We start from the raw sequence: 117,015 nt of genomic DNA on the forward strand, positions 1-117,015 counted from the left end.
TGACCTGCGATGCGGACGTCTCCCAGGCCACTTGAGCGCCTGCGCAAACTGGAGGCCCGCGCGGCGCTGCTGTCTGTGATTGGTGCGTTCGTACCTAGCCCCGCCCCAAGCCTAGCCTCACAAATCTTGGCGCCACGGAACCCACGCCACCTCCCCCCCTCGGTGCGGCTGCGCATACAGACCTTGAGGCCTCCCCTAAGGGCCCTACCTGGGTCCTAGAGACCGGTGCGGGTGAGCTCGCCGGGTACTTGACTGGTTCCCACCAAGCAGACCCACTGGGAAGCCAGCACCCCGTCCGCAGGGCCGAGCCGAGTTGTGCCCAGGCTGCCAGCCTGACCCCTGTCTCACAGGTCTGCGAGTCCCTTCAGGGCTCTCCTGGTCAAGCACGTCTGCTCCTTTCTCTCTGACCCCCATGCCTGGCCCGGCCCCGGGGACACACGAAATGACAAAGTTCCCTCGATCCTGTAACTTTCCAGCAGTCACTCCCTCCTGAGCCCTGCCTGTCCTCAGCGAGGTTGTCGCTGTCAGATCACGCTCCTGGGTCAGGAAGCTAGGGTGTGTGTGTTTGGGGCTGTGTGTATGTGGAGGATGTACAGGTGCATGTGGTGTGTAAGCAGGTGGTGTGGGCATGCTGTATGTGTGGAAGGGGGGTGTCTCTGTTTCAGTAGGGTGGCGGGGGGGGCAGGGTCAGGTTGGCAGCGCGCCCCTCCTAGGCCCAGCTGGGGGCTCCCGTGCACATGGTGGCAGCAGAACCTGAAGACCCGGCCCAGCTGGACGAAGGGCTGCGGGAGGGAGGAACCACGACCGCTCGAGGTGGAGCCCGGTCCCTGGACCCTCTGCAGACTCAGCCCTCGTGTGCTCTCTCCCCCCACGCCCGGTTCCCTAGGAACAAAGTCTTGCGGCTGTCTGGGGGCCTGGAGGTGCCGGGGGCCCTCAACTGGGAGGTGACCCTCTGTCTGCTGGCCTGCTGGGTGCTGGTCTACTTCTGTGTCTGGAAAGGGGTCAAATCCACGGGAAAGGTACTGCCGGGCTCGGGTGGGGCATTGCTCCAGGAAGGGGGCATCTGTATCCATATACTTCCACTACCCACCAGGCTGTGGGGTGGTGGCTGTCCCATTCTCTCCCAGGGGTCCGGGCTGCTCCCCTGGCACCCTCAGGCTTGTACCACCCAGCTCCCTGGCCTGGGTTCAACCAACCAAGGGATCGTAGCTGGGCACCCCCGGGGCAGGGGTCCCGGGCACGGCTCCCATCTCCAGGCTTAAGGCCTGCACACTTCCACATCGCAAGTCTTCCCTCGGGGCAGCTCCCAGCCCCGCCTGTGTCCAGTCACGCCCCGAGACAGCCAAGTGGCTCTCCGGGCCGGCTGGCGCGCACACGCACGCAGGCACGCACGCACGGTTAGAGAGCCCGGCTGGCGGGTGGGGCTGCTGAGGGCGGTGGGGACGTTCTTACTATGCTGAAAAGCCACTGCGAACATAGCAATAAAAACGCCATTTTCCAAAACTGCCTCCCGCTCCTGCTTCAGCCTCTGGGGAGAGGGGGCAGGAAGCGGGGTGCGGGAGGTCTGGGGTGCGCCTTCCCCCAGTCCCAGCTGCTGCAGTCAGCCAGCTTGCAGCCTGAGGGCCTGTGTGCCCGGCCTGATGCCAGCAGCTGGGAAGGCAGTAACCCTAACCTCGCTCCCCCTGGAGCTGATTCTTGGGGAGCCAGGGATATCGATCAGCCCGACAGGAGTGGACTGAGCAGGAAGGCTGGGTGATAGGATGTGAATGACGTGTGCAAAACACGGGAAGCCGTTCATGGGTTTAAAAATAAAAGTGCTTAGTCTCCCTTATAAGGAAGAAGTGGTCGTGGAGGATGAAGAGGAGTGCTGTCCAGGGGACCCTCCAAGCTTTCCTACCAATTGGGTCCTACTGCTCAGGATTTGTCAAGGAGAAAAGTGGGCTAGTTCTGCTACCAAGTCCTTTCCTCTGTTTTCTCCACTCTTCTGCAATCTCTTGTGGCCACTGCTGGCCTCCAGCCTGCTTACTCCTGTGCCTTTCTGCTTCCGTCCATGTCTCTTCACATCTCAGACCATGCCCAGACTCTGGGCTCACAGCATCTGCCTCATGCCTTCTGACTCCAGACTGCTTCAATGGCTCCTTGCCTCTGCCCAGCAGCCCAGGCACTCCTCCCTCTGTCTGTCTCTCCACCCCAGCCTGTGCAGAGGGTAACCGGGAAACACACTAGAGTTGGTGTGCCTGGATGCAGCCCTTTGCTCATGCAACTGAGACTTACTCAACGGACCCAGTGGGGGGCGGGGCCTGTAATGAGGTACCAACACCTGTTGAATGAATGAATGAATGAATGAATGAATGCCGATGCAGGTAAACGTAAGAGCACTGTCATTTTAAACTGTTGTTACAGATCTCAGTAGCAGCACTGGAGGCATCTGTGTGATGGAATACGCCATAGAGACGCTTTTCTATTATATGAGCTGTTTCTAACTAGAATGTATGCACAATAAAATGAAAATAAAAATACAGAAAGAAAATTTAAGTGAAGTCTATTTGATTTTTGGAAGGCAGGGGTGGGGGGAAGAGACTGTTCCAAGCCTTACTAGCAAAGGGATTATAACAGCCAAAGCCATATAGTATTTCCCATGCTCCTGTCACTGCTTTAAGCACTAACCATTAATTAGGTCATTCATCCCGAAATGTGGCACATTTACCCTATGGGTATCCTTATAGGTGACCTGGTGACTGATTTTTTAACATTTTCTGTTGTAATATTTCCCATATGCATTCTCTCTCTTACACACACACACACACAATTATTATAAGTAGAGAAAAACGAAGGTTGTTCATCACTTGATGATGAGAAAAACTTCTAACCAGTTCCCAAGTGAACTACCTGCTGCAGTTTTAGTTGTCCTTTTCAATTCATTGGAGGATGTGTTTTTCCTCTTGAAATTCTTCTAATTGGCTCTGTTTCTTGGTGCTATGAGGAGGACTATGCTGTGATGAAATCCCCGTTGTCACTTGTTGAGCCTCAGGGCCAAAGCTAAACACCTGGGGGCCGATTGCACACTCTGCTGGCTGTCTCTGTGGATTTGAGCTGCTTCGAAAATGCATTTTTAAAATTGTGTACGCAATGCTCATCTTATCTCAAAAAGTTGCTCCTGCAGAAGGCAGCTGAGAGTTGGCAGTCTTTAGCACTCACCAATATCACACACCAAGCTTTTTCTTTTTCTTCTTCTTCTTCTTCTTCTTCTTCTTCTGACTCTGACTCTTCCAAGTACTCAGAAACACTTGCCTATAGGAACACAAAGGAAACAGAGGCACGTAGCATACTCTCAGCCGGGAAGGGCCCCTCCGCTCCACTGTCGACACTCTGGCTGATGGAGGCTTTGTGTTTTTGCATCAGAGAAGACTTGTTTGTTTGGAGGGTGTTAAATGTATTTTAAGACAGGTCAGGCATAATTGGTAATGATTAAGCTTAAGAGATGACAGGACCAAGGTGTATATATATCTCCCAGTGAGCTGATCAGTCAGCAGGGGTCCCTTCCACAGACGGTTAACATTTTTGTTGAATTTTTGAGCTTCAAACCAGTGCAGCTGTGCCCCAGTATCTGTAGAGGCTGAATCCAGGACTCCCACAGATACTAAAATCCACATCTGAGCTCATGGCTTCCGTAAAGCGGTGTGGGATGTGTGTATAACCTACTCTCGTCCTCCTGGACGCTGCCGAGCATCTCTAGATTCCTTGGGTTACTTGTCATTTCAATTACCACTGAAATGCTACGTAAACAGGGGAGGAAAACAAGAAAAGGAAGTCGGTATATATTCAGTATAGATGGCAGTCCTTCCCCTCAAATACTTTCCGCCTGAGCATGATGGAATGCGTGCATGTGGAACTTGCCTTATAAGCCCCTCAAGTCCACATAGCCCCTAAGCACCACCACTGTCTGCTTCCCCCACTCCCCAAATGCATGCCTCTGCTCTGTTGTCCTGGGCTGGTGGCAGACATTTGCACAGCCTTCCACGCTCTCAGTTTGCCTTCAGCCCCTTTGAATCTGTCTGATCCACTCTCCCTAAGGCGCTGGGGCCAGGCTGGGCACATCACTCATTGATGTGACGAGAGCACACAGAAATCTGCACAAATTCCTGGGGCCCTTTCTTAGGATTTGGCCTGAGTGGGGCCCTCCTGCTTGCAGGAAGAGTTGGGGTTCCGCATAACCTGGTCTAACACAGAAGAGGGGAGGGGCCTGGTCCTACATACCATGGCTGGTGGGCCCGTTCTGGCTCTGTTTCTTATGTATCCCTGAGGGCCCTGGGCCTCCTGAGGCAGCCATGAGGGGCCAGGAGCACTGTCTGGGAACCAGGCAAGAGGACTCTGCTCTGAGGGGCTCAGCTGGTCTTCCAGGTGCTGCTGGCAGGACTGGGAGTCTACCTGCCAGGGATAGCCCTGTCGATGCGTCTTTCTTCTCACCCCCAGCCCAATCTGTGCCACACCGTCAACTGAGAGGGGACTCTCCCACCTCCCTCAGAGCTACTGTGCTGTCAGACCCCAACCCTATTGCATGGGAGTGGCCAGACTCCCTGTATATGTTCACTCCAAGTCACTGTGTGTGTGTGTGTGTGTGCGCGCGCGCGCGCGTGTGCATGCATGCACATGTATGCATGTGTGCTGGCCAAAGGAGACCATCAGAAGTTTTAAACTTTAGAACATTTATCTATCTATCTGTCTATCATCTATCCATTCATTTAGATTTTGTTTGAAGTGCAGGGAGACAGACAGACAGAGATCTTCCATCTCTCATCTCATTCCCCAAGTGCCAACACCTGGGAGTGGGCCAGGCCAAAGCCACGAGCCTGAAGCTCCATCCTGGTCTCTCACATGAGTAGCAGGAACCCAGCCACTTGATCCATCGCATGCTGCCTCTCAGGATGTGCATCAGCGGGAAGCTGGGATGGAGAGCAGAGCTGGGGGACTCAAACCCAACCACTCCAATATAGGATTCAGAATTCCCAAGCACAAGTTAGTTGCTGTGCCAAGTAGCCCTAAAAGTCTTCTTACGGGGTTGGCACCATGGCATAGTAGGCTAAGCTCCCACCTGCGGCATTAGCATTCCATATGGGTGCCAGTTCATGCCCTGGCTGCTTTCGTGTCCCAGCTGCTTTCTGTCAGCTCCCTACTAATGTGCCTGGGAAAGCAGCAGAAGATGGTGCAAGAGCTTGGGCCCCTGTGTCCACATGGGAGATGCAGAGTAAGCTCCTGGCTCCTGCCTTGATGTCAGCCAAGCTGCAGCCATTGTGGCTATACAGGCAGTGAACAAACAGATGGGAGCTCGTTCTCTGTGTGTATCTCTACTCTCTATAGCCCTGCCTTTTAAATAAAATTAAAATCTTTTCTCAGAAAAGTTTTCTCATGGAAATTGCATATCTGCACACAAGTAGAGAGAGTAGTATGTTTTAATGAATTATTTATTTATTCAAAGTCGGGGGGGGGGAGGGAGAGAGAGAGAAAGAAAGCTTCCATCCACTGGCTCACTCCCCAAATGGTTGCAACAGCTGGGAGTGAGCCAGGCTGAAGTCAGGAGCCAGGGGCTTCATCCCGGTCTCCCATGTGGGTGGGCTGGGGCCCATGTACTCGGATCAAATTCTGCTGCCATTTCCAGGCCTTGAGCAGGATGCAAGTACAGTTCTTACAGAACTGAGCCACCGCAGCATGTTGGGTTAGTCTTTGGTGACGACTGGTGGGATGGGATGTGCAGCTACCAAGGAACTGGTGTGACCGGCCTGTTAGCCCAACCTATTCTGGTCTGATTCCATGTGCCACAGACAGTAGAAACCTTCTGTCCTGTGTCTCTGGGGGCAGACAAAGCACTGCTCCCCCTTGCCAGACCTCTTATGAGCCTGGAAAGGAGAGTGGTTACCTCATACCAGCCCCAGGTTGCAGGCGAGGGGTAGTACATCCTGGGGAAGGGGGCCTTGGATTGACAGGTAGACGGATAGGAATGCATGTGGTGGAAGAGGTGTGGCTTCCAAAGCGCGACCCTAAACTGGCTACCTATCTAGCCCATTTCACTCCCCCACCTCAGAGATTTCCGCCCCCCCCGCCCCCCCCAGTCTATAGGGTTGCTGAAAGTGCAGACCCATCCCTTCTTCTGTAACTACTTCCTGCAGACTAGGGACGTGGGCCTTGGCTGTCTCAGCACGGGGCGACAGGCAGCAACACTCCTGGACCAGCTATCTCTCCCTATCTCATCGAATGGAGCCTCTCATGAGTCTGAGAATTTCCAATCAGTGCAATGCCTGGGGGCTCCACATGGACCTTGTTACTTTGAGAAGTCGTTGGCTCTCAGACAGAAAGTTTATCAGCCGAATGAGAAAACAACACATTGCAGGTGGAGTGGTCTTTAAGAAGGGAAGATTATATTTTATTATTTCCCAAAGGCTGGGTGTTGGTAGATTGCCCCTGTGCAGTTTGTAACACCATCTAGCCTGTGCATAAAGACGTTCAGCGACACTTTTGGTGAACACACTACCATTAAAATAGAGGTGGACGATTCGATTAATCACTGCACAGGCTCCTCCTTGCTCCATAAGTATACATTCTAAGGCCTGTCAGTTGTCTATGACAACTTTACACTGAGCATCTAGTGTTAGATCTTGCCACCACCTGATAAATAAAATATCAGTCAAGTACAAACAGACCTTTATTATGCAAACAGAAATCCGTTCCTGGGCCTTTCCCATGCAGTGCAGGAATGAACAGGAGAGGAGAGGACCACAAGTGGGAAAGACAAGGTTGGTAGCCTAGACAAAGGTTTTATACCCCCTATGACATGGGTACCGGCATCAGCCCTGACTGGGCTCTGATAGGGCAGGGAATGTTCACTTGTGTCCATCCTTGGCCTGGATGTGACTTTGACTGCCTTCAGTGCATGCCAGATCTCTGACTGAGGTCACTGTGGTGTCCACCCACTTTCTGTAACCATGGTGACCATCATAAAGAAGGTGCCAAAAGCCAACCAACTAGGAATTCAAAATTTCAAATGCCCAGATGAAGATCCCAAACACCTATTTTGAGGAAAATTAACAAACATCATGGAGCACAGGGAAGTGATTTAGTAGTCTTTCAGAGAGCCTTAGACAGATGGGAGGAGAGAAGTACTTTGGGGAAAAGACTCAGCAGAAATTCTTGAGCTGAAAAGTACACCAAATGAGATAAAAAATATAATAGAAGGCATCGGTGGCAGAATAACTCAAACAACATCAAGAATTAGTGGGCTTAAAGACAAGCTATTTAAAAATAAGAGACACAAAGCATAAAAATAAAAAATGGGCAGGAGAGAAAAATAAGGAAAACAGACTCAAGAGGAACAAAGAAACATTGCAGTGACATGGGACAGTGTTAAGAGAGTTAAGAGAGTCTTGAGAGGGCCAAATGGATAGGAAGCATATTCAGAGAGCCACTACTGACTCACAAAACAGTTTTAAAATAACAAATTGCATTGATATGTTCGAAGAGAGGCAACCTGGAAAGACGTAAAGTAGGACATCAAAAAAAATGTAATACGTGGAGCCGGCAACATGGCTGGTCAGTTTAAGAGTTCAACTGTGGTGCCAGTTGGGTGCCCGTTTGAGTCCTCGCTGCTCTGCTTCTGACCCACTCCCTGATACTGGCCTGGGAAGTCAGCGGAGAAGTACTTGGGTCTCTGCACCCACAGGGGAGACCTGGAGGAAGTTCTGACTCCTGGCTTCAGAAGTTGCAGCCATTTGGGGAGTGAACCAGCAGATGGAAGATCCTTCTCTCTTGGTCTCTTCTTTATAACTCTGTCTTTTCAAAAACAAACAAAAAAACCAAATAAATATTTAATTAAAGAAAATTCAAAGGGGTCAGCACTGTGGCCATGGTACACTAAGCCTCTGTCTACAGCAGCAGCATCCCATACACATGGTGATTCGAGTCCTGGCTGCTCCACCGCCTGATCCAGCGCCCTGCTAATGGCTGAGGAAAGTACTGGAGGATGGCCTAAGGCCTTGGGCTCCTGAAGCCATGTGGAAGACCCAGAGGACCCTCCTGGCTCCTGCCTTTGGAGCAGCTCACCTCTGACCCATTACAGCCATTTGGGGAGCGAGCCAGCAGGTGAAAAACCTACGTCTCTCCTTCTATCTGCAACTGTGCTTCTCTGATATATACACACACATATGTAAATCTACCACCACCACATTGGCATTCCTTTCATCCTTAAAAAAATCAAAATGTGGATCAGAATGGAGCACAAGTACAGAGTTTTCTCTACTATTTTTAAATCTCTTTGGTTATTTGTTCATTCTTCATACTCATTGTTAACACACTGTCATTTCAGTTTCTATTAACAAAAAGATTTTCTGTAAGCTTTATGCTAATCACAGAGCAACGCTTTGTAGTATAATCATGAAAAATAATAAGCAAATACGCACAACTAGAGAAAATTACTTAGCCACCACGGCAGGTCTTGAGAGAGGGAGACAGGAGGAAAGGATCTACAGTAACTCTAGTTATTGAGTATCACCATGCCAACAGCATATCTTACCTGTCAATAATTACCCTCAGTGCAGATGGATTAACTTCTCCGATTTCAACATGTAGATAGACCAAATGGATTTTTCCATTTTAAATTTACTTTAAAGACTTATTTATTTGAAAGTCAGAGTTGAAGAAGAGAGAGGGAGAAAGAGAGAGAGAGAGAGAGAGAGAGAGATCTTCCATCTGCAGGTCTACTCCCTGAATGGCCACAAAGGCTGAGTTAGGCTGAAATCAGGTGCCAGGGGATCCTGGATCTCCCACACAGTAACAGCAGCCCAAGCAGTTGAGCCATTCTCTGTTGCTTTTTCCAGGCCATTAAGCAGGGAGCTGGATTGGAAGTAGAACAAGCCAGACACCTACGTGGGATTCCAGTGTCACAGGTGGCAGCTTTACCCGCTGCAACACAATGCCTGACCCTGGATTCAAAAGCAGAAAAAAGCAGAACCCACAATATGATGCTTACAAGAAACTCACTTTAGCCCTAAGCGCACACACACACGCACACACATACACACATACACACACACACACACACGTGCGTACACACTCTCTAAAAGTTAAAGGCTGGGATAGGATACTCAATGCCAATGAGATCCAAAAGGAATTAGGAGTAGCTCTACTGGATGTAATAACGTTTAAAATGCAAAGGAAGCACAAAGGAGACAAAGAAGAGCATCATACAATGATAAGGGCTCCATTTGGCAAGAAAAATAAACAAGTCAGGGCCTGACACGGTGACCTAGCAGCTAAAGTCCTTGCCTTGAACAGGCCAGGATCCCATATGGGTGCCGGTTCTAATCCCGGCAGCTCCCCTTCCCATTCAGCTCCCTGCCTGTGGCCTGGGAAAGCAGTGGAGGACGGCCCAAAGCCTTGGGACCCTGCACCCGCGTGGGAGACCCGGAAGATGCTCTTGGCTCCTGATTGGCTCAGCTCTGGCCACTGCGGTCACTTGGGAAGGGAATCAGTGGACACAAGATCTTCCTATCTGTCCCTCCTCCTCTCTATATATCTGACTTTGCAATAAAAATAAATCAATCGTTAAAATATAATAATTTTTGGGCCCGGCGCGGTGGCGCAAGTGGTTAAGTCCTCGCCTTGCACGCCCGGGATCCCATATGGGCGCCGGTTCTAATCCCGGCAGCCCCGCTTCCCTTCCAGCTCCCTGCCTGTGGCCTGGGAAAGCAGTTGAGGACGGCCCAAAGCTTTGGGACCCTGCACCCGCATGGGAGACCCGGAAGAGGCTCCTGGCTTCGGATCGGCATAGTATCGGCCCGTTGCGGCTCACTTGGGGAGTGAATCATCGGATGGAAGATCTTCCTCTCTGTCTCTCCTCTCTGTATATCCGCCTTTCCAATAAAAAAAAAAAATAATAAAAAAATAAAATTAAAAAAAAAATATATATAATAATTTTTAAAAAGGAAAAAAAGAATTAACAAGTCGATATGCATGCACCCAATATTTCGGCATAATTATATCATGAACATACCAGCAAAGCTAAACAGAGAGATAGACTCTAGGGTAATAAGAGTAAGGAACTTTAACCTTCCACTTTCAGCAGTGAACAGACGATCCAGACAGAACAGCAACAAAGAAATAGCAATCAAATTGCACACTAGGCCAATTGGATGCCTGGAAACCAATGCATCCAACATCCACAAAATATACATCCTATTTAACACCAAAGGCAGCATTCTTCAAGATAGATCACAGATTGGGCCACACAAAACTGATCTCAATCAATTTTTAGAAGCAGGGTGATCTCAAATTAGCAACCTACACTTCAAGGAATTAGAATAAGAGCTCTGTAGCATAGCACATTAAGTCACTGAGTACAGTGCCCACATCATGTATGGTCAACATTTTTTTAAACATTCATTTATTTTTTTATTGGAAAATATAGAGAGAGGAAGAGAGACAGAGAGAAATAACTTCCTTCCAATGATTCACTCCCCAAGTGACCACAATGGCCGGTGCTGTGCTGATCCGAAGCCAGGAGCCAGGAGCTCTTCTGGGTCTCCCTTGAGGGTGCAGGGTCCCAAGGCTTTGGGCCGATGAATAACGTTTTGAGTTCTGGCTGCTTCGTTTCCCACCCCCCTCCCTGATAATGTGCCTGGGAAAGCAACAGAAAATGGTCCAATGACCTGGGCCCTTGCACCAACAGGGGAGACCTTGAGGAAGTTCTTGGCTCCTGGCTTAGGCCTGGCCCAGCCCTGGCTATTGCAGCCATTTAGGGATTAAACCAGTAGATGGAAGGTCCTCCACACCCCACCCCATACCCTCTCTGCCTCTTCCTCTCTGTGGCTCTGTCCTTCGAATAAAGTGCATAAATCTTTAAAAAGAAGAAGGGGAGGAAGGGGAGGAAGAGGAGGAAGAAGAGGTGGAGGAGGAGAAGAAAAGAAAGAATAAAATAAAACTCCCACATTACATTGTCACTGCTCCAAGAGCACATGATCTTATATACATAGAAACCCCCAGAATTAATAAGCAAATTCAGCAAAGTGGTAAGATACAAAGTCAATATCCAAACATTAGTAGTGGCATAAATCCGAGGACAGGGGTATGCTGTGTTGGTTGGAAAGTGCATTTGCTGCGTGCCAGAGTGACAATCCAACCTTTAGCACTTAGGAAAGGCAGCAGAAGTAAACTGTCCCACGGCTGCTGCGACAGTGGTGTTGTAGCCGGCTTCAAATCTGAAGTCTGAGTAGGAAGTTACTGTGGGATGGCTGTGCATGCCATTTATGAGGTTGTGGGAAGCCCCACTGTTCCCAGTATTCTGAAGGCATGTACCATGCATCTCATCTTCAGGATGTTGCTGGTGTTCCAGGATGCGTGAGTGTGTGTGGCCGTGGCACCTTTGACACCGTGTCTCAGTCAATGCTGCAGGGCTTCAAGGATTCTGTTTGAGGTAAGCTGACCCGCAGAATCAATAGAAAGGACTCAGACCTGGCACAATGGCTCAGCGGCTAAATCCTCGCCTTACACGCCCGTGATCCCATCCTGCACAATGGAAACACGTGCTGGGATAAATCAGAGCACGAGGCGTGCTGGTCTCAGCCCCAGGGTTGGGCCCTCTTGGGTGACTTTTCTCCGTGACAGGCTTCCTCGGGGACGAGCCCTCTCAGCCGCAGGGCCCTGCCTTGCCTTTTTTGTACCCTCCTTGGAGACGGGGTAGGCTGGCCTTTGTTTTCCTGGCTTCCTCCAGTGGACAGACCTGTGCGTGGATGCAGACATGTTACCAATACCCATGTGGGCAGCCCGGGGACCAGTGCCCACTCAATCTCTCGCTACAACAGGGCTGAGCCTCCTGCTGCCTAGGCTCCCTGGGCACCCTGTGGGCTTCCTCCTCCCTCTCTGCACCCCAGGAACTAATGTCTCTGCCCTGCCTTCCGTGGCACTCTGCCACACTGCGAACAGCCCAAAGTGAGATGGAGCAACTCAGGGAGAAGGCAGTGCCACATGCTGTGCTCTCCTCCCGCCTCAGGAGACACCCCTCCCTTGTTGCTTTCCCTTGAGCTCTCTCCTGCCGCCCTGGGCAGCTTTAAGGGCAGCATAACCCCGTGGCGAAGCACCCTGGGAAGCACGATGCAATGGGGCCTTCACCTCACCAAGGCTGACCCGGGTACGACCACTGCTGTGCAACCCCATCACTCTAGGGGGACCAGCCGTGCCTGGTGTACTGGGTGTTTCTCTTATGCCGGGGGAGGCACGTTTAGCTCTCTAGAATAGAGGCTGTTCCCACAGGTGCAGCTGCCCGCAGCCTGCCGTGGTCTACGCCAGCAATACGCTGCCGTGGTCTACGCCAGCAATACCCTGCGTGGTCTGTGCCAGCGATGCGCTGCACGGACGCCCTAAAGTCACCATACGTCCTCCCTACCGAGGTGGGTTTGAGTCGTTTCTCTGGGTAGTTGGGGCTGCTGGTACCGCTGGGTCCCCAGCACGAAGGGTCTCAATTGCATTAGCTGGGCTGGAGGGTCCTGATCATGTAGAGCAGAGGGAGGTGCTGCTACACGATGTGGCAGTGCCCAGTGTGCCTGAGGCCTCAGGACCGGGGAGATGCGGCGTCTGTTGGTACTGCCGCATGGGAAGATAAGAGGCAGTGGAAATCGACAGCAATCCCTTACAGACGGGATCAGGAAGGGCTCCAGACTGAACGTGCTTGCGTCTCCTTCAGCTAGTCCGCTGGGGTGCCGGCTGAGGACAAAAGGGAGCAGGGCTGGCTAGCAGGTGAGAGACTCAGAACAGATCCCTCTGCGTGCCCAGTTGCACAGACGAGCGCCCCAGCCATTCTGGGTGTGGTGCAGATGTGGCCAGTGCCATGTACTAGCACATGATTTGGACAGCCGGTTGAGGTGAGATGTGCTACCTTCCTGCTCTCTGAAAGGCTCAGCAATGTGAGTTTCTGTGTCAGCACGGACAGATCCTGTGAACACTTGAACCCCAGGCCTGGGGACCAGGGCACGCAAGTGGCGGGAAAGCAGGTGACTAAGGCTCGCTGAGCACCAGGGAAAGAAAAAAGCCTCGGCCAAGTGTTGACAAGAGGCCTTTATTGGGGGAAAGTCCGTTCCCGGGCCTTTTCTCCACACAACGGAAAGGCAGAGAGATGCGGGGAGCTGCGGAGACGAAAACCCACACAAAGCGTGCAAGAGGCTTTTACACCCCTGCTGACGCGGACACCGGCGTGGGTGGTGCTCCCGTGCGTATTAGGAGAGGAAATGTCGGCCCAAGCCCATCGCTGGTCCGCCAGGGCGCCATGGCCCTGGTGACGTGCCGGATCTACACCCCCTCTTCCTGTCCTCCAGGAGGTAGGAGTGGGGCGTGGGTTCTGACGCAAACTCCGGCCAGCTCCGTAGCTGCGGTAGTCATCAGTGACAGGTGAGGCTGGCAGCAGCACACCCTTGTGGCAGATTTGGCGGGAAATGACTCAGTTCCCAGTGGCGGGACTTTGCGAGGAGCCAGGTGCACCACAGGGCTAATGCGATTTCTCGGGGGCCTCTGGGTGGCAGCACGTGCTCAGCACACAGTGTGCACGTGCTGGGAAGCAGTGTGCGCAAGCGCGCGGAGCACCGCTCTGGCATTGTGGGAGAGGAGGCGGGGCTTGGCGTGGGGCTGCTCGCCACAGCTTCCTTCCCTTGGCAGACTCCAGGACGCGGGCGTGCCTCGCTTCAGTGGGAGAACAGTGGCACCATGCAGGCGGCTGGCAGGGGCTCAGGTGGTACAGGAGGCGCAGACGGCCAGGGCGGTGACCCTGGGCGTTCCAGAAGGCGGTACGACCGCGGAGCTGAGCGCCCTGCTGAGGGGGCAGCAGCTCCACAGGCCGAGGGGCCGTTGCAGGCCTCCGGGCAAGGTGTAGAGCTCTCCGCCTCAGCCCAGGCATCAGCCGCCGCACAGGGCCGGGAAAGCCAAGTGCGGGAGTTGTATCCTTTCGGGGAGTGTGCTCCCACCCCCGCTTTCCTCCCCCCACGTCAGATTGTGACAGGGAGCCTCAGGCAGGCCAGAGAAGCAGCGGGAAGAGGAGATGGGCGGGAAGAGGACATGGGCGGGAAGAGGAGATGGGCGGGAAGAGGACATGGGCGGGAAGAGGAGGGCAGCGGGAAGAGGAGGGCAGCGGGAAGAGGACATGGGCGGGAAGAGGAGGGCAGCGGGAAGAGGAGGGCAGCGGGAAGAGGAGGGCAGCGGGAAGAGGACATGGGCGGGAAGAGGAGATGGGCGGGAAGAGGACATGGGCGGGAAGAGGAGGGCAGCGGGAAGAGGAGGGCAGCGGGAAGAGGACATGGGCGGGAAGAGGAGGGCAGCGGGAAGAGGAGGGCAGCGGGAAGAGGAGGGCAGCGGGAAGAGGACATGGGCGGGAAGAGGAGGGCAGCGGGAAGAGGACATGGGCGGGAAGAGGACATGGGCGGGAAGAGGACATGGGCGGGAAGAGGAGGGAAGCGGGGCAAGAGGAGATGGGGGAGCGGGTGGGGTGGGGTGGGGAGGAGGTAGGCTGAGGGCTCCGGCCCAAAATGGCGGCCGCAAGTGCTGAGGGGGAGCACGGCACTAAGAAACACTGAGGAGCCTTGCGATGCATGAAGGGCGGCCATATCTGGAGCCCATTTCGCCTTAACCACATCTTAGCCGCCTGACGGTGTCATTCCCGTCAATCACGGACGCCGAGATCGCCCTGCGATACCTGGCTCCAGATACCCACCCCTTCAGAGGGGCGGTGCGCCGGCAGTTCACACTGATTGGCAACAAGATGGTCATGTAAGTTCTGGAAGAGGCCGGGACTGCGGCGAGACTGGGATGGGGCCAGGACCAAGGCCGAAGTGCGGCCAGGACTGGGCCCGAGCCGAGGTGGGACTAGGGTGGGGCTGGGGCCCAAGTGGGGCCAGGCTGGGGCTGGCCGGCATGGGACCGTTGAGGGGATGGGGTGAGGCTGAGGCGGGGCCATTTCCGGGGTGAAGCGGAGGCAGGGACAAGCCGCAGCAGGTGGTGGAGCCGGGCTCCAACAGAGGCGCCCTCCAGTGAGCACGTGAAGACACTTTAGAGCTACCTCTCCAGGGCGTGGTGCACAAGTGCACCGGGTGTGAGTGGGGCGGGCGGCGGGATGCAGGCCGCTGGCCCATGACGTGGCTCTCTCGGATGATTCTGCTTTCCCTTCCCTTCTAGCCGCATAGCTGCCGAAAACCCTGGTCTTCTTCAGATGTCCATCACCTCCTTGATCAACCAGCTGTCCCTGGTGATGCAAGCCATGCAGCGCTTTGGGTCCGAGGGGAAGGCTCAACATGGCAGAAGGCTCTGAGGACTAACTCCGGGCCTGGCCCAGGCTGGGCAGTGACTACTGTAGTAGTAGCCACTGCATGTTGGGGGAGGGAGAGCTTAATTGTTTATTTGGACTGGCCCTTGGTGCTCCCCCCCCCCCCGGCCGTTTGCCTTGATACCTGTTGGTTATTGCTGAAAACAAGGTCAGCCTTGTGCTGTTGCTTTGAGTTTCTTCTCAGTCACTGTGCGTCCACACCTTCCTCTTAGTCCACAGGCCCAAGGAGATGTACCGGGTAACGAAACACGATTTAGAGCACCCAACAAGATAGCAACACATTGGCTCCGGTCACTCAACATTTATGTTGACATTTGCAAAAATCGGGAGGGGGGCGATGGGTGTTGTCCTCCTTGCTGCCAGATCACATCCAGTGCTAGGGGACACAGATGGTCCCCTGGTTTCATCCCAGGGGCCCTGATGGGGGAAGAACGTCCTGAGGCTGTTACTTGAGTAGTCTCCAACTGTTCTGACATAGTACGGGCTTCTTTGCGCCAGGTGTGAGATGCCACTTCCCATACTTGCCAGCTGCCTATGACTGTTCCGGTACGTCCATAGACTAAGATGCTTGGTAGAGAATTTGGCCTGTAGCGTTGCTCAGCCTGCTCTGCCTCCCATCTTCCCCAGAGGCACTCAAGGTCCTCTGTTGAAACAGACCCGTCTTCATGAGCATCCCAGTATGTTGTTAGTTTATCCAAGTCAGCAGCAGGGGCACCCCTGCCCCCACAACACGCACCCCGAGGCCAGACCGGAGATCCATGTAGTGTTCCTTCAGGTAGGGGATCAGGTGGAGTAGGCTCATTGGGCCCACTCCTAACAGCCACGACAGGGTTGGTCCCCACATCTGGCTCTCACGTGCGCAAGTAGGATCAGCGGCCTGGTCAGCGAGATCCCCAAGAACCCCAACCAGGCCAGTGCCGAGATCTGACCCCTGCACATGCCAATGGGCGCTGTGGCCAGGCCCAGCCCACACCCATACCTGGCTCCTCGCTGTACCAGCAGGTGCTACAGCCTAGTTGGAGAGTCCCCTGAGACCCCCTCGCAGGCCCTGCCCACAGGCCTGACTCTCATATGTGCTGAAGGGCGCTGCAGCCTAGCCTGACCTGGCCCGCCCCCAAGACCTGCCTCTTTCTTGTATCAATGGGTAGGTACTGTGTCCTAATTAGGAAGACTCCTGAGGCCCCCTTCCAGGCCCACCCCCAGACCTTGGTCTCATGTGTGCCGACAAGTGCTGCAGTCTATCCTGGACTGTCCCACCCCCACATACAGCTCTTACTTGTACCAGAGGGTGCCGTGGCATAGTCGGGAAGACCCCTGAGGACACCTATCTGGCCGGCCCCAAGACCCAGCTCTCCCATTCGCCAGCAGGTGCTGAAGCCTAGCCAGGCCCAGCCCGCCCTTCAGCCCCAGGTTTTGTGCTCCAGCCTAGCCCAGCGCAACCCACCTTCGCTCCTGGCTTTCATGTGTGCTGTTGTTTGCTGTGGTCTAGCACAGCTCAGCCTGCCCGCAGTCCCACCTCTCATGTGTACTGGCAGGTGCTGCAGGCTAGCAGGGGTGTCCCCAAAAGATCCTCTCCCAGCCCAAGTTTTCACACGTGTTGGCAGGTGCTGCAGCCCAGCCCAGCCCAGCACGGCCCAGCCCAGCCCAGCACGGCCCAGCACGGCTTGCCAACAGCCCCAACACTCACTGGCAGGTGCTGCAGCCTAGTCAGGGAGACCCCAAAGAGTCCCTACCAGACCTTCCCCCAGACATGGCCCTCGTGCTGGCAGGTGCTGCGACCTAGGCTGGCCCAGTTTTCCCTAGCACCAGCCATGGTGAGTGTGGGCTGGTGCTCTGGCTTGACTCAGGGCAGCCCTCTGGATTCCCCCTTTTGATCCACCCCATCTCAACTCCCTCGATTACCTGCAGGTGCGGTGAGCTGGTCCATAGAAGCCCCCAGAAGTCATTTCATATATGTTAAACAAGCCCTCAGTGGCCCCAATTGCAATCTGTCCCCCACCCCCAGGTTCTAGCAATGCATATCTTCCTCATCCACATGCTCGTGGCGGTGGCACTGGTGGTGGGGTGGCCCTCTGGTGTGTGCCCACAGTGGCATGGCAGGTGTTCTACCCTCGTTTCTCCCAAATCTTTAAAGAAAAAAAAATAGAAAAACTAGAATAGGCAGCTATGCTGGCACATTGTTGCAGTTAGCACAGAGTCGGCATGAACCAGGTCTAGAATGTCCACCAGCTATATGCTGCTTTTCTTCACAGCAGTGCTGCACTTGCCTAGGTGGAAACATTTTAGAACTGTATTTTAACAGTACTTATACAGTAATTACTTAAGCCTATGAGGTTTTGAAAGTTTCATATCGGGCCAGCACAATGGCTCAACTGGCTAATCCTCTACCTCCAAGTGTCAGAAGCCCATAGGGGTGCTGGTTCGTGTCCCGGCTGCTCTACTCTCCATCCAGCTCCCTGCCTGTGGCCTGGGAAAGCAGTAGAGGACGGCCCAAGTCTTTGGGAACCTGTGCCCCGCGTGGGAGACCCTGAAGAAAGCTCCTGACCCCTGGCTTCGGATCGGCTCAGCTCCGGGCATTGTGACCACTTGCGGATTGAATCAGTGGATGGAAGATCTTTCTCTCTGTCTCTCCTTCTCTCTGTCAATCTGCCTTTCCAATGAAAAATAAATGAATCTTTGGAAAAAAAAAAAAAAGAAGGATGCTGGATTTTCTGCCATTGTCTATACCTATGATGTCAGGATACACTTCCATAGTAAAAATGATGGACTTGTGACTGATTTTGAAAGACTGTAGTATTATAATAATATAGGGGAAATCAGAGGGGGAGGGGAAATCCTTGAGCCTATGGAACTCTATCATAAGAGATAACAAAGAAAGAGTTAAAGAAAGGTTCATGCCAGATTTTTTTGTGAGAATAAAAATTTAGTCATTCAGAAAATTAAAAATGTGATATTTCAATTGAAATCTTTCTGATTTAGTAGGGTTTGTCTTATTTGCTTTTTGAAGTTTATTACGAAGATGCGGGAATTACAGATCCACGAGGGCCACAGATAGGGATGGAGTGGGTCAGGCTTGAGGGTGGGAAATGGGTTCGAGAAATGTTCCCTCCTTGCCTTGTATGTCAGTTGTGGGATGGGGAGTGGGTAGCCACCCGCTCCTGTCAGACTGCACGTGCCAGGGAACGGGCATGGTCTCTTAATGCTGCCTCCTGTATCCTTGGGAGAGAGGAGGGAGAATGTCCTGGGGGTGTTACCTGAGTCCTGTGGATTGCTCTGAGAAGTTGTTGGCTTTGCCAGTGCCAGAAGTGAGGACTTCCTTCCGAGGCCTGGTGGCTGTCCATGTCTACCTCAGAGTGTCCACAGACTTAGGTGCTCGCTGTGGAACCTGGCCTGAAGTGTCACTCAGCTTGCTTTTCCTTCTACCCTTTGGAGAGGTATTTGAGGTCTTCTGTTGGCGCGGATGATCGGCCATCCCTTCCTTCATGTGCATCTGGATATGTTCTTCATTCTTGCACGGGAGTCGACGACAGAGGTGGTCCAGGCTTGCAGCATGTGCTAGGAGGCTGTGGGCTCTATTCCCTGCGATCAGGGATCCTATTGGTCCGAGGCACTCACGAGATTCAGGGAGTCCACTCCTGGCCAGACCATCCCTAGCCGGCCTACCTCTAGTCCTGGTGCTTGCATGCTCCTGCAGGTGCAGCAGCCTGAACAGGAAGACCCTCTAGTGTCCCCTACCCAACCTGCCTCCAGACCAGGCTCTTGCATGCGACCACAGGAGCAGCAGCCTGGGCTGACCCACCTCCATCCCTGGCCCTCATGCATGGCACCAGGTGCAGTAGCCTGGCCTGGGGACACTCCAGGTTCTGCTCCCAGACCCGCCCTCAACCCCCTACTCAGGTGCACCAGCAGACGCTGTGGCCTTGGCCAGGCCCACCCCCAGCCCCAGGCCAATGCAGCGGTGATCCCACAGGTGCAGCAACATGGACAGGGAGAACTTTGAGAACCCCTGCCAGGTCAACGTTCCAGACCCAGCTTTCATGTGTGCCAACAGGTGTAGTAGACTGGCCCAGCACGTCCCCAACCTGCTCGCTCGCTCTTTTTTTTTTTAACACTGACTTTTTTTTTTTTTAATTTAAGATTTATTTATTTTTATCGGAAAGTCAGATAGACACAGAGGAGGAGAGACAGAGAGGAAGATCTTCTGTCCGACGATTCACTCCCCAAGTGACCGCAACAGCCAGAGCAGAGCTGATCCAAAGCCAGGAGCCAAGAATTTCTTCCAGGTCTCCCACGTAGGTGCAGGATCCCAAGGCTCTGGGCCGTCCTCCACTGCTTTCCCAGGTCACAGGCAGGGAGCTGGATGGGGAGTGGAGCAGCCAGGACACGAACCAGCACCCATATGTGATTCTGGCGCTTGGAGGTGGAGGATTAGCCAGTTTTGCCAATGTACTGCCCACCCCTGCACTCCATGACTTTCAAGCAGACACAACTTGTCCAGCATTTTCTGTTGGTTGTGTGACAGTGGGGGTGGCAGGGGTGTTCTCTCTCTCTGTCTCTCTCTCTCCCCGCCCCAGTGTCTGACCAGAGCCCAGTCAATGCTGCAACAGGGAGCTGCCCCCTTCCCCACCCCCAATCCCTTGGCTACACTCCTGTCCTTGCTTGCTTTTACACTGCCCAAGCTGCAGGTCAGCCAGCAGCCTGCATTCTTCACAGGGAAACTGAACGGCCCAGGTCCATGAAGCAGACACCGCCAGGTCAAACTATGGCCCCGAAAGGGGTCCAGCTAGAAGGGAGGGGAGACTACACGAAGAGACGTGAAGACGGTCCAAGCGGGGTTATGTGGCAAGTACGAATAGCAAGTCACTCCAAAAACTCAGACACTTCAGTTAGGCAGTCAGCTCTGTGGTTAAAGTTGAAGGGTAGGACAGAATTTACTGGATAAATCTGAAAACCCGGATATTGTGGTTACACAGCAGGATCTACTATAGATCCACAGCTTGTATAGTAAATGCTCACACAGGCCGTAGCCATAGGCTATGGGGTGGAAGTCTGGAAAGCCCAGGGAAGAACTTGACTGGACTTTCTTCCCAAATAAGGAGATAGAAGCAGGATACTTACTCTCCCCCGTTGGGGGGGGGGGCAGGGAAGATGGCCACAACTTCTCTGTTCTCTTTCAGGCAGAGATCCAACCCTCATTATCACGTGACTAACTGCTGGGATGTATTCTCAAAAACTCACCACAGTTTGACCCCAGACTGTAAAGTTGCACCTGGTCCAGCCACTGCTTTTGGAGCCACACTCCAGACATGACCCTCTGCCCTGCCATAGCTGAGGGCAAGGCTCATGGGAGCAGTCACAGAGGTGAGTGAGCTTAGGTTATAAGCTGAGCACTGGGTAAGACCGAAAGCCCTGGAAGGCAGGCTATGCGGTGAGCACCAATGAAATCCCAAACGTCATGAAAGCAGGTGATGCAGTGAGCGACAGTCAAATCTGAATGCCCAGCAAGGTGAACTACATGGTGAGCTTTGGTTAAGTGTAAAAGGTGATTCTGACGGTTGGCTCATTAGTTGCCTTTGTGGAGGATTGAGCCCTGGAGGTTTCTGCTGTGCCACTTTGGGTGATGTCACCCAGAAAATCTATCTATTTTCTTTTAGTTAATAAGTAACAAAATTATATAGCTAACTATAGGAAGGAATGGAGGCAGAAAGGAAAATAGGAAAGAATGGAGGGAGGAAAAGAGCAAGCAAGGAGGGAGGGAGGAAGGAAGAGAAAGTCATGGGTGTCTTCCAAATGTTTACGACAAGTGTATATTGTAAAAAATCTATTCGTGCATTTACATTTTTTTGCACCAAAATAAAGTTAATATTCAAGTCCATTTTCCCACCAACTTTAAGAAATATTTACATTCATTTTCACATGTGCACTTTCATCCACTATTACATGTATGTTCTCATTTAATCACATGTGTGTGGTGTCATGGAGTCTGGCACATGCATTCTCATTCACTTACAATTGTATAATCTCTTTCACTCACAGGTGTGCACTCTCACTCAGATGTGTGTGGTCTCACTCATAGGTGTATACTCTCATTTACTCTTACGTGTGTGGTCTCATTCCCTCACACATGAGAGTGTCATTCACTGACATGTGTATGGCACTCATTTTCATTCAGTCTCATACCTGTCGTCTCATTCACTAACATGTGTGTGGGTCTAGCTCAGTCTTGCATCTGCATTTTCACACATGAGCACTGACTCACACATGTATGGCCTCATTTTCACACATGTGCATTCTCATTCATATGTGTGTTGATCTCACATGTGCACACTCACGCACAAGCACTCTCGTTCACATGTGTGTGGCTTCGTTATTCATACATGTATACTCACACGCGTGTGTGGCCTCATTACTCACATGTGTGTACTCACGCACAGCTCTGTGTACTCTCAGTCCCAGGCGTGCTGTGTGCCTGGGACAAAGCTGGGCTGGGCTCTGTGGATCTGAGCACCACCTGTGGCCTTACCACACAGCTTGGCTTGCTCACAGTGACTTGGGCTCAGAGCTGGTATTCCATGAATCATCCAGAAGTTCCACTGGGATCCTATGCTTTGGAATTCATGGGGCGTCACACCGATCTGCACCCATGGAAACAGCCCACCCTCCTTTGACTCTGGAAAGGGGATATGGAGCCCAGCCCTCAGCAGGAGGCTGACAAGGCCCTTGTGTGGCAGAGCAGGTGGGACAGGCCATGTGGTGAGCAAGGCAGGAGGACACTAAGGTGCACTGTGTTCTTGTGTCTCCCAAGGGTGGTGACTTAGTGACTTTGTGCTCCTCGGAATGAGCTGGGGCTCATTGTCGGCAAGAACACACATTCCTGGGGCAGCAGGGGCATGCCTGCACCACCACTGTGTTCAAGCAGCACTTACACTTCGTACACTTGCCAATACGACCTGCTGCTTGTGCCGTGAGGCATAGCCCGTAAATCCACTCCCTACCAGAGGCAGAAGTGCCCCCTGCACACCTCACCCTCTGGAGAGGTGGAGGGAGCCTCTTCAGCTGTTTTCCTACCCGGGTTGCTGCTGCCCACCCAGGAGGTGACCAGGCCTTGACCCTGAAGCCTCTGTTTGCTAGCTCAACCAGGACTAAGGGAGCATTAAAAAGTCTATATGCATAATGAAACACACACACACCCTGAGCAATTAAACATATTGAAGATTTTGTTAAGAGGGATGGATTTATGCCCTGTGCTGTGCGCTGTGCAGGGAGCGAGGGTGGTGGGCTGGGCTGGGCTGGGCCAGGCTTGGCCAGCTGGGAAGTGGGGGTTCTGCTTGGCATGGAGAGCACCGTCCTCTCCCCGAGAGCCCAGGCCCAGGGGCCCCTCCTCCCGCAGATCCTCACCGCTCTGGACCGAGACGCCTTGTGTCGCAAGCACAGGCTGCGCCACAAGCTGGAGCACATCATCAGCCTCGTGTCTGGCGACAGCTAAGAACAACCGACGTGGTGCCGAGGGGGCTTGTCCCGGGGGCCGTCCTGCAGGCATGTGGAGTGGATGCTCCCTGCGCGGTTCCCAGGCTGAGTCCCAGGTCAGGTGTCGTGGGGGAGGGCACCATGAGCTGTTAGTCCCCTCACAGTCAAGACAGGATTGTGGTAAAACTGAGTGACCTCAGAGGAAGACTGGCTTCCCAGTTCCCACAGGCGCCTTCTCCAGGGCTAATCCCAATGGGAGGGAAAAGAGCTGGTCTGTTACTTCTGCGCCTCACAGATCCAGCTGTGGCTGCTCTTGCAGGTAAAGCAGTTTCTGGAGCCTGAGAAAAAGTCCCAGGGTGTGAACTGCTAGAAGAGAATGTTAGAGCACTGCTCGTCAACCTATTTCTTCATATTGGGGGTTTGGTCTGGAGTGTGTGTGTATAAATGTATGTAAAAAGTTTACTTTCAGCTTCAGTTTTTACCTGGGGTATGCAATTTAATGTGGCTTCTGCTCCCTTCTCTCAGGCCTAGGATTTCCTGAGCCGCTCTTCTCAATGCCTTTGGTCTATTTCCCTAAAATATAAGCCTGCCCCTCTTCCCATGCTCCATCTCTGCCTACTCTGGTTGTGTCTGCATCACTTTGGGGCCCAGAGATGACACTGACACAGCACCCAGAGAAGCTAAGAAAAGAAAAACTCCTGATAGGAAGAGGCAGGCCCATTCATGCAAGAGGCAGTTCCTCATTCATGTAAGCAATGACAAAACTCAAGTTACAGGTGGTGTCAGGGCAAATGAGCTGATTTTACCCCCAATTACTTCTACTGAATAAAAAGGAATATGTGGTTGTATGAAGAGGGAGATAACACACATGCAGGCCAATGCATGTGAGTCACATTCAATTTGTTGTTCTTGAAAACCCTAATTAAGTCTCTTCTCAAAATTGTGTTCATTTACATAGCATTCTACCACTTAAAACAAATGAGAGCACTCAGACATGATTCTTCCTTCTAAGACTTTTATTCATGCCACAGACATAACAGTAAAAACAAAAGGAAATCGAAAAATCAATAAATGGTGGGTACACAGATGGTAGGAAGCGGGACAGAGGAGTCGTGGTGAAGTGGCCTGGACAATGACATTTGCTGAATCATTTGGTGCCATGTTGCTGGTCTGTATGTCAGGCCTCAAGGCTCCTACTTCTCCCAAGGAAAGCTGAAGTACCAACATTCCTGGGTCTGTGGCCTTCCCAGCTTGTAGGTTTGAGAACCTTCCATCTCCTGCCCTAGACAAGCCCTTATCTGGAAGGATTTCCTTAATGAAATTAGATTGTAAGAATCAAAACAGAAATAAGCAATGGGAAACAATGTGGGAAGAACTGCTGTGTTGCCCGTCCCACTGGAGTCACGATGCTCTCTAGGATCATTTCTGGAGCAGACACCAGGTCCTTGGTCAGAAACACAATACTGTCTTATGATACATTGATTGTTTCTACCACAGGTCAGATTTGGCTGGCATTGTTTGGGCTAACGATGCCTTTGTCAGGAGCATATGCTACTGTCAGCTCAAAAACTACCTTTATTGCTTTGCAGAATCATTACACCTTTGCAGAGCCAGCCGTCAGCAGTTTTGTCAAAGCAGGACATAATTGCATATACCCTAGAAATAAGGATGAGGTTACCTTTTTCAAAACTCAGGTTTTATAATTCTTTTAAATTTTTATTTGCAAATCAGAGAGATAGAGTAAGCTCCCCATCTGCTAATTTACTTCCTGAAATGCCCATGGTGGCTAGGGGTGGACCTCGTTGAAGCTGGGAGCCTAGACTTCAGTCTGGATCTCACAAGGATGGTAGAACCATGTCACTTAAGCCATCCTCACCTAGAGAATGAAGTTGGGAGCTAAAGCTGAGACTTGGCTGCTTTAATTGCTAGGGAAACACCCCCTCTGGCTTTCACTAAAGACACAATTTCAACCACAGTATCTGCTATCCTCAACTCATTGTGGCCCTTGACTTTTGGGGCTATGTTTTTATACCACCCCATTGCCAGGTAATCAGTAAACATTTGCTCCACACATGGTTATCCTATCAACTGTGAAAAGTGGCAGCTTTCTGCTCAGGTGCCTAAGAAAGCAGCAAGGATGGCTCAAGTGCTTGGGCCCCTGCACCCATGTAGGAAATGTAGCTCCTGGCTTTTCTGGCTTTGGACCAGCCCAGCTCCGGCCATTGCGGCCATTTGTGAACCAGGGGACGGTTTCTCTCTGTCTCCCCTTTTCTAACTATTTCAAATAAAAATAAATAAATCTTGGGGGAAAAAAGAAACCCTGCAGCAGAACCTACAATGGCCTCAACTACACTGATTCGCATAGACCAGCATTTTCTTAGCTCTTAGCTGCTCAAATGTGTCTTCTGACTGCAGGTATAATGAAAAATCAACAAGCGACATTAAACAAAACACACACCCAATTGAGATGTTCGTTGTGGGCCCCTCTGTCCTCAGGATCCATAAAGGAAGGCAGATGGAGAGTTGGGAACTGCCAGGACCCAGACATTTCTCAAACAAAAAACTGGCCAGGGGACCTAAGGATGGAATTCACGGTTGCTGGTTTTTTGTCTTGTCTTTTCTTTTTCTTTTCTTTTCTTCTTTTCCTTTCTTTTCTTTTGTCATCTCTCATTCAAAACCTGGTTAGGAGCACCACAGGATAGCCAGGGATGACTTGTGCCTTCCATAAGGTGGCAAAAAATCTATCTGGCAACATTAGCCAGCTCATATGAAAACACATTGCATAGTAGTGTGATCCAAGAATGGATTTCACACCGATCCATCTGAAGGTATTTCTAACTGCAGTGATGGAAGATGCTAGTGTTTTATACTGATCAAGCCCTCATTACATAGGCACACATTTCAAGCATCCAAAGCACTGGTTTCAATCTCCAGAAAACGGTGAGAAGATGGTGACTTGTCCTGTGACTACAGGTGTTTCGCACACATCTTCAAGATTGACCCAATACATCAATTTCCTCAAAACTCTATTAGGCTGTGTGAGAGAGTGGAATGAGCTCACACTTGGTAGCCTGGACAACTCTGTTGTAAGCCTGCTTCCAGGGTTTAGCTCTGGGACTGTTCTCTGGCAAAGTGTTCCTTCTTCCAGGTTTCAATTATGTTTTTCATTTTTCCTTAAAATGGGAGTGACTGTGTCTGGCACAGTCCTGAGGTATTTTGAGAAGAGATGACATGATGTCTGTGAAAGCACACTTGGAAAACGTTAGCAAAAACAGAATCCCTGGCTAATACAAGTAGCTGACTACTGACTGTGTCCTTAGAGCATGGAACTCATGGCTGTTGTCACTTGAATTCTTTCTTTGGGGATGTAAATGTTTGCTCTGATGAAACCTTTAGATTAAGGAGGATGCATTGTGCCACAAGTGCTAGGCTTGATCTTCTCAACTGCGTTTTTGGAGCTTGGGTCAAGATAACCTCCAGCAACCCCTTTGTTAAGTCATGATTGTGATCAAAAGACATGAGAAGTCAGAATTTCAGACATTGAACTCAAATGATGTTATGTTGTTGATTGTGATGGCAGCCCCAATCTTTACTCAGAATTCTCCTTTGGGGATGTTTTTAAACAGAATTTGGAGGAAAATATTCTCCCAAGTCTTCTTTTTGTCATTGCTGACCTGTCCAAATGAATAAAGTTTTTGTATTCCAGTCTGTAGCTGTGGAACCCTCAATGTCTGCCTCCTGTGACTGGGTACTGGCTTTGTAGTTGCAGAAGGGAAGAGCAGAGGGTGCTAAGTGGGGTTGCCCCATTCTGTAAAAGCTCCAACTAAGACCACGGAAAGTCTACATTCTCTGTTAGTTCCAACCTCCTGTGTTGCCCATTAGGATGGTTTCAGCAAACAATTTAGACTGAGCCCCAGTTTCTTTGCTGGGCATGTGGCCTGAGCCTCCATCTCTCATACTTTTGATTGCCTCTCATCTGTCCACTCCTGCCTTGTGTTCTGGAGTGCTTGTGTCTTCTGCTCATCCACTTGCACATAGTCTACTCTTTGCTCTTCTGAAAGGAGAAGTTTCTGAAGGGGGGAGAACAAAAAGAGTTTTGTGACATCTCATTTAACAACTGGGAAAATGTTCAGCATTCAGCTTGCTTTGTGAGACATAAAATGAGAGAAGCGGACATGTGCCAATCCTAAGGATAAAAGAGGTCTCCTGTGAATCTGTTGTCGCATCTTCTCCTCTGCCAGAGACTGAAATGGCTCAGACAGGAGCTTCTGCCACAGTCTGGACCTTGCACTGAAGACCACCTGGAACACAGAGGTTCTGGGCTACAACAAGCTAAGGGGTCCCTGGTGCCATATGCAGCTGAGTGCAGATGCTGCTTTTAATTGATTTGAATGGCTTTTGTGTGCACTGCTCCACAGCAACCTGTTGATCAGCTGGACTTGGCTTGGTTCAGGGTTACAGAAGGATATTAGAGATAGAAGAGATATAGGGGTTTTTCAGCGAAACAGGAGGAAAGACTTGCAGAGTTTGTTCTACATATGCAAATGTACACAGACTCACAATGTACATTCTGGCCAGTACATTGTTATTTTTCACCAAGATACATTTGTAGGCACAGTTTGTATTATGATTATCCTTTGGTCTTGAATAATTAGGTGTCATCTATTTGTTCTGGGCTTCACATTGTGCAGTGGGTGATACTAATAACTAGGCTTGCCCTTAATGGAGGTGTTATTATTTCTGTCCCCTATGTTCTAGGCAAAAATGCCATCCAAAGGAGACCAGATTCCCCAATCTGGCATTCAAGAACCTGCACTGAGGGGCTCCACTTCTAGCTGAGGATTTCACCACTCCCTAAAGTATAGCCAAATGAGACTAACATTTGTTCTCTACACTTGGACTGTTCCCTGCATTGCCCTCATCTCTAAAAAACAGTTTCTTATAGTACAAATTGTGAGGAGCAAACACACAAAGTTCATATTCTTGGAGGAAACACAGCAGTATTTCCTTCTCTCTGCGATGAAGATTCAGGTGACTTCACACTCTTCATTCTGTCTCAGTGTAATTTTAAGACTGCCTAAAGAGGGCAATCATGGCTCAACCATCAGAAAAGTCTGAGATGAAGTTCAATTGCCTGGGAATTGTTAGACATAAATGTCTTCCTACCTGCTGTGCAGGGCCTGGTGATGCTGAATTGAAGTCCAAAGCCAAATAATCCAGGCTGGATTTCTTGGTCCATGTGAGAGCACCACCACTCAGGGAGTTGCCTGTCCGGCGTTCCTCCTAGGAAACAACATCATAAGGCTCAGGTGAATGGTGCTCCCCTAAAGCCTCCTTGAAACAAGAATTTCTCATATGGGTACTCCTGACCCATGACACTTAAACTCATTAAATTTTTAGTAAACGCATCCCTAAGATAAATTTCATAACACAGTTAAAACTCAGATGAGGCCCATTGCTTTCCCTGCTGCAAGTGTCTTCTCTTCCCACAAGAGGTGAAGTACAATTCTGTTTCTATCACCCCTTTTACTGCTCTTTTAAAAATATTTATTTATTTATTTTTATTCGAAAGGCATAACCAGAGACAGAGACAGAGAGAGCAAGCTCCTACGTGCTGGTTCACTCCCCAAATGGCTATAACAGTCATGTCTAGGCCAGGCTGAAGCCAATAGCCAAGGGCTCAATCTGGGTCTCCTGCATAAATATCAGGAACCATAGGACTTGAGGCATTGCTGCCTCCCAGGTGCATTATAAGGAATCTTCTCTGGAACAGAATTCAATCCTAAAGGATACATGTTCCCAAATGGTATCTTAATCATTGTGCCAAGCACCTGTCCCTCAACCCTACTTTGATTTTTAAATACAGTTTTCTGACTGTGCAAGTATCATGCATTCTCAAACAGTACACTGTTTAGTTTTGCTTGGCTTTGCAGGTCATAGTAACAGAACCGGATTGCATGTGTTTTCTGTGGCTTTGACTTTGGCTCATATTGTGCCTTGTATAGTCACGTCAATGCACTAGCCCCATTTAACTCATTTTCACTAACAGGTCATTCTGTCATGTGATTTTTAAAAAACCACTCTGTTAAGAATCTTGACTGAATTTGTACTGTAATACTGCGACAAGGTGGAGGAATCCACCATGGGGGGAGGACATGGGAAAGGGTTGGGGGAATCTCAGAGCCTATGAAACTGTGTCACATCATGCCATGTAATTAATAAAAAAATAGTTAACAGTAAAAGAAAAAAATAAAACCATTCTGTTAGTAAAGGGCATGAGCTGTTTCCAGTTTCACAGCCTTTGACAAGTCATGCTGTTACAAGCATTTGTGCACTTGTGGGAGAATTTTAGCATGCTTCCACAGAAATAGAATTGCTCAGTTATGGGATGTGAGCATCTTCAAGTTTACATGCAATGACCAATCCATTTCTCAGAGTGCTTGTGGGGGAAATGCCAACCTACATGAGTCCAGGAGTGCATCAGAGCTCCTATAGTTGCCCTGACCAACACTTAGCACTTCTACAGACATTTCAATGTTTTCCCCACCCAATGCACATGAAATCACATCTTAGTGCTATTTGAATTTCTGTCCCTATCATTATTAGCTTGAACATGTTTTGATATGTTGAAGGGTCACTTTATTTTTTTGTCTTCTGTGAATTGTCTCTTTGATTTGGGCTAAGTTTTATAACTAAAGTATTGATATTTTTCTTATTTATTCTGATTACTTCCTCAGTGGTCTTAGAGAATAATCTTTTGAAACTAGAACATTGTAGTCTGTGACTGCTTTTTTGGGCAGATTTCTTTTGTTAAACAGAAGTTATCACCTGTCATGTACTATGACAATCTTTTCCCACAGGGCACATGCTGGTGTTGTCCTGAAGGACTTGTCTCTATGTGGAGACTGCCTTTTATTTTTCTACATGTTTTTTCTGGACTCTTAAACCTTTAGCCTTTATGTTTTAAGGACTTGAACTGACATTACCACATAGTGGTAAAAGAGGGATGCAATTCATGCCTCTGTTTTTACCTCATGCCTAATTATACTTTCCCTGTAATATAGTCAGACAGGGAGAAGGGAAATCCCAGAAGCAGATTCAGAATGTCTGGGTAATCTTGGCCCATTGGGTTTATTCATGTGTTTTAGGATCAAATTCAAAATTTCTCTAAAATCTGTTAGGAATTTGATTGCACAATGTTGTTACTATTTGAATCCTCCTATTCAGGAGCACGGCCTATCTTTCCATGTATTTGTGTGTCTTCAAATGTTCTCAGTATAAGCTTCATCATTTTCTTCACAATATTTTTATTAGGCTTTTATTGCATTTATACCTAAAAGCTGCAAGTTTATAGTACTATAAAAGTTAGCTTAGGGCCTGGCATGGTAACCTAGTACCTAAAATCCTCACCTTACATGGGCCATGATCCCATATGGGTGACCATTCATATTCTGGGTGCTCCACTTCCCTTACAGCTCCCTGTTTGTGGCCTGGGAAAGCAGTTGAGGACGGCCCAAAGCCTTGGGACTCTGCACCCGTGTGGGAGACCTGGAGGAAGCTCCTGGCTTCAGATTGGCTCAGCTCTGGCCATTGTGGTCACTTAGGAGTGAACCAATAGACAGAGGATCTTTCTCTCTCTCCTTTTCTCTGTAAATCTGACTTTCTAACAAAAATAAATAAATCTTAAAAAAATTAGGGGTTGAGGGGCTGGAGGGAAAACAGTGAGCTGTTCATGTGATAAACCAGGAGCAAAATCAGTTCTGGCTCAGCACATTGCATTGGCCAAACAGGGAAATCAGTACCAACTTGGCATCCTATGAGTTCCAACAAAAATAGGTCTGGGTGTTCCTCAGACCTAAAGGCTAGCAGGCTCTGGCAAGACCAGCACCCAGTGATTTAGGACAGCTGGTGTCTGCCTAATCCTCAGCATTACTGGAGCTTGGAGTAGGAGAAAGACTGTTCAGGCAAGGGTGCAGCCACAGCACAGGATCATAGGTGCTAGAGAGTGGTGAGCCAGAAACAGGGGCTACGGAGACCATGGTAGAAGCCTGGCACAAAAGAGCCGACGAATGAAACTTGCTGGAAGGAGTGGCACAAGTGACTGCAAATAAAGAACCAGGTGCCAAATATAATCAATAAAATTGACCTGTAGACTAGTGGGCAGCACATCTTAGAAACCAGCCCTAACGAGATGAATCTGTTAGCCAGAATAGCAATGACCAAGAGCAAAAGAACATTGAACAATGAACATTACTAATGCTCCCCCCACCAAAGGAACAAAAATCTTTGTCAACCTCAGAGTTAACTGAGGAAAACACGGAGAAAATGAAGGATAAAGAATTTTAAAAACTTGTTATAATGAGAAGCACATACAGGAGTCCAAGAAACTTAAGGAACATGTCATACAGGAAGTAGCAACACTGATACAAATCAAGCAGAATTATTAGAAATGTAGGACACAATGGAGCAAATTAAAAATTCAATAGAACACCTCAATAACAGAATGAGCGAGGCAGAAGAATCTCAGAATTGGAAGATACTTCTTGCCACAATGGGGAAAAATTTAAAAGCTGGAATCAGAGCTGGGTCAAACTAACAAAAGTATTTAAGAATTAAGAGACACTATTAAAAGGCCAAATATAAGAGGTATATGAGTTCCAGAAGGCACAGAAAGAGAAGCTGGGTTTAAAGGTGTATTCAATGAAATATTACATGAAAACATCCCTAATATGAAGAAAGAATTGGAAAATAACATAAGAGGGGCACAAGACTTCCAGTAGGACTGGCCAAAGGTGATTATCATCACAACATGTGATAATCAAGCTCTTTTCAGTTGAACACAGGGAAAAGATCCTTAAATATGTACATGAAAGATATCAATTGACATTTAACAGAGCCCCAATCAGACTCACAGCTGACCTCTCAGAGGAAACTCTACAGGCCAGAAAGAGAGTGACATATTCCAGATTTTAATGGAGAAAAATTGTCATCCCAGAATAAATTACCCAGCAAAACTTTGTCTTTAAAAACGAAATAAAAATCTTCCACAGTAAATAAAAGCTCAAAGAATTTGCCGCTTCCAGACCTGCTCTACAAATGATGCTTAAAGATGTCCTATTGACAGATAAAATGGAACGGCAAGTAACAAAAACACAGGCAAACCTGGAGAACATCCAAGAAAAAGGACAACAGAAGACTAAATCAATGAACAACTCATTGCTAAAATGACAGGACCAAATTACCACCCATTCATATTAACCCTGAATGTAAATGGATTAAATTCATCCATCAAATGTCGTAGATTAGCAGACTGGATCAAAAAACAAAATCCATCTATCTGTTGCCTACAGGAGACATGTCTTACCAACAAAAAATAGGTGGAAAGTGAAAGTGAAAGGATGGAAAAGGATATTCCAGGCTAGTGGAAAGGAAAAATGAGCTGGCATAGCCACCTGATATAAAACAATACAGACGGTGGGTCTCAGGACGGGGCGTCTCATGCCTGGATCCCGGACAGCCGCCATGGGCACAGCTGCCATGTGCTGAGCTGTCCCCGGGCCTGCTGGTTCCGGGGGCCGCTTCCTTCGGGGTGAGTAGACCGAGGGGGAGGCCTCCGGGACTGGGCAGGCCCGGGACCCACCCGCCGCCCTCATGGGGCCGTGAATGGGATTTGGGAGGAGCGCGACCTTGGGCCTGGGTTATTTAAACCTCCAGCAGCCTCCCGGCAGCTGGTGGGTCTCAGGACGGGGCGTCTCATGCCTGGATCCCGGACAGCCGCCATGGGCACAGCCGCCATGTGTTGAGCTGTCCCCGGGCGGCCAGTGTGCCATTTGGTGCCAGGCTCTGCCTGCTGGCCGCCCGGCCGGGGAGCTCTGGGGATTTGGTTCTTTGAGTTGCTGCTTAATTAGCTCCAGGTTGAACCCATTGTGCTTCTTGGACCTGAAACAGGCAGTAACTCTTCCTTTGCAAAACTTTTTTTTTTTTTTTAAAAGATTTATTTTTATTATTTTGTTATTGGAAAGGCAGATATACAGAGAGGAGAGACAGAGAGGAAGATCTTCCATCCGATGATTCACTCCCCAAGTGAGCGCAACGGGTCGATACTACGCCGATCCAAAGCCAGGAGCCTCTTCCGGGTCTCCCACGCGGGTGCAGGTTCCCAAAGCTTTGGGCTGTCCTCGACTGCTTTCCCAGGCCACAAGCAGGGAGCTGGAAGGGAAGCGGGGCTGCCGGGATTAGAACCGGCGCCCATATGGGATCCCGGGCGTGCAAGGCGAGGACTTTTAACCACTTGCGCCACCGCGCCGGGCCCTTTGCAAAACTTTTAATCACTAATAATTCTAAGCACCAAATACCAGTCATGCAGAAGCTAGGGCTTGGGGCTTGTCCTGCAAAAGTAGGTCCAACAGCTGGCCAATGTGTCAACTGGTAATGGAACAGAGTAGATTAGGCACGACTGAACAAACCTTAGCCCACAAGTAAAACTAGAAACCAGGAGGGAGCAGAGGTCATGCCGAGCTAGGTTCTTGTACCTGCTGGTCTGTGGGAGCCAGGGACACGAAGCCACAGTGTCTAAGGCAGAGGTCGGGACAGGTGAGGAGCTGTGCCAAGCTGAGTCAGAGCATCCATTGGCAGGCAAGTGATCTATGGCTGGGAACAGACCCGGTTGGGGAGCAAAGGGGACAACCCTAGCTGGGCTGAGGTTCCCACCAAGAGGCACATGGCCTGGAAGGGGAGCTGCATTCTGATCTGGAAACAGTTGTAGTCTCCCTTGGCACAAGTGTGGACTGGGATTGGATGCACCGAACCGGGCCGGACCCTGACTCCCCCTGGTGTTCTGGAGGACCAGGGCAGATGTGGGATGGACTAGGCAGGGTCTCAAACCCCTACTGAGCCATGTGTGAGCCATATGTGGGTATGGACAAACCATGGCTGGACTGGAACATCCAACAGCAAGAACCAGATTGGGTGGAAGGCCAGTCAGGAAAAGCCACAGTTCCTGTTATTACAGGAGGTGGACTGAGTAGCGTTGGCTCATGGACCCACTGGTAAGCGTGAAACCTGGCATTGGGAGAGGTTCTGATGGAGGAGCCTGGGCAACTCCTCGGGCAGGACACAGACCCGGCAGGTAAATGCAAGAAACATGATAGGAAGCAGCCCAGAAAAGGCCATGGAAAGCTACCCACTGGCATACAATTGGCTGACGTGGGGGCAAGACCAGGCTGAATCTGTCCACGTCATCCACTGGCAAATCCAGGCACCAGTGTGGGTCGAGCCAGGTTCGGTCGCAACAAAGACTAGTGCACATTATGGAATGCCGAGGTGAGGTTGCCTGTACCGGAAGGGACCGCAGTGCCCTACCAGCCTGAGAACAAGAAAGGAAGTGGGCAGAGCCGGCAGGGGAATAGGGGAGGGTTCCTTTGCAGGACAGCTACTTCCGCAGGAGAGCATGGGCTGGGATGAGGGCAGACCAGACTAGGCAGAGATACCACACCTGTGCGCCTCACGCAGACTAGATCAGGGAAAAGCCGGGCTGGGCGGATTATTCCTACTGGTGTAAATAAAATTAAAGTGGGCGAGGGTTGTTTGGGCTTAGACGCAGCATCAGCTGGAATCTGGGAGTGGGAGAGGCCTGGGAGGGTAATAGTGGGCTCATCCCTCTTGGGTTACCACTTCCACAGGAGGACATAAAACTAAGATAGCGGCTGGGGTGGAATGGGGTGTGGGACAGACTGGATTACTGCTACACTTACTGGCAAACCAGGGTAGGGGGTAGGCCTGGTGGGGGTTATTGTGGGTTGCTCCAACCTAGGCTGCAGCTCCCGCTGGTTTATGTGAGGACCAAGTATGTGCTGGCAGAACTAGGCTGGACTGCAACACCCATTGGTTCCAGTGGAAGTTGGGAGTGAAAACAGAACCAACCCAGCAAGTGCAACCACCAGCTGATTGGAGCGATGGACGGTGCCAGGCCCTGTACTTGTTAGCACATACAAGAAGTTTCTTTGGAGATCTTCCTAATCTAAATGCTGGACTCAGAACCCTAACGAAGAAAAGAGAGAAGACAGAACAGGTCAACCAACCATCTCAGCTATGATGGACTATGTCAATCAGTGGATTTTTCAAAGCCCTCATAGTGCTTGGAGTGGCAAGATTGACAGCGATTCATAACGGTTGCAATATCAAAACCACTTGAGCAAGAACCTCAGAGCATGCCCTACATCCGGGACCTGGGGAGGGTGGGAAATTGGGTGGGCCTTCTCCCTTAAATACCCCCCTTTAAACATGAAGGTAACAATATGGAAAACATACCAGAATAAAGGAAGGCTTCACCAAGTGGTCAAAAAAAAAAAAAAAACAATACAGACTTTGACATGAAAAAAAATTAAAACAGATAAAGAAGGACACCACATAATCATCAAAAGATCCATCCAGCAAAGAAGATATCACCATAATAAATGTCTACACTCCAAATGCTAGGACATCTAGCTATGTGAAATAAATATTAATGGACTTAAAGGGACAAATAGACTCCAATACAATCATAGTGGGTGACCTTAATACCCCATTAACATCGATAGACAGATCAAGAAAACAGAAACTCAGCAAAGAAACAACAGAACTCTAGAGTAAATGGACTTACTTGATATCTACCTAACCTTTCATCCTACAGACAGAGATTACACTTTTTTCCATCAGTGCATGAAACCTTCTCCAGATTTATCATGTTATAGGCCACAGAACAAGCCTCAGCAAATAAAAAAAATCAAAAGTATATCATGCATTTTCTCAGACCATCATGTAGTGAAGCTAGAGACCAAGAAGTCAAAACACTCAGGAAGGCTTGCAGACACATGGAGACTGAATAATATGTTAATAAATGAGCAATGGGTTAGAGAGCAAATCAAAGGGGAAATTAAAAAATTGCTTGAAACAAATGAAGGCATCAACACAATATTTCATTACTTATGAGACATGATCAAGGCAATGTTAAGAGGAAAGTTCATCCCAATCAATGTTAACATTAAGAAACTAGAAAAGCATCAAGTAAATAAGGTAACTTTACAGTTGAAGGAACTAGAAAAGCCACAACAAAGCAATCCCAATATTAGTAGGAAAAAAGAAATAATCAAAATAAGGGAGGAAATAAGCCAAATAGAGACCAAGAACTATATGTAAGATCAATGAATCAAAGAGCTGGTTCTTTGAGAAAATCAACAAAATAGATTCCCCACTAGCCCAACTAATTAAAAAAAAAAGCAGGGAGAAAATATGCATCAATAGCATCAGAGACCTGAAAAGAAACATAACGACAGACACTTCGGACATACAGAGAACTATCAGGAACTATTACAAGAAACTATAGCCAACAAATCAGAAGACTTAGAAGAAATGGATAGATATTTGGGCACATACGATCCATCAAAATTGAATCAAGAAGCAATTAACAATCCAAATAGACCTATAATATGGATTAAGAGTAAATTGGTAATTAAAGCATTCCCAACCAAGAAAAGTCCTGGACCAGATGGCTTCATTGCTGAATTCTACCAAACATTTCAAGAAGAACTTACCCCAATCCTCTGCAAGCTTTTCCAAACAACAGAGAGAGGCAATCTTTCCAAACTCTTTCTATGAAGCCAATATCACTTTAATAACAAAGACAGAGAAACAACAGAAAAAGGAGAACTACAGACTGATAACCCTGGTGAATACAGACGCAGGGATCCTCAACAAAATACTAGCCAACAGGATCCAACAGTACATCAGGCAGATCATTCACTGAGACCAGGTGGGATTCATCCCAGGCATGTAGTGATGGTTTAATATTCTCAAATAAATAAATAAATGTGATGCATCACATCAATAAAATGAAAAATAAAAACCATATGATCATCTCAATATATACAGAGAAGGCATTTGAAAAAACCCAACAGCACTTCATGTTGAAAACCCTAAGCAAGATAATCATAGAAGAACATTCTACAACATAATCAAATCAATTTATGAAAAACACAATACCAGCATCATTCTAAATGGGGAAACATTGGAAGTCTTTCCACTAAAATCTGGAACTAAACAAGGATGTCCACTTTCACCACACAGTTATTCAATACAATATTGTAAGTCCTTGTTAGAGCTATTAGGCAAGAAAAACAAATTAGAGAAGCTCAAATAGGAAATGAGCAATTGAAATTGTCACTATTTGCAGAAGACATGACTCTATACACAGGAGAACCAAAAGACTCAGTCAAGAGACAATTGGGACTCATAAGAGAATTTGGCAAGATAACAGGATACAAAATTAATGAACATAAATCGATGGCACTAGTATACACAAATAACACCATGGCTGAGAAAGAAATTGCAAGTACAGTCTGCTTTAACATAGTGGAGAGGAATCTCAAATACATTGGAAGTAACATAACCAAAGATGTGGAAGACCTCCATCATGAAAAGTATAAAATATTTAAAAAAAGAAGAAATGGAAGAAGACATTAAAGACAGAGAAACTTAGCATGCTCTTGGATTGGCAGGATCAACATCATCAAAATAGTCATATTACCAAAAGTAATATGTAGATACAACATGATCCCAATCAAAATCCCCACAACATTCTTCTCAGAGGTAGAAAAGATGACATAAAAGTTCATCTGGAAACACAAGAGGCCATGAATAGCCAAAGCTATTCTGAAGAATAAAATCAAGCTGGAGGAATCACAATTCCAGACCTGAAGACATACTACAGAGCAGTGGTCATCAAAACAGTCAGGTACTGCTACAGAGACAGAGAAGAAGGTCAATGGAACAGAATAGAAACACCAGAAGGGAGCCCACACATGTACAGCCAATTAATCTTCAACAAGAGAATGAAAATAATCCAGAGGAAAAGTCTGGTCTCTTCAACAAATGCTGTTGGGACAATTGGATAGCAGCCTGCAGAATTAAGAAGCAAGACCTGCACCTGTCACCTTACACAAAAATAAGCTCTAAATGGATCAAGGACCTAAATCTGCACCCTGAATCATCAAAATATTAGAAGGAAACAAAGGAAGCAGTCTCCAAGATATAGGAACAGGCAAAGACTTCTTAGAAAAGTCACCAAAAGCACAGGTGGTCAAAGTCAAAATGAACAAGTGGGACTACATCAAACTAAGCAAAGGAAACAATGAACAAAGTCAAAAAGCAACCAACAGAATGGAAGAGAAATCTTTGCACACTACACAACCAATAGGGGACTGATATGCAGAATTTACAAAGAGCTCTTCAGAAACTCGACAACAAAACAACCCTGTGAAGAAATGGGTGAAGGAAATGAACAGACATTTTTTCAAAGGAATGAGTTCAAATGGCTAATAGACATATGAACAAAAGTTCATGCTTCCAAGCTTTCAGGGAATTACAAACAAAAAACACATTGAGGTTCCACCTAACTCCAGTGAGATTGGCCTACAATCAGAACTCTACTAACAACACCTGCTGGCGTGGATGCAGGGAGAAAGGTAGTCTCCTTCATTGTTGGTGGGAGTGTAGGCTAATACAACCACTATGGAAGTCAGTATGAAGAGTGCTAAGAGAGTTGAAAATTGGTCTACTATATGACTTCTGGAAATATATCCAAAGGAAATGAAATCTGCATATGAGAAAGTGACCTGTAATCGTAAATTTACAGCAGCACAGTCTACAATGAAGTGAAGACATGGAAACAACCCAAATGCCCGTCAAATGAGGAGTGGATAAAGAAACTGTGGTAAATCTGCTCTGTGGAATACTACTCAGCTATTAAAAAGAATGAAATTCTAATATTTGCAACAGCATGGTCCCAACTAGAGACCATGATGCTTAGTGAAACAAGTCAATCCCAAAAGGACAAACACCATATGTTATCTCTGATTTAAGGCAGCCTTCATGCAAAATACAAAATCAATAGCCCTTTCAATTCTATTTTCCCTACATATCAGGTGGTTTGATATTTTTGTATTTTCATTCAATGAAAAAAGGTTTTTGTTTTATTTATTATTTTCCTCACTCATAGGTCACACAATTACATTGTTTGCTTCAAGCAATGTTTTTTGGTTTTTTCATAGTTACTGTAGTAGAGGCTATCACATACAATGCTCTGTGGATCTGTTTACAAATCTAAGATGAACTCCCAAAGAAACTGTTGGATGTATATTGAAAATGGGATGCTGGATTCCTCCTACAATGTCAGGACACACTTATTGAGCTGAATAATGGGCTTAATGGCTCCCACTCATATGACCAAAAAGCTCATGCATACATGGGCAGTGCTTGTCAGAACTGGGAATTGCTGCAGAATGATTTTCTTGCTTGGTGTTCTTGGTTGGTACCCAGTAAGAGTATGCACTTCTTGTCTTTTAGGCTCCTCATGAAGCCCACATAAACATTTCCAAACCTCAGAATCCCACTTAGAATCAGCTTTCCTTTACCCACATGGAAAAGTAAAGGAATTACAATAAGAGAAATCATTCTCAAAAATAAAAATGAAGTTTTATAAGATATATTTTCTGATTTTAAATTCAGTATAAAGCTACAAGAATTGGGCCCAGTGTGGTAGCCTAGTAACTTTAAGTCTTACCTTGCACACACCAGGATTCCATATGGGTGCTGATTCTAATCCAGGCAACCCTGTTTCCTATCCAGCTCCCTGCTTGTGGCTTAGGAAAGCAGTGGAGGACGGCCAAAAACCTGGGGACCCTGCACCCACATGGGAGAGACCTTGAAGAGGCTCCTGACTTCGGACTGGTGCAGCTCCGGCCAGTGCGGCCACTTGGGGAGTGAATCAATGGATGGAAGATCATCCTCTCTTTCTCTCCTCTCTGTAAATCTGACATTCTAATAAAAATAAAACAAATCTTAAAAAAAAAATACATCATCATCATCACTACCACTACCTCCACCATCATAAAAAAAAAAGCTACAAGAATCAAGACCAAGTGGCATAGGGAATGGGATAGACGGTAGAACCGATTAGAAATTCACAGAAACCTGCTTAACTGATTTTACAAAGGTGTAAAAGCAAATCAATGAAGAAAGGATTATATTGTCAACAAAGGTACTAGAACCTTTGGGCATCTATATGAAAGAAACTAACTTCAGCTGCATTTCACGTCAAAGAATTACAGAAGTAAATGTAAAGCTGAAAACTATAATAGCAGAGGAGAATCCTAAAACATTTGAAAAAAAATTTTTTTAAATTTATTTGAAAGAGTTATGAAGAAAGGGATAGAGTGAACAAGCGAGCAAGCTTCCAATCTGCTGGTTCACTCTCCCAATGGCCACAACAGCTGGAGCTGGGCAGTCCAAAGTCAGGAGCAAGGAGTCATTTCTGGGTCTCCCATATGGGTACAGCGATCCAAACACTTGGACCATTCTATCCTGCTTTCCCAGGAACAATAGCAAGGAGCTGGATTGGAAGTGGAGCAGCAAGGATTTGAACTGTTGCTCATGTGGGACACTAGTGTCACAGGTGGCAGCTTTGACTGCAGTCCACAATTCCAAGTCTTTTGAAGCCAAATGCATGCAGCAAGGCAGTGAGTGTTAAAGCAGGGGGTGGACCACGTTAGGCTGCGATATGACACTAACCAGCTCTCGAGAGAACTGGGCCTGGGAGCAGATTCTGTGGGGGATTTGTGGATTCACCCCTATGAGGCTGTCATATCAGCTGGTTTGTTTGAAGGCTGAAAGCAGTGATGGGTTGAGCTAGCATGACCATTTAACTCACCAGCACTTTTGAGCGCTGGGGTTGGGAACAGGCTGAACTGGTCCAGGCTATAGCACCTGCGGGCACACCCAAAAATTGAGTAGGAACAAGCTGGGCCACAATATCTGCTTGCACAAATAAAGGCTGAGAACTGGGGACAGACTGTGCTGGTTCAGGGCCTAACACACATTGGCACATGTGAGATCTGTGTCTGGCAGTGGGCCTGGTGGGATAACTTGGGGAACTCCTCTGGTAGGCTATAACTCCTGCTGGTGGGCATGTGAACAGTTGGGTGTTAGGCTGGGCAGGGCTGCTTCATTTGTTGGCAGATGTGTGGATTGATTCTGGGGGAGCAGACCGGGAAGAGCCAGGACATCCCCAAGCACATTAGCATGTACAGGAGTCAGGATGGGGTGAGAGTCATGCTGGGCTAGGCTAAGCTATCACACCTACTGGTTTGTATGAAAGCAGGGATAGGGACAGACTGGGCAGAGATGGGGACATACTGTGCATGGCTAGCCTGCAGTAGCCACCAGTAAAATTTGGGACTGGGACAGGTCAGGTCAGGTCAGGCTGTAGCATCCAATGGCAAAGACCAAGATGGGTGATGGTTTATGCTAGGCTGGGTCAGAGCAATTATGGGCAAATGCAAGATCTGTGGCTGGAGGAAGGATGGGTCACCCTGCTGGGTGGCAGTTGTCACTAGCGAGCACAAGAGCTGAAATGAGGGTGGGCATTTGGGCTGGGCATGGCTTCAGCATCCCTTGTCATGGATGTGGACTGGATCTGGGGTATGCCAGATTGTGCTGGGTTCCAGCACACACTAGTTCTTGCAGGAGGCATGGTGGGTTTACACAGGCTGGCTAGATCTAGGGATTTGCTGAACCACACAAGAATATGGGCTGGAACCATGGCTGGGGTGGGCCTAGTGGGGGTTTTGGCAGGTTACTCTGACTAGGCTGCTGTTCTTTCCAATATATGTGAAGGTCGAGAGTGTGGAAGACTAGGCTGGCCTGGGCCACAGCATCCATTGGTTTGTGTATGAGATGGGGCTGGGGACAGAACTGAACAAGCGACTGCAACCACCAGCGTGTGTGTGTGTGTGCACTGATGTAGCAGTGGGCTGAGCCAGTCCCCACACTGGCTGGCACACACAAGAGTCAGGCCTGGGGTCACCTTTGGCAAGGTTTCTTTGGGGATACGCCCAACCCCCAACTGGACCACTGGACTCAGAACTCCAACCACAGGGAAAATCACAGCGTATGAGGTCTGACCATGGACTGCATGTGGCAGAACTGGGCCCCCTTAGTTGTTGAATCCTGTACAGCAGACAGCACACCCACATGCACATGGGGAACATGAGAACCAGTTCACTGATGCCTGCAGAGGACGTCTAGTAGCATGGAGGGCAGACAAGATTGGACAGCTCTCCCAGTCAAGCTTTGACAGCGAGTATCTGGGCTAGTGCACACTCTGAGGTGGACTCTGTCAGCCAATGGACCTTGGAAGGATTTCCTCAACCTTGGCGCTATGAAACCAACAGCATGTCAGAACTAGCAAAGCCACTTAAGCAGTATCCTCGGAGCATGCTCCACATCGGGGACCCTGGGATGACATCGGGTGGCCGTTCCCCATCCCCAGGTACTGATCCAGTAGGGCTGCTGGGGCGTGGCCCTCTTCCCTTTTCCCCCCACTTTTCTCTGATATGGGAAGAAAAAAGGAGATTGGAGGCAGTTGTCTCATCCACATTGCCCCATTGCTTGACCTTCCCCACCCTAACTGATGGTCCACATGGGCATGCATCCCTTTCAACCATGTACATATCATCAAAAAACAAAATAAATGTATTATTTAAAAAATTTAATGTAAAAACTCAACTAAATATTGGGGAAAAGATTGAATAGGTAACAAAGAAGCAGATGAATATATGTACAACATCATTTTCATTTAAGAAACATTATTTGAAGCACAGATGATATCACTGTGCATCTATTAGAATCCAGATGTTCAAATAAAAAAAAGCTTGATGATATTAAGAATGTTGCCAAGGAAATGGAGCGACTGGAACGCTAATTAATTGCTGGATTGCAAGATGGTCCAGTCACCGTGGAAAACAACTGGGCAGTATCTTATAAAATTACTTGTAAAGATAGCTATAAAGCATTTCATGGAGTTAAACATGTAGTTGACAAACCAAAAATCCCATTTCAGCAAATTTATCCTTGTCACGTAAGTTGTCTTATGTACAACCCCGTGTACCTCAGCTTATGGCAATGAAAAACATCTCTAAACTGCCAAATACCCATTCAGGAGTAAAATCATTCCATGTTGATAACAAATCCTCTGAAGAAATTCAAGATGCTATTTACACAAAATCCTGTAAAAGACTTGTAAGATTAGGGAAATGATAGGGATGTCTACTTTGCAAATATTGTTCAGCAAAGTACTGGAAATTCTGGTCAAAGTAATTAGGCAAGAAAAGGAAACAAACAACACTGAAAGTCAAAATAAAAAACTGAAATAATATTCATTTGCTGGGCCTTGTGAATATGATGCCAAAAGCAAGAGCACGAAAAATTATAAACTTGATTTCATCAAAATTAAAGAAAAAACTTTAATCATAAAAGGTACTATAGCACATCTGGTTAAGCTCAAATCCAGATGGGTGACAGTTCATTTCCCAGTGCTCCCCTTTCAATCTAGTTCCCTGCCAGTGACCGGGGAACACAGTAGAGAATGGCTCAAGTCCTTGGGTCCCTGCATCCCAGTGGGATATCCAGAAGAAGCTCCTTACTCTGGCCTGGTTGAGTCCCAGCTCTTGTGCTGGCTATTTGGAGAGTGAACTGGCAGATCCAGCATCTCTCTCTCTCTTTCTCTCTCTCTGTCTCTCTCTCTCACTATGCCTTTCAGATGGTGAAATCTTAAAAGCTAACTAACAAAAAAATCAGTGTAGTTTCACAAAAAGGACACTATCAAGAGTAAATCCTAAAGATGCTACACAACAAACTAATCATAAAAAAAATAAACCCAACATATGATATCAATACCCTAAATTAGTTTCATTTCTATGCATCAGCAATGGACAATCCCAAGGGGAAACTAAGAAAATAATTCAAGTTGCAAGGCATTAATAGGAATAAAACCTAAAACTAACCAAGGACACAAAGATCTGTAAACTAAAACCTACAAAAATTGGCTAAAAGAAAGTACAGGAGAGATAATGACATATCCATAAATGAATGTATAGGTATCTTGGTTCATGGGTTAGAAGACAATATTGGAAAGATAAAAATATTACTCAGAATAATCTTCAGATTCAAAGTATTACCACTCCAGTTCCTAATAGGACTTTGGGGGCAAAAATAAGAAACTATATCCTAAAATTCACATGAAATGTTAACGGATCCTACTGATAAAAAATAATAATAAGGTGGTGGTGGGGATTTCAAAGCTTAAAAAGTTACTAGAAAGCTTTGATAATACAATATAGTACTGGTATAAGGACAGATGTACAACAAATTATGTAGAATAGAATCTAGAAATAATCACTTGCATACGTGATAAACTGATTTTCAACAAGCATTTCAAGACTATTCACTGGGGGAAAAGACAAATAATATTGGGAAAACTGGAAGTCTACATGCAAAAGAACGAAGTTGAAGTCCATTCTTATACCATGTACCAAAAAAGTACCAAAGATCTAATCATAAAAGCTAAAACTACAAAACTCCTGAAAGAAACCATAAGAGAAAAATTTTATCACATTGGATTTAAAAATGATCTTGTGGATATACATGAAAAGAAAGTCAAAAGAAAAGAAATTTGATGCTATCAAATTAAAAAATTCTCTGCATCAAAGGATATTATTAAGAAAGTGAAAAGACAAGCTACACATCATACGAGAAGTCTTCAAAAAGCTTATAGAAAAATAATCAGATTTCAAAATGTTCTGAACCAAAGTAAACTTAACTTTTAAAAAATTACTTCAGAGACAGGCAAATGAAAAATAGAGCTTCTGTTCACTGGGTCACTCCCTAATGGCTGGGCCAAGCCTAGTCAGACATCATTGAATCTGGGTGCCCCAACTGGGTGGCAGGAATGCAACCATTTGACAAATTTTTTCAAGATTTTGAAATTCCTTTATATCTGGGAAAGAGTTAATACTTATATATGTTTTAAAAACTCCTATAAGTGAGCAACAGAAACTAAAGTAACTCAATATGAAAATGGACAAAAGATTCGAGTAGACATTTTTTCCAAAGAAAATGTGGCCAATAAGGACACAAAAAGAAGACAGATGTCAATAGTCATTAGGGAAACGCAAATGAAAGCCAAAATGAGGCACGGCTTCACATAGTGTCATGGTCATTAATGAAAAACAAAGGCACGAATAGCAAGTGCTAGTGAGGGTATGGAGAAATGAGAACCCTGTGCACTGTTGACAAGAAAGAATGTAAAATGGTGTAGCGATACCACAAGGTTGGTAATTCCTTTACAAATTAAACAAAATAGCCATATAATTCACCAATTCCACTTCTAGGAATATACCCAAAAGAACTGAAAGCAGGAACTCAGACATACACTTGTGCACTAATGTTCACAGCAGTGCCATCTGATGGGTGGAACAAAATGCGGTAAATCTGTGCAATTAAATATTGGCCTTAAAAGCACTGCAATTCTGATATGTGCTCCAACATAGAGGAATCTTGAAAACATGATGTTAAATGAAAGAAGGCAGGCACAAAAGAACAAACATTGCCTGATTGGACTTTTCTGAGTACCTAGAAAGTGGAACGGAGGCCTGTTGCTTGGGGATTTAATGAATAGTTTCTGTTTTAAATGATGAAATGGTTCTGCAAATGAATGTTGCTGGTTATACTAGATTGTAGACACATTTAATGGCACTGAACTATACACTTAAATTGTTAAAGTTATAAATTTCATGTTATGTATATTTTGCTGCAGGGAAAAATGTTTTTTGAAAGCTATACAAGAATATTTACAATCATTCTAACTGCCTGAAAACGTGAAACAGTCCAAATGGGTGAATGAACAAACATGTACACTTGAATACTACTCAGGAATAAAACACAAAGAACTACTGCGACATGTAACAATTTGGATGAATCTTAGAGAAGATCCTTTGAGTGGAATTAGAGGTTTCAAAGAGCACTGTGTGATTATATTAACATGGCATTCTTACAGACAAAGCCATAGTAATGAACAACACATCACTGGTTGCAGAAAGGGTGTGGCCATAATGACATAGATAACATGAGGGAGTGTTTTAGGATGATCTAGATCGGTGTTCAAACTTCAGAATTGGAAACAGAGAGCAAGTTGGTTTCACTGAATGATTTTAAAGCTTAAAAGTATAAATGGGCACTAAAAATTGTGGAGAATCTCTATTATGAAAAAACTATGCATGGGTTTAAAAATTTTTTTGCAACAATATAAACACATTTTAACTCAGCTTCCTACAAACTTCTTATAATGCCCTAACTTAAAGTTCTACTAAAAAAGCCCTAGGAAATTGTTGAAATTAAAGAGTTAAAAAAAGATAGGAAAGAAATTACATAAATTATAGTTATATATTTTCTATAATTTAACAAGTGTTTAAAGAACGCAATATAACAAAACTTATATTTCATCCCCTGGCCACAATTTTTATATCCAGATTATAACTTGTACTCAATAAGAAATTATCACATATGGTTGCAAAATGAAAACCAAATCCCATTAATTCTTGCTGTAACATAGGGCTATTGTGTGGCGAAAGTGAAGGTAAACCCACACAGTTGCTTGAGATAGAATAGCCTTGAGACATTTTTATAGAGTAGTGCTCTCATAGCTACCTTCAGCTAGTGCTCAGGGCTCTGCACAGGCTGTGTTGTATTGCAAAGAAATGCACACTGACCACGAAGTTAGACAATCAGTGAATCCTCAGCTGCACTGCTCATGAAATGCTATTTTTTCTTACAATCCCAAAGATCAGAAATAAACTACCAGTGTCTGGAATGACTCCGCACTTGCTTCCTTTAGGTCTTAGATTCACTTCCCTTTTCTGCTCTCTGGAGACAGAGCACAGCTGTTCAACATCCTTTATAAAACTGTTTTGTTCTAGAAGCTTCCCAAGGGCCATTACTAAATGTGAGAAATATTGGGAAGACCATAGCAGATTGGTATATGAGTCATTTTCCATCTGCATATGGTTAGATGCATTTATAACACGTTTTTAATCAAATAAAAAGGCAAAATAAAGCATTTAATTATTTTTTTACTTTACTCTTTTTAATTTGTTTTTACTTTTTTACTTTTTAGTTTATCTTTTATCCTGATATTTAAGAGAGTAGGATTGACTTCTCAAGATGATGCTGTTACGGTGCCTTGGCTATTGTCCTTCTAAGTTCTTGTTTCAAAATGTCATGGTTCAAACAAAAGCTTTCTCTAGAGCTCCCTGTATTTCTAAATTACAGAATGGGCATAGTTCTGGCTAATATGCCCAGTAGTTTCCAAGTGTTAAAAATCCCTTTTCATCTTCAAAATCCCAAACTCTCACTGGTATTCATGATAAAGAAAACAGAAGGAACGAAAATAGGAGGGAGATCTCAGGATTCAGCCAGTAGTTAATCATAGGATAGACATATCCAGGCGCACATGGAGGATGTGGCAGGTACACTGGAGTCCACAGAGGACATCTGGTACCACAACAGAAGATGGAGGACAGAACAAATCAATCAAATACCCCAGGCAAGTGTCGGCAGTGAACATCTGGGCAAACGGAGACACTAAGGCAGACTATATCAGCCAGTGGAGTCTGGAAAGATTTCATCGTGACTGGAATGGAAAGATTGGCAACAATACAGTATTGTTGAACTTTCAAAACCACTTGAGCAGGACCCTCAGAGCATGCCCCAATTGGGGACTTTGGGATGGTTAGGAGTTTGGGTGTGGCTTCTCACCTTATCTCTCCCCTTCCCCCAGATATAGGAAGGAAAGAAGAGAATGTGAAAACAATGGTCTCACCCACTTTCCTTTAGTCCTTGACACTTTGCACCCTAACCAAATATGTAAAAATTATCAAAAAATAAATTTTATGCAAGAAAAAAGTGAACAAAAAGTAAAAATAAAAATAGCTTAGATCAACAACAACAACAAAAGAAATGCTATGGTTTGCAAGTGGTGTAACGAGCTGTGGGAAGGAAAAGCCTCTTCAAATGGATTTGCTCTCAGCCTAGAAAGGCTTGTAGTCTGGTTTATAATCAAGTGCTGTTTTAAACAGTTCATGGGGCTTCCCAAAGGATCTATTTTCCTTGTAATGAATACACATGAATATAGATGGGCATGAAGAATAAGAACAGTATGAAAAATATAGAATTACCATTTGGATGTAGCTTTCTTCATCTTCTCTGGAAACAGGATTGGCAAAAAATCTCACAGAATTAATACCATTTCTTTCTGGAGACAGAAAGCTGGTTCGATTGCTAAAAACAAAGACACAGACGAGGTCAATGCAATGTCTTACAGCTGCTCTGAGAACCAGCCAGGAACTGACATGGTCCTCATGGGGTTTCAGCCCTCCCCTTCCAGGCACAATTTTCTTCTGGCCAAAGCAGCTCCTGAAGAATTAGAGCCTACCCAGCAGCTCTGTCCCACTCCGGAGCGAATGCTTTCCCATTCACAAGGGCTGCTTTCCCAGACCCTGTGTGTGACAGGGTTCATGAGCTATGTAGAAGCAGACTAAGACACTATATAACTTAGCCAAAAAAAAGTGGTTATTCTTCTGAGAGAACAAAAGAAATACAAGCCCAGGACTCTGAAAAAGATGAGCTGAGACGGTGCAGATAAATTTTGTTCACTAAGTTGGCTTCTGGAAATTACGTTGGTACCAGTAGCTCTGTTTGTTGGGACAACAGTTCTCTTCACCCAAAGAAACCTGTTGATACTATAGTTGCAGCATATAAATAGATTCAGAAGCTGTGGCACAGCTTTAATGGACTGAGGATTTTATAACAAAGAGCCCTGCAAAGACAGAGGAATTGGCAGATGTGAAGATAGAAGTAGATGTGAGAGGTAGAGAGAGTACATCCTGGATTCCCAACAGCACTTGAGTTCATGCACCAAATAGAGTGGGGACTTCAGTCATATTCCTCCCTTACTTTGGCTTATGATAGGTCAAGGGGGCTTTAACTGCAATTAATCTCTTAAAGAGCTCTACCTATCAGCTAAGGTGTCTGAGCTGGATGAGGTCATTTTCAAGCAGAGACTTACCAAGGCACGGTGTGGGTCCTGCTTAGAGATGCATGCTCTCGGATGGTTGTGAGGTTTCGCAGATCCAAGGGAGGTGGCCGTGCTACAATACAGTGCACAATAGCCAGTATGATTAACTTTCAGTACAAGGGCAGAATCTAAAGACTTACACAAACCTATGACATTCTACTTTCCTGACACATCAAATCTCAAACTTATCAGGAGACATCGATGATGAGTGAATTTTACTGTCTAATCTGCCCTGTCTGATCGGCTGCTCATTTGCCAACTTAACTCTATTTCCCTTGCTAACTGAGGCCTTCTTGGATCTCCACACAAAATCAGGTCCCACATCATGGGCTCCTGTATGGATCTCTCACAGAACTTCTACCAACCTGTGAATATTTGACTATGGTTATTTGGATCCACAGTATGCTCTGAGAGGACAGACATTTTTCTGGCATATTCATTGCAGTAGCCTTATTATCTACAGAAGCACTTGCTCCTCAGTGACCCATCTGGATGCTTTAGTATCTCCTTCTTTTGTGGAACTACATAGGTAGAGACTAATTCTCCTCCATGTCACCAGAGTCTAGGCAACCTTCTTGCTGCTCATTTGATTTTCCAGGAGTCTTGGACCTAGGTTCAGCTGCCTGGATAGGGTGTGTGAGTCATGCGGACTCTGGGGAAGAGTTCTGTGATGGCAACAGAACATTCTGATGTCAGTTCAACGTACAAACTGCCTTCTGATCTCACCGTCTGCCCACTTTGGCCTGGGCTCCAGGTTTCATCCCAGAGCTCATCTTACTTGACCTAAGTGTCCACCTTTGTATCAACCATGGAATCTTCAACATTGAGTCCATCAAATGTCTCTCTACCAAAGCGGTTCTTATAAAACCCACTGTTCAACAAAGATTGATCACTAGTCACATGTAGCTAATTATGTAAATTTATTCAAGTTAAGTGAAACTTAAAATTCAATTCTTCAATTACACTAGCCACATTTCAAGTATTCAACAGCCATATCTCCATCATCCAAGGAAGTTTTGTTGGGCAGCATTGCAATAGAAAATGAACTGAGCAAAACAGTAATACCCACTTTAAAATTTACAGGCTCTGGCGAAATAATTGCTAACCAGAATGAGCAGTAATTTCTTCTGTACCTCATAAGACATGGTCTGCTCTTCTATTTAATACTGACTTCATAATTCTTTTTCTTCACATTATTCTTTTTTACACATGTATCTTCCTCCCTCACTGGCTGAAGGAGTATCCTTGTTCCCATACCTTTACATCTCACCTAGTACCTGGCTCAATACCACACACACACACACACACACACACACACACACACACACACAGAGTAAATGTGCAAGTGGAGTTCGACTCCAATGCAAGGAAGCATGAGCAGGGGATTCAGAGCCACGGCTATTTGAATTGTTAGCTTTTCCAACAAACAAAAAGAGGTAAGAATGGATCAGATTGTTATGTTGTGGATTTTCATTGGAGGGGATGATATTCTGCCAGCTCTATTTTCAGACCAGGGATGGTCTCCCAAGGAAACTGTTGAAACTATCTGGACAATAAGAGGCTGGACCCTATGCATGGTACATGCCCGCAATGAAGGAATCAGGACTGGATATGAACTGTACTACTCCAACAATATGGAGGAATCCAACATGGGGTGAGGGCACGGGGAGGGGTTGGAGAAATCACAGAGCCTATGAAACTGTGTCATAAAATGGAATAATAAAAAAAAAGAGTGGATCATATGGAATGTCAGAAATGACAGTTATTGTAACAAATGCCTTCTGTTAATCACACAGTCTGTTTAGTAGATCACAGAAGCTGCTTGTAGTTAATGCAGACTGTTCATTATTGACGTCCTAGGCCATCCTCAAACTCCTCTGATAATGGCACATACAGAGCAGTGAGTGTAATCACATCTGAAACTAAACAATTGATGTCCAAGCCCATTCACGGCTGCCTTACAGAAGGCTGGCATTATGATTTCATTCAAATGTTGTGTAAATGAACAGATGTCAGGTGGCTTCCATTCGGATCCATTATTATTTATTCCTGAGCCTTTGTATTTGGAGGGCCACACTGCCTATAAGTCTCCTGACTCCTTTTATTATGAGAATCTGGGGTAGCAATGTTCCCTAGCCCTTCCCATTCCAACCCAATCCCTTCTTTCTTGCCATTACACTTTTCAGCTGCCATAGTCAATGCCTTACATTTCCTCTGAGGCTTGAGATCTCTATTCACTGGGGGAGGCTCCAAGTTTGCAGGTAGCTCTGGTAGTGGAGTTGAGATGCTTCCTGAGCTCATTGGGATATAGTCATCCTGGTTGCAGTGGGTTCCAAGACTGCTGACAATGGCTTGAGGGCTCATGGGGACATAGCTGTCTTCAGCATGGGCTGAAGATGTGGGGTACATCAGGGAGAACCTGCATGGCTACAAGAGAGTAAGCACAGATTTGAAACCATTTGTCAGTGAGGAAAATTGCTGGAGGACACAGGGTTATGAATATGTACAAATTCTTTAAATCTGTTGAGGTGTCTTAAGCACTTCCAATTAACAGAAGTGTCTAGAGCTGGCAAGGTTCTTATACAACACCAAGTTCAGGAATCCCCAAACAAGTTCAAATAGTCAGGGATTGAAAAAGGAAGAGTTCTCATAGATTCAGACTCCAAGGTAATATAGAGGTCAGGCTTGTTTTGGTAAAACTGAAGCTTAGATGAATCCAGGTACCAAACTTACCAAGTTTAAACTAAGCCGTTTTTCTCGGTGTCTTAAGGATTGGCCTTCTGCATCAACTGCAACAAACAAGCCAGACTGGTGAGAAATGCAATGCATCATCAACAACATCTACACCTTAGTCCCCATGATGCCAGGGCCCCGTGCTCAGCTCCAGAGAGTCAGGGGAGCATAACACATAGTTTCTGAATGCAAAGTGTTCTTTTGAGTCTAGCTGGGAAGTCAAGACACATTACCAAACAGCTTTGGCTCTCTCTGTGAATTCGGGAGAGATACAACAAGGTTTTTTTTTTTTTTGTAAGAATTCATTTATTGTATTTGAAAGGCAGGAAGAGAAGAGAAGAGAGAGAGAGAGATCGATCCTCCATCTGCTGGCTCACTCCTTAAATGGCCACACAGCTGAAGCTAGATCAAACTGAAATGAGGGGCCAGAAACTCCATTCAGGTCACCCACATGGTGGCAGGGACCCCAAGTACCTGGGTCATCATATGTTGCCTCTCAGATGAATTAGCAAGAAGCTAGATCAGAAGTGGAGCAGATGAAATTCAAATTGGTGTCCATACAGAATACCACTAGTAGCTTAACCCATTGCACCACAATGCCAATAAATTATTGTGTCATATTTTGCATGCTTCCTCTGAGCTTAGACATAGTGGAGTCTTTGAGGTGTGCAGGAGGATAGGCTGAAGAGACAATCACATTGTGGGGCACCACTGAGAGCTGTGACCAAGAATTGATGACTCATTTCAGAGTTTAAAATTGTCAGGTGAAAGTGACAAAATTTTAATGTAAAAATTTATCGGTCCAGTGCAGTAGCCTAGCGGCCAAAGCCCTCACCTTGCACACACTGGGATCCCATATATGGGCACCAGCTCTAATCCCAGCGGCCCCACTTCCTATCCAGCTCCCTGCCTGTGGCCTGGGAAAGCAGTGGAGGACGGCCCAAAGCCTTGGGATCCTGCACCCACGTGGGAGACCTGGAAGAGGCTCTGGGCTCTTGGCTTGGGATCGGTGCAGCTCTGGCCATTGCGGCCACTTGGGGAGTGAATCAACAGACAGAAGATTTTCCTCTCTGTCTGTCCTCCTCTTTGTATATCCAACTTTGCAATTAAAAATAATAAAAAAAATCTTTAAAAAATTTACAACAAGTTTTAAGTTGGAAGATGTTGAGAAGGCAAAGAAATATTTCTACTTATTCTGTGAGGCCACCTTCACACTAACATCCAAATTATATGAAGATAATTTAATTAAACCACAAACCAAAATCACAAGTCCCCCAACAATGTGTTAGCAATTTATAGTAACAACTTATTAAAACAATGTACCATGATCAAGTGAATTTTGTTTACTTCTTTATTTCTCTTACTTTATACATACTTTTAAAAATTCTTAAATTTTCATTTGAAATGCAGATTAGATTTACGGAGAGAATGGGAACCTTCTTCCATATGTTGGCTCACTGCCCAAGTGGCCACAATGACCAGAGCTGAGCTGATCCGAATCCAGGAGCCAGGAGTTTCTTTCAGGTCCCCCACATGGGTGCTGGGTCCCAAGTACCTGGGTCATCCTCCACTGCTTTCCTAGGCATGTTAGCAGGGAGCTGGCGGTTAGGCACTTAGGTGATTTCTGCCTGCTGGCTGTTGTGAACAGTGCTGCAATTAACATGGGAATGAAGGGATTTCTTCAACAGAGTGATTTACTTTCCCTTGGCCACACACCCAGAAGTCAGATTGCCGGATCATATGGTAGCTCTACTTTTAGCTTTCGCGGAGCCTCCACACCGGCTTCCACAACAGTTCACAGGGTTTCATGCCTTTTTCTCCATACCCTCAGCAACATTTGCTGCTTTTTGTTATTTCGATAATAGCAATTTTAACTGATACATAATTGTTTGCTTGATTTATTATTCCCTGATAATTAGTGATACTGCAGTTTTTTACACTTGATCTTAGCCAAAAGGCCGAGAAGCAATGCTGCAGTTTTTTAAAAAGATGTATGTGTGTATTTATTTATTTAAAAGGCAGAGTTACAGAGAGACAAGGGAAGATAGAGAGACAGAAGGATCTTACATCCATTGGTTCCCTCCATAACTGGTTTCAATGGTTAGGGCTGGATCACCAGGCCAGAGCCAGGAGCCAGGAGCTTCTTTCAGGTCTCCTATGAGGATAGCAGTGATCCAACCACTTGGCCATCCTCTGCCGCTTTCCCATGTGAATTAGCAGGGTGCTGGATTGGAAGTGAAGGATTCAGAACATGAACTGGTGCCCATACAGCATGCTGGTGTTGCAGGTGGCAGGGTAACCCGTTATACTGCATCACTGACCCCAGTGTTGAGCATTTTTTAATGTGCCTGTCAGCCATTTGTGAGTTCCTTTAAGAAGTGTGTGTTTAATTCTACTGCTAATTTTTGTATTGGATTTTGTGGTTGGTTTGAGTTCCTTATACATTCTGGATATTAATCCCTTGTATAGTATATAGCTCTCCCATTCTGCAGGTTTTTCTTCATTCTGTTGTTTTCTTTGCTGTGCAGAGTTTTTTTCGGTTTGATGAGATCATTTGTCTGGCTTTGCTCTTGTTTCCTATGCTTGTGGGGTCTGATCTAAAAATCCTGATCCAATGTCCATGAGTCTTTCTACTATATTTTCCTCCAGTAGTTTTAAAGCTCTGGGTTTTGCATTTAGGTCTTTAGCCATTTGGAGTTGATTTTTTTTCTATATGGTGACAGATAAGTGTATAATTTCATTCTTCTGTGATATGGATATCCAATTTTTCAAACATCATTATTTAAAAGACTGTCCTTTCTTTCAATGCATCTTCTTGGCATGTTTGCCAAAGATTAGTTCGCTATACATGTTGGCTTGCTTGTACAGTCTTTACTCTGATCCATTGGTCTACTAAATTTGTTTCTATGCCAATATCATGTTTCAATTATGGCTTTCCAATATATATATATATTTTTAAAGATTTATTTATTTATTGGAAAGTCAGATATACAGAGAGGAGGAGAGACAGAGAGGAAGATCTTCCGTCCGATGATTCACTCCCCAAGTGAGCACAATGGCCAATGCTATGCAGATCTGAAGCCATGAGCCAGGAACTTTCTTCCGTGTCTCCCACACGAGTGCAGGGTCCCAAGGCGTTGGGCCGTCCTCCACTGCTTTCCCAGGCCACAAGCAGGGAGCTGGATGGGAAGTGGAGCTGCCGGGATTAGAACCGGCGCCCATATGGGGTCCTGACATGTTCAAGACGAGGAGTTTAGCCGCAGGGCCATGCCGCTGGGCCCTCCAATATATTTTAAATTCAGATAGTGTAATACTTTCTGCTTTGTTCTTCTTGTTTAAGCTTTCTTTGACTATCTGGAGTCTTGTGATTCCACACAAATTTTGATAGTGACTTTTCTGGTTCTATGAAAAATATCATGGAAATTTTTATAGGAATTGAATCTGTAAATCACTTTTTAGTGATATTTATTCTTCTAATCCATGTTCACAGGATATCTTTCCATTTTGTTGTGTTTTCTTACATTTATTTCATCTATGTTTTATAGTTTCCATTGTACAGATCCTTTGTCTCTTTGACTGAACTTATTCCCAGGTATCCTTTTCTCTTATTTATTTGAAAGGCAGATTTACAGAGGAGAGATAGAGGCAGGAACAAAGAAAGATCCTCTATCTTCTGGTTTACTCCCCAGATGGCTGCAATAGCCAAAGCTGGGCCTGTCAGAAGTCAGGAGCCTCTTCTGGGTCTCCCACATGGGTGCAGGGGCCCAAGCACTTGGGTCATCTTCTGCTGTTTTCCCAGGCACATTAGCAGTGAGCTGGATCAGAAGTGGAGCAGCTGGGATTTGAACCTCTATATACATGGGATGCTAGTGTTATGGGTGGAAGTCTTATCTACTATGCCATAACACCAACTATCTATTGGAAATGAGACTGCTCACCGGCATGGTAGCATACTGGCTAAATCCTAGTCTTGCACACCCGGGATCCCATATTGGTGCCTGTTTGTGTCCCAGCTGCTCCACTTCCCCTCCAGCTCCTAGCCACTTGGGGCATACACCAGTGGAAAAAAGATCTCTCTATATATCTGCCTTTCCAATTAAAAACAAAATAGCAACAACAACAAAACAATGAGACTGCTTTCTTAATTTTTTGGATGATTCAGTACTTATTTTTATTTTTTATTATTAATCCACTATTTTTTTGGGATGATTCACTATTGGTGTGTTAACAATGCAGCTGATTATTTTGCATTGACTTTGGATCCCACAACTTTGTCAATGTGTTAGTTCTAATAGCTTTTTGGCACAATCTTTAAGGTCTTCTATCTAAAAGTTTATGTTATCTGCAATTGCTGAAATTTTGGACTCCTCATTTCTATTTGGGATGTCCTTTCTTTCTTTCAAGCAATTTCTCTCTAGTACTTCCAGTACTATAGTAAGTGGTGAAAGTGAGCATATTTGCCTTGTTCCTGATCTCAGAAAGTCTTCAGCTTTCCCCCCATTGTGTTAGCTGGCAGATCCTCATACATGTATGGCTTTTATTGTGTTGAGGCACATTCCTTCTGCACCTAAATTTTGCAGAGTTCTTATAAGGAAGGGATGTTGAATTTCACCAAATACCTTTTCTGCATTTGTTTTCTGTTCTGTTGATGTGGTGTTTTATGTTTATTGATATTTTAGTGTCAAACCACTCTTGTATCCCTAGGATGAATTCTACTTTAAAACAAAGATGTAATGTGTGTGTGCGTGTTTGGAGTGGAAAGTTACAGAGGGAGGAAGAGAGTGACTAAGGTCTTCCATCTACTGGCTCACACCCCAAATGACTACAACGGGCAAGCCTTTGCCAGGTTGAAGTTACAAGGCAAAAATTACATTTTGGTCTCTTATAAGGGTGGTAGAAGCCAAATACTTGGGCCATATTCCACATGGCATGGAGCAGGGGTAACATAACTGGCACTTACACACTTACATACTTTGATATGGGATGTCAGCATTGCATGTGACAGCTGAATCTGCTGTGCCATGACAGCCCATTTGGTATGTTGGTTTTGTTGAGAATTTTTTCCAGGTATGTAAGGCTGCTTCAATATTTGAAAAATCAATTAATTTATCATATCAACAGGTTAAAGGAAAAAAACCCACTTAATCATATCAGTAATTGCAGAAAAAGAAATTCCAAAAATGCAACACTCAATTTCAATAAAGATTCTCAGCGAACCACAAATGAAACTTTCTCAACTTGATAAAGAATAGCTACCAAAAAACAAACCTTATAGCTAACATACTTAACGATAAGAAACTCAAACCTTTCTCTTTAAAATTAGGAACAAAGTAAGAAATCCCTTCTCACCAGCGCTTTTTCACACTGCGCTGAAATTACCAGCTAATGAAACAAGAATATAAGAATAAATAAGAGTATAAATGTTGGGAAAGAAGAAATAAAACTTCCTTTGTTCATAGTCTATGAGTGATCTTCAAAGCATTCATGAAAAATGCACAGCATTATTTAAAAATTATGCATATTTTTAAAATTGCTTTAAATTAAATTTATCTTTTATAACAAATGAAATTTATTGCACTCATACAAGCCTCAGTCAACATTTTAAAATCAGTCAACATAACCCATTCATATTGAAAGACTAAGGAAATAATCACATGATGAAGATGCTATGAGGTTTTCACCACTATCTTTTAATTCCATCTTTCCAAGAAGTTTTAAAGTAGCTTTGAACTTTCCTAAATTCCAGCAGTGAAGAAGTAGAGTTTACAACTAAACCAAATAGAAATCTTATTAGTACCCTCCAAACTGAAATACCTATGTGTAAATGTAACAAAATATGCTTAAGATTTAAAAAAAAAAGCTACAAAATGCTGATGAGCAGATCAAAGAACTAAATAAATGGAGGTATTCCATGTAAGTGGATAGGATCACTCAATATTGTCAATATATGAATTCTTTTCAGTTGGATCAGTAGATTCAGTGCAGCTTCAATCAAAATCCCAGCCAGTTATTTTGTGTATACTGAGGAAATGATTCTAAGCTTTATATGGAGGGGGTATCAGGATGGGGTGTCTCATGCCTGCATCCCAGACGCCAGCCACCATGTGCACGTGGTGAACTGTCCTCGGGCAGCCAGGCACCATTTGCCTCCACCTGCTGGCTGCCCGGCTGGGGAGTTCTGGGGTTTGGTTCTCTGAATCGCTGCTTAAGTAGCTCCAGGTTGAACCCGTTGTGCTTCTGGGATGTGAGTCAATCCTAAAGATTCCCAATGACAGTAACTCTTCCTTTGAAAAACTGGTCATCACTGAACAATGCTGACCAACAAATACCAGTCCATGCAAATTATGGCTAGCGGCTTGTCCATCAGAATCATATCCTGTTACCTGACATGATGATGGATCAGGAGAAGGGTCATATTAAGCAGGGCCATTTCATTATCTAGCACTCGAAAACCATAACTGGGGGTAGATTCTGTGAGGGATGTGTGGACCACACCCTATAGAAATTCTAGCCCCACTAGTTAGCTCAAGAGTTGGGGTGGTGATGGACTAAGCTAGGTGTGACCAAGGAGCCTGCCATCACTCACAGGTAAAGGAACCCACAACAGTCTGGACTGGTCAAGGCAGCAGCACCCGAATGTGCATCCTGAATAGGGTGTGGGGTGGGCCGGGCTGAAACGTTCAAGAACTCATACAAAGCCAAATGGAAGGCCAGACTTCGCCAGAACCTGGCCTAAACCCAATGGCATGTGTGAGAACTGGGACTGGGAGTGGATTAAGTGGAGGAACTTGGGAAACTCCCTAGGCGAGACATAGCTCCAGCTGGTGTGGTCCAGACCGGGGGGTCGGACAAGCTGGACAAAGTGTCTCCAACAGCTGGCTAATGTGTCAATTGGTAATGGAACAGGGTGGACCGGGCATAAGTGAGCAAACCTTAGCCCACAGCGAAACTAGAGACCAGGAGGGAGTACAGGTCATGCCGAGCTAGGCTCTTACACCTACTGGTTTGCATGGGCCAGAAACGCTAAGCCACAGTGTCTAAGGCAGAGGTCAGGACAGGTGAGGGGCTGAGCCAAGCTGAGTCAGAGCCACCACTGGCATGCAAGTGATCTATGGCTGGGAACAGGCCCGGTTGGGGAGCTAAGGGGACACCCTAGCTGGGTTGAGGTTCCCACCAAGGGGCTCGTGGCCTGGAATGGGGGCTGCGTTCTGAACGGGAAATGGTTGTTGTCTCCCTTGGCACAAGTGTGGACTGGGATTGGATGCATTGAACCGGGCCAGACTCCAACACCCTCTGGTGTCCTGCGGGACCAGGGTAGATGTGGGATGGACTAGGCAAGGTCTCAACCCCTGTTGAGCCATGTGTGAGCTGTATGTGGTATGGACAAGCCATGGCTGGGCTGAAACATCCAACAGCAAGGACCAGTTTGGGTTGAAGGCCAGTCAGGAGAGGCCACTGTTCCTGCTAGGACAGGAGGTGAACTGAGTAGGGCTGGCTCATGGACCCTCTGGTATGCCCAAAATCAGGCACTGGGAGAGGTTCTGATGGAGGAGCCTGGGCAACTCCTCTGGCAGAACACAAACCCGGCAGGTAAGTGCAAGAAACATGATAAGAAACAGCCCAGAACAGGCCATGGAAAGTTACCCACTGGCATACATTTGGCATGGGTCGGGGGCAGACCAGACTGAATCTGTTCATGTCATCCACTGGCAAATCCAAGCAGCAGAACAGTGTGGGTCGAGCCAGGTTCGGTCGCGACAATGGCCAGTGCACAATACAGAATGCCAAGGTGAGGTCGCCTGCCCCAGATGTGACTGTAGTGCCCAACCAGCATGCATGAGAACCAGGAAGGGAGGGGGCAGAGCTGGCAGGGGAATAAGGGGTGGTTCCTTTGCTGGACAGCTACTCCCACTGGAGAGCGTGGGCTGGGATGGGGGCAGACCAGACTAAGCAGGGCTACAACACCTGTGCGCCTCATGTGGACTAGATCAGGGAAAAGCCAGGCTGTGCTGATTATTCCTACTGGTGCAAACAAAATTAGTGGGTGAGGGTTGTTTGGGTTTAGCCATAGCATCAGCTGGCAGAAGCTGGCGCTGGGGCCTAGTTCTGTCAAGTCAAACCACAGAAGTACTTGGAGAGAGCACAATCCTGGAGTGGGAGAGACCTGGGAGGGAAAGAGTGGGCTCCTCCCTCTTGGGTTACCACTTCCATGGGAGGGCACGAAAACCAAGAAAGGGGCTGGGGTGGAATGGGGTGTGGGACAGACTGCACTACTGTTACACATACTGGCAAGGCAGGGTAGGGGGTGGGCCTGGTGGGGGTTATTGTGAGTCGCTCCAACTAGACTGCAGCTCCCACTGGTTTATGCGAGGGCTGAGTATGTGCTGGACAGAACCAGGTTGGACTGCACCACCCATTGGTTCCAGTGGAAGTCGGGGCTGAAAACAGAACCAACCCAGTGATCGCAACTACCAGCTGATCATGGCGATGGACTGAGCCGGGCCCTGTACCTGCTAGTACATTCAAGTATCTGGTCTGAGAACACCTCAGACAAAGTTTCTTTGGAGATCTCTCCAACTAAAATGCTGGACTCAGAACCCTAACCAAAAGAGAAGACAGAACAGGTCAATCAACCATCTCAACAATATGTTCGCAGTGAAATACAGGGCAAACAGAGACTCTATGATGGACTATGTCAATCAGTGGATTCTTCAAAGACCTCATAGTGCTTGGAGTGGCAAGATTGGCAGCGATTCATAACTGGTGAACTATCAAAACCACTTAAGCAAGAACCTCAGAGCATACCCTACATCCGGGACCTGGGGTGGGTGGGAAACTGGGTGGGCCTTCTCTCTTAATACCCCCTTTTAAACATGAAGGAAAGAATGTGGAAATAATAGTCTTATCCACTTTCCTATAGCCCTTGAACCTTTTTACCCTAATTAACTATGTAAAGATTGTCAAAAATATAATAAAAAATTTTTAAAAAGGTTTATATGGAGACTCAAAATGTCCAGCATTTTCAATACAATATTGAACGGGAAACAAGTTGAAGGACTGACATTAACTGGTTTCAAGACTTTTATCTCTCAAATTACAGAGATCAAGACTGTGGTATTGGTGAAAAGGCAAACAGAATAATAGAACAGAGCATAGAGCCAAGAAATACATGCACATAAACATAGTCAACTAATCTTGGATAATTCAATGAAGCAAACATAGTGTTTTCTACTAGTGTTTGAACAACTGGAAATCCACATGCAAAAACAAACAAAACAAATCTAGACACAGATCTTCCATTCTAACTCAAAATTGATTGTAGGTCTAAATATAAATTCCAAAACTACAGAACTCGATGGTGATATAGCAGAATGTCTAGGTAACTTATGCTGATGCCTTTCCAGATACAATGCCAAGGGTATAATCCTTATTAGAATTGATATGTTAGACTTCTTTAAAAATGAAAAACTTCTGTTCCTGTGGATAACACTGTTAAGAGAGTGAAAAGACAAGGTAGACTGGGATAAAATATTTGTAAAATACTGTAAGAAACAAAATACAAGAAATTCTTTCCTTAAAAAATATTTAATTGATTAATTAGTTTAAAAGCAGATAGATATTGATCTTCCATTTGCTAATTTACTTGTTAAATGGCTGCATCAGCTGGGGCTGAACTAAGGCAAAGCCAGGAACCAGGCAACCCACATGAGTAGCAGGGACTCAGCTACTGGAATCATTTTGCTCTGCTTTCCAGGTATATTAGCAGCTTGCTGGATCAGAAATGGAGTTGCTGATTCAACAAGAACAAGGAGAACAACCCTAGTTAAAAAAAAAAAAAAATAGGCCTGTAAATCTTAAAAGAAACCACCCAAAAGAAGACATCCAGATGGAAGACAAGCATAAGATGCACCAAATCACAAGCCACCAAGAAAATGTGGGGCCAGCATTATGACTCAATTGGTTAATCTTCTGTCTGCAAGCACCGGCATTGCATATGGGTGCCAGTATGTATCCCACCTGTTCCAATCCAGCTCCCTGTTTGTGGCCTGGGACCCTGCACCCACATGGGAGGGCTTGAAGAAGCCGCTGGCTTCAGACTGGCTGAGCTGTGGCCATATGGGAACCTGGGGTGTGAACCAGTGGATGGAAGATATTTCTCTCTGTCTCTCCTTCTCTCTGTAAATCTGCATTTTCAATAAAAATAAATTTTTCAAAAAAGGAAAATGGCGCAAATTAAAACAAGGAGCTACCACTGCACAGCTACAAATGGCTGAGAGCAGAGCACTGACAACATCAAATGCTGGAGAGGATTTCTCATTTCAGCAGATGTATTCCATTTATCCAAAACAACTGAAAGCTTATCTTCAGACAAAAGCCTCCAGATGACTATTTACAGCAGCTTTATTCATAATTCCCAAATGGGGATGCAACTATGAGTCCTCCAGCAGCACTTAACAGCACTGTGGGGTATTCAGACAATAGAATATTTTTTTCAATGTTAAAAATACACGAACTATCAACCTGTGAAAATCAAAAGTAATCTCAAATGCATATTTCTAAGTGAAATAAACCAATCTGAAAAAGTCAAATCCCATATAATCCCAACCATACGAAATCTGGAAAAGTCAAGAAATAAATTAGAAAAAATAGGTAAAATGAACAAATTCCTCGAAATAAAAATATAGTAATCTAAAGAAACAACACAAGAAATAGAAAATCTTAATACTTAATACTTTCAACTAAAAAAATTGAATTCTTAATTGAAAAATCTTCCAAAAAGCAAACTTCAAGCCCAGAGGTATTTATGTAAGCTGTAATAATGGATTAAGATAGAAAATAATATTAAGTGTATGTTACCTTTTCCAGACAATTAAAAAGATGAAAAGCTTTATAGTTTTCATTGTTAGGTCACAACAATATTTTTACCAAAGCTAGACAAAGACATTGTGAGAAAAATAATTATAGGCCAACTCTTTCTACTGAGTACAAATTTTTTAAAGTCTAGAAAAATGAGTGTAACAAACCTAGCAACTTATGAAAAGCTCCCTATCATGATAAACTTGAGTTTATTCTAGGAATGTAAGATTGGTTTAGCAGGGTTGGTGCTGTGGATAAACAGGTTAATCCTCCACCTGCAGCACTGGCATCCCATACGGGCACTGGTTCATGTCCAGGATTCTCTACTTCCCATCCAGCTCCCTCCTTATGGCATGGGAAGGCAGAAGAGGGTGGCTCCACTCCTTGGGCCCCTGCACCTATGACCCATGTGGGAGACCTGAAAGAGGCTCCTGGTTCCTGGCTTTGGACTGGTTCAGCTGCAGCCATTGCAATCATTTGAGGAATGAACTAGTGGAGGAAGATATATCTCTTTGTAAATCTGCCTTTCAAATAAAAATTAATAAATCCTTAAAAACAAAAGATTGATTTAGCATTCAAAAATCAACCAATACAGTTCTTTGCAGTAACAAAGTAAATAGTGTATGACCATAACATGTTCCAGCAGAAAAAAAGGTGAAAGATCAAATGATTACATGTGTTACATTCTGTTAAGTCAAATAAACCAAACACAAAAAATGTTATATGAATTCATTGATATGTATAATCTAAAAATGTCAAGCTCATGGAAAGTAGACAAGTGGTTGACAGGGACTAGTGGGTGTAAGGATGGAGTATACAACACGATGATGTTAATTCCATTCTGATAGTTATTACACAAGGCATATACATACCAAATCATCATGTTGTAAGTCTTGAATATATACAACCCTTGTCAATTAAGTTATAACTCGACCTATTCACAGGTGTCAATTTGTGAAGATTTGACATCTCTCCCTAGGCACCCGTTACAGCCTGCCATTGAGCACTCATCCAGACAAGTCTTTTGATGCCATATGTGAGCTCCTAAGCATCTGTCTCTGACTGTTCTCCAAACTGCACACTTCTGTACCCAGTTGTCTGTCATTTCTATCTATTCTAGGCTTGGTCCCTTGTGAAGGGCTTGTCCATGCTAGTCTCTGCTTATGTGATGAGATCGCCACCTGAAACTGAACACTTGGTGTCTGTCTGGAGTGATTTAGGGACCCACCTGAATAGAGAATGTGGAATCTTTTGACTCAGGTCAGCTCCATTCCCTTCTTTAGCTCTCTCATACATGTGTAGGGTGCCCCGAGACTGCAGACCACAGCTGCTTTCATCTCTTGTTCAACAAACCCAGCAGCAGCTTCTTCTCTCTGACCTCTGAGTGTTCCAGGGCCCCATGGCTCAGTCTAAGCTTTTCTGCACAGGAAACTTAGCAGCTGACACTTACCTCTCCAGGACCTCACATGATCCAAACCCGAAAGAGAGATTCTTCTTGGAGCCATAGTGCATTCTAAATTCTTGCTGCTGCTGTCCCGCCTCCACAGGAGCTGTTCTTCTTGACGCCGCTCAGACAGATGGCTTGGCTTAGGAGGGCGGGGAGGTGGAGTGTTGGCCATGGTGTCTAGTTCTTTTGATCCACAGGGCAAGAAACCTTGGTTTCTATCTACCTGGATTGTGGAATTTAGGAAACTTTCCAGTAGTGGTGAACAAGACAAGTGGTCCCTGGTTGGCCCATTGACTTCTCTACCCCAGATAAGGGCAGCCGGTTGCCTCATGGAAGGCATTTCCTGAGATCCATTCCCAAGTCGTGAGGGGTGGATCAAGTTACTGGAGGATGATGGCTGAAGGCAGTCAACAAAAACATCATCGAAAGAAGTCTGTTCCAATGAGCGATCTGAGTTTGACCAGCTATCACATCTGGTAGGTAGATTCAAGGAAGAGAAACACATAGTTTGAATGAAATGTAGCCATCCACCCACCACAAAGCCCATGCTAGCCTCATTCCTATTGCTCTGATTCCACACTTGTACTACCTTTATAGCCACATTCCCTCCAGAGCCCTGTTATACCAACTTCTTTGGTGCAGGGGGAAAATGCTTTGTGGGTTTTTTTCATACCATGAACATCAGATTGATACAAAATGTAAGGCTAGAAATGAAAGCCACACTGCTGAAATATATGACTCAGATTGTTTGGTATAGTGCGTGCTTCATGTTTCAGAAAGATTGATAGCGATCTGACCCGCCTTGGTCTTGTCAGGAAGAGGTGACAGCAGACACACCCACTAGAAAATGCAACTGCTAAGTAGACTGAGTCAACCAGCTTGGGTGTATCTCAGCAATAGACTCAACCAGAGGACACAGTGGGCTTTGTGAACAGAGGGCAGCGTGCTAGGAGACTCAGCTCACACAGAAGCCTGGGTGTAAGCATACCTGGCATGGTGCAGTCTTCCAGTCTCACAGTTGGACAGAATCAGATAATCAGGAAGAAAGGGAAAGTCTGACTCACTTCTGGTTTCCTCAGTGGCTATGGTATTAGTGTTTGGGTCATCTGTTGGCAAAGAGGAGCTGGCAGCAGAGGCAGTAGGAAGGGAGCTGGCAGAGGACGGTTGCAGGGAGGAGGGTGTGCGAGAGAGGCTGTCCATGGAATCTGCTGGAGAAATCATTTCCCAGGTTAATGCTGTAAAAATGACTATAACACTCACTCCAAACTTCTCAAACAACATCTACAAAGCCAAATAGAAGATGCAAATCACAGCTGGTGTTTGTACTGATGGAGGAGACCATTTCCCCAAGCTATAAACAGTGTCTGGGAAAGAAGGCCAATATTTCAAAAGTGAAGTGTTGAATCAATTAAGAGTTTAAAAAAAAAGCATTCTTGGCTTAAAATCTGCAATTAAATTGTCTACACATAACTTCTTCAAGGCCCTCAGCAGACCTGCATCATTATTTATTCATCAATAAACATATGTATAAATACATGCACAGTTATGAATAACTAGGATACATTTGTATATGTCTATATAGAACAACTGAATACTGAGTGTACGATGTGTCCAAAGCTATCATAATCCTGATGATGCAGCTGAGACAAACACCTTTATTTTATCAGAGTTTACATGCTGGCACAGGTGACAAATAATTAATAATTGATAAATCCTGTTAACAACTGGCCTAATAAAGGGAAAGAAACAGGGTGTTGTGAATGCTCTCAAAATGAATTTGGCTTAGGAACCATGACAATTCTAGGTCAGAAAATGCCAATGGGAAGCCTTTTTTTCTTTTCCTTTTATTATTTTCTTTATTTTTACTTTTGATGATGATTACACGGTTGACCAGGGTGGGAAGGATTGAGGGTTAGGGAAAAGTGGGTGAAATCATTGTTTTCAAATTCTCTATTTCTTCTTGTCTCTGGGGAAAGGGGAGAGTTAAAGAGGGAAGCCACATAGAACCCCCCTAAATGTCCCAGGACCCAGGGATGGGGAACCATCACCCAATATAGACCCAGGGTCCCAATGTAGTGTATGTTCTGAGGGTTCTGATCAAGTGGTTTTATTGGAAAGGCATAGTCACAGAGAGGAGAGACAAAGATCTTCCATCTGCTGGTTCACTCTTCGAATGGCTGCAGTGGATCAGTAGTGGAGCAGCCTGGATATGAACCAAGGTCCGCATGGTCTGCTGGCACTGCAGGTATAGGTATAATCTACTATGCAACGGCACTGGCTTTTTCTTTCCTTTTTAAACAGAGTTGGCTGTTCATGGCTTCCTGAGTTAGTGTGACCCTGGACTTCCTGGATTCAATTCCAGCCTTCACTAGCCAACTATGGTGACCATAGTCCAGTAATCCACTTGCCTTCTTCAAATTTCCTTCTCTGTAAACTAGAGATATAATAGTACATTTGCCATAGATTCATCTTGAGGATAAGGTGAATTAATATGCAAATGCAGAGCTTCTGGCTGAAGGCATGCACTCTAACCATTACTGTATGGTTGCTGGAAACTCAATTCTATATGGTTGTTTTATCACATCTGTGGCTGTACAGTAGGAAGCTCCATTTACCTGTGTCTAACTACAGTGTGAATGAAGATACATCGCAGTGTGCACCTCTACTCCTGAATAAAAGATGGACTCCCAATGAAACTCTTCAATATATCTTGACAATAGGATGCTGGGTTTATTACCATTGTCTATATCCACAATGTAAGCATATACTTAAATAGCAGAATGATGGACTTATACTATCGTAATAAAAACAGGGGAAATCAGTGGGGGTGGGAAGAGATGCAATGGGGGGAGAGAAATCCCTGAACCTATGGAACTGTATCATAAAAAATTAAAAGATGAAAATATTTTAATGGAAAACTGAGAAGTAAGTCATCAGCTTTTAATTTCCCACCATTCTGAGTAGTTGGATGAAATCTGCTGCGGACAGGGATCACACCCAATGTTCACCGACCTCCTGGTGTAGTATCACAGTGCTCATGTTCAAATGACTGTAGTTGTGCCTGATACTGGCTGTAAAGCACAACAAATTCAGGTACATTGAAGAGAAGCCTCAAGCAGCTTCCTCTTGTTAGCAGAAAGATGAAAGTTCTAAGCCAACAAGAATCACAGTAGCAAAAAGTCTTCTATCCATAAATTTTTGAAGAAGGTAAAAGACATTTGTGCTATTTTTGGTGTTTTGCCTCAGCTTGCAAAAGTTACAGCTGTGGTAAGTGATCATATGGTTCAGAACTGCCAATGGGTTTAGGAATCTACTAGGGGGCTTTGGAACACATGCACACACAGGTAAATGGGGGGCTACTGTATGTGAAAGCCACAGGAAAATCCTCAGGTTTGATTCTCAGTTGAAGAGGATCCTTCTCTCACCATCAGAGGGTAAAGTGGATGGTCTGGAAGCTACAGGGAATTAAAGGGGTTGTGTGTCATAATCCTGTTCCTCTGTGTGTGTGTGTGTGTGTGTGTGTGTGTGTGTGTGTGTATACACATATAGATATAGTCTAACTCCTGGATAAGGAAAGAACTAAAGATAGCTAACATGATCTCACAGAATGCAGACCTAGTTTGTGGTGGAAGTAGGGAATAGCCTTAACTCCATTAGCACCTAGTGTTACTTTGTGGGTACTTCAGGGACAGTCATTGAGTTCAGACCATGGAATTTAGGGATAAGAGTTCCTCTATTACACACAAAAAAGTTAAAGAAATCATATCCAAAATCCCATGCTTTGAGGATAAAGGAGTGATGAAATAGTTCCAGAATCTCAACAAGAAAAAAATCTGTAAAGGGAAATGAAGCTCACAAATATACCTGGCATATGGAAGGAAAGTTTGCGTCTGTGTGTGTCTGTGTGATAAGAGGGAGGGAGAGGGCCCGGTGCGGTGGCCTAGCACCTGAAGTCCTCAACTTGAATTCACTGGGAACCCATTGGATACCAGGTCTAATTCTGGCAGCTCCACTTCCCATCCAGCTCCCTGCCTGTGGCCGGGGAAAGCAGTGGAGGATGGCCCAAAGCCTTGGGACCCTGCACCCGTGTGGGAGACCTGGAAGAGCTCCCGGCTTCGGATCGGCATAGCATCGGCCGTTGCGCTCACTTGGGGAGTGAATCATCGGATGGAAGATCTTCCTCTCTGTCTCTCCTCTCTGTATATCCGCCTTTCCAATAAATAAATACATCTTTAAGATTTTTTAATTAAAAAACAAAAGAGGGAGAGAGAAAGACACTGAAAGAGAGAGTGAATGAGCACCAGCACGTGCCTTCTGATGTTCAATTGTTCCTGCGCAGAAACGGCCCAGAACAAACTTGTAGCTATTTCCCCTGTGAGGCCTTGAGGCAGTTACAGATATGAGTAATTATTTCCTGCCTTTGATATGTTCTTCCTTTCTACCCTCTGGTATTGAACACTCTAATAGGCACCAGAAAAACTGGAGTTGCCGTGAATCTCTGGGATGAGTAAAGCTGGTGACTCTAGAGCATGGAAACTGTAGGGACAGGGAAAATGGAACCTGGGAGGAAATTTTCACTGGTGTCCAACTTTCACTGCCTGGGTTCTCTGCGCCTGGATGCCGGCAAAGACACGAAAGGGCTACAAAACCAGTCAGAAAGCTCAGTGCGTGCCTGTATATTGCCTCCCATATGTGAATCTGTAATGTCTGATAGTGCATTCTGAGGGGAACAGCTCTGATATAAAGGAGCATCGTGGTTCCTGGAACTGGTCTTCTGGAGTAGCTCCTCAGTGTGGGACACCTCGTAATAGGAGCTCTGATCCCGGTCTTACCTGCACTGTCCTCCGCGTGGCCAAGGTTGCACACCTGACTGATGCTGCGCACCCACACTTGCATTTCCTCCTCTGTCTTGGCCACAAGATAGAATGTGCGGGAAGCAGTCTTGACAATGAACACGAAGTTATTCTGGAATTCCCTGCGAACGAAGCCAGGCCCTGCATGCTTCCACACAGCACACTCGCTGAGGTCTATCACGCGGATGGGCTTGCTTGAGCGCTTGCTCCTGTAGTACTCCAAGACATCGGGGTCGCCGCTCATACGGCCTCGCCGGAGGACAAACCAGCGCTTGCGCCAAGCCTGAAAGGAGAGGAGGCAATTCCGCAAGGAGTCAACAGACCAATTGCTCTTGTTTCTCAGGTTCTACTAAACTCATGTGTCATGACAAAGAGCAGAAATGAGGTAAACAGCCATTCACATAATGAAATATCACTAATGCACAACCTTCAAATCTGCTTTACTGGATGCTTTGAAATATGGACCAGAATGAGGAAGTGTAACTATGGAGTGCACACTCCACAGTCTGAAGGGCCACAATTGCAAGCGTATATTTAGCACATACTTGTGATTTAAAATAGTTTTGAAATGAAGAGTGAGAATGAAGCATTGCTAGCATTCGCGGTTGCAATAGCAACCTACTGAAATCACAAAGGGCCACCTTCGCCAGGTGTTGGTATCAGTGGCAGGAATTGTCATAATAGAATGGACATCTTGGAAGGAGTTAAATTTTGAGGAGGATCTAAGGTTGCCGGGCTCCCTGCCCGCCTCTGATCCAGAATGTTTGCTGGATGCTGGGCAGATCACAGGCTTAGGGAAAGAGTTCACTGAAATTGACCATATGTCAAAGGAAGCCTTTGGAACTATAAACTTCTCTATCCTCTGATGAGGCCTGACAGAAGGAAGTGGGGGCACTTCTTTGAGTTTCCTACACCTTTTTTTTTTTTTTTTTTTGCTCAAGGCATGCCACCGTGACAGCCTGCATGGATAACTTTCTGCTACAGGGAACTAAGCACAGTAAATGGTGGCAGGCTGACAGCAGAGCTTTCTTCCATGGACCATGCTTAATGTTACAGTTGGCAAATGCTAGTAGGGAGATTTATAGCTCTGTGGCTTTCTCTCCAGCGCAGTAAACATGTATGACAGCAGGAAGTGCAGGGATCTGCCATCAGGCATGGTGACCGCTGGGACAGGAAGTCTATTGCTACTTCATTTATGCCTGAGGCTGTATACATATAATAGCTTTGAACAGAAGGCGAAAGAAAAAAAGCCACCATTTGGAGTATGCTCAGCTCCCATCCTACTAGGAGAAAATGGGATCCGAGGTTGCAGAGAATCTGAAAAAGAATGGAAAAGCACAAGCAAAGGCCACTGGTCACGGAGAACCCAGGAGAACAACTTCTTTGGACTTCATGGCGAGGCCCGCAAACAGAAGGAGGTCAGTCATATGATGCAAGTCAGATGGCTTAGTTCTGCCTTTGAGAAGATGCTAGAGACCAAGAAATCAATGTGATTAAGTCTGTTCTGTAAACAAACAAAAAATGCTTGAGAGACAGAGAAACAAAGGGAAACAGAGAGAAGCTGATAGAAACAAAAGCAAGATGGTTCCCATCTTCCAGTTCACTCTCCAAATGCCTGCAATGATTAGGCATAAGTCCAACTGAAACCAGGAAGCAGGAGCTCCATCCAGGTCTCCCACATGGATGGCAAGGACCCAAGTACTGGAGCGATCAGCTGCTGCTTCCCAGGGTGTGCATTAACAGGTACATGGAATTGGAAATGGAGCTGTAGCTCAAACCTAGGAACTTTAATATAGGATAAAGGTGTCTCAGGGGAGCTTAACTTGCATGCCAAATACTTGTTCCTAAACCATGTTTGCCTACAAAGCAAAGCTTTTGTGTGGGGCCTGGGATACCCCAAACTTTCCAAAAACCACTTTGGTGGGGAAATGTGAAGAGGAACTATGTTCCAGTTCCCAAAATTGACACTAAAGAGGAAATCAAAATGAGCACAGAAACAAGCTTCATGTTAATTCATTCAACAAACACGAATATGCAGGCCACTGTGCAGATGCTGGAGAAGCAAGGGAGCTGGCCACAGGGCCTGCTTCTCACCATACTAGGTGCAGCAGGGGAAGTGGGCACATGGATAAACTGACAGGTGGAGTCAGTGAGATAAGTGCTTTGATAAGAGAAAATCAAGATGTTGTGAACACACAAGAGATATTCTGTCAGATCCGTGGTTTGGGGAGGCTTCCAGGAAGAACCGGTGGCTAAGCTGAGACTGAAGCAGGCCAAAGGAAGTGGCAAGTGCAAAGGCATCAAGATGAAAAAGGCCTGAAGTTCTGTGTAAGTAGTTTAAGGCTGGAAGGCAGGTATAACAATGCTCACTTGACTACTTGAACAGGTAGAGCAGTCTTTATGTTAGGTCACGCTAAATTGACCCCATGGATTCCGCTAGGGTTTAAAGAGCCTTATCTAACAGTAAGGATTATACAAAAGCATATAATGTGTTCTTGGTGCTCTTTACTAGCTAGGTCAAATGCCTAGTTTCCTCAATGGATAAATACGAAAAAGTTTCTGTACAGCAAAGGAAACGATAGACAAAGCAAAGCGATAACCCAGAGAATGTGATATAATACAAACTATTCTTCTGATGATATTAATATCTAAAACATATAGGAAGCCCAAACAACAAAATACAAAGAGAGCAGATAATCAAAATTTTAAAACATGCAAAGGATCTGACCAGATAGTCCTGAAAAGAATACATACAAATGACCGACATGCAAAATGAAAAGATGGTCAACATCAACAACCATTAGGGAAATGCAAACCAAAATCACAATGAGGGGAGGAGACCACTTCCTGAGCGAGAGGACTGCACTCTCCAACACAGCCTCCCAGAAGGCCAAATGAAGGCGGAAGGCTCCCCGCAGGTTTCTCAAGAGGGTTTTTAAGCGACAGAAACCACACCTTCGTCTGAAGGTGTGTGGCGACCTGCTGATTCATTTGAACTGTTTACTGTTTGTTCATCGGTTAGCAGAGGAGTCCAGGACAAACGCTTGTGAGAATAAATGTGGAGTCATTAACAAGAATCATGTACTGGCTGCTGCAAAGGCAATTCTGAAGAAGAGCAGAGGCTGGAAGTCACAGAACAGTGTCTTGAAATACCATGTATCAGTTTGGGTGGCAACAGCTCATAGAGCATTTTCTCTGGATCAGTTTATAATATGAATTACTGAAATACTGGGTAGTACAACAGTACTTGATTTGTGTATTCTTTCTTGTTTGGATTTCAATATTTCAAGTAAATGTATAGGTCTATTTTGTTTCATTTTTCACATTTTTTATTTTATTCATTCATTTTAGGTGCTCTCTAGTTAGTATTACTTCTGTTTCCTTGCTATTGCAAGTGTTTTACCTGCCAAAAATAAAATTTAAGTATAAAGCAGCTTGAAGAGATGTACTTCTTAGTAGTTATATGTATTTCAATTTAGCTATGATTATGGAATTAATTTGCTCTTTAAAGAATAAAATAAAGTTAAATGTAGGTGCAATTTCAATGCTAGTTTCTACGTTTTAACTCAGTCTACTTCTGTTTTAGACAATGGTGATGGTGTAATTTTCAGTAGGAAGGTTATGAACATCAATCACACTTTCCAGAAATTACGGAGCAAATGACTTCTCTTTTTTCAAGCACTACGATTTTAATAGGTGTTTTCCTTTTGACCACCAACTTTTCTGTCTTTGTAGTTATGGCATGTGAATGAAACCATGTAAGAAAGATCCTTGGACCGGCACAGCATCGGCCATTGCGCTCACTTGGGGAGTGAATCATCGGACGGAAGATCTTCCTCTCTGTCTCTCCTCTCTGTATATCCACCTTTCCAATAAAAATAAAATAAGTCTTAAAAAAAAAAGAAAAGATCCTTGGAAGTTTGCTGTTTTCCTATGTATCTGTCCAAATTATTTCATGTATCAGTAGTTCATCATTATTTTACTAATAATACATTTCACAGTACATATATTGTGTGTAGCACAATTTGCTTAATCACATTGTACATTTTTTGCTATTTCCAATTTTTTATTTCCAAAATTTGATCTATTATAAATATAATGAATAAAAAAATCACAATGAATAGTCACCTTATTCCAATTAGATTGGCTATTGCCAAAGAAATAAAATATAACAATGATCAGTTTGGACATGGAGAAAAAGAGAAATCCTGTACATCACTGGTGGGGATGAAAGTCAGTGCCGCCATTATGGAAAATGGTACAGATATTCCTCAAAAGAACTGAAACTATCATGTATTCCAGCAATCCCTGTTGTAGTCTTAGTACCCAAAGAAATCAAAATCCCCACGGCACGAAGCATCGACACCATTACTCACAATACACAACATATGGAAGCAACTTAAGAGTCCATCAATAGGGGAACAAATAAAAAAAAAATGTTGGGGGGGGGGAGTGCAGTGGCTCAACAGGCTAATCCTCTACATGTAAAACTGGCATTCCATATGGGCACAGGTTCATGGCCTAACTGCTCCACTTCCCATCCAGCTAGCTCCCTGCTTGTGGTCTGGAAAAGCAGTGGAAGATGGCTCAAGTCCTTGTGTCCTTGCACCTATATGGGAGACTCAGAAGAAGCTCTTGGCTCCTGGATTCAGATCAGCTCAGTTCTAGTCATTGCAGCCATTTAGGGAGTGAACCAGTGGATGTGAGATCTCTGTCTCTGTCTCCTTCTCTCTGTAAATTTACCTTTCAAAATAAAAAGAAAATAAATCTTTAAAGAAATTATTGAGCTGGGGCAAGTACTCCTGGTGCAGCAGGTTAAGCATGGGTACTGGTTTGACCCCCAGCTATCAGACTTCCAATCCAGCTTTCTGCTAATGTATCTGGAAAAAGAAATGATAGTCGAAATACGGGCTCCTTGCCATCCACATAGGAGACCCGGGTGGAATTCTAGGCTTCTAGCTTTAGCCTGACCCAGTCCTAGCCATTGCAGCCATTTGGGGAGTGAAGAAGCAGATGGAAGAGCTCTCTCTGTTTCTGTCTTTCTATCTCTTTGTCTGTGTTTAAAATAAATAAATATTTCTTTATAAAAATGTCATTGCTTTCAGCATAGATTTTTTTTAAAGGGTGTAATGTATGAGACATGAGACCCTACCATTTGTCACAACATGAATGAACCTGCTGGAGGATATTATACCAAGTTAAATAACCAAGGCACAGAAGGGACAAGCATTGCATCATCCCACTTACTGTGGAACACAAAACTCCAAATATAGAGAAAGAAAGTGGTTAATAGGGCCTGGCAAGGAGATAAAATGGGGGATATGAAAAAGTCTAGAGAACTAGGGTAGAGCATGAGATTGTGATAGCAAGGGCACCTGGAGGGACTTGGGCAGGTTGGAATCACAAAGGGTTTATACTAAGCCATACATTTGTTTTATGTGGTTCCCAGCATTCACATTTTCTCCTATGGACATAATGTCACACAAGCACTGTGCATGCAAGGACACGGTCATAGAGGAAGTAAGGCAGAAGTTCAAGCTTGAGGTCCAGCAACAAGCACAAGGGATGGAGAGGAGTCTCAGAGCATAAACGAGAGATGAGCAAAGGGGTTCTGGACCTAAGAAGCTCAGAGGCGAGTTGAGGTAGAGAGGATAAATGATGAAGGCAAACAGTTCAGAGTGTGAGGAGGTGAGGCTCAGCAGGCCCTCCCTTCTTAGTGGGTAAGATGTTCACAAAACTTCAGGATTTCTGGGCCCGGCGCGATGGCGCAGTGGTTAAGGTCCTCGCCTTGCACGCCTGGGATCCTAACCCGGCGGCCCCACTTCCCTTCGAGCTCCCTGCCTGTGGCCCGGGAAAGCAGTGGAGGATGGCCCAAAGCCTTGGGACCCTGAACCCGTGTGGGAGACCCAAAAGAGGCTCCTGGCTTTGAATTGGCACAGCATCGGCCATTGCGCTCACTTGGGGAGTGAATCATCGGATGGAAGATCTTCCTCTCTGTCTCTCCTCTCTGTATATCCGCCTTTCCAATAAAAATAAAATAAATCATAAAAAAAATACTTCAGGATTTCCGGCCAAAGGTGGCTATGCTGGACTCCACCGTCTCGCCTCAGGTCTTTCCTACTGCATACGTCATAAGCAGCTTGGAAACATTCAAGACCAACAGGTCAAGGCAGAAGTGAGGATGAGGCTGGGTCAAACATGCAGACAAACGCAATGCAGCCAAATGGGGTACAAAATGGAGTGCTCAACTACTTCTGCTTTTGACTTTCCATGTAACCATAGCTAAATAAGTTGTGTTCTTCAAAACTCAGACCTCCCCTCTGCAAATGGACCAGCTCTGCCCATTTTCCCCTGTACTGAACTAATGGGAAATGGATAGCAAAATATCATCAATTGGTAATGAGATCAATGCCCCCCTCATCCCTTCATTGTACAATTAATTCTGAGGTTTTTTTTTTCAGCACTGGCCATCAAATGATCCATTTCTCATCAACCTTTCCTGCCACAGACACTGCCCCACTAGCATCATATCCAAAAACAAAAACCTGTAAACTCTGTACAGAAGCATTGGTGCCCATTTATTAGACGCTGAGGAAGACTAAACCTGAACTCCCCAGGAAAATGTGTCTAGGTCAGGTCTGTTGATTTTTAATGAAATCATTAAAGGGAAAATAGAATTCCATTCTTTTGAGAGTAAAAACTCACCTGGAGCCTCTGTAACAGTAGCCAAAGGCAGGACATTGCATCTGGGAAAGACGGTCTGAGATCTAAATCTGAACTTCCCTATTGTGGGTTGAATTGTAGCCTCTCTACCAGATTCAAATGTTTATGTCCTATACCCAACACTTCAGAGGAGAAAAATCTGGGACATATTTGTCTTTATGAAGGCTCTATTAGAAAGGGGAGAAAGAGGTGAGCCCCATGTCTAGCCTTGCTTTCCACCTGTGTGTACTTTCTGATCCACAGAAATATTGTAAAGTTGAGATTATAAGTTTGGATAGTTGGGATGGTTAGATTTTTCAGGAAAAAGCACCACACAGAAGTGAGCTATGTAGAGAAAAAGTTGTAAAAATCTACATAGGGACACCAACATAATGTTTAGATTGAATTCTAAAATGCACACAAGTAAGATGAAATCCCATGAAGCAAACCCAAAGTAACTACTGGGAACGCACAAAGTCATAACTACCAGAGCTCACACTGAGTTCTGATCAGCCAAAATGGAGAGACCTTAAGCATTCAATAGAGACTCTGCAAAGCAAATTTCAGAAGTAGCAGTTTGGAGGATAGGCTACCCTAGGTCTGGAGTGAAACAGGAAATAGAAGCCTTGGCATGATCAAGCTCATCTGCAAAGTACCACACAAACTTTACCACTCTTCAAAGAAAGATAACAAAATTCAGATACTTAACAATAAAAGACCTGCAATGTACAGCATAAAAAACTACTAAAATGCAAAGCAGAAAAATATGGTCAATAATCAAAGGAAAAGTCAGTGAATAGAAAGAGACTCCAAAAAACAGAGATGACGGCATAGGAGGCAAACACTTCAAGACAGTTATTCTAATGTTTGTGACTTAGGGGGAAACATGCACATGACACAGACAAGAAACAAATGCACAAATTCACTGGATTGACATACAATGTCTTAGACACTGAAGAAATGATTGATAAACCTAAATCACAGAATGGAAAGCAGAGGTGTGAGAATGATCTATTACCAATGCACATTCCTGGATTTTACCTCCAGAGATCTTAATTCACCAGGTCTGCTTTGGGGCCTACGGATACACATTTTTAACAAGTGCCTTTGTATATAGTGATGCACAAAAATAACTAGTCAAGCATTAGAAGAAAGAAGGAAGTGAAAGGGATGTTGAGAAAGGAGAACTAAGGAGACTGTGACCAATAATAATTCAAAAATAAAACAGGGTAATAGGTTGCACAAAACCACACTGAAAGAGGAGAACATTCTGGATAGAAACTTTGGCTGAGACTTCAGGATAGAGATCGAAAAGTAACTTCATGAAATACTTTTCAGCCTGCTGATTATACCCCAGGTGTGCATTGTTCAAACATGTAACAGGTCTGCATTGTAGCATAGCATATTAACCTGCTACCTGCAATGACAGCTAATGAACCTGGAAAGAGAGAAGATGCTTTAAGTACTTGAACCCCTGCTACCTATTTAGGACACCCAGATGGATTTCAGGATCCTGGCTTCAGCTCAGCCTATTCCTTGTCATTGTAGTTAGGCACTTGGGCAAATGAGCCAGCAGATGGAAGATGCCTTTCTCTCCTCACCTGTCTTTCACTTTGCCTTTCAAATAAATAAATAAAATCGATCATTTTTTTTAAAAAATGAGTGAAATACATGTATCTCTGAACAACAGTCTCAGGTGGGCTTTTGTTTTAATTAATGTATTTATGGGGGGAGAGAGAGAAAGAGAGAAGGAGAGAGCATTCCCATCCACCAGTTCACACCCCAAATGCCAGGAACTAATTCCAGAGCTCCCCTGTGTGTGCTAGGGGCCCAATTACTTGAGTCATCACTACTGCTTTTTAGGGTGTACAGCAGCAGGGAGCTGGAGTCAGGAGCCAGAATTAAGCATTGGAACTGGTGCTCCAATGCGCGATGTTGGCATTTTAATTACTTTGTGAAATTCCCACTCCTCCAGGTGGATCATTTTAGCAATAAATTCATATGCTCTGCATATTACAAGTCACTTGGAGCACATGATGAAACACATGGACCTTCTCTCATCATAAATATGCACACAGAGAAATGTTCTAGACCTCTTTCCTTTACTGAACTAAACCTACTCTGCATTGCCAGCCTCATGCAGTCTCATTTCTTTTAACTATTATTCATTTGATGATGATTTACAAAATTGTTTTTCCTACCAGGATATTTAAAGGAACTCCAGATCTTTATAACCAATTATCTTCTGACATTCCTACTTACATATTCAAGAAGTCTGTTAGAGTTAACAGGGCCAAATGAAGCTTTATATTTCATGCACCCTAAACACATCCTTCTCTCAGTGTTCCTGTTGGTGTGCACATGAGCTAGGTTGGATGTTGGTTAGGCTGGGCAGGGCTGAGTCACTTGTTGGAAGGTGTGTGGGCTGGCTCTAGGGGAGCAGATTTGGCAGGGCCAGGCCAAATTGTAACACATTGGAATGCATGGGAGCCAGGATGGACTGGACTGGGCTGGGCCACAGCATCCATTGGTTTGTGTATGAGATGGGGCTGGGGACAGAACTGAACAAGCGACTGCAACCACCAGCGTGTGTGTGTGTGTGCACTGATGTAGCAGTGGGCTGAGCCAGTCCCCACACTGGCTGGCACACACAAGAGTCAGGCCTGGGGTCACCTTTGGCAAGGTTTCTTTGGGGATACGCCCAACCCCCAACTGGACCACTGGACTCAGAACTCCAACCACAGGGAAAATCACAGCGTATGAGGTCTGACCATGGACTGCATGTGGCAGAACTGGGCCCCCTTAGTTGTTGAATCCTGTACAGCAGACAGCACACCCACATGCACATGGGGAACATGAGAACCAGTTCACTGATGCCTGCAGAGGACGTCTAGTAGCATGGAGGGCAGACAAGATTGGACAGCTCTCCCAGTCAAGCTTTGACAGCGAGTATCTGGGCTAGTGCACACTCTGAGGTGGACTCTGTCAGCCAATGGACCTTGGAAGGATTTCCTCAACCTTGGCGCTATGAAACCAACAGCATGTCAGAACTAGCAAAGCCACTTAAGCAGTATCCTCGGAGCATGCTCCACATCGGGGACCCTGGGATGACATCGGGTGGCCGTTCCCCATCCCCAGGTACTGATCCAGTAGGGCTGCTGGGGCGTGGCCCTCTTCCCTTTTCTCCCCACTTTTCTCTGATATGGGAAGAAAAAAGGAGATTGGAGGCAGCTGTCTCATCCACATTGCCCCATTGCTTGACCTTCCCCACCCTAACTGATGGTCCACATGGGCATGCGTCCCTTTCAACCATGTACATATCATCAAAAAATAAAATAAATTTATTATGGAAAAAGTAGTCAATGACCTTTGAAAATCAGAAACAGGTCCCTTAGTACACTGTAAAGGCTCCAGGATAGATTGGCTATAAAATGGAGACTCATTAGCCTAGAAAGCTGCATACCAACTGGTCCTTCACATCTGTCAGTTCATTGCCACCACTTTTGCTTTTACACATTGTTCATTTTGTTGTTCCTGAACATAGAAGAAAATTTCATCACTCTCCTGGATCCTTTGCCCTACCTGTTCCTTCTTTCCATGACCCTATTTAATGCTGTTTAATTTTCTACCATTTCTTAATACCTTTCTTGATATTTTGCTTTCTCATACGTGTGTTGGACGTGTTGTTTCTTGGCAGTTAATGAGATCCTGGGCTACAAAGGCCTTTTGTGCATTGATTGCTGCTGTGCTTTCTGGACCCAGAAGTATACAGAATACTGGCCCAGTCAATACTTGTTTAATGAATGAATTCCATAAGTGGCTTCATGATGTCACAAACCTTGATATAAAACAGTACTCTTGAGAAGCAAATGGAATCATCACATGGATTCATTCATTCAGCAAGTATTCCATGATATAATGTTGAATCAGATTAACATGGTCTCTAAGCTGAAACTTTGAGTTAAACCAGACATTGTAATGGGTTGTTTGGGATTAAACTGCGGTGTCACAGTGATCTACTAATTCCCTTTTTCAGAGCATACCTAAAACAAACATTTATCAGTGAATATGATGGCCATGTTTATTTACTATGCATAATTCTACTTGAACAGTAAAATAAATCTTACTAGGTTATAGCAGGTTTCACTTCTTTGGCTCCAGAATTCATTCCAATAAAACTAAAGTGGCCAATCTGAATTGTTTCCATTGTTGAAAGATGCTGAAATGAACTAGGAAACATCCTGAAAGTCTCTGAGGCTATAAAGAGACACCTCCTATTTAAACTGCTTTTCTGGCAGGAATGATTACTGTCCCTTTGTTTCAGCGGAATTGGCCCCCTGCCCCTTCTGCAGAGGTGAAATCCCTAAGCTATGAAATCATTTCCTTTGCATGTGCACAGGATGGGCCAACAACCTGCCTCCCCAGCGTGGCTTTCCAATGCAGGCTGAGCAAGCAAACCGGCATCTATTTATCTGCATTTGGAAGTCTGGGATTTGATTCCATCTTTTAAGCAATGGAAGTTTTTTATTTAACCTGACAATAGAAATTGTGTGGACTTAGAGTCCAGGTAAGTCTGGGCAGAGGCGTGGGTGTCTGGGGGAATCCGTGCCAGGCCAGGATTCCTACTGGGGATCCTAGCTCCACGTCCACTGCTGCTAAGCAGTGGGAGGGTCCTGGGATTGTGGGCAGCTACAGCTGGGTTTTGTCCACTGGCTGCCCAGCAGCGAGCTCTAGAGTCTTGGAGTTGTGGAATTTCTGCCTAGGGACATTGACAGATAAGGCCACTGAACATGTAGGTGAGGAATGAATCCTGAGGGACACCCAATGACAGGGCTACTATACTTGCAGGTAAGTAAGAGGACTGAGACCTGGTGGTTTGGAGGGGAGAGACCTAAAGATCTGTACCGATCAGACTGATGCACCAGCCCACATGGAAGTCTTGAGTTGGGCTTGTTATCATGGAACATTACTGATCACCACATGCCAGCCCACATGAAAACTATGGCTGGGGGCCTTTGTAGCAGGGCTAGACCCCAGTACCTCACTGAATGTCAGAACAAGGGATGGGCCATGACCCTAACCAGCATGCCAGAGAACCAGGTCCAGGGGTAGATTTTGTTGGGGATTTGTGGGCCAAACCCAGTGAAAATATGTCTCACCGGTTAGCTCAAGAGTTGGGGTGGTGATGGGTGAACTGGGTGTGACCATGGAATTGGCAAACACTCATGGATACAGGGACCAAGAATAGTCTGGACAGGTCCAGCACCCACGTGTGCATCTTAAAACAGGGTGTGGGGTGGACTGGGTCACAACATTCACCAGCTCAAGTAGACCATGATGGAGGAGCAGGCTATGCCAGACAAGGGCCTAGCACCTGCTGGCATGCGTGAGATCTGGGTCTGGGAGTGGGCCGAGTGGTGAAACTTGGGAAACTCCCCTACGGGTTCATAGTTCCCACGGATGAGGATGTGGTCCAGGCTCAAGGGTCAGGCAGGCTGGGCAAAGTAACTCCAACTGTTGTCAAATGTGTCAGTTGGTTTTAGAAAAGGAGCAGACCAGGCAGGGCCAAACAAACCTTGGTTCACTGGCAAGTGCAGAAACCAGGCTGCAGCACAGGTCATGCCAGGCTAGGCTGCCACATCTTCCAGTTTGTATGGGTCAGGGATGGCAGCAGACTGAGCAGGGCCAGGTTTTAACACCCTCCAGGAAGAGTTTGAACCTGGGGGCAGGCCAGGATAGGCCAGGCTAGAGCAACCAAAGACAAAGGCCAAGACAGGTCAGAGACTATGCCAAGCTGGATCAGAGCAACCACTGGCACACACATGATCTATGGCCGGGAACTGGCCTGATTGGGGAGCTAAAGGGACACCGTGGCAGGGTTGAGGTTCCCACTGGTGAGTGCAGGTGCCAGGGTGGGAGCTGCTATCTGGTCTGGACATGGCTGCAGTGACCCTCGGCACAAGTGTGGACTGGGCCTGGGTGTGCCAGACTTGGCTAGACTCCAGCACCCACTAGAGCTCATGAGAACCAGGATGGGTCCCTGCAGGTGAGCTTAAGAACCAAGACAGGGAGCAGTCCAGACCAGGCCAGGTAACGGTACCAACCATCATACATTTGGCACAGATCAAAGGCAAACCAGACTAGGCCAGTTCATATCACCCTCTGGTGAATCCAAGTACCACAATGGTGTGTGGGTCAGGCTGGGTTGCAACCCAACCCCGCATTGGCAAGCACACACAAGAATCAGGTCTGGGATCACCTCAGATGAAGTTTCTTTGGGGATCCCTCCAACTGAATTGCTGGACTCAGAACCCCAACCATGGAGAGAATTGCAGGTTCCATGGTCTGACTGTGGAGTGCATGTGTCAGAGCTGGGCCTCCTCAGTGCTTAGACAGAACAGTGGACAGCATATCCAGGTGCACATGGAGGATATGACAGTACACCGGAGTCCGCAGAGGACACCTGGTACTACAATAGAGAACAGAGGATAGAACAAATCGATCAACTACCCCAGCCACGTGTTGGCAGTGAAGATCTGGGCAAATGGAGAGTCTATGGTAAACTGTATCAAGCAAAGGATTCTAGAGAGATTTCATCATGCTTGGAGTGGCTATATCGGCAGCAATTTAGAACTGTTGAACTATCAAAACGTTTTGAATAGGACCCTCAGGGCATGCCCCACATCAGGGATCCTGGGATGGCATCGGGTGACTGTCCTCCATCCCAGAATACAGAGGTGACTACGAGACTGGGTGTGGCATCTTCCCCTCTCCCCCCAGACATAGAACAAAAGAGAATGTGGAGACAATGGTCTCACCTTTCTGTAGCCTTTGTCCCTTATCACCCTAATCAACTATGTAAAAATCATCAAAAATAATAAAATAAAGAAATTGTGTGGACCTATTCTTCTTCTGACCTATGTCTGGGCTTCATTTCATCCTGACCAAGAGCATCTAGAGCTCCAGGACTTGGATGTTCACATGCTGAATGCTCTGATTGCATGCCAATGTATCTGGTTGATTGAGTGCTTCTCTCTACTACATACAAAGAGCAACATCCAAGTCTCATGCAGAACATTCACAGAAACCAAGTCACACCCCCAAAAACCTGCTAGCATCCAACTCTCCCTCAGTCCTTCATTTGTGCTGATCTACACTGCATGCTCTGAGTGTAGGATTGTCACCAACTTTAGTCTCTTAAAGTAGCTTTGTGTCTTTAATACTCTTGGTGTATAATACATACTCAGAACATGGCTGTTCACTGGATGAGTGAAGCGGCTATAAAAGGGGGGTTACATGATTCTATGCAGGTGAGGAAACTGTCCAGAGCTAAAAACACACACACACGCACACACGTACACATATAATAGAAGACACCACCACCAGTTTTCTGATCATATCAGTGTAACTTTCCGGTTATGAGACTTGTCATGCAACAGGCTGACACATGGAGTTGAGGAAAAGGAACATTGGTTTTCTGGATATTTAAAACTTCTGTGAATTTGGCAATTTCATAATAATGTTTATAAAAAGATACTTAATCTAAAAGACATTTTAAAATTATGAGAAAGAAAGAAATCTAGAAAAAGTGGGAAAATAAGATGCACAAAGTAAAATGCTTGATTTTAATCCGAATGCATTCATAACTACTTCAAATGTAAATGGACCAAGTGTTGAGCTGGAAAAACATTTGTCCAGTGCTTGCTGAGGACCATGGCCTGGGATGTGTACCAGGAATGCCACCTAAGCCTTGCACTTACAGAGTGTCCTACATGGACTGCAGCGACAGAGAGTGAAGCTAGAGAGCTATTAGTAATCAAAGGGTGGAAGATGAGTTGGGGTAACATTAATAGGACTAGGTCACTAATCGTGTGTGGGCCATGGGAGGAGGGAGTCCAGGGTAAACCACAAGCCTGCACTACTACTGCCGTGACAGATGCTATAACAGCATATTGTCAAGGGCTCAGAGTTCCTTGCATGAAACAAGGGCAAGTGAACCTTCACCGATGGCACTTTTTTTCCTTTAGGAGATTATCAGCTTCCATTCATAACCTTAGAAAGTGGTTAAGGCAGCAGTTATCATAATTTTCTAGAAAAAGAGACTGATAATAAGATGAAGCAACTTGCTTACTGGTTCTCAAGTCTCATGGCCCTCCATGGGAGTTGAAAATAATAAGAAAACAGTTACAGTAGGAGATGGGCATTTGCCCATTCAGATTAGTTGGTGACCGTTCAACATGGCTTATTACTTCAGCAGGCAATGTTCCGAGCTGGATGCTCATGCTGTCCTCTAAAGTCTTCTGGCAAGTATCTGGAGGGTGACAGAACACGCTGACTTCAAGGCTGTATGTAATGGCACTCTCAGCAAAAAAAAAAAAAAAAAAAAAAAAAAAAAAAAAAAAAAAAAAAAAGTTCTGTCATAAGGCACTAGCAAAGTTATTTCCTTAGATTTAACTCTGCATCTAAAAGTGGATTAATTATAACCCTTCAAGCATAAACATTCTTCTTTAGAAGATACAGAGGGGAAAAAGATATGGAGGGGAAAAAATAGGGTGCAATAAGACTCACTTTTGTATGATTTAGTGACTTTTTATTTCCTTCCTCATCTATGTTCTGACTCTGAACAAGCTTCTCCTATTGTGTTTTTCTTTTTCTTACACTACTATTGGCATGTATTTAGTAAATGTTAGTGTTGAGAAAGTCTAACAACCTAACAACTTAGTAACTGACTTCCTTTTGCATGTCTCCCAGGAATCTTGGCTATGGTCCCAGTACATGAACTGAAAGAAAGCATTTGGTAACAAGTAAGAGAACTTTCAGTAACAGTTGCTCCTCTAAGCTGAGCTCCCATACTCTTCCCAGTGGTCACATCTTTTTAATATCATTGTTATTTTATTTTGGTAATTTTTAGGGCACAAAGGTCAAGGGCTAGGGGAAAGTGGGTAAAACCATTGTTTCCACATTCTCTCTTTATCTCTCTCTCTTTCTCTCTCCCTCTCTCCCTCTCTCCCTCTCTCTCTGTATCTGGGGTAAGGGAGGAGATAAAGGGAGAAGCCCCACCCAGCCTCCCATCCATTCAAGGCTCCCTGATGTAGGGCATGCTCCTAGGGCACTGCTCAAGTGGTTTTGAGAGTTCAACAGTTTTGAGTTGCTGCCAATCTCGCCATTCCAAGCACGATGAAATCTCTCCAGAATCCCCAGTGGTCACATCTTGAAGACCCACAGGCAGTTTGGAGTATGTTTGTGTGTTGCAAAAGGTAAAAATAAAATCATTGAAAAAGCAGGAGTCTTGTTGCTGTTCTATTTTCTGCCAAATTTTACTCAAGAGGACCCTTTTGCTCCACCTTCTATCTACTTCCTTGCCAAGAGGAACCATAAAGTGCAAGAGGATGGGAATTTCCAAGAGAAGTTACACTGCTCCTCTCTGTTCTGGATTAGTGCCACTTGCTGGTGACTCTTCAGCCTGATGGCCTGTGACCTTCTGATCCCTAGCAGACAGAGTTGGGATTTGTTCCAGTCATGGGGTAACTTCCTGTGATTGTCCTGGAGATGGCCTGGCCCACAGGATCTGCCTCCATGGCTCATCAACAGCGGCACAGAAGCCCTGTCTTTGTGCAGTGGGGTGGGCTTTGGCAAGAGAAATCCTTAGGACACATGTTCCGCAGAGATAAGTGTGCCAAGACAGTTGTGTTGAAGTATAAACACACACATGACATGGAGTTGACCTTGTGGATTGTCAACCTGAGTGCCACTCTATGTCCTAGGCAGTTTCTCTAGTTTCTCATGATTTCTTGTATGGTAGAAATCTTAAGAGGTTATCAAGATCAACTAATCAAATTTGAAAATGTGGCAAATTTGGAGGGTCACGATGCCATTAGGGTAGTAGGGTATAACATGTGGATTGGAACATAACTGACTCAGGAACAAACGTTTTAAACTATAGTGAATTCCGTGATGGATTAGAAGGCTATAGTGCAATGGAAACACAAATGAGGTCATGAGTTCTGCATGCAGATACAAAGAAGGTACAATACAGAGTAATTAACAAGAGAGCTGAATGCAATCAAGCAGAACTGGAAGCTCCTGTAAGCAGACACTTGCATACGGAGGAAAGCATGACACATGTTAAGTATAAATAATGGTGTTAGCTTCACAACATCATAAAAGTGTTTAATGCCACTGAACTACATGCTTACAAATAGTTCAAAATGATTCATCTTGGGGCTAGAGTTGTGGTGCAGTGGATCAAGTAGCATCCCATATAGGCACCTGTTCAAGTAACAGCTTATCTTCTGATCCAGCTCACTGTTAATATGCCTGGCAAAGCAGCAGAATATGGCCCACGTGTATGGATCCCTGCTACCCACATGGGAGACCAAAATGAAGTTCCAGGCTCCTGGGTTTAGGCTGGCTCAGCTCTGGCTATTGTGGCCATTTGGGGGAGTGAATCAGCAGATGGAAAATCTCTTTCCATCTGTTTTCTCTCTCTCTCTGTAACTCTAACCTTTCAAATAAACAAATAAATCCTTTTTAAATAGGGCATCTTACATATATTTACCCCCAACAAAATTAGCAACTATTACCTTCACACACTGGGTAGATTCTAGCAACATTTCCACTGCTCAAGCTGAATACACAGGTGTGACAGCTGCTGGGGTTGTCTCCTGAAGTAAGAGTGCCTCAAAATATGCAATAAGATGTCTATGCTTCAAAAACCTAAGTGTTACATGTGAGCTTGAGCACATAAGCCTGTGAGGGAAGACAAAAAGGTGATAGGGGGAGGAATGAGCTGTCCTGAAAGAGACACTGGCACTTCAGGGTCAACAGGAAACCAAGCATCCAGTAATGACTTTATAGCATAGAGAACTCCTTTGATAGAAGGACGCTACCAAAATCACCTTGAGCCTCTGAGCACATGGTACCGGTATCTATCGCAGCTCCTGTTCCATTACAGGTGCCGGCCTGCCAGCTTATCTTCAGGTACCTGGAGAGGATAACAGTGGTTCCCAATTTCAACTTGAAACCAAATCATTACTCACCTGGCCCAAAGAACGTGTGCTAGAAAAGAAAATTCTTTCTGGTTTACAGTTCCAGACAAGCTTCCTTAGTCTCTTCACTGCTGACCCAAATTTCCTTCATTTCCTCTCAAAAACATATGTGCAAGTTAGGAGTTAGGAAAGTTGGCTGAATGAATCAATAAGCTCTGGTCTAGACATATTGACAAGCACATTCAGATGCAAGGACACTATAGCCTCACTTTCATTTTCATCTGTGAGAAACCCTGGTCCCTATCTGCTCCCAAGTACGCATAGTTGGCCTCTTCTTTCATTACTACCTCTCCCTCTAGGACAGAGAACTGTCCCATGCCACACTCTTCTCTCTTCAAGCTCAGGGGTTTTCACCGGAATTTTCCAGAAATCCTTCTCTTATTCTGGCAAAAGTGTACTATCCACAAGGAAAGATGAGATGTGTAATCAATGTTGGATTTTTCCATGAGTTCCCTATGTCTTCCTTCTCAATTTTATATTTCTTTCATTCTTTCTGATGACTTTCATGGAAGATACTCAAACAGGTGCTCTGGAATACTTTTTACTTTCTCAGAAATTGGTTTTTAAGCTCTAGTTGTATAACAATTGATGCATTTCAGTTGTGATGCTGATCATTTTGAATGACTGACAAGAAGTATTCATAGAGGTTGGGATGTGAACTCTTTGGTTGTAACACATAAGGGCCCCAAAGTTTCATATTTTGTCCTTGTCTTATAAACATGTTATTTTTGAAATACTCAAAGCTTGTACTGGTCAGAATATGAGAGAGGCTAACTAAACACAAATGTTCCTTTTTTTAAAAAGATTTATTTAAAGTCAGTTGCAGAGAGGGGAGCAAAGACAGACACACAAACACACACATACAGAGAGAGAGAGAGAGCGCTTTTATTTGCTGATTTCCTCTGCAGATGGTAGCAATACCCAGGGCTGCGTCAGGAACCAGGAACCATGGATGCAGGGACCAGAGCCCTTGGGTCATCCTCTGCTGCTTTCCCAGGTGCAGCAGCAAACAGCTGGGTTGGAAGTAAAGCAGCTTGGACTTGAACCATTGACCATATGAGATGCCGATGGCTCAGGCAATGTGGCCTTACTTGCTTCACCACAGCACCAGCCCCAAGATGTTCCATTTGCATAAAGCAAAAATCCCAGTCTCTTCCTTTACAATTTTTCTACCCTAAGATCTGGCTGATGTTCTGCAATACTCTCTTCTAGTAATTCTGTCAATGTCATTTTCTTTATGGTTAAAAACAAAACATCTGAAATTCATTTCTCTTGTACATTACACATGATTGGTCTGTGGTTTTCTTTCTGTACTACCTCCTTGTCTGATTTGGTATCAAGGTTGCACTAATATCATACAATTCATTGAAGACAACTGCAAGTAGTTGAGGTGCATGACTGTTGTGTTCCTTCAGGTTCAGAAGCACCCAAACAGAAAAGCTTTGTGAGTCAACAATGAATGAGGAAAACAGTGGAGGGGCTAGGATTTTATATTTTGGACCTTGTTTTTGACAAGGTGATGCAGCACCCTTGTTTAGTGTGAAAATTTGATGTGGGGTGGAGTGAGTGGGGACAGTTAAATGACTATTTAAACCTCAATTCAAGTTCTAATTACATATTTTTCGTGGTCAAAGCCCCCAAACCAAATGATATCTTGTCAGCACTGAAAGCCGCAACCTAACAGGCTTGCTTCTTGTGAAATAGGAAGCAAGTCCTGCCAGAAATGGGAGCTGCTAACAGGAAGTCATGACTCAGTGATGATGAACTGAAATAACTGCAGAAAGAAAGGCGTCTGTCCCCCTGTGGGGCCTCGCTGTCATTTCAGTGCAGCTGCCTTTTGGTAAAGACCAGCGACGGCTGCATCTGGGCGTAAAGCAAGATTTGAGTCTTATCTGCCAAGAAGGCCGACTCAGCTGAATTTCTGGCCTCAACTAGTGTTTCTGCAAAGCTCCAGCTATTAGTAAGGCAAACAACACTTGCACATGTTGTGCAAGGGGAAAGTGCAGGACTGTGGGGCAGGATGGAAAGGATTCCACCCCCCCCCCCGCCCACAGGTCAGTGGGACGCCGTGCTGAGGCCCTACTTGGCAGGAGGACAGTGTGTTTTCAGGGACTTGTGGGAGAAAGAGGCCGCTTTGAGATTGTCAGCTCCAGGCCCTCAGCTCACAGCGCGGGCAGGCAGACAAGTAAACAGATGGCCTGCCTTGCGAGGGCAGGAAGCTAACCTCGATCCCTGTTTCCACTCCGACACCGCCTCATCTGCAGTCTCCCTACTCCCAAACTATTAAAACATATTCCTTTAATTACTGCATGAATATAATTGTGATATGCCAAATGCATCACAAATTAAAAAGGAGTAGCCTGAGAAACCGACTTTATCAAAAGTAAAGAACATCTCATCGAAAATGGGCAAAACATATGATCAAGCATTTCCTCGAAAAATAAGCAGAAGTGCCCTCAAACTGTACATCCAAACATTACTAGTTAAAAGCAATATACTTTTGCCTGTAACATTGCCAAAACAACTCAAATATGTGCATGGTAGATTGGTAAAGTCATTTTTAAAAGATTTATTTATTTTTATTGGAATGTCAGATTTACGGAGAGAAGCAGAGAGAGAAAAAAATTTTCCATCCACTGGCTCACTCCCCAGATGGCTGCAACAGCTGGAGCTGCGATGATCTGAAGCCAGGAGCTTCTTCTGGGTCTCCCACGTGGGTGCAGGGTCCCAAGGCTCTGGGCCGTCCTCCACTGCTTTCCCAGGCCACAAGCAGGGAGCTGGATGGAAAGTGGAGCTGCTGGGAATAGAACCAGCGCCCATATGGGATCCTGGTGCATACAAGGTGAGCACTTTAGCAACTAAGGTACCACACTGGGCCTGTCAATGTCATTTCTATAATGGTTACAAACCATGAACTCTATTTTGCTTAACCCATTCACAACTCTGAGCAAAATGAAGAAGAATGATAGCAAGTCCAAAACACAAGCAAATTAAAAAACAAACAAACAAAAACAAAACTGAGCAAAGACTATGCCAGAAGGCAGCTTCCAGAAGTCATTACATGGCAACTTCAGAGTACAGGCCAATATAGCCAGTAACTCTTCTTCTTTCTCTCACACAGAAGAATGTGTCTATCGGAAAATCCTGCTGGCTCTACCTTTGGAAAATACCGTCCCACTGCCCCCTCCCTGGCGGTATTTGCCTACATCTCTCACCAGGATCACAGCAGTAGCCCCCACCTGGGGCCCCCAGTCCCTGTAGTCACTGCAGCTGCCGAAGTGATCACGCTACAGTTCAGAGCCTGCCAGTGCTTTCCTACAGGGCCCTACATGAGGGTCCACCTCCTCGCATCGCCCAAGGCCTGTGCTCTTGCAACACTGCAAGTGTGTTCCTGAGTCAGAGGCTCTGATTAAGCACAGGGGGTTGCAACCCCCCAGAAACTGTCAGCTCTCTGAAGTGTAAGCAAGAAGGTCTCTGTTAGGCCAGAAGCTGACTCTCATGCAGAAGTTGGAAGCCAGGTTGGGGAAGGAAGCCATCTGCCCCCTGACTCCCCACAGTGCTCCTCTTGACTCCACTGGGGCTTTTTCCCTTCCCTCTCTAAATGTAGGGGTTTCTCAAAATTCTACCCTAGCTGCTTTTCCTTTTTACCCACCAGCCTCCGCTGAGAATCTTACCTACCTGCAGGATTTCAGTTAGCACCTACAGTCTAATGACCATGAAAACTCTTTCTCATGCCCAGAACCCTTTTCTGAACTCTGGATGCATTTCCCAAGCACATTTCCATGTCCCACAGTTATTTCCAACTCTCTGCTCCAGCCTAACGTACACGTTGTCGCTGATGTGTCCCACATAACGTCTTTTCTCCCATTTTCCCTTCACAGCACACACATAACATAATCAGGATCCCAAAAGATCTTGATGGACCAACATAAAGGACTCATCACAAAAGCAGAAGCAGTTCAACAGAAATAATATAAGCTCCTGTTCATTACATTATTACTGAAACAAAACACCAAAAGGACAAAAATGGACTGGAGAAAAGATAGCTGAGAAAAGCAAAGAGGAAAACCAAGTTCATGGACAGGAAGCTCAGAGTGAGTCAACGGTGTGGCATGGCTGCCAGAATAAAGCTAATGAGATGTGCAGCTGGCCTCCCAGGAGCACACTGTGCAGAGAAACAGTGACCATCCTACTTTCCTCTCACATCTGGGGGAATCCAGAAGAAACAGAAAGACACAAGAATTCAGAGCCCTGCTCCATCCCAAGGAAATGGAATTAGACGTGGCTGGCACATTCTAAAGAGGTAACACAACTTCTCACTCATGACCATCATGCGACCCATTATGTAACTCGTTTCCTGTTGCTGCAAGTGTCCAGATAAGAAATGGCATTGGTCAATCACATGGCCAACATCCACACTTGTGTTAAGCTCGCAATCTTTACTTTTCTCTCTTGTTCCCTCTTTCTTTTTTCTCTTTCTCTCTCTCTCTACACACACACACACACACACACACACACACACACACACACAGAGCACCTTAAAATTAAGCAATCAACTCATTATACTGATTGTTAAAGTCTTCTGTCTCATGCATTTATGTCAGTACTGTACAAGAAACAATAGAAATTGGATGCTGAGAAATCCTGTCCCAATCAACCTGCTTTCTATGTATGTATTTTACAGAAATCCATTACCCACCATTATCTAATTCATACTCTTATAGACTCTTGTGACAACATCAGAGAAAAGTGTCATTGACACAGAGGGAAGATTGAACAGGAAAAAAACTAGCAATAGCCGACTGCTCTTCATCATTCATCCAAACTTATGGTCTGGAGTGTTGTATTTTTTATGGCTGTTTAACCTCAGAGGCAGGTCTCCAGCCCTCTTGAAATTCTGTGTGCACCTTTTTCTGCTTAAATCAGGCAAGGGTACCTGTTTTCAAATTAAAACCCCAACTGCTACAACACTGATATGGACCCTGTGATCATTTCAATTCTCTTATAGCTACAACACACCAGAGTAGAAGAAAAGGAATTAATACAAATAAAAGGGGAACTTAAAGAATCAAAAAAAATATATGTATATGGGGTCCAGCGCGGTAGCGTAGCAGTTCGGGTCCTCGCCTTGGGTGTACTGGGATCCCATATGGGCGCCGGTTCTAATCTCAGAGCCTCACTTCCCATCCAGCTCCCTGCCTGTGGCCTGGGAAAGCAGTGGAGGACGGCCCAAAGCTTTGGGACCCTGCACCCGCATGGGAGACCCTGAAGAGGCCCCTGGCTTCAGATTGGCTCAGCTCCAGCTGTTGTTGCTACTTGGGAGTGGACCGTTGGATGGAGGATCTTCCTCTCTGTCTCTCCTCCTCTCTCTATGTATCTGACTTTGTGATATAAATAAATCTTTAAAAAAAGAATCAAAAAAATTGAAAATAGCATAAATGAGAAAAAAGTACATGGAAACAGTAGAAATCAATAAAACACAGAAATTGCCAACTACTCACAGCGGGAGCAAGGCAACAGGACAGAGATGCCTCTGCGGAGAACTGAAAACTCATGATGATAATTTTAGAAAATGGAAGGCAGAAGAACGGATAAGCAGGATAAAATTGGTGTTTTTTCTAGGAAAATATGATTTGCCATAACTGACACAGGAAAACATATAATAAAGAGTACAATTATAATAGAAAAACAAAGAAAATTAAGAAAAAAATGTACACAAAGAAAGTAACATAAAGCACAAATGACAAAGGGTAATCACCTCCCCAAATCCAAGCGAAAAGAGAGCAACAATGGGAAATAAAACATAAATAAACAAAAGATTAAAAATTAAATTATACAGAATATAATTTCTCACTGACTACATAGTAAAGATGTCAAAGTGTTTCAACACAAAATAACTGTAATATAATTCTGTTTCACATTACTGGTAGGGAAACAAAATGGAATATTCTGTAACATTTACTCAAAATATAGCCAGAGATTCAGTGTTTCCTGCTCTGGGAAATTAGCTGCAGAAGAAAAAAATGTCAAACATGTTATTATTACATGGAGTAAGTTATTTTGTAAGAAAAGGAGGATAAAAATTACATACCTTTTGGGCTCAGGGTGATGGCTCAATTTGCAAATCCTCCACCTTCAAGTTCCAGGATCCCCTATGGGTGCTGGTTCATGTCCCAGCAGCCCGCTTCCCATCCAGTCCCTGCTTGTAGCCTGGGAAAGCCTTGGGCCCCTGCACGCATGTGGGAGACCCAGAGGAAGCTCCTGGCCCCTGGCTTTGGATCGGTTCAGCTCCAACCACTGTGGCCATTTGGGGAGTTGTCTCTCCCTTCTCTTCAAGTCTGCCTTTCCAATAAAAATAAATAAATCTTTTAAAATTTTTTCTTTGTGTAAAAACAAATAGTGAATGAATCGAGGGGGGAAAAAACTAAAAAAAAAAAAGGTTACTTCAGAGGTGAAGGTGAGTGGAGCACATAAAGATATGGAAGAAAATGACATTTGTTTTTTTAAAAAATCTGCATTTTTATTGAAAAGGCAGATTTACTCTGAGAAGGAGAGACACAGAAAAAGATCTTCCGTCCAATTGTTCACTCTGCAAATGGCCACGAAAGCTAGAGCTGATCTGATCTGAAGCCAGGAGCCAAAAACTTCCTCCAGGTCTCCCACATGGGTGCAGGGTCCCAAGGCTTTGGGCCGTCCTCCACTGCTTTCCCAGGCCACAAGCAGGGAGCTGGATGGGAAGTGGAGCTGCTGGGAATAGAACCAGCGCTCATATGGGATCCTGGTACTTGCAGGTAGAGAACTAACCAATTGAGCCATCACAGCGATCCCCAAAATGAGATTTCTTAAAATGTATTTAAACTCGCTGAGATTTAGAAATTTTTGAAACATGAAATCCAAGGAAGGATTCAAAATTTTGGCTGCAGTTTCTGGAGAGAGGGAGAGAGATAAGGATGTCTTTTTTATGAAAGGATGTTCAATGTGATTCATAAAAAAGGTTAAATAAGACAAGGTACCATGTATCATCTTCAACTTTGCAAAGATCAAAAGAACTGGTAACACCTTATATTGGAGGGAGTGCAAGGAAATTAGCACTTTATTGTATAATTGCTGAGAGTGAAAAAAAAAATTATCCTGCCACCTAAAATAGCAGTTTGATGTCTGTTGGTATTTTCAATTCATATGCACTTTGACTCAGTGATTTTGCTTCTAAGAATTTGCTTTTATAAGCATACAAACACATGACCACAAAGACCAATATACAGAGGTATTCAGTATGGTATCATTGACAGACTGCAAGCAAGAAAAGGTCTCTTCTGGTAGTTGCACACAGTGCAATATTATGAAACTGCTAAAAATTCTTTTTAAAATCTCCATGCACTCATATGGATCAATACCAAAATAAGTTATCAAGGAAACCACAAAATAGCAAGTACACAATGCTCTGATTTGAGGAAAATTTAGGAGCATATGTTTGTCTATGCATAGAATATATATAAAAATGCACATTTGTGGGATTTCCATTTCTATCTATGATATAAATAGTTGTAAAGAATATTCTTGTAGAGGGAGAATCAAGATGGCGGAATAGGGTAAGGACACGTTTAAATGGACAGAGAAACATTTAATCAGGATGAAGCAGAGAGGGCACATTCCAGGAAATAGGAGAGGACAGAACAACAGCAGAGGGGTACCTGGAGATTGACAGACACAGGAAGGCAACGGACACAATGGTGTGGTGCTGCAGTGACTGATACCCCAGCAGCATTCAGCTAATAGAGATCTGAACTCCACCAGTAGCCAGAACTCCACCAGCAACCAAGTGGGAAGCTGGGAGCTCCAGAGGTGAACCCAGACAAAGAACTGTCCGTCCTGCTGGTCTGTTTGATTTGACCAGGAGCAGAGACAGAGCAACAGATCACAGATGGGCAGTGCAAGAACAGGGTGGATTTCACAGCCAAGTCAGCCCCCTAGAGCCGAATTGAACGCCATTTTGTGTAAGGAGGCAAAGGCAAGGGAAAGGACTGAGCATGCGCTAAACTGGGAGTGAACTCATTTCTGACTCAATGAACTGCAGAAACGTGGCATTCTACAGGTTCCACCCAAGACAGGTCTGGGTAGCCCTCAGACCTGATGGCCAACAGATCAAGAACTCTAGTAGGGGCACGTCAGGCGCCATTTTGTACACTGTGGCAAAAGCTTTAGGACTGCAAGGGATGACAGTGAATTGCACATGTTTTGAGCTCATGAGAAATCACTGAGTTCCGTGGATTGCAATGGTCCTGCAGGAAAATGATACTGACTGTGGCATTGTACGGGTCAAAATAGGTCCATGTGGCACCCAGACCTAATGTCAAACAGGTTCCGGCAAGATCAGTGCCACCAACAACCTAGCTCTATAGGAGACCTGGTGTCTCCCTAATCCTGGGACCTCCTCCAAATGGAAGTGGGAGAAAAGCTGTACAGAAAACAGTGCCGCCTCAGCATGGGATTACAGGAGGTGAAGAGTGGTGAGCCAGGAGTTGGGGCTACGGAGTTCTTTGTGGAAATCTAACATAAGAACCCAGACCTGGAACACGCTGGAGGCTGCAAGCAAAGAGTTGTGTACCAACGGCAATAGTTAAAATTGAACTGTAGCTCTGTAGGTGACACAGCTTAGAAACCTGCCCCAAGGAGAAGACTCTGCTAACCAGAAGTACAATGACCAAGAGCAAAAGAAGAGACAAAAGCACAATGAATACTATACTGAAAACTCCCCTGCAAAGGAGCAAAACCCTATGCCAACCTCAGAGTTAACTGAGGAAGACATCGAGAAAATGGGGGACAAATAATTCAGAAAACTTATTTTAAAGCTTCTGATCAACAATGAAAAGCACATACAAGAGTTCAAAGAATTTAAGGAATATTCTACACAATCAATTGCAGCAATAAAGCAAATCAAGGCTGATATATCAGAAATGAAGAACAAAGTACAGCAAATTAAAACTACAGTGGAGAGTCTCCAAAAAGAGAATAAAGGAAGCAGAAGAAAGGATCTCAAAATGGGAAGATATTTCCTGTCATCAGGGGGAAGCAAACAAAAAAGCTGAAAGCAGAGCTGTATCAGGCCAAAAAAAGTATTCAAGAATTGAGACACTATTAAAAGGCCAAATATAAGAGTTACGGGAGTCCCAGAAGGTGCAGAAAGAGAAACTGGGTTTACAGATATATTTAATGAAATAATAAAGGAAAATTTCCCTAATATGGAGAAAGAATTGGGAAACAATATCCATGAAGGGCACAAAACTCCCAACAGGCCTGATCAAAAGCAATCTGTACCAAGACACATGATCATCAAGCTCTCTTCAATTGAACATAAGGAAAACATCCTTAAATGTGCATGTGGAAAAAAATCAACTGACATATAAAGAAATGCCAGTTAAACTCACAGGAGACCTCTCACAGGAAACTCTACAGGCCAGAAGAGAATGGAGTGACATATTCCAGATTCTAAAAGCAAAAAAAATTGTCGACCTAGGATACTATATGCAGCAAAGCTTTCTTTTGTCTTCAAAAATGAAATAAAATTCTTCTACAGTAAAGTTAAAATAATTTGCCTCTTCCAACCCTGCCCTACAAATGATACTTCAAGATGTTTTCTTGACAGAAAAGAGGAATAGCACCAAACAAAACCAAAGGCAAACGGGAAGAACATCCCAGTAAAATGACAACAGAAGACTAAACCAATGAACAACCCATTCCTAAAATGACAGGACCAAGGTACCACCCATACATATTAACCCTGAATGTAAATGGCTTAAGCTCAATTAAACATCATAGATTAGTAGACTGGATTAAAAAACAAAACCCATCTATTTGTTGTCTAGAAGAGACAGATTTCACCAACAAAAATTAGCGGAATCTATATTGTATGGGTTTTGATGTTTTCTGTTAGTTTCATCTCTTCAAAATACTTGTGATTAAATTCTTCAGTGACTCATAGATCATACAGTAGCATCATTTTCTTCAAGAAGGTTCGTGATTCTCATTTCTTCAGCTACACGTTAGCAATTTAGTAGCATGTTATTTAACTTCATGGTGTTGTTAATTTCTTTTTTCTTCCTGATGTTGATTTTGTTTTGTGGCTTTTCATTTAAGGGGAAGTATAGTAGCTGTGTAATGGAGACTATCATATCTAGTAACATGCGATTCTACTTCATGGTGTTGCAAATCTCTATTTTTCTTTCTATTGTTGATTTTGAATTATGACTTTTCATTTGAGGGGATGTGCAGTAGCTGTGAAACAGAGACTAACATCCAGACGTGAGGATACAATGTAGTATGCCTCTCTACTTCCAGACAAAGATGAACTCCCAATGAAACTGTTTACTATATCTTGACAATAGGATGCTGGACTCTCTGTCATTGTCCATGCTCACAATGATGGGCATATGACTGTGTATGAAGAACTATAGTAATGATGTAGAGGAACTAGGTGGGGGAGGGATAGGTAAAGTGGGGCAGGATAAGGGAAATACTAGGAGCCTATGGAACAGTATCATAAAATAATAATAAATAAAATTTAAAAAGAATATCCCTGTAAATATAACATAAAATCTTGAGCCCATCGACCGTGGGAGGGGCTTGTCCATCTTTCAAAGTCATGGTAGATGGGGCTAATGGAGGAAGGCTCACCCAAGTTGCTGGCCTTTGTCTTCACCTAATCAGAAACAGCCTCTGTTAAGTAAGGTATTTCTCAACAAGATTCTCATTTATGCTGAAGTGGTTAGGATGTTGGCTAGGCTTCGTGTGTCCCACATTTGAGTGTATTGGTCTGCTACCAGCTCTGGCCTGTGGTTTCAGCATCATTGCAGGCCTCTATTCACATCCCTGTACCCAATTAATCACCAAAAGTGTTGAATTTGTGCCAGGGGTAGAATCAACATACTTAGGTTAAATCCATTTGTGCTAAAAATTTGTTTGTTATGAATATCTAAAATGCAAATTCTACTGGGGTGGGGAGCTTATATGGATGTTTTGTGGGGGTCTTTGTTTTATTTTGGCTCAGGTAATTGGATTCCTGCCACGCACGCAGGAGAGTTGAATTGACCTGCAGCTCCTGGCTCCCAGCTTCAGCTGAGCCATCCCCAAGCCACTGTAAGGTAGGTAGGGGTGTGTGTGTGTGTGTGTGTGTAGAGAGGGAAAAGAGAGTGACCTAGTAGACAGGAGTTCTCTTGCTTTATATCTCTCTTTGTCTCCCTCTCAAATAAAAAGAGTCCAGCCTTACAAAAGCAACGTCTAAATAAGAATTTCTAATTCTAGGCACTGTTGATATTTGAAGCCAAATATCTGGACACTAAGGTAACCCACTTCTAAACAACACCTTGTTACAATAAATCACAAAGGAAATTAGAAAACACCTCCAAATGAATGAAAGTGAAAACATGACCTGGAAGACACGTTTCTCTTTGTGTCTATGCACGTGCACATGTGTTTTTGTCCATGTGTGTCTGTCTCTGTGTCATGCTATATTTTGAATAAACTTTTAAAAATCTTTTAAAAAATGAAAACGTGAGGCCCTGGCATGATAGCCTAGAACGCGCCGGGATCCCATTTGGCCGCTGGTTCTAATCCCCACTGCCCCACTTCCCATCCAGCTCCCTGCTTGTGGCCTGGGAAAGCAGTGGAGGACGGCCCAGAGCCTTGGAACCCTGCACCCATGTGGGAGACCTGGAGGTCCCGGGCTCCTGACTTCGGATTGGCTCAGCTCTGGTGACTGTGGCCACCTACTTAGTGAACTGGTAAACAGAGGACCTTTCTCTTGTATCTCCTTTCTGTATATCTGCCTTTTCAAAAAAAAATGAAAACATGAGGGGCAGATGTCATGCAATCCTAGCAGCCAGTTCAAATTCCCACCTCTGCTTCCAGTGCGCCTGGGCAGAAGGCAGCATATTGGTGGCCCTGGTACTAGCATCCTTGTTCATCATCAGGGAAACCTGGATGGATCTCCTGGCTCCTGGTCTGGCTGGCCCAGCCCTGCCTACCACAAGTGTTTGGGAACAATGAATCGGTGAATGGAAGATCTCTCTCTTCCCCCCTTCTCTCTCTGACTCTGCTTTCCTTTCTTTCTTTCGTTCCCTTTCAAATAAATAAAAACAAACAAAATGAAAATTTAAGACTTTGTTGAATGTCACAAACAACTATCAAATGGGAACAGGAATGAGAAGCATTGGATATAGGAAATTTATTGACAAATTTTAAAAATGGTTTTCTAGTTTTTTAAAAAAGTATTTATTTATTTACTTAAAAGAGAGAAGGACAAACAAAAAGAGGCAGATATTTCATCTGTTTGGATCATTCCCAAATGTCATTAACAGCCAGGGCTGGAGAAGGCAAAAGCCAGGAGCCTGCAACTCCACCTGATTCTCTCATGTAGGTGGAAATGGGGGAGCTGAGACTCAGTCCCAGCCATTCTCACATACTACATATGTGTCCCATGTGGCAGCATGACCCACTGCATCACATGTCTACCCTACATTCTTCCTATTTTAAAAACTCTTGAGATAAAATTCACTATTTAAAAACAACAACAAATAGTAGTGTGGGGTTTAGATGTTGAGGTAAGTGAGAATATTAGCATAAACTCTGTAATAGGGTAAATGGGAATGTACATTTTGGCTTTTGAGGGGAGAAGGAGTGTACATTTCTAAGTTATACTAAAGGCCTAATGTAACCACTACAACAGAAAAGAAAGAAAAGTACAATCACCAAAGAAGATTAAATTCAGCATAAGAAATAATCTGAAACAGCAATGACAAAAGGAAACTAGAGAACAAATGAGAAACTAGAGAAAAACAGCAAGGTAGTAGATAGAAGACTCATGATATTTGGGCCAGTATGGTGGCATACAGGCTGGTCTTTTTGCCTATAGCACCAGCATCCCATATGGGTGCCAGTTTGGGTCTTGGCTGCTCCACTTCCCATCCAGCTCCCTGCTTGTGGCCTGCAAAAGCAGTGGAGGATGGCCCAAAGTCTTGGGATTCTGCACGCATGTGGGAGATCCGGAAGAAGTTCCTGACTCCTGGCTTCAGATTGGCTCAGCTGCAGCTATTGCAGCCACTTAGGGAGTGAACCAACAGATGGAGGCCCTCTTTAATCTCTATAGCTCCAACTTTCAAGTAAAACATAAATGAATCTAAAAATAAAGGAAGATTAATTATATTAATAATCAAATTGAATGTAAATGGCCCAAATCAAATGAAAAAGCCTATCAGATCAGATTGAGTCACCTGACCTAGGTCCTTGGGCCCACCTGCATAGTGGGTGCTGGGTCTGTGAGCCCCAGTAGTGAGGTGTCCAGGGGGTCCCAGGTCGCATGGCTGCCTACACAGAAGTGCTGGCTCTGAGAGCCCCAGGGGTGGGGGTATCCAGTGAGGCTCAGTTCACCTGGCCCACGTTCTTGGGCCCACCTTTAGGGGCAGGATGCCCTATTTGTGAGCCCCAGGGTTGGGAGTCTGGCTTGACCCTTGTCGCCTGGCCTCGGTCCATGAGCCCCCACCTGTGAGAACTGGTCCTCCTCAGTGTAGAAGATGGAGTGCTGGGCGGCAGACCACGGTGCTCATAGAGGACATGGTAGCCCATCGGGGCCTGCAGAGGACATCTGGTACCACAGCAGAGAATGAGGAACAGAACATACGGACAACTACCCCAGCCAAATGATGACAGCAAATACCTGGGCCATTGGAGACTATAAGGTCTATGGCATCAGCCAGTGGACACTGGAAGGGATTCCTCACCCATAGATTGACAAGATTGACAGCATTTCAAGCTGTCATGTCCACTGGGGCAGAACCTTCAGAACATGTGCTGTTGTGACCCTGGGTTGATTTTGGGCGGACTTTCCCCATCCTTGGGTGCCGGGGTGGTTGGGAGGCTGGGTATGGCCTATCCCCTGATCTCCCCGCAACCCCCCGAAATGGGAAGAAGAAATAGAAAGCTTGGAAACAATGATCACGCCCGTTTCTCCCTAACCCTAGATCCTTCCCACCTTGATTGACTATGTAAACATCAACTAAAATTTAAAAAATAATAATTAAAATGCAAGATAAAATATAGCTGGTAAGACAATCACTTTAAGTATAATCACTGAAAAATTAAAGCCAAATACATCAGAATGAGATAATATAGATTTCAGAGCAACAATATTAAGAGTTCATTTCACACTAATACAGGGATCAACTAACCAAGTAAACATAACCATATAGGACCTGTGCTTGTAAAGCAGCCTGTAAATCTGAAATCTAGAGAGGGGTAACAAGCAAACAAGACTAAGAATCATTTAAGTAGAATAGTTGGTGATTGGTAGAGACTGGATGTGGCCCAATGGGAAAATGTAATGCTTTGGGTATCATAGGTATATGCGAGTGATCATCAAGCTGACAACTATGGAAAATAGGGTGAGGGAGAAGAGGCTGCAGGAAACAAACTCTTGCTGAGTAGCAATGAAAAGAAGATGTAAAGTTAAAAATTCAAGGGGCTGGGCCCAGCATTGTAGCCTAGTGGCTAGTCCTTGCCTTGCATGTCCAGCATCCCATATGGGCACTAGTTCTAATTCTAGCAGCCCCGCTTCCCATCCAGCTCCCTGCCTGTGGCCTGGGAAAGCAGTGGAGGACGGCCCAAAGCCTTGGGATCCTGCACCCGCGTGGGAGACCTGGAAGAGCTTCTGGCTCCTGGCTTTGGATTGGCTCAGTTCCAGCAGTTTGGCCACTTGGGGAGTGAACCAGTGGACAGAGATCTTTCTGTATCTCCTTCTCTCTGTAAATCTGCCTTTTCAATTAAAAAAAAAATCTCTTTTGTAAATCTTAAGGAAGGAAGGAAGGAAGGAAGAAAAGGGAAAGCAGTGGAAAGGAAGAAGCCAAGAAGGAAGAAGCAGCGGCTGCAGCTCTGGCAACCAAGCGCCGTGCGGAAAGAATCTGAAGCCAGAAGACAATATAGAGGTATTTTTAAGGTGTTGAGAGAAAAACAACAACAAAAAGGTTTTTAAACCCAGGAACTCAGAATTGCATATCCAGTGAAAGCATTTTTTAAAAATAAAGGGAAAACTTGCGTTCTCAGACAAAAAAAAAAAAGCATTCACCATGAGCAGACCCGCACTATGTTAAATATTAAATAAGATGCATCAGGGCCAAGGAATATGGCAGCAGACAAAAGTTTGGACAGAAATGAACAAGATGAAATACACAAAGGAATCTCCCCTTATTTTAAGTTGCTTAAAAAGAAAAGAAAATGATTGTCTAAAGCAAAATCAGCAGCAATGTACCATGTTTCTAATATACATCCAAGTAAACAATACGACACAGAGTGACCCTCTAACACAAAGGACCGAATATGGAATTGACAATTAGGGTTGTACGAAATCAGACTGCAACTCATTGAAGATGTCTACTTTCCATTCATTACTGATGAAGAGAAATGCAACAAGAAGGGGGCTCAGTTAGTTCATGAGAAACAAGGGGCAATAGAAGTAAACAACACAACCAATGGAAACAGCTAGCAAGACAGAGGACAGAGGATTTCAATGCTTTAATGCAAACATTTCAACAACCACACTGTATATGAATGAAATAAACACCCTAATTAAAACAAAGAAGATAAGAAATCCCCAAACAGCAAGGAGTAACTACAGGCTATTTACTATAAGCCTATTAAATATAAAGACAGACATGAAATATCAACGAGAAGCTGAGGGGCCAAAGCTGCCTCCTGCAATATCGTCCTTGGGTGCAGGTTCAAGCACAGGCCGCTCCGCCCACAGCCCACCTCTCTGTTAATGAGCCATTTTGAACACAACGCATTTCAGAAAATGCAATAGCAGGGAACATTCCCATTTTGGTTTATGACAACAGAGTTATGTCAGTATAAAAAAGTAGACAGAGTACAAAAGGTCAATATTTCCTACTAACAGAGATACAAATAGTCTCAGTCAAAATACCAGCAAAACAAATTTAGCAAGCTACAAAAAGAACAATACAGCCACACGAAGTTTATCTAGGAATTCAAACCTGGCTCAGCACTCAAACATTAATCAACATAATTCACCATAGCAACAGACTAAAAAAGGAAACTATGTTCTTATTTCTGTAAGAAAATCCCTCAACAAACTCCAATTTATGGTAAGAAGTCTCACTAAGCTAGCAACACAAGAGAACTTCTCCAATCTGGCCAAAGTTTACAGCTGTTGAAAAACTGACTGCTTTCCCTAACAATTCAAAGGATACTGAGTTTTTCTGAGCATTTCTATGTAACACTTATTTTGCTATAGGTTAATAAAGACGAATAAATAAATGCAACAGAAAACCCAAAAATAAATCTCCATAAATAAACTGAATTTTGGAAAAATTGCTACAATAAGTCAACAGAGAAAAATATTCAATAAATGGTAATGTAGCAAGTGGAATCCATATGCTAGGAAATGAATGAACATGACATAAACCTCAAAACTTTTACAAAGTGGTAAAAATGTCAGAAATAAATAGGAGTGATTTTAGAATAGATGAAGAATTCTGAGATTTGTCACTGAAAGCATTATATATTAAGAATAAATCATTCTAAATTTTGTGATTTTACAAAAGATATTTTAAATACAATGACAAAAAATTACAGACTGGTTGATAATATGTGCAAGTTGTAGGAAAAGGTTGTTTCCAAAGATTACAACAGCAACTGGCACGTATAAACATTTAATAAATGCGAACTATTGTAATGCGAACCTAAAATCAGACTGAACTTCTATTTGGAACAGCAAACTGCTGGCATGCCGTTGGTGGGCCTGGCAGTATCAAGAACTGACTTTTTTGTCCTGGTTGTGCCACCAAGTACAGCTATGTTACAGTTATAGATACCAGAGTGCAGAGTCTTTGAGGACTGGAATCAGGGGAAAACCTGTCTCTATTTCTAGGCCCTAATCTGGTGCCCAACCATGTCTGCAGGCCCCATGCAAGTAACCTATGATCGCCATCTAGCGGCAACATAGATTCGTGCAGAGCTTAGTGACTTGAGCACAGAGATTTCTGGAGGTGTTGTTTGAAAGCACAGCTGCTTTGCAGCAAAAAACAACATCGTGACTTAAGGGAGAGAAAAATCAATATGCAGACCTTGCCTTTCCTATGCTCCTCTGCCTAGGACAAGGTGTAAATATCAGGGAAAATATTCCATAAACATTGCCCTCTGCTGTGCTTGTTTTTGTGAATCATCTACTGGAACGTGAGTAGCACCGTGGAAGTCTCACATTTCCTAAAGCAAAGAGGAGTCTGAGGGCGGAAGCCTCGATTACGCACGCAGCCCCTAGGCTTCGGCGTCTCTCCTTTGCAGCCGGGCCGAGGCTGCGAGGTGTCGCAATGGGACCTATGAACTTGGGGACTTAGCATTGAGGCATGTCTACATTTCCTATTTTATCGGCTAAACAGAACAACGGGGCATGCAAACTGCCATTGAGCAGAAGAGGCAGCAAAGATTTTGCTAAACTATCCGAAGAGTGAGGAGGCGAATGGACAGAGAGGCACTGAGCACACAATTGTGGAAGTGTTTTCACATTATTTTAATGCCTCATCTTCCAGTTCCAGGACACGTCTACGAAATCGGGCACAAAAATATTTGTCAAACTTGGCCCCAACAGAGAGAGCAGTTGGAGGGCACAAGACAATAGGCTCCATCACCTCTGGCGTGGGTTGCTTCCTATGTGGCCGCTGTCAGCGCATTTCTTGGCTAGAGTGACTGAGAAATCAGCAGTTAGGAACAACATGGATTCGTCAAAAACAGCAAGCAGCCTTCTGGGGACTGCAGCGATTCTTGCTAACTGCTGAGGAACATTCGGTGCCAACTGCCTTCCGTAGGGGAACTTTGAGAGCCACTGCGCGTGTGCTCCATCAGCGGCACATCCAAAGCCCGTAAAGGGACGTGCAGCGAGATGCGCTGTTCCAACCGTCCTGGGGGCCCGAGGCTAACGCTAACAAAGCGCGCTGTCAGCAGAAACCCCACGGCGGCGCCGAAGCCTCGCGAGGAGAACCGAGGAACTGCTGGAGGCTCCGGACACAGCGTCCCGTGACAGCTACTCGACAGTCTTGCCCGCCTGACCCTGGCCGCATCCCTCCCGGCCGCCCGGCCGCCCCCACTCTGCCTCCGTCCCCCCACCCCGGGCGCGCGCCCCCAACTAGAGCCTCAGGTCTACAGCCCGCCATGGACAGGGCACTGTTTCGGGATGACTTTTCCGCCTCTCCTGCACCGAGACGCACCCCGCCTTAACGGTCAGTGGCTTGCGAGAGCCACTGAGCCTCACTAACCATAGAACGGGACCCCCGACCCGCTGCCCAGAACAGCGACGACGCTGGCTCGACGTGAGAGCTTGCTTTCCTTCCAGCGGCTGCGCCTGCAGCCCCGGGAGCCGGAGCGGCTGCAGCCGGGCGCACTGAGTCCTGAGGCTCCTAGCAGCCGGGACCGCTGGAGGCCAAGGCCAGCGAGTGGCGGCACCCCTACTCACATAGCGCTGAAGCTTTCTCTCGGGGGGCGACTTGACAAGCCAACCAGTGCACACTGCGTCGCCCGCGCTCATCGTGGCCGCCGCCGCCGCCGCTTCCTCCAGCTGGGCCGGCTGCCCGCGGCAGGAGGAAGTCGGGCCAGGGATGCCGGCGGGGCGGGCCCAGCGCCTGCCCTCTAGCCCAGCGCCGCCCCTGAGGCCCCGGCGACCCCCGCCTCTGTGTGCCGCGGTCCCCGGAGACGGGATGGGCTCCGCCGTCAGGGACCCTAGAAAACGACGAGAGCAGCGAACAGCGACGCCCGGGGAGCCACTTCGAACAAGTACGGCGGTGCCCAAGCACCTGAGGCAGAGCGCGCGGTGCCACCCGCCTGCCCCAGGCACCCCGCGGCCAGGCTAAATCTGCGCCTAGGCGGGTGGGTGGTCAGGAAAGAGCGCTGGCCAGGACGCCGCGCCCTGAGGCGAGCACAGCCCCAGAGTGCCTGTCCTCCTTCCTATCACTGGGCCGCCAAGTTCAGGGAGGAAGAAAAGCAAGACTCCTCCTAGATTTCCCTGTTGCAGTCAATTGTTTTCAGATAATCTGTGTACCCATCCCCCAAAGAGCATTGTGTGTTGCGACCAGCTCGGCGCGCACAACTTTTTGATGTCCTAATGAAGTCACATGATCCAAATACAAGTGAAATGGCTTTGACTCCAAAACTTGAAAACATGCATTCCTCCCTTGGAAACAAAGCCCTCCCAACCAGCGGGGATGTAGAGAAATACTTTAAGAGTAGATTTTAAGTGTAACAGTGGGAGGAACTGTTTGAATTTCCAGCTCCAGATTCTAGGAACCACAGCTGATCTGGCTAACAGAAGCAGCGCCACGTGCGTGATGCGCACTGGTTCAAAGCGTTGATTCAGCCCATAAGACAGAGACCCGAACCTTTCCGTGTACTTTCACCTGACTAGTGCTTACAACTGTGTGTTCAGTACTCCAAGCATTTCACCGTGTTGTGGGGCCTGGTGTTTCAAGGTAATGAGACGCATAGTAAGACGAATCTGTTGCCTTATAATGATCTCCATCATAAGCTCTGTAACGTGGGAATGTTGTGAATAAGGGGTTCAGTATGAGTAAGAAATGCCAGCAGACATGACCAGTGTTGTGCTTAAGCCGCTGTTGGCAGTGCTAGCACCCCAGATGAGTTCAAGTCCTAGATGCTCTGTTGCGAGTTGAACAAAGCGGTCCCCAAAAGGGAGTCAGGCCGACTCTTGGAAGCTCTGGCCGGTGCCATTCTACCACACATGGAAGAGGGACGAGGGGAACTGCACCGATCAGCCATGTTTAGGGTTTTTTGTTTTTGTTTTAGACAATGAGCTATCTATTTTATTGGAAAGACAAATATACAAAGAGAAGGAGATACAGAGAGAAAGATCTTCCATCTGTTGGTTCATTCCCCAAGCGTCCACAATGGTTGGAGCTGAGCTGATCCAAACCCAGGAGCTTCTTCTGGGTCTCCCACATGGATACAGGGTCCCAAGGCTTTGGGTTGTCCTCGACTGCTTTCCCATGTCACAGGCAGGGAGCTGGATGGGAAGTGGAGCTGCCGGGATTAGAACCGGTGCCCATATGGGATCCTGGCGGATGCAAGGTAAGGATACAGCCACTAAGCTATTGTGCCAGCCTGTGTTTAGGAGTTCTTAAATCAACTAAGAATACTGGCACATGATGTGAATCATTCAATCAACTGTAATGACATGGAACATACTCAGATTAAGCATCATGTGCTTTAAACTATCCAATCAGTAAGAGTCATATTCCACCTGGTAGTGAACAACAGAACCGGGTAAACAGGTCCTCCCAATTCCATCTACAGAAAACGATTTGGGACAATCAGCTTACTGCCTGAGCTGTGAAAGAGAAGCAAAATCTCATCCTGCAATGAGACACCATCTTGTGATAAGCACTGTCACTCCCCTTTCAGGACTTTCCAAGAACCCAAGGTCATGGCAAAGGTCAGATTATGGACACGTCCCAGAAGAGTTTCAGAAGATCTAGCCTTACTGTTGACATATTCTGTTGTCTGGGCTGTCAAGCCCCATTTCTTGTTCAGTTTCAGGAGAGGCAACACAAAATGGTCCAACTCCTTGGGTGCTTGCAACCCACGTTGGAGACCCAGATGAAGTTCCTGGTTTTTGCCTGGCCCAGCCCTGGCTAGTATAGCCATTTGGGGAATGGGCCAGTGGATGGAAGATCTCTGTTCTCTGTCTCTTTGTCTCTACCTCGTGTGTGTGTGTGAGAGACTCTGTCTTTAAAATAAAGAAACCTTGGGGGAGGTGGAAAGCAATTTCAAGCATCTCTACTAAGATTTAGAACCAGACAACCATGTTTATTATCATCACTGTCACTATTACAGTTTTGGAAGTTTTAAGTAGAGCCATTAATTAAGCAATAGGGATACAAAGGGATACAAACGGGGAAGGGAGAAGTAAAATTATTCCCTGTTTTCTGATCCTATATATAGGGGATCCAAAGGGTTACACTAAGAAGAGACTGATCAGAATAATGAGAGAATTCAACAAAAGGGCTGCTGCAGTAGAGTATCAGGTTAAGCCTCTGCCTGCAACAACGGCAATCCCATATGAACAGTTCTAGTCCTGGCTGCTCCACTTCTGATTCAGCTCCCTGCGAATGGCCTAGAAAAGTAGCAGAGGATAGCCCAAGTCCTTGGACCCTGCACCCACTAGGGGAGATCTGGAGGAAGTTCCTGGTTCCTGGCTTTAAATCAGCTGAGCTCTGGGTGTTGCAGCCATTGGTGGGGCGGGGAGTGAACCAGCAGAAGGAAGATATTTCTCTCTGTCTCTCCTTTCCTCTCTATAACTCTGACTTTCAAGTAAAAATGAGCCTTCTTAAAAAAGGAATTCAGCAAAGTTGCAAAACACAAAATCAACACACAAATACACTAATACTGCTAGAGCCTAGAAAGAACTTACAAAATCCGTCATAGTCACAATAACTACAAGAAAAAGTAAACACTTTGGGAAAAAATTTATCCAAGGATGTGAGCAACTTTTATCACTAAAATTACAAAACACCAAGAAAAGAAATATAGAAGACACAAAAAATGGAAGCATCTTTGATGCTCATGGATTGGAAGAATTACTATTATCAAATACCCATACTACCCAACGCAGTTTAGAGATCCAATCATAACACCAAGGACATCTTCTCAAACCTAGAAAAATAATCCTCATTTCATATGGAAACAAAAGTGCCCCCTGAATACTCAAAGTGATCTTAAACAATAAAAACAAAGCTAGAGGTATGACAATATCATACTTCAAGACATGTTACCTGACAGTTATAATCAAAACAGCCTAGTACTGACACATATGAACTAATGGAGCAGAACAGAAACACCAGAAATTAATCCCTGCAGTAACAATCAACTTTGACAAAGGAGCTGGAATCAATTCCTGGAAAGAAGACAGTCTCTTCAACAAGACCTTTACCTACATCTTCTACAAAACTCAATTCACAATGAATCAAGAACCCAATGTACAACCCAATATCATTAATTATTGCAAGAAAACTTGGAGAGCCTCTTTAAGACACCAACTAGTAAAGATTTCTTGAATAAGAGCCCAGAAGCGCGTATAATAAAAGACAAGAGACAAATGAGATTACAGCAAGCTATGAAATGTCTGTACAGCAAAGGAAAAACACAATAAAGTGAAGAGGCAACAAGCAGGAGAAAATATTTGCCAACTACACAACTGATAAAGGATAACTATTCAGGATCTATAAAGAGCTCAAGAAACTCAACAATGACAAAATATTACAGTTAAGAAATGGATAAGGAATATGAATTGATATTTTTCAAAGGAAGAAATGCATGAAAAGAATGTTCAGAATCAGCAACCGTTGGAGAAACGCAAATGATTATCACAATGAGGTATCCCTTCACTCCAGGTAAGTAGCTGTTACCCAAAAATCAAGAAACAACAAATGTTAGCAAGATTTTTTTAAAGAAGTATTTATTTTTATTGGAAAGTCAGATATACATAGAGGAGGAGAGACAGAGAGGAAGATCTTCCATCTGTTGATTCACTCCCCAAGTGGCTACAACAGCCAGAGCTGTGCCGATCCGAAGCCAGGAGCTCTTCCGGGTCTCCCACATGGGTGCAGGGTCTCAAGGCTTTGGGCCGTCCTCGACTGCTTTTCCAGGCCACAGGCAGGGAGCTGGATGGGAAGTGGAGCTGCCACAAATAGAACCAATGCCCAGATGGGATCCCGGCACTTGCAAGGTGAGGATCTTAGCCTCCAGGCTACCATGCTGGATTCTGTTGGCAAGATTTAAAGGGTATTATAATACATGATTAATAGAAATGCAAATTAGTACAGTCATTAAAGAAAACAGTGTGGAGATTCCTTGGAAAAATAATAAATCTATCACATTACTTAGCCATCCCAATTCTGGGAAGGTATTCAAAGGAAGTCAGCAGGGGCTGATGCAGTGGTTCAACTGGCTACTCCTCCATCTCCAAACACCGACATTCCATATGGGCTCCAGTTCTAATCACGGCAGCTCCACTTCCCATCCAGCTCCCTGCTTGTGGCCTGGGAAAGCAGTGGAGGATGGCCCAGAGCCCTGGGACCCTGCACCTGTGTGGGATACCCGGAAGAAAGTTCCTGTCTCCAGGATTCAGATTGGCGCAGCACCAGTCATTGCAGCCACTTTGGGAGTGAATTAATGGATGGAAGATCTTCCTCTCTGTCTCTCCTCCTCTCTGTATAACTGACTTTCCAATAAAAATAAGTAAATCTTTTTTAAAAAAAGATGCTCTTTCTTTTTAAAATATCAACACACAAAGGAGTTATTGGTATCTCCCTACCCATATTTATAGCAGCCCATTTCCCAACAGCAACTATGGAATCAAGCTAGATGTATATCAACTAATTACTGGCTAAAGGGAATGCGGAATACACACACACACACACACACGCACGCACGCACGCACGCACGCACCAGAATATCACTCAGCCAGAAGAAAGAATGAAAGGCTGATTGATATTTGCAACAAAAGCAGTAAATTGGAGATTATTCCAAGTGAAATAAGTCAGACCCAGAAAGGCAAACATGTTTTTTTTTTCCTTATTTGGGGAAGATAACAAATGCAAGTATAAAAGTCATGTGAATGTCAAATCATTCGCTATCTAGTTATAAATACGATTTCATTGAATCATACCATGCTATTGTCATGAATCCCTCATTTTGTGATAATAATATCCTTGTTTTGGAGGAAGCAAAAATAAAATATTCAGACATGGAGAAACCCAGTGTCTATGGTACATCAAATTGTTCTCAAGGTACCTAAGAGGACAGTTAAGAGATAGAGTCAAAAATCTGATGAGAGAGAACAATGAAGCTCAAAACTAACTTGAGGTTAAAGGAGGGAGGCTGCTGGTAGATCTCAGGACGGGGTGTCTCATGCCTGCATCCCAGACGCCAGCCACCATGTGCACGTGGTGAACTGTCCTCGGGCAGCCAGGCACCATTTGCCTCCACCTGCTGGCTGCCCGGCTGGGGAGTTCTGGGGTTTGGTTCTCTGAATCGCTGCTTAAGTAGCTCCAGGTTGAACCCGTTGTGCTTCTGGGATGTGAGTCAATCCTAAAGATTCCCAATGACAGTAACTCTTCCTTTGAAAAACTGGTTATCACTGAACAATGCTGACCAACAAATACCAGTCCATGCAAATTATGGCTAGCGGCTTGTCCATCAGAATCATATCCTGTTACCTGACATGATGATGGATCAGGAGAAGGGTCATATTAAGCAGGGCCATTTCATTATCTAGCACTCGATAACCATAACTGGGGGTAGATTCTGTGAGGGATGTGTGGACCACACCCTATAGAAATTCTAGCCCCACTAGTTAGCTCAAGAGTTGGGGTGGTGATGGACTAAGCTAGGTGTGACCAAGGAGCCTGCCATCACTCACAGGTAAAGGAACCCACAACAGTCTGGACTGGTCAAGGCAGCAGCACCCGAATGTGCATCCTGAATAGGGTGTGGGGTGGGCCGGGCTGAAACGTTCAAGAACTCATACAAAGCCAATGGAAGGCCAGACTTCGCCAGAACCTGGCCTAAACCCAATGGCATGTGTGAGAACTGGGACTGGGAGTGGATTAAGTGGAGGAACTTGGGAAACTCCCTAGGCGAGACATAGCTCCAGCTGGTGTGGTCCAGACCGGGGGGTCGGACAAGCTGGACAAAGTGTCTCCAACAGCTGGCTAATGTGTCAATTGGTAATGGAACAGGGTGGACCGGGCATAAGTGAGCAAACCTTAGCCCACAGCGAAACTAGAGACCAGGAGGGAGTACAGGTCATGCCGAGCTAGGCTCTTACACCTACTGGTTTGCATGGGCCAGAAACGCTAAGCCACAGTGTCTAAGGCAGAGGTTGGGACAGGTGAGGGGCTGAGCCAAGCTGAGTCAGAGCCACCACTGGCATGCAAGTGATCTATGGCTGGGAACAGGCCCGGTTGGGGAGCTAAGGGGACACCCTAGCTGGGTTGAGGTTCCCACCAAGGGGCTCGTGGCCTGGAATGGGGGCTGCGTTCTGAACGGGAAACGGTTGTTGTCTCCCTTGGCACAAGTGTGGACTGGGATTGGATGCATTGAACCAGGCCAGACTCCAACACCCTCTGGTGTCCTGCGGGACCAGGGTAGATGTGGGATGGACTAGGCAAGGTCTCAACCCCTGTTGAGCCATGTGTGAGCTGTATGTGGTATGGACAAACCATGGCTGGGCTGAAACATCCAACAGCAAGGACCAGTTTGGGTTGAAGGCCAGTCAGGAGAGGCCACTGTTCCTGCTAGGACAGGAGGTGAACTGAGTAGGGCTGGCTCACGGACCCTCTGGTATGCACAAAATCTGGTATTGGGAGAGGTTCTAATGGAGGAGCCTGGGCAACTCCTCTGGCAGAACACAAACCCAGCAGGTAAGTGCAAGAAACATGATAAGAAACAGCCCAGAACAGGCCATGGAAAGTTACCCACTGGCATACATTTGGCATGGGTCGGGGGCAGACCAGACTGAATCTGTTCATGTCATCCACTGGCAAATCCAAGCAGCAGAACAGTGTGGGTCGAGCCAGGTTCGGTCGCGACAATGGCCAGTGCACAATACAGAATGCCAAGGTGAGGTCGCCTGCCCCAGATGTGACTGTAGTGCCCAACCAGCATGCATGAGAACCAGGAAGGGAGGGGGCAGAGCTGGCAGGGGAATAAGGGGTGGTTCCTTTGCTGGACAGCTACTCCCACTGGAGAGCGTGGGCTGGGATGGGGGCAGACCAGACTAAGCAGGGCTACAACACCTGTGCGCCTCATGTGGACTAGATCAGGGAAAAGCCAGGCTGTGCTGATTATTCCTACTGGTGCAAACAAAATTAGTGGGTGAGGGTTGTTTGGGTTTAGCCATAGCATCAGCTGGCAGAAGCTGGCGCTGGGGCCTAGTTCTGTCAAGTCAAACCACAGAAGTACTTGGAGAGAGCACAATCCTGGAGTGGGAGAGACCTGGGAGGGAAAGAGTGGGCTCCTCCCTCTTGGGTTACCACTTCCATGGGAGGGCACGAAAACCAAGAAAGGGGCTGGGGTGGAATGGGGTGTGGGACAGACTGCACTACTGTTACACATACTGGCAAGGCAGGGTAGGGGGTGGGCCTGGTGGGGGTTATTGTGAGTCGCTCCAACTAGACTGCAGCTCCCACTGGTTTATGCGAGGGCTGAGTATGTGCTGGACAGAACCAGGTTGGACTGCACCACCCATTGGTTCCAGTGGAAGTCGGGGCTGAAAACAGAACCAACCCAGTGATCGCAACTACCAGCTGATCATGGCGATGGACTGAGCCGGGCCCTGTACCTGCTAGTACATTCAAGTATCTGGTCTGAGAACACCTCAGACAAAGTTTCTTTGGAGATCTCCCCAACTGAAATGCTGGACTCAGAACCCTAACCAAGAAAAGAGAGAAGACAGAACAGGTCAATCAACCATCTCAGCTATATGTTGGCAGTGAAATACAGGGCAAACAGAGACTCTAAGATGGACTATGTCAATCAGTGGATTCTTCAAAGACCTCATAGTGCTTGGAGTGGCAAGATTGGCAGCGATTCATAACTGGTGAACTATCAAAACCACTTAAGCAAGAACCTCAGAGCATACCCTACATCCGGGACCTGGGGTGGGTGGGAAACTGGGTGGGCCTTCTCTCTTAATACCCCCTTTTAAACATGAAGGAAAGAATGTGGAAATAATAGTCTTATCCACTTTCCTATAGCCCTTGAACCTTTTTACTCTAATTAACTCTGCAAAGATTGTCAAAAATATAAAACAAACAAAAGAATTGTATCTGTAAGTCACATTGAATGTGCTAAAAAGTAAATTAAAATTTAAAAATTAAAAAAAAACTAACTTGAGGGGTCCATCTGGATCCTGTGTGCTTCACAGAAGTAGGTACACTTAGAGGCCCTGCTGATGGGGCCTTTTGCCCCCACCCAGCTGACAGTGGCAGCAGTGGCTCTAGCCTGGGCGGGCTGGGTGCCATGCACAACCCACAGGCCGCCTGGTAGCATGCTCCAGGAACTTGAGGTGAGGATATGCAGCGAGACTGGAGGATCGTACAGGTGAGAGAGAGTGGTGGCCTGTGCATTCACGCCCAGGTGAGAATTACTGCTGAGGGACATCCCTGGTAAAAAAAAAACAAAAAAAAAAAACAAAAAAAAAACACCATAAATGTAGGTGAGGAATGACTACAGAAGGACTCCCCAAACAAGTCCACTGTACTTGCAGGTAAGCAAGAGAACTGAGACCTGCTGATTTGAAGGGAAGAGACTGGAACACTTTTAGGGGTCAGACTGATTCTCCCGCCCATATGGGAGTCCTGAGGCTGGGCTTGTTAGCAGGCTGACCACTGCGTGCCAGCCACACGATCATGAGGGCTGGGGGCCTGTCTGGCAGGGCTATATCCTAGTACATGACATTGAGTGTCAGAATAGTGGACAGGTCACATTATACTGGGCCATGACACCAACCAGCACGCGAGAGAACCAGGTCTGGGAGTCAATTCTATAGGGGATATGTGGGCCTAAATGTGTGGAAATACAAATCCCGCTGGGCAGCTTAAGAGTTGGGGTGGTAGGGGCTGAGCGAGGAGTGATGATGGAATCTGCTAAGTCACGGCTCCTGGGGCTGGGAAAGGGCTGGGCAGGTCCCGGCTGCAGCCCTGCATGGACACATCTACTAGGGTGCGGGGTGGGCGTGGTCATACTATCCACCAGCTCATAGAAAGGCTGGGGCAGAGGGGGCAAGCTATACCAGGTGGGGGGCCTGGCACCCGCTGGCATGTGTGAGATATGGGTCTGGGAGTGAGCGGCGGGGGCGGGGGGATGGGACCCGGGCAACTCCCCCATTGCGTCATAGCTCCCGCTGGAGAGCACATGGTCCAGGTCTGGGTATTGGGCAGGCTGGGCAAGGTAGCTCTATCTGTTGGCAACTGTGTGGGTTGGATTTAGAAGGGGGCAGACCAGGCAGGGCTAAGCAGACCTTAGCCAACAGAAAAGTGAGGAAACCAGGTTGAAGTGCAGATCATTCTCGGTTAGGCTACCACACCTGCCAGTCTCCAAGAGCCAGAATTGGAGCAGACTGAGTAGAGCCAGGTTGTAGCACCCACCAGCTACAGTTGGGACTGGGGGCTGGCTGGGTCAGGCCAAGCCATAGCATCTGAAAACAAAGGCGGAGACAGGTGGGGGTCTATGTCAAGCAGGGTCAGAGCAACCACTGGCATGCACAAGATCTGTGTCTGGGAATAGGCCTCGTTGCAGAGTTAAGGGGACACTGTGACTGGGTTGTGGTTCCCACTGGTGAGCAGGAGGGCCGGAGTAGGGACTGTGGTCTGGCCTGGACATGGCTGCAGTGTCCCTCAGCACAAGTGTGGAATGGGTCTGGAGTGTGCTGGACTGGCTAGACTACAGTACACACTGGGGCTCATGAGAACCAGGATGGGTATAGAATGGGCTGGGCTAGATCACTGTCCCTGCTGGGCCATGTGTGAGCTGTGTTGGGGTGTGGACCAGACTTAGCAATGCTGTAGCACCCAACAGTAAAACCCAGAGTGGGAGAGGGCCAGTCAGGAAAGGTCACTGTTCCTGCTAGGATAGAAGGAGAACCAAGTAGGGCTGGCCCATGGACCCAATGGTGTGCACGAGATCTGGCATTAGAAGAGGTTCTGATGGAAGAGCTTGGGAAATGCCTCTGTCAGGACACAGTCCCTGCAGGCAAGCACGAGAACAAAGACAGGGAGCAGCCCAGACCAGACCAGGGAAAGGTACCCACCAGCATACATTTGGCACAGGTCGGGAGGTGAGCCAGGCTAGGCAAGTTCATATAACCTGCTGGCAAATTTGAGAGCCAGAATGGAGTGTGGGTCATGCCAAGATGGGCTGCAATACCAGCCAGTTTACATTACGGCCAGAACTGGAGGCTGGCTGGGTTGGCTAGGCTGTAGCCACCACCAGCATGAGCTACAACTGGGGGCAGCACCAGGCTCAGCCAGGCTATAACACCCACTGGCAACCAGCACATGTGAGATCCCGGGGGTAGGAAGCAAACCCGGTAGGGGGGCGCATGGGGCTCCCCTGCTGGACCACTACTCCCATTGGTGAGTGTGAGAGCTAGGACTGGGGGCAGACCAGGCTGGCCAGGGCTACAACACCTGTTGGCCTGCATGTGAGCTGGATCAGGGGAAAGCCAGGCTGCGCTGACTGTTCCTACTGGTGCATGCATAAGCCAGAGTGGGTGTGCACTAGCTGGTTTTTGCCACAGCATCAGCTTGCAGATGCTGGCACTGAGGACTGATTCTGTTAAACTAAACTGCAGATCAACCTGGAGAATGCAGGATCCAGGAGTGGGAGTGGACCCAGTAGGGAAACAGTGGGCACCTCCCTTTCGGGTTGCCACTCACACTGGAGAGTATGAGAGCCAGGACTGGGACAGGAATGGCTAGACAGAGAGTGGCACCTGCTGGCATGTGTGTGTGGACTGGATAGTGGGGCTGGTTGGGTTGAACTAGGCTTCAATGCCCATTGACATGCACGAGATCTGAATGGGATGTGGGACAGAATGGACTAGTCTGCTGTACATATTGCAAGCCCATATGGGAACCAGGGCAGAGGTGGGCCAGATGGGGATGATTGTGGGTCACTCCAACTAGGCTGCAGCTCCCACTGATTTACGTGAGGGCTAAGTGTGTGGTGGGCAGGATTGGGATGGGCTCCAACACCCATTGGTTTGCATAAAACACGGGGTGGAGTCAGAAATGGCCCAGCAATTGCAACCACCAGCATGAGCGTAAGTTGATTGGGTTACAGACTGTGCCAGATCCTGTACTGGCAAGCACACACAAGAATCAGGTCTGGGATCACCTCAGGTGAGGTTTCTTTGGGGATCCCCCAAACTGAACTGCTGGACTCAGAACCCCCAGCCATGGAGAAAATCGCAGCTTCCATGGTCTGACCGTGGAATTTGTGTGTCAGAGCTGGGCCTCCTCCGTGGCTTAAATGGAGCAATGGACAGCATATCCAGGTGCACATGGAGGATACGATGGCACATTAGAGCCTGCTGAGGACACCTGGTAACAGAACAGAGGACAGAACAAATTGACCAACTACACCAGTCAAGCATTGACAGTGAAAATCTGGGCAAACACTAAGGTGGACTCTGTCAGCCAGTGTATTTTGGAGAGATTTCCTTGTGCTTGGAGTGGCAAGACTGGCAGCAAGTCAGAACTGTTGAACTATCGAAACAACTTGAGCAGTGCCCTTGGAGCAGGCCCCACACTGGGGACCCTGGGATGTTTGGGAGAGTGGGTGTAGCATCTCCTTTTATCTCTCCCCTTACCACAGACACAGGAAGGAAATAGAATGTGGAAACAATGGTCTTACTTTCACTTAGCCCTTGTCCCTTTGAGCCAGAATCAACTATGTAAAGATCATCAAAAATGAAACTTAAAAATAGT

At 45.5% G+C, this 117,015-nt stretch overlaps 1 protein-coding gene and 1 pseudogene across 6 annotated transcripts; one reads left to right on the forward strand and one right to left on the reverse strand.

Moving 5' to 3' along the window:
- Positions 1-26,435: 26,435 nt before the first annotated feature.
- Positions 26,436-105,063, reverse strand: GAB3 (GRB2 associated binding protein 3). Of its 6 annotated transcripts, none has more exons than XM_040974646.1 (10): positions 104,967-105,063; positions 68,685-68,988; positions 64,841-65,057; positions 63,856-64,337; positions 51,549-51,604; positions 51,023-51,242; positions 48,807-48,888; positions 47,917-48,019; positions 27,980-28,096; positions 26,436-26,883 (listed from the first exon to the last, which is right to left on the reverse strand). In XM_040974646.1, the coding sequence occupies exons 1-10, from the start codon at positions 105,036-105,038 to the stop codon at positions 26,767-26,769; spliced, it is 1,770 nt and encodes a 589-aa protein (XP_040830580.1). In that variant the 5' UTR covers positions 105,039-105,063; the 3' UTR covers positions 26,436-26,766. The 6 variants fall into 6 exon arrangements, with proteins under 6 accessions (XP_040830580.1, XP_040830578.1, XP_040830579.1 ...); XM_040974644.1 differs by having other exon boundaries at positions 63,856-64,325; positions 64,841-65,060; XM_040974645.1 differs by having other exon boundaries at positions 64,841-65,060.
- On the forward strand, positions 71,532-71,886 carry LOC121152492 (annotated as a pseudogene).
- Positions 105,064-117,015: the final 11,952 nt, after the last annotated feature.

This window comes from Ochotona curzoniae, unplaced genomic scaffold (assembly GCF_017591425.1).
Source record: "Ochotona curzoniae isolate NIBS_2020 unplaced genomic scaffold, NIBS_Ocur_1.0 contig_2469, whole genome shotgun sequence".
Lineage (NCBI taxonomy): Eukaryota > Metazoa > Chordata > Mammalia > Lagomorpha > Ochotonidae > Ochotona > Ochotona curzoniae.

Coding starts and splice junctions, on each gene's coding strand:
- GAB3 (XM_040974645.1), bottom strand. CDS start 105,038: ATGAGCGCGGGCGACGCAGTGTGCACTGGTTGGCTTGTCAAGTCGCCC. Junction 28,097..47,916: donor AAGAAAGCTACATCCAAATG/GTAATTCTATAT, acceptor GTTGTTTCCTAG/GAGGAACGCCGGACAGGCAA. Junction 26,884..27,979: donor CACCAGGCCCTGCACAGCAG/GTAGGAAGACAT, acceptor TCCCCCCTTCAG/AAACTTCTCCTTTCAGAAGA.